Source organism: Aptenodytes patagonicus, chromosome 6, assembly GCF_965638725.1.
Source record: "Aptenodytes patagonicus chromosome 6, bAptPat1.pri.cur, whole genome shotgun sequence".
NCBI classification, from domain to species: Eukaryota; Metazoa; Chordata; class Aves; order Sphenisciformes; family Spheniscidae; genus Aptenodytes; species Aptenodytes patagonicus.
In genome coordinates, this window is record NC_134954.1 from 45,341,219 (window position 1) to 45,471,986 (window position 130,768).

Below are 130,768 nucleotides of genomic sequence, written 5' to 3' on the forward strand. Positions count from 1 at the left end.
GCTACACCCAAATTCCAGGTCTCAATATAGTAGCTTAACCACAAGACTGTCCTCCCTGGCTTCTTTCTCAGGCGCATATCGCCTCAGTCTCTCTATACCAAATACAGCATAGCGTCTCACAAAACAACGTTTCCTTCTCCCCTCTCCCCAGCTTCAAAGGGATATATTAACTTAGTGTTATAAAACAAGGGATGAGCCCAGGGAAGAGCTCTATCAGGAGACTACGGTTTACCTTAAAACCTAACCAAAGCAGGCACAAATTCAGTCTAATATTCTCTGGCAGGGTATTTAATGACTAAAGCTGTGCTGCTGAAGATGTTACGTGCTCTCCAGCCCACATTCTTAAATCCATGTTCGCTCTCCTGCCCAACAGCACAGAGATAAGCAAAGGAGGGGGTTGTCTGGTCTGTGTGCTTTGCCTGGTAAACAAGTAACCACTGTAGCACAGATTACAGTGCACACCCTCACCTACATCTCTGCTCTAGCTGCATCATTCCCGTGGAGTGCAACAGTCTCTGATGGTTACAGAGCATCCTCCAAGGTAATCTCCAAGACTAGGAAAATAAGGGAAGAATTTCTGTCAGCTGCCGAGTCAATGAAAGCGTCAGTAACTCAAAGGGACATTTCTAACAGTGGAAACATGATGCAGGGTGTGCTAATGCCCAAGCTTGCTGATCTCTCTGTACCCCAAATTCTGCCAGACGCGGACAGGCATGATTGCTAGAGGCTTTCTCAACTTTTATGCAGACTCTGAATCTCCAGAAATCCCAACATATGTAACCCCTGAGGAGGCTTAATGTGAATTCTTTGCTCCCATTGTTCTCCTGTTCACATGTTGGAAGACTTCTTCCTGCTTCCTCCTTGTCAGGGGAGACAGCTTCAACAATATGGATTTTATTGTACACTCCCTACATCCCACTTCTGCCCCTTGTCAATAGCACAGAGGCCTAAACGCCATCTCAGCTGCAAAGAGGAAATGACTATTCACAAGACACAAAGGTTTATGGATTTCTGCCTAACAAAAGATTATTTCTAAGCAGACTCTTCATGTACTGATGCCTCATCTCTTCCCGTAGGAAAGCAGACAGCCTCCAGTATGCCCAACACCAATGAGCGAGAGCACTCTCCAGGGCAGGTGTACTATGCAAGGTAGCCTCTTAATCTTCTCACATGCACAAGCGCTATTTTTCATACCAGCTGCATCTTAAACACTTGGTTAAGATGGTGATTAGTGGTGGTGGTAGGGTGTCACAGTGGGAGCTTTCTTAAGAAGAAAAGGCTTTGATTGAGCCAATGAAAGCTGTTGCCAGGGAACCAGATGCCATGAACACACCACTCCAGCAGAGCAAGAATACAAACCATGTGAGTGCTGGACTGAGCTTTAAATGCATTTGCTGGTTGAGGCCTGAACACACCATTAACTCTTTGAGTACCCGAAAGAGTTCACACAATGAATCGGGAAGATGGGAATCTCTTATAAACGCAGAGGAGCAAAACATCTCCCGATATCTCTCTATTACACCCTGTTGACCCAAAAGAAAAACAAAGGGGAAAAACTTTTGACCTTTAGTTTTTGACTGGCAAAAGTGGTTTGTTTGTTTTGTAAACTATGTAAGGAAATTTCTCTTCAAAGTAACGATTAGTTGTACACTAATGTGAAAAGGAATCAGATAAGTGCTGAGATAATCCTATAAAAGTATTAATTTTGTTTTTGTAGGGGGTGTTACACATGAAATTTGATGTGCACAGTGTGTTCACCAGTCAGTTCCTCTGCAAGAGGAACAGAATAGCTTAGATTCCATTTTTCCCAGATCTGAGCTGGTTTCCAACACAAATGTTACCGATTTGAATTTTATCTGATCAGTTGCCAATTTGTTTCAAAGTTAACTTTTCACTCTGATTACTAAACAGCCTTGTACTCTACGACAGAGCATTTTTTTCCTAATGTAAATTCCACAGTGCTCTGCAACCCTACCAGTAAAATGCAGCTAAAGCTCTAATTAAAAATCATGCCTGCCATATGTCAATTCATAAGAACTAAAATTAAACTAACAAGGGGCTGTAACCAAAACTTTTTTTGAACACAAGAGCCTGTCTGCTCCGTTTTGAAGCAGTAACATGTGGAAGCCTGGGTAGTTCTTGCAGGACAATGACTAGTCCCAAATATTTTCATCTTTGGGCTTCCAGTTCAAATCCAGCACAGGTTCCTAAGTACGAAAAGCCATTCCCACTCCGTAGCCTGAGTGAAAGCCCCTCCATTCCCATGTAGCTAGTACTGGCTGCGTAACTGCTTTGATCCCACAGAGTGGGTAACTGTGTTGAGCAAGTAACATGTTGCTGGCAGTACTATACTGAACTCCCCCTGTCTGTCTCCATTTCAGTCTTTTTATATCCTGTGGTAATGCCAGCCATCTAGTGAGCTCTGAGTTGGGGTCCAGTGTACTACTGCCTTTTTATGCCTCTCCCACAGTGCAGAAGGCCTGGGGGGAAAGGACATAGCAATACCATTATAATGCTTAAGTGGCCATAAAGTCTCAGTGTGAGTCCTAACAATCTGAACATAAGGGACAATAAACCTTGGGCCCCTCAAATTTATTCTAGGGGATTGGCAAGAGTGGGTATAGTGCAAAGCTTATTTAAAATCTTCAACACAACTCCCATGCCAATTCCTGCCCAGCTTGGTGATGATGGAGAATTGGGCTCCTGTATGTCCACTGGCCATCCAAACAGGCACAGCATCTCATTGTCAAGATGACACTTAGCATTCATCCCCCCAGAGACCCTTGGAGTCCCCAGCTAGCAGCTATTCCACGGCTGTATTGCATAGCTGAGGACTGGGAAAACACACACACATATATGGCAAACTACAATGCTGAAAAATGCATCACACGCTCGTACAGAGCACTTCTGTCTCCCTGGATTCTGCAGTGATTTACTTGAGGGTCCACAGGCCTGCTGTGGGGTTGGCCCTGAGACCCTGCATTAGTTACTGTATTACCGTGAAGAGGGGCTGCCTGCCTGCTTACAATTTAACTTCTGGGTTTAATCTGCAGATACACATGCCAGGCTTACTGCAGTTGCTCCCACTGCAGAGCCCCTGTCTCAGGCAGGACACAACCACCTCTTTACAAAAGTTCTTGCGTAACCCTCATAAAACAGGGAAGAACAGCACTGCTGCTCAGCTTAGGTTAGCAGTGAATAAATGAAGAACTGGAATAGATTTCTACAGGCAGAGCAGAGTTATCTAAACACAACTTTGGCAACATATGAGGGCTAACAGCCCAGTTTTCTAACCAGTTCCATACAAAATCTCTAATGATCAAAAACAGTCAGTGTCTACACTTTGTATTTTGAGCCTAAAACATACATACGCACAGCTAGATGCTGCACAGTGGCAAAGGGAGCCATTCTGGTGTGCTGGCTTAGTGGGACATCAGGATGAAAGTGTCGCTTACTGAACAAACATGGTTCCATGGCATGTCAGTGACCTCTGCAGAGCTCCCGTCAAAGATCCCGTGCAGATGTGATCCTGCTCAGTTTGCAGGAGCAAGCAGAACTGCAGTGCAAGATGGTATTGTTACAGAGGCTAATAACCCAGACTCTGCACTACAAAGAGGTGCAGATGTACCAAAGTTACCATGCTGGAGAGTGATATTTAACACTAGCTATTGCTGTCCCCCTCCCACAGCTCCTCACCAAAGACAATCACCCCAAAACATACGTATTCCTTACACTCACACACACACTCGTGCTGCTATGTTAGAGGAACTTAATTGAATTTACAAACTGGAGCCTTCAAGAAATGTGACGTGCAAGATGTAATTACCCCGTTTCTAAAATGTATTTCCTTTCTTCCCATATGCATCAAGATAAAACTCTCAGTTGACATAGTTGCATGTTCTCCCCACACTGAGGATCCAAGCCTCAGTGCAAAGATTATACCTCCTCCAGGACAAAAGTGACAGCGGCCTGTAGGACTCTGATACATCCTTTGTCACAGCAAGTGGGAGATGCACAGCTAGTAAGGCAGAAGACAGTGGGAAAAGAAATGAGAGCTTCCTGGACTAAGGGAGCTGAATGCTGCCCTGAACAACTGGACTCTGTCCCCAAACATGGCGCAGAGTCCCTGTGCTCAATCCTCAGGCTCTGTACCCAGTCCAGAGCCCCCTGCCCAGCCCTCTGAGCAATCTCCGCAACAAGTCCATCCTCACCCTCCCCTGCAGCCCACGTCCTCTTCAGCTTTGTCCCCACTCATCCCTCAGTCCTTCCTTTTCCCTTCCTCCATGCCCAGCCTCGCTGGGGCTCCCCATGTCCTCTTCCTCTCCTTGGAACTGGCAATAGATTTTCCATTTCCTTCCTCAGACCCTACTCTTGTTTTCCTTGCTCAGATTGTTTCCTCCTTTGCTCTCAAGCCCACCTACATTCAGATCAGCATCTGGTCCCACTTTGAGTTAACTCGTTATTTTTCCCCAAGCAAACCTCTCATTACAATCACTGTCTCAATGAGATACACCATGATACTCACTGAAAATGCATGTTTTCCATCGCTGTTCCATACCTACAGATTTGGACAGTTTATTTCAATAACACATTATTCTGAATTTACACACATTTATTTTATTGCCATTTAAAACAGATTTGCTGTAGCACTCAAGAGTGATGGATTTTTAGTTGTAAAATATATATCCTTCTAAGATATAAACTAACAGTACTCACCAATAAAACTGACAATCATAAAAAGCAATTGCCAGTACAGCCCCTTCCCACAACATTAATGAAATGTAATTAAGCACTTCTTAAAAACTATGTGGCACAGTGTTGGAGAATTGCTAAAGAAATGCAACGCAGAGAATCAACGACAGGCTTTGGAAGTAAATTTACATTGAGATTCTCACCTAAATCTCTGTTTCTTAGCTTAATTTATGTTTGGTTCAATTCATTATAAAGTCATGAAGAACAATCATGCTTGGAAGAAAATTATCCTAAGCTGGGGAGAATTTAGAATGGCTCTGCCAGTACAGGCTCATTTCTATTGCTGTTCTGTTATGGAAAGTGTCATTTTTGCCAACTGAAGAAAGCAGCTCCTCTGAAGACATATTTTTGTACATTTTCTATTGCTGTTTGTATATTGTAAAGCACTTTGAGCACATGTAGAGTGAAAGACATTGTATAAAATAAAGTTAAAAGTTGTAGTGTTTTAATATGCTGTAAGTCTTTGTACTTGGCAGCAGGGGGCACTTCCACAAGATGATGCTGAAGCGCAGTTGACAGACTATCCTGGTTTCAAGGCTAGCCAGAAGTGCTCACAGTGTGTTCACATCCCACTTCTGAAAGCAGAGCATGCTTGCACTGAACAACAGCTCCCCATCCCTCCTGTTCCTATTAAAAATTCTCAAAGCAAGCTGAGTAGCTTAGTGGGAAAATTAAAGAAACAGAAACCTGTACCTTTGAATGAAGTATGAAAAGGGCAAAGAATTGCACACCTGAGCACTGAGGGAAGTAAATACCTGAATAGGTCCTGCCATCCCAGTACTGGTGTGGGCGCTGAAGAACAGGAACTCCATCACGGGAGTCAGGAACATAACTGAGAGGCTGAGACTCTTACCTTCCTCCACAGTTACCTAGGAAGGGTGAAATGTTCCTATACTAAGTTTCTGCAAGGAAACAGTTGAAGAACCAGAGAAAAAGTCATTCAAGTTACATAAAGACCTACACAAACCCATAGAGGATGAGTGTTCTACAAAACAATCTCCAAATCTGGTCTCTTCCAGCTCTAATAATACTGTTTTTCTCCATTCTCAGCTAATAATGGAATTTGGGGGATGCCATAAAGAAAATGCAATAAAGCAGCTTGGGAAGAATAACGTCATTCTGTCGCCTTGGGGTATTTACTGCAGGGCAGTCCATCCTTTAAATCTGAACCTGGCCCCTGAAGTATTGCTGTGCTTACTTATGCTCTCCCTAGCTGATGTAAGGATCTTAATTTCTGTTTGCCACCATAGCAACAGAGAAACAACCCCTGATCACAATGAGGAGGGGGGTGGTGGTGCTTCACAGATCCCAAGCTATTGCAAGGCAACCAGAACAGAGAGAACAAGAAGTGCACAGGACAGACAGGAGGAAAAAAAAAGTAACCAACTGCACCAAATCTACCTCACACTTTTCAAAAACCCAGGATGCTAGTCTGGCTTTTCTGCTGTTTGGACTTGCACGTTAGCAAGGCACAGAGTTATGAAATAGTGCATTTCTGAACAAAGAATCTGGCTGAGCGCTCTGATAGTAAGTTTGCAGTTCTAGGAGCAAGATGTGAGCTCGCTGATGTTCCTGGTGCTCAATGCCTAATCTCTCCCTGCTCAGCTGTGGCATTGGGCACGTGGTGAAAAAAAGACCAGGAGAAACTGGAAGTGCATTATGAACCAGAGGTGAGTCGCTGTTAGAAAATTCTCCATAGTAGCTCTCAGGAATTAAGTATTTTCCATTTCAGAATGTTAACTAATGTTGAAATAATCCTTTTAATGACAAAGTATTTTACAGTATCTTCTTTGCAATGAAAATCAAAATGCGATAACCAATGGTGTAATATAAGAGATATACATGTCTGCTGTAGCTAAAACTGGACAATCTTAACAAAATTATTATTTGGGAAGCCAAATCACACAAAAATCAATAGATTTCTGAAGGGAAAATCATTGTCTCTGTGTTGTTAAATGTCAGATGAATAGATAAACCTGCTAGTTTTAGGATTTGTGTATGGTTTTTTTGAACCTACATCTGTTATACTGATTTAAAATAATACTTTGTTTGAATAGCAATTCCATCAGAGTTTCACAGCAGCTAAAAGAACAGACTCATTTATATGATGCACTGCAGTGTTGCAACGAAAAGTGAATACATTAGAGCCACAGCCAAAGACAGGTCTTTTTCCTGTGAGTTCACACCAAGATCACTCTGCTCAGCAGCCCTAACCTGACTCAGTGGATCTTCAGAATTATTTCTGAAAGGATCGTTATTTTGATCCAGTTACACAGAAAAACTGAAAAACTAAAGCCTGCAGGATGCAGATCAAAATTTACCCCAATCTTTCCATCCAGCTTCAGCACTGCAGTTCTACTAGAGTCAGAGGGGCTAAGAAGAAAGCATCAACTTTGTGTATATTTCACGCTACCTTGAGGTGGATTTTGAATCTCTGCTGTACCTCCCATAAGAATCATGACTGTTGACCCTGTTAAGCACTGCTATCAGAACAGTTATTCTAAAATGTAACTTTTGGTCATTGGGAGCCAGAATATGACACCCTAACTTTACATCAAAGAAAGTATGTGAACATCCCAATTATGAGAATAATTTGGAAACCTCTGCCTTATTAGTTGCATTCAAGAAACGGGAGAGTTTCCCTAAAGAGACACTGTATGCTTATATTACAGTTTTCTCCCAGTGGCCCAAGATAGCTGATCTATCAGAGCCCTTCTCACTCACCTCATTCAAGGCACACCAATGGACAACAGTCTCAAAGCCTCTATCTTATCTACACCCTTTCTAGGGCAGACATTCCTCTAACCTCTGAGTGCATGGGGATGCATCTCAGGCTGAGATGGACTCCCCCAGGTAAGACAGCATAATCTGTTTGAGATGCATGTCTGTTGTTGCCTTTCCTACAACACAGCATGCTAGAGTTTCTGAGGGGAACCCCAGTTTTTTTAGAGTCCTCATATTAAGGCCATTTTACAGCAACTCCCTCTTCATTGCGTAATTAATATCCTCTCTGCTGCTGATGACTTAAGGGCTCGTGTGAGGAAGAGAAAAATTTCTTGAGCTAGGAGAAGACAGATTTACCTATTCACAGAGGATACAGCATAAAAGAGCTGTGGACCGATTTGAATGCTACAGTAACACAGTTACTATCTCTATTATGTAGCAGCTACCTGTCCCACCTGAGGCCAGGGCCATGTTTCTGTTCCCAGTACACCGCCCTTTCTAAAGAGATCGATTAAACAAAGAGAAAAGGCAAAGGGGAAAACATTTTAAACTGAAACAGATAACAAGCTACAATTGCTTTTTATTCCTAAGACATTTGATCCCTGTACTATTACATTTCAAATCCATTAATTTCCCAATTAAGAAAAAAGAAAATGTTTCACAGTAATAGTGGTCATGGATGAGATGCAACAAACCAATACAAGTACTCCAGTCTATGACCCACGGTCTTGAGGAACCGGTATGATACAAACCACATTGAATACGGATGTGAATATGGCTCTAGCATGCAGGCTTATCAACAGACATCTCTGTCACATTTCCCAGCATAGTAATATACTATGCATGACACTGCTTGTATGTAGAACACTTGTAAGTGTTTTATGTGTTCAGTACTGCCCCTGCAGTACTTCCTATAGTTAGGGCACTTTTCAGATCCAGCCAGAAGTATCCTAAAAGTACATTTGTTTCAATTTTTGTATTCCATAGCCCATCAGACACACTGGACCCCAGGTAAAAACTGTGAAGTATTCCTGAAGCACTTCTAAATGGTCATCCTTTGTAAATCTGTAAATGCAGAAGCCTGGGCCCAGAACTGTTCCACCTGCTCCTCAGCACTGCGGGCAAAACAGATTGCTCCCAGGGCTGAAGGGCTGCTGCGGCTGCAGGAAGGGGAGATGCATTGGAAAAGGGCAGAGCTGGGAAGAGAGGGAAGGGAAAGCTCTGCAGACATAGGCTTGCGGCTCCTGCTGTCACTAGGATAAAAGGAGGGATAAAAGCCACAGCTGCCACTGTCAAATGAGACTCCACCCCGGTAGCAGCAGTAGCAGCCTGGCTTTACATGGCTCTGGTTTTAGGCAAACTATGCTGCACGTTCACAGTCACTGCCCAGCACATCTGCTGCCCTAAGCAAATGCTTACCATATCTTTGTCTAGGGCAGGACTTGTCTGGACCTAATCCATACAACCCTCTTGCAGTCAAGAAGCAGCCAATTAAAGTCCCCACTGAAGTCATGTAGTGTGTTGCCAGATTAAAAGTGGGCAAAATCTTGATGATTAATTCACAGCCTGAACTCTGGCTTTTCAATACTTCCTGCTGTAGGTGGTCTATTGGAGAACACCGCGGCTCAGGTCCTAGCTGTGCTGTACAGTAATTCTTAGGTACAGACAACAGAGCTTCATTTGATAGATTTGCTGATGACAGCAGATAAAGCCACAATGGTGAAAGCATGTAAGGAAAGAATAATTTCCTGTGCCTAAAGCCACAAATTGACAAACTCCAAATTGATTAAAGGTTTTGTTGTGCTTTTTCCTCTACAATATCTACCCTACTTTTTTCCTTCTCTGTCTTAGGATTATTTTAACTGAAAGTCTCATGAAAATTACTCCCATTTTAGCAAGACTTAAATGCAAAGCACATCACGAAGGACTGCTTGGGTCTGTCTCTTCGAAAAACCTACAGTACAAGAATGGGTGCACTGATTCTGTACTCTGAGAAACTAGCTGAGCCTTCGTGCAAAAAGGGAGGTAGGAGAATGGGCCTGCAGGGCCACAGGTGTAGAAGAAAACTATGGATGGAGTTGCACACCGTCCAAGACTTGACAAGAGCCATCTTGGCATATGGAGGAAAGCAGGTAAGAACCGACAGATTACACGAGGCCCCTGGCTCTGTTCCTCTAGATGTTAACTACACAGCGACTCCACGAAACCTCAAAAAGACTACTGCTGTTCACTGATGTTAACAAGCTGCTAATAAACTTAACCTGATCTTCAAATATATTCTTTACCATCATCTTCCCTATAATCTTCCCCTCTTTCCTTTGAAAGTTATCAGCTATAGTTCATTTGTCATGATTAAATTTGTACCTGTTCTGAGGTTTTAAATGGTGCCAGCATGGTCTCTGTGCTTCCACAAAGGGTGAGTTATTTCTCAAACACATTGCCGTATGGAGAGTTGCTTTCTTTGAAGCCCACATGGAGCCGGATTTTGGTTCTCATAAAGTCTGCTGGAATTTTGCCATCAGCATCAACAGAGCCAGTTCATGTGTGGATTTCGTGTCTATGAACCCTGACAAGGAACAAACTTTCTTTGCTTCTAGTCAAGTGGAAAAAGTTTTCATGCTAACTAGCCCACGTTTTTTTTTTTTTCGTTGGATTGGAAAGGAAAGTGTCAGCCATCCCACATGATACTCATCACACTAGCTCCCATGTTTCTCAAGTCATGGTATAATATTCAAAGCAATTACATAATAGCATTTTGTATTCTGCATAACTCATTGCTATTAAAACTAATAAGCTACACCCATGCCAATGACATGATTTTTTTCTGCAGTGCAGCAACTCTACTTCAAAAAAAAAAAAAGGTAAAAAGCACAATGAGGCTTTTTAAGAGGATGAGACTTATCCAGCAATCTCTGATGGTGCGAGATATTGTAGAGCTGCTACCACATTTGTCTGGGAAGACTTTGCTTAACTCATTCTTGGCTCCACCATCAGTGATGTAATGAGTTCATCCCAAACTTGTGGCAAGATTTTTTTTTTCCCCCAACATCCTACGTCTTGATCTGTGCTATATATACACCCAGTGATACGTTCACAGATGTCTACGACAGTAAATTCTCAAATTAAGCAAGCCCATGCTGTGCCACTTTCCTGATGACACAGGATATTAGTAAGTTGAGTATCAGGTAGCAAGGATCCTCATCCAGCATCATATATTTTCATACTCTGACAAATGCTTAAGTACTGCTTGCTTTTACATTGGAAGACAAGTCAGAGCTGACCAAACAGTTTAAAAACCAACCACAGGTTGGTTTTTCTCCCAACCATTTCCTAGTATTTGTTCATTTTGCTTTCCAATGACTCTGTCTCCATGCTAAATGTCAGAGACCCCAAGATTTGACATCAGGCTATGTTGTGCCAACAGTGCCTACAGGAGATAACAAAGACAAAATCTTTCCTCTTCATCTGTACTGTACTTCATGAACTAGGTACAGACCAGAGTGAGGGCACTGACATGGGTTGATGGAGATTATATAGCTTATAAGTACTGCAGCAGGCCTGATAGTGAGCTGCGCCCAGTTTCTCATGTGACAGAAAGGGTCCTGCACAAATATGACTTGATGCCACCTTTGTAGTTCCTTGATCCTGGAATTAAGTGGCTTAATCATCCCCAACACAACTTACTTTGCTGCTGCCTAGCAGTCTCAAGAGAGCTAGGGCAGCTGAGGATTTTGGCAATGTCTTAATGTCTCTAACTAAATCCCTTATTCTTTGGGGAGGAGACTAGGGAGCTCCTATCTTGACTTTATAGCACTTCACTCAGGGATTTCCAAACACTGAAGGTATCCCTTAGGAATCAACCAACCTTGGAAACCAGTTAAAGGGATGAATTTAACTAGACCTGTCATTTCTTATTTCTGCATTAAGGTAAAAGCAGCAGAATAGAGCCAAGGATCTGCTTCACAGTGATTTGATAGTGTCAACATTTCCTTGTTTGTTAGAGCATCTCTGCACTTACTTTCTGGAGATAATATTGCAGTAGGTTGGTCTTAAGATTTAAATGAGGCACGGGTTGAAGCTTGCCAAATACATTTTGGAAGCGCACCCTGAGGGTCTGGGAGGGCAGGGAGGAAAAAGCAGAGAGACTGCCTTGCAGAGTCTGCCATTAGCAAAAGCTCTGCAGGATCCAGCTGACACACCTACCACCAGACTGAGACTGCCAGACCTGACGTTCAGAAACACTCTCAAGCCCAGCTAAAGTCATGAACAGCTGCAGGTGTTCTGAAAAAACTCTGGCTGCACAGAAAAACAGCATTGGAAGGAGGCATTCAACTTTTAATTGGGAAATAAATTACAACACAACTATTTCCCCTCAAGTCCGTGGCACAGCATCTTAACACCCTGTGGTCACAGCCCTTAAGGCTTTCCTTTCCTTGGTCAGCTGTCTATCCACACTATTATTTATTCTGTTTCATTCAAGAAGAGTAAAGAGTCTCAAGATTCTGGAAGAGGAAAACAGTACATAGCATTCGCAAACTGTGTGCCTGTGTGCCTGCGTGTGTGTGCGCGCGCGCCTGCGTGTGTGTGTGCCTGCGTGTGTGTGCGTGTGCACGCCTGCGCGTGTGTGTGTGTGTGTAGGGCTGTATGGGAGAATTTTTCTTCCTCTTTTATATGTTAGCTGAAGTTACTGATTTATTGAAAGTCACACAGAGCAGGGCATAAAAACACTGGCCTGGGATTCAGAAAACTTGGGTTTAACTAAGTGGTCACCACCACTGAAATATAGAGAAATCAGAGCCTTTGACAAACAACTGCATCACTTGTGCAGGAGATCTGACAGCAAACCGCAACTCTGTGATAAATCTGGCAAAGCTAATTAGAAGTTAGTCAGCAGACAACTCTGCAGTAGAAAGACCTGTTTTTGTCTTAATCCTATGACATGCTGTTACTGTGACAGCTCACTAGAAGAAGCCCTGCTACCATCTTTGTCAGCCCTGGTAATCCTACCCCAAAAAGGATCAGCCCAAAAGGTTTTCCAGAATTCATCAAATCCATGAGCCCAAAGGGCAACTTCAGTTACTTATGCAAGGGACACTCATGAAAAAGCAAAATCAAGACTTCTAGCCTGTCAGCTATAAGACAAGGTACATCCTACATGGTATTTGCAATGAAACAGCCAGATTTTTTTTTTTTAATTGTTAAACAAGACTGAGATTGACTTTGGCACATAAAGGGTCAACACTCCCCCAAGGTCTACAAGCTAACTTCAGAAGCAGTGTATTAATGCTTACTGCCCTCCAGAGCATGGCCTCCCTGCTAAAGTTTGTCAATAATTAAACAAACTATCTGTTCAGTGGTAACTGGACCAATATGACCACTTAACATTATGCTCTCTCTTTCACATACAAAGATGCATACCCAAGCCATCAACTGGCAGCAATGTTTAGTTACTATTAATCTGACCAGACTGGAAACAACAATCAAATCCCTCTTAGGAGAACACTGACTTCCATACAATTTGTTAAAGCTGTCTTTATTTTCTGGTTTATTTCTCATTAGCCTACAAGGTGTTTGTAAAATGATTCATGGACTAGGCAGTTAACTACAAAATACTCAAGAATAAAAGTTGAAAGCTCCAATTTTTTAGGAACTACATCTTGCAAAATCATTTGGAAGCTTTGACAGTTGCCTCATGGATGTTTTTATTTCTTGATAATGCCAGCTTATTATCTAGGCTCCAGAAATATCCAAAGACCTCATCCCTATTGTGCTAAGCACTATACAAACACATAATGAATCAACAAGCCTTTCTTCTAAGAGCTTATATATGAAATTGCAATCTTCACTGAACATCATGAGAAATTTAAAAGCATATGCCAAAGCTTAATGCTATTTGTGGGTAAAACATTAGGAGGACCTTAGAATATTTCAGCACTATCACAATCATGCAGCTTAGAGTGAACAGCAAGAGCAATGTTTAAATCACAGGAAGCTATTTGGCTAGTTGTAATGATCTCAGATACCAAGTATTCCACATAAAATACTTCGTATTCCAGCAACCCCCAAATTGCTATTAAAATCTTAATCCTACAGCTTTACATATGATATGAAAATTTGACCTTTTATACAAGTGCATACTAATAACACCAGCTGAATAATTTGAAAGGTGCAACAAAATTCAACCCTATTCATATTCAGAAATGAACATTTTTCATGTTACTAATTAAGGGCATTTTAAAAAACATGCATGTGCACTGTATGGGCATGAATGACCGTGCACACACGTACACACAAATACTTTTCAGTTCTAGCATTTGTGTGAGCCTTAAGCTAGCTCTATCACGTCTTACATAGTAACGATATCTGCAGAGATAAAGAGGGAACCTTTACAAAGAGAAAGCCTTTAATCAGTCTTCTAATCGGAGTCTGAACTAATGAGGAAAGTCTCAGTGCAATCGAGATAGCTCTTGCTTAACTGCATCTGACATTTTGGAATAGATTAGGTTCTAATGGTCTACGGCAGAGCTTTCTCTTTAGAAACCTTGGGATGTCATTAATAAATATTGGCCATCGTATAGGGACTCCACACCTCTGTAGTCGAGACAAAACATCTTATAGGAAATCACTGCCTACTGTGTCGTGAACCACATCAGTGAAGCCAGGCGCAACATCCATCAAAGATTAAAAGAGCAGAAAACGAACACTGCTGTGACCAAACACTTGAAATCATGTGCCGACTGCCACAAACAATTAGAATTCAGCAGGGGTATTCTCAGGCATTCACAAATCATGACTGCAGGAGACCTCAGGAAATGGGGCCACGATTAACCCATCCTGCTGTCCCCAGCCATAACAACGGGCTGTTACGGGGAAGAAGCTGCAAGCTTTCTCATCATGAAAAAAGACTCATTTTCCTAAAATCTCACCTTCTGATCAGGATGTGAAGAATGGTCTGTTATACACAGAAAATTAAAGTTACAGGCAGCAGGAAACCTGAGCTTAATTCTCTGTTTTTTGAGCAAGGAGGGAGATCTGCATTAGGGTTCTCATTTGGCAGCAAGGGGAACAACTCAAAGGCTGCAGGCTTGGGGTCCCCAAGGAAGGCAGCTGCTCTTGTCTCCCAGTGTCTAGTGACAATCTCAACGCATCTTTGCGGAGCACCCATAGGCTCCATCAGTTTGGGTCCATCTTGTCCTTATGCAGAAAGAAGATCACTACAGGAAGACAGGTTGGACATGACATTTGCTGATTCTGGGTGGGTAAAGGAGAATGGAAAGCCCTTCTGACCACCAGAGCATGTGAAAATTTGTACAAACTGTAGAATAAAATTCCTAGGTTTGAATAATATTGGGCTCACAGAAAAAACAAGGCCAAGCTACTTGGGGTATTATGTCCATAGACACACAAAAATTGTGGAAAGGCTCCTCTTTTTTACTACATTTTATTTTAAAATGGGTCAGTTGAACTTATTCCTATATTCTCAAATCTGCTGCAAGACTCCCTGAGGTAGCCTGAGAACTGAAATGGGAACTTTCTCACCTGCCATTTGAAAAGGACATAGAATTGGATTTTCAGCAAAACAAAAACCCAAAAGGGTTGGAAGGGCTGGCCCTGCTGGCTAGCACAGCCCCACTGCCTCTCGAGTACCTGCGCTGGCTCTTGCCTTTACCTGGATACCACAAGCTCTGGTGCCTCCATGCAACCATCTCTCCCATAGCCTCTTTACAACCTCGTTCACGTAGGCCCTCCTGCAATGCCTCAGTAGCTGTAGCTGGCTGAGGAGCTGTGCAAGACAGGAGCTTGCAGAGGAAGGAGTTTTAATCAGTCTTTGGAAGTTTTATCTTTTTTAGTGTAAGTTTAGGCTTCCCAATATTCTCACATGCAGGCACATATGTTGGCAAAGGCCTGACATGCTGCCTGACTCCAGCTCGAGCTGAGAGCATCTAGTACCTTAAAGTCAAGTCTTGCACATTTTAAGAGGGCTCTCAGGGCTGGACAGGCTCAAAAGCAACGAACACCATTGATGTCAGTACAAGTTTTCTACTGCATGGTATCAACCTGTTGTTTACAATGGCTCTCACTAGAAGAAATGATTGAATGCTGAGAAGAAATATATACAGAGATGTAGGAAAAGAATAATTAAATACAGTAATTGGCTGTAGCGCAAAGGAAAATGGTAAGGCTTCAACATGTGTCCTATACTGTGAAACACTTGGGTAAGAACAGGGTGGCCTGTTTTGAGAACTGCCAATAAATACATTCCATGAATCTACACAAACTAGAAGATGACTAACTGGCAGACACAATTATAGTTTTATAGAATTTGCGGTTTATGGAGATAGCTACTGTTTAGAGCTGTTATTCCTACAGTACATTTATTTCTCTTCTAGGAGAGCATTTGATTTTCCATTTATGTCCTTTCAGTTCTTTACACGCCTGCTCACTGGGACGTAGGAAACCCAGATCTTTCCAGCCCATGAAGAGTAACAGGTCTTCCCAGGCTAGTCCTTCATGAGCCACAGGAGTGACATGAGAGACACTCACCCTAATCAGGGAACAAGTATGATACATTGCAGAGTACTTGAGATAAGGTACCAAGACCTCATTAACTCATTTTCAGTTCTTACACTGCACAGCACTGTGACTTGTTCAGATCATTGGCAACACACTGCACAGAGGCAGAGCCTGGGACGAGGGCCAAAAACAGAGGAGGTGGCTAAAATCAGAATAGACTAAAAAGGTAACTGACCTTGATCATAGTCCTCTTAAATTCTTACTGGCTTAGCTGCCTACCTGTAGGCAACTTCATAAGCACCTTCTGAGTTATTGATTAGAGCCTGTTAACTCATCAGCAGCAGGGAGATGGGACAGACACTGACACCAAAGTCCTCCCACATGTATTATTGCTGCAGAAGGATCACAAAGGAACACCTTGGCACCCATACCTCCATTTCCTGAACAAATCTGGTAAGCGGATTGACAGACAGATTTGCCCAGGCTGTTTGTCCAAGAGGTACCTCTTCAGACTCTCCTGAACCTGGGATCCTGGCATAATAGACAGGCTCCAGTGTGCAGGTCAGTAGCATTTAAAGTTAAATTTAAAAAATAATTAAAATGATCTTTCTTAAAATAGTTTTTTTTATACTTAAGAATAATGCAGATGTATCTGAAGTTATTACCGGGGGGGGTGGGGGGTGGGGAGTGTTGAAAAAAAATCCATTGCATTATATAGAGGGAGTTAGAAGAGGAAAATGAACATTCATGCACACATTCCTTCCTAGCTGAGTAGAAGGAAAATGGAGTAAACATTCTTCTCAGATAGCAGGATTCACAGGATTTGGAGTCCAAACCAGCTTCCATTCAAATCAGTGAACAGATACCAGCAGACAGGAGTTTAATCAGACCTCAGATTATTCTTAATATCAATATACAAAGTGATAGTACTGCATAATTGAGCCTGGTAAGTTAATAATTTTACTGCATGTGATACAGGAAAGGGACACAAATTTGGGACTTTCCAATTCATAAGCTCTCACTTCCATGCTCTCCAGACATACCAAATGAAGACACATTAAGACAGAAGAGTATGTATTCTGAACACATCTGTGTTCCCCAGATTTGGCATACAAATTTTGTCTCAAAGCTATAGTGGATAGCCACAAAGCTTGGGTATATAACCAAGTGATAAACTTCCAGGCTATTCAGATGCAGTATTTTGTTTGGAGACAACCTCCAACTGGAACCTCACCTTATATCATCTTCCCCAGTTCAGTGTCTAAACTAGTTTTTGTTACGCTTTTCAACCTGTACACTTTAATGTAGTTTCAACTCCAATGACACAGCCGAGCATGAACAACTCTGCAACAGATAGTCACATTTCTGCTATTAACGGGAGTGATCAGAATAGTTTTAATGAAGTGTTTTGAATGAAAACAAGTATATTAAAGAAAGAGCTGTATTAAGTATTTTCACTTTTTCAGATGGTTTAACAAAAACCTGTTTTTCAGTCTATTGGGATTTTTTCTTTTTCTTCCCCTCATATTTTTAGCAACAAAATGAAAAAAGAAAAAGTGGGAGGGATTACAGTTTATTCCCTTTCAATGTCTGAGGGACTGGAATGGACTGAGTTCCATTCTTCAAAGTTCCATTAGTCCTCCGACAATCTGTAAACACGTACACTTATTTATACATTAACAACTCGTTTTCCTCTCCCACGCAATCATTTCTCATCAATTGTTGCCAACATGATTAACATTGTCTGTTCTCCTGCCCTAAGCCATATATCTCTTTACTTGCAATCTATCCATTCCAGAGTGTATCAGGAATCCACCACTGCTTCAGGAATATTCCGGAATTTATGGGAAGACACTACAGGACGTGTCTGCTGTTCCTGAAAACAATCACTTTCTGCTTGTACTGCCATCTTTCTGCAATGAACTAAGCCAACAAATCCACTTACGTATTGCTCAAAAATCTTTAAACAGAAAACATTATATAAGTCTATATAATCATAAAAAGCATGGCGAAAATGAATAAGCAGTTTATTTGCCATTTCTCTAAAACATGAAAATGTTGGGGGACATTATACATTATCATTAGGCAGATGGGAGAGGGGTTTTTTCACACTGTGCAGGTTAGCTATGGAACTCATTGCCACAAGATATGGATCCCCAAAATCCACGATTAAAAAAAAAGACAAATCTATGGAAGAAAAAAACCCAAACAACTAATCAATGACTATTAAACCTACAGACCTGCTTAGCTGCTCCTTGCCAAGCACTGGGAGAATATAGTACGAAAGCAGTTAATATATTTCTCTCATTCCCTCCTAAGCATCCATTACTGACCACAGAGAGACTGAACGTTGGGCTGAAAGGACCTCTGGTCTGCCCCAAGCAAGGCCATTCCTATACAAGCAGATGCCCCAATCCTAGCTGAGGCTGGGTTTAATTTCTCTTAACAGGGAAGCCGGCCCACAGCAATAGCACAAAACTGCTGAAATTCAGAGACTGTGTTCCCAGCCAAGGATTTCTTATATACTGCTGTTGAAGTAATGGAAAGGCCATATAAGCTTGAGAGTGTGAGGAAAATTCCCGGTACAATGTGCCTCTCCCTACATCTGCCTCAGGCTTTTAAAACTCATTTCCATAGTAATTTCCTTCTCAACTTGACATTGCTTTGCTCCTAGTTCAATGAATACCTCCCCTGTCTGGTGAAATTCCTGCTAGGATACAGGATGTGAGCGCTTAATACAGTTTGCATTGAAATTACGTTTCTATGCCTTCTTCAGGATACGTAGTTTTAAATTCCAAAGTACTGGTCAACACCTTAAAGAAAAACAAAATTGCTGAAGCAGAACGCCACTTCCCGGAACACAGCATGAATTCTTAATTAGATTATAACTTAACCTGTGCCCATGCACATTAAGAGAGTAAACAAGGAGCTTTCCATGCACTGCACAAGAATCAAATCTCAATTGCTGTCCTTGAATGTAGACTGTTGAAGCCCAGCCATATCAACTTCTTCATGAATTCATAAAGCAGCATCATTCAGTTGTCACTGGATGCATCAGGATGGATAAAGATTCTTGCAGCCAAACTCACAACCTACTATCTTACAAGGCGGCATAGCTCTCAGTGTTGGACAGGGATGTAAACCCACAACATTTCAACCTAAAAAGAAATTAGACTTGCTCTGATCTCCCATAGATGCCACACTTCTGCTTCAGACGTCACAAACTTCTTTCTTGTAGGACAGAGTTATTTGTTTCTAAAGGAGCCTGAGGACAGAGGAAAGCTTGCAGAAAACTACGGAAGCCAAGAAACACCTGGCAGGAGGAGAGCGCAAGTACCTGTTTGGGCATTAGCGAAAGAATGGAGACCGGGGGCTGCAAAGGACACTACATGGAGCCAAACTGCCTCCTGTTCAGGAGCCCCACAGGTACTCGTTGTTCACTGCTCCACTTTGCTGCCTCTCAGCCAGTTCCTGGCCTGCAGCTCTGAGTCCTCTCAGGCACCTCCAGGACTGGTACTGAATGGACACGATGGAGTCTGTCTTACAACAAAAATTGTGCCAGCGTATACTCCGGCTTCAGCACAAAACAGATGGCAGTCACACTGCTCAGCATACACTGGAAGGTGTTTAGAGACTAGAAACATCCAAAATCTTAAAAGAAAGTAAAATGTTTGGGGCTGTCTGACTGTGCTGAGATGATGCAGAGAATGTAAGTGAAGTTTATGATGCTCTTGACTTGAAATCTGTTTCTCAAAACTGTAGGATTATTTTGCTAAGTAGTGTTGTGATTCCTGGACGATTCACTAAGACTTGAATAATATGCCTGCTTACAAATAATATACTGAAAACAGTTACAGAGACTTCATAGAAGAAAAATATCTTGCATCAACGTTCTCATTAAAGTGTCACCTTTTAGGGGATCTCAGTCTATTACATTGAAATCAGTGAAAGTGCTGTCAAGTCCCTCTTGAGACCAAGTGCAATTCCTTGGCTAAATGGTATATAAAGTGCAAAGAAAAAGCGTTAAAAAAAAAGTTATCTATTTAAGCACTCTAGCTGGAAACAAAGAATAGAAAAACTTAAAAGTTATTCCCTCTCTTTCCTGCTCTAGCCATAGTCTTACTCCCTTTGTGCCTGCTGTGGTATTCATTTGATTCCTGGAAGGGCTGATTCAGCTCACTAAACCAGCAGAAAAACATCCCAGCCAAGAAACAAACATGTGAATAGAACTCAGACTCAAAAAAAAAAAAAAAATCCTTCTATAAAAGATCATTTTGATTAGAGACTCGCGTTTGGACTAAGCACAACTTCTTGAGAGTGTCTGCTTCCCGCAGAACATTTCAGGTTTGTCAAAAATGAAGACTGTCTTCAAGTCAAATGACAGAAATTCAAAGAAAACATGGAAATTGGCCCCAGAAGGGGTGTAATAGCACACTGTTCTGCCCAGTGCTTCCATGAAAGTTTTCCTTTTCTTGTCTCCCAGAGCACATGGCTGAAAGGTCTCCAGGTCACAAAGGCTGCTATGGCAGAGCACAGGCACAGGAATGAACAGAACTATATCGAAAATCCAAGGGACATTGAAACTCTAAACAAACTCACAGAGGGCTTTGTTAGGAACATCGCTATCAACATCTCTCATCTGCTTACTGAGAAATTCCATTCCACTTTCTATGGAGGTGATTTCCCTGAAAAAACAGAAGCCCTACAATGGTAAGAAATACGTACATTTTTCATGCCACATAGCAGGCATGTTTGTCCTGAACTCGATAGATTCCTGAAGAATGGCAAAGCTTATAAACATGTAGCATACAAGGAAGTGTTGATTTGAAGGCCACTGCTGCCACTGTTAGCTGTGACTACAGGGCACAGGGAATCTCTCTTAAGTATACGTGACCTAATGGTTATGGCTGCATGTGGCAATGCTCCATAGGAAGGAAGCACAGTTGCAATGCAACACATTTAAACGTGTCATGAGGAAACATTCCTCCTCCACAGGGGCATCTGGAATGCAGTGCCTTTTTTCCATGATAGATTCAGTGGCAGGATAAGTCTCCCAGTTGGAGGCACTGACCTGTTTTTATCCGCCATTCTTCTTTATGCCATCTCCCATTCTTTCCTAGCTAAACAAGGATATGTGAAGAGACAGGATGTTAAAGTAAAAGGACTTAATGAAAATAGCTTTTTTCCTCCTATCCCATCTGCCGCAGGCTCAGAACAAGATGTGGTAATGGAGGACCATAGAAAGGTCAGTTTTATGGGGGTTTTTGTGTGTGTGTTTGGTTTTTTGGTTTTGGGTTTTTTTGGTTTTTTAATTCTGTTGTTAGAATAGCTTATAAAATGGTCTCAGGGGTCATAACTTAAGCATGACACATAAAATATGTGGAACTGAGAAAAACCAGTGGTCCGTCTGGTCCAGAATCTTGTCTCTGACAGTGAATAGTATTGGACACTTCCCAGGAAGGGGCCAAAAGTGAACAAATTAAGAAATTATGAGTGCTTAGTTACTGGACTGCCTGTCCTTAAGGAAAAAGTCCTGCTTGAAAACCACTAGTTAGAGATTGGCCTCTGAGCTCAGAGTCCCAGAATTAAAATATATAACAAATAAGTATATGTGCTTTTTTGGAATAGAGTTCGTAACTCCACCAGTACTTAATGTTTTGAAAATAAGAGGAAACTAAAAAGTGCATACTGCTACTCCTTCAGAGCTGCAGACAGCAGCAAAATGCTGGAAAGGCTATGTAGGGGGGTATTTGTAAGTTCATCCCTCGGGCTGATCTAGGCACCTGGGGTAATGACATTTGAAATGCAACGATAGCAAGTGGTGTGACTAGAAATATGCCAAGGAAAAGCACTTAAAGCCCCACCCCATGCTACGAAGACAAGCAGGGTTGTTCCATGGCATTGTTACAATGCTGTAACTGGGCTGTACGTCTAAGGTTATATTCTTGTTAGAACATGATCAAGGTCCCAGCCATACTGCATATTTTAATCATGCTGTAATTGCACCAGGGGACAACAGTAGGATAACCAGGTCCTAAGATGCAGACGTATTTGAGGTGGAGTCAGAAAGAGCAAGGGAATATCCAGGAGTAGAAAAGACGGTACAGTTGAAGTGCCTTAGGGGAAAAGAGTCATGTCTGCCAGAAAGTCAGAATAAAATGGGACTTGGATAGAAATCCCATGATAGATTTGTCAGTGCAGCAGTTTGATAGGTTTACTTGCAGGTATAAATTCATTAAAACTTGCTCTGGTTAAAAATCAACCAAACGATATGCCTTGCAGTGGAAGCAAAAGAAGTATGCCCTATAATAAGAACAGAGGACTGGTGAGACTTCTCAAAGTCTGTATCAGAGACTATTTGACATTCCTTACTACAGTTTTCCTCTGGAGAAACCCATGTTTCAATAGCTGGCTCTTCCCTTAAAAGCACTGGATCAACCTTTTTATCTTGCCTTTACCCAATAGGCTGTTCCTAGTACACTGTGGTGCCACTCCTCTCCATGAAGCTGTTTCTACAGAAAACAGTGCTGCAGAAGGGAGTCAAATCAAATAACATAGCTGTGCTTAAAAAGGAAAAGGGAAAGGGAAAAAGAAAAAAAAAAAAAGAAAAAGGATACAGACAGAAGAATTGGTATTATGCAGGCTAACAAGGCACCCCTTTGGAATCAGTAGAAATTCTTCAGAGGCTGGATCAGGCCAAACGTGCTTACTTTTATGGTGCTGAGGGTTTGACAGGTATCTTTATTCACTGTCATCTCTGTTGACCAGGTACTTATTCATTAACTACTCTTCTTTATTTATGTATTTATCCTCACTCTAATAGCCAAAGGTTCCATTATTTATCGCGTTGAGATAAAAGCCAGATCTCAGTGTTCAGTAAGAATTATAAATAGAGCTAATACATGACCAAACTGCAGCCTTGAGAATTATCTCCAAGTTTCAAAATATACAAAACATCAAGCAGGAAGGAGTAACAGCATCTGATTTGCCTTCATGCAGCTTTTCGTGTAGTACCCATACTATACAGCTGCACAAAGAACTAAATCCAAGTAGTAATGTTGTTTGTTTTATGTTAAATGTGCAGAAGTGCATATATAGGATACAGGGTGACAGAAAATATGTTGGCAGGAACTGAAGCATAACCATGATCCAGAAGCAACTGCTGACTTAGGAAGCCCAAGCCCCTAAGCAGGACAGCACTTCAATGTGAAGCTCTTTTCTCACATATAATGTCATTTCTACTCTTTCCCTACAAGTCCATTATTGACCACGGACTGAGATTGAATACTGGGCCAAACAGGCCTCTTGGTCAACCCAATACAGCCATTCTTGTGGTGGTAAGTGATATTTATCTGGATTTTAAAAGAATATGAAAAAGAGCTCTTCACTCTACTGAACTTTCTTTGAACAAGATGACAAAGCAAGAAATAAAGCTGAGAGATAATTCAGAGCACTAGAAATCTTGGGTTCGTATTTTACAACAGATACCAGGAACACTGAAGTTACCTACAATCTCAGAAGAGTCACCCAGGGTTTACACACTCCCTAAGAAACATCTGAAATGCAGTGAAACCCCAAAGGAACTCCTGATCATGCCTTCGCTTGTTCAGATGCAGACCCAGCTGAAGGCTAGGACTCAGAAAGGTATTGCTACAAAGAAGTAAGCTACATGCAAACCATCTTGTAAGGTATCTAGCCTAAGACTGGGAGAAGGGGATTGCTCTCATCCTGAACTGCATCCAAGCTGAGTCAGCTTTTGCACTCTTAATCCGAAGGCATTTCAGAGCAGGTGTCTTAAATTGCTCATGTCCAAAGCTGTGTCAAAGCTCCTTCCTCAGTTGTCCATGTCAAAGTAGGGTAGAGTCTCTCCCCATATTGGACAAACTTTAAAAAAATCATATCAGATAAATCACCCCAAATTTCAGACTGCTTAGCCAAAGCTTGTCTGAATGAGCCAGGTCTCTTTGGCAAGTAAAATCTGGGCTGGATGTCTTGCAACAATGCCCTTTCTTGAAGCAATCAGCCACTTTCAAAAGTTTTGCCCATTCCTGCACAGTATATGAGGGCAGCCATTTTAGAGAAGGTAAAGGTAGCATCTGGGAGAACCCAGAAACCAAAAGCAGAGTTATTAAAAATGACGAGCTGTCATGCTATATACCAGAATCCCATTGCAATACTGGATAGGAAACAAAAAGACAATTCCTTAAACTGAGGTGCAGAAGAAAAAAAAAAAATCCAGCCTGTGGCCAGAGCTGCACCTACTTAGCTTTGGTTGGAGCAGTCTTCAGCCACCCTTATCTTGAATGCTGAGGTGTGGCTCATGTAGCTAGCACGCCCTAACATGCAATGCACATCTAGATTTGAGCATGTTCTTATCAGATCAAAATGGAGCACTGCTTGCTGGGACCCGTAGTCTCTGAGGGCCATATCTCTTTATAAAAAGACAGAGGGCCACAGGGCACATCACAGAACTCTGCAGATCGCATGTGGCCCTCCCACGGTTAGTTTGCAACATCACACGCTGCCAGAAGAAAGATCAGATTTGGAATCTGGGCTGCCAAGGCAACAAAGACTGAAAATGTTACGAAGACAGATTTCTCAGCTTAGGCAATGCAGAGGAAGAAAACACCTGAGACAAGCAGGTCCTCCAGCAGGTACATCGCACACTTGTCCTTTTTCCCCCCGCATATTAACAAAGCAATAGCCATGTCTTTCATTGCAATCAGCATTGACACAGTACAAAAAAATAGAAGGGGGGGGAAATACCTTTGCTCCCTCAAAAACCAAACCAAGTTGTTAATAGCCATCTGGTCATCTCCTCCTTTCACAACAAAAGAGTTTAATATCACCAGTCCAGAACATTGGAGACCTCTGTCTGCCCATCCTCTGGATCATATTTGCATCTCAACTCCTGCTTCTTCAAGTAAGCAGGTCCATCACTTCAGCTCAACAACTGGCAGTATTAAGTTTGGGGTTTGGGGTTTTTGTTGCTATTGTTCTTTTGTTGTTGGAGTTTTTTAAAAACAAATCTCTTAAGAGTTAAACTGCATTTTACATTAATAGCATGAAAGCTTTTGGGATACATTACTTGAGATGTTATGGGGCTTTTTACTTGTTTTGTGAATAAGAAAATAGAAATACCTAGGGAAAGCTTGGTTTGAAGCTGTTTCTCAGCAATCACTGTTTAATGCTTAAATGCTTTTTCCCCTTTAAAATGCAAAATTTGGAAACTATTCCTCTTGTCACTTACTTGAAAAGGCAATGACTTTCCCCAGTATACCGGCATTAATGTGACTCTTGAACCACAGATGTCATACAAAAAAACAAAATCAGGAGTTTGGAAACTTAAAACAGAGCAAGAGAGTTTTTCCATGTATACTACAGTCCTGCCTTTCCCTTTAGTTCATCTCCTGGCCTCCTCAGTTTCCCCACTCCTTCTCCTGCCTGTGCTTTCACAGAGTTTTAGAACTAGACGGGACCATTAGGAGCCAGTTGGTGTGCCTGCATCTGTAACACAGGCCATAGTATTTTAGTCTTCACTTGCGCTTCTCCTTCTCTGTATCATGACTGTCATCCTCATCTGCCTGTCTGCTCAGGCAGACTTGTCACCTGAGAGGAATAATTTTCATTTGGCTAATGACATCCACTCCCAGAAAAAGTGCACCAGATCAACAAAAAGAAAATTCACAGCTTTTTTCTTAAGTATTTTGACATATTAGAAGAAAAGAAAAGGACCAAAAATTAGAGGCACTATCCTTATTACTTTAGGGCTGGATTTCACATAGCTACAATTCCTGATCAACTTTATATGAGTTGGATTCATTTACCAGTATGAAAGAAACTTCGGTCCATTAATAGACACCTCTGATTTAAGTAAAATGTCTATTACTACTTAATAATCAAAGAAAGTTGAGGGAGAAGAGAAAAATCTGTGTGGAGAAGCCCACCATGCAATGAAATAGGAATAGTCACATCTATGACACGTAGGCAACATGCCATTTTCCCCCCAATTTCCAAGATTAAAAAGGCTAAAAGAAACATTAGCATGTGCTCCTAATTTGGCTCCAGCCTGGTGGGCTATCCTAGTTGGCAATTGCCAGTTCAGCATTGCACAAGGGCGAGGAATTAAGTTGTATTTGTCAGGCTCCTGATATCAACAAAAATTTAAAGATGCCAGTCAGAGCTATTGTGCATTCTGACTTTGCCAAGTCCAGTCTCCTCAAAAAAATACAAAAGAACAACAGGAACACAGCCATTCGGAAACTATTTTTTCCAAGAAACTGGTTAAGGGACTGAGTCACAAAAACACTGAATAGTATCTCCTTTTCATTTACCTCCCTTACTCCAGGAGTTCTTTGTTATACATCCAAGCCAGAGACCAGCAGCCATGAGAACTTGTTGGCTCCTTCCCTGCATGATCTCATTTCTGGGCCAGAAGGTACAGCTAAGCAGCACCAGATGGCCATTGGAGGCTATCCAGACATACATCAAGGTAGCTTCACCCGATCCCCAACAGGCAATGAAGAGTTTGCTCTGGAGGAGAGGAAGGCAGAAGCAAGAAGGATGAATGCTAGCATGAAGGGCCACTACAAGAAAGGCCAGTCAGCCTATATCAAAAAAGACTGCCTTTGACTAATGTTAGTCATACTAAATTAATTTCAGTTATAAAACTAACAAGTTCCTAGCTACTCACCACTAAATCTCGTCCCTCAGCAAATGGCACCTGATTGCAAGCATATCAGATAGTCCAAAATAACTTCTGATTGAAATATACCTGAACTGCACTTTGCATCTACATTTTGCACCGTTCAGATGACAGCAAAGTTTGATTACCATCTCTGCTGCAGCATTAGTTCATACCGACACTTTAGAAGGCTCGACATTTAACAAATTTTTAAAAAAAGATTTTATGTATATATAATTATAATGCTTTCAAATTTTTGTTAAACTGTGGCCATTTCTGATGAGATGTGGAAGACATTGCACATGATTTTAATGCTGTACTGTACCAAAAACTTTAGGGGAAGTTTCAGTAGAGAGAATGTGCAAACTGACCAGGAACTCAGCCAGAAGAGCAAGCACTCTCTTTCCTAGTGCTCTGAGTGCACCTGTTCTGGTTTTGGCTGGGATAGAGTTAATTTCCCTCCTAGTAGCTGGCACAGGGCTGTGGTTTGGATTTAGTATGAGAATAATGTTGATAACACACCAATGTTTTAGTCGTTGCTAAGCAGTGCTTACACTAGTCAAGGACTTCTCAGCTTCCCATGCTCTACCGACTGAGAAGGCTGGAGGTGCACAAGAAGCTGGGAGGAGGCACAGCCAGGACAGCTGACCCAAATTGGCCAAAGGGACATTCCATACCATGTGACATCATGCTCAGTACATAAACTGGGGGAAAACTGGCCAGGGGGGTCGCTGCTCAGGGACTGGATGGGCATCGGTTGGCAGGTGGTAAGCAATTGCATCGTGCATCACTTGCTTTGTGTTTTTATTATTATTATTGTTGTTGTTGTTGTTATTTTATTTCAATTATTAAACTGTTTTTATCTCAACCCATGAGTTTTCTCACTTCTACCCTTCCAATTCTCTCCCCCATCCCACGGGGGTGGGGAGTGAGAAAGTGGCTGTGTGGTGCTCAGTTGCTGGCTGAGGTTAAACCACGACAGCACCCTACTGAATGACACAGCATCCCTCAGCATCACAATTACACATAGTTTATAGCTTTTAGGAAAGATAAATTACAAGCAGAACTATTTACAACATTCAAGTTAACTCATTTAAGGCTATCTCAAGTGTGTTTGTGCTGCTATGCAGCTATTTATGTGACTGAAATGAACACAGATTTTCTAGAAAAAGGTTTTCAAGTTAATGGAAAAAGCCTATTAATTAATATTTCCTAATTAAAACTTTTTCTATAGCAAATAAGTTGTTTCTGGAAATGAAGCCCTGATGCAGAGTATCTATATAAGAACAGAAAGTGTGCTTGTGCACCTAATACTTTAGAAGTATTAAGGCCAGTAAGGCACAAATTGTTTTCTATAAGCTAGTGATCAATATTAAAAATTCAGTACTCAACAGTGCACACAATTACCCAGTGGAATATAAGACAGAACAGTTATTTCTAAGAGTGAAGGAGAAACATGGTGTTTATTATCATTTCTCAAAAGGATACTATAAAAAAGCCTTTCTACATGCCCCTATAGTAGGAGTAGCAGATCCATTATTTAAATTTTTTAGCAAAATCCCATGATTTGTACTTTTGTTTAACAAACAATGATTGAATTTCCTTTAAGTTACTACAATTGCTCATACAATTCGCCAGGGGAGGTTTAGATTGGACATGAGGAAAAGTGTCTTTACTGAAAGAGTGGTTAAACATTGGAACAGGCTGCCCAGGGAAGTGGTTGAGTCCCCATCCCTGGAGGTATTTAAAAGACGTGTAGATGTGGCACTTAGGGACATGGTTTAGTGGGCATGGTGGTGTTGGGTTGACGGTTGGACTCGATCTTAGAGGTCTTTTCCAACCTTAATGATTCTATGATTCTATGATCTTTTCAGATTGGTAATTGTAGAAGAAACACCACCTGCAAATGCCTGCAAAAATAAAGATTAATTAGATAGCTATGGATAAAGATTACCAGTGTGGAAATCACAGGTTACCTTACGTATTTATTAATTTCTAAAGGCTTTCTTTGGATTATTGGTTTTTGTTTTTCCTGTTTAGAAGCATACCTCTTTTATGCATCATTTCATTATTTTCCCTGCTATGCCTTTTCTGCTGAAGATGATGAGCTATGTACCCAAAACAACAACCCAGCATTAGGTCTCTTGCCACCTATAATTGTAAAGAAAGATCCAGCATGTCAGGAGAGCAAGGCCAGTGCTAAAGCTCCCAGCAGCAGTGATGTCCTTCCAGACAGCACTTCCAAGGCTATCTCTGTAGGGATTGCACGTGGTGCTCTCCTGGAAGAGTGAAAAAGAAGTCACTGCTATATGTTTGTTCTATGAAAGGAATCTATAGAATCACAGAATCATAGAACGGTTTGGGTTGGAAGGGACCTCTCAAGACCATCTAGTCCAACCCCCCTGCCATGGGCAGGGACATCTTCAACTAGATTAGCCTGCTCAGAGCCCCGTCCAACCTGACCTTGAATGTTTCCAGGGATGGGGCATCCACCACCTCTCTGGGCAACCTGTGCCAGTGCTTCACCACCCTCAGCATAAAAAATCTCTTCCTTATATCTAGTCTAAATCTACCCCCCCTTTAGTTTAAAGCCATTCCCCCTTGTCCTGTCGCAACAGGCCCTGCTCAAAAGTTTGCCCCCATCTTTTTTATAAGCCCCCTTTCAGTACTGATAGGCTGCAATAAGGTCTCCCCAAAGCCTTCTCTTCTCCAGGCTGAACAACCCCAACTCTCTCAGCCTTTCTTCATAGCAGAGGTGTTCCTGATCATTTTTGTGACCCTCCTCTGGACCTGCTCCAACAGGTCCATGTCTTTCTTATGCCGAGGGCTCCAGAGCTGGACGCAGTGCTCCAGGTGGGGTCTCCCCAGAGCAGAGTAGAGGGGCAGAATCACCTGCCTCAACCTGCTGGCCACGCTTCTTTGGATGCAGCCCAGGATACGATTGGCCTTCTGGGCTGTGAGCGCACATTGCTGGCTCATGTCCAGCTTTTCATCCACCAGTACCCCCAAGTCCTTCTCGGCAGGGCTGCTCTCAATCCCTTCATCCCCCAGCCTGTATTGATACCGGGGGTTGCCCCGACCCAGGTGCAGGACCTTGCACTTGGCCTTGTTAGACCTCATGAGGTTCACACGGGCCCACTTCTCGAGCCTGTCCAGGTCCCTCTGGATGGCATCCTGTCCCTCTGGCGTGTTGACCGCACCACTCAGCTTGGTGTCATCTGCAAACTTGCTGAGGGTGCACTCGATCCCACTGTCTAGGTCACTGATGAAGATATTAAACAGTACCAGTCCCAATACGGAACCCTGCGGACGCCACTTGTCACCAACCTCCATCTGGACATTGAGCTGTTGACCACTATCGTCTGGATGCGACCATCTAACCGATTCCTCACCCACCGGACAGTCCACCCATCAAATCCATACCTCTCCAGTTCAGAGAGAAGGATGTTGTGGGGGACCGTGTCAAAGGCCTTACAGAGGTCCAGGTAGACAACATCTATAGCCCTTCCCGTGTCCACTGATGGAGTCACTCCATCGTAGAAGGCCACTAGGTTAGTCAGGCAGGACTTGCCCTTGGTGAAGCCGTGCTGGCTGTCTCGAATCACCTCCCTGTCCTCCATGTGCCTTAGCATAGCTTCCAGGAGGATCTGTTCCGTGATCTTCCCAGGCACAGAGGTGAGACTGACTGGCCTGGAGTTCCCCGGGTGGTCTTCCTTTTTTCCCTTTTTAAAAATGGGGGTTATGTTTCCCCTTTTCCAGTCCCTGGGAACTTCACCGGACTGCCACGACTGCTCAAATACGATGGATAGTGGCTTAGCAACTTCATCCGCCAGTTCCTTCAGGACCCGCGGATGGATCTCATCAGGTCCCATGGACTTGTGCACCTTCAGGTGCCTTAGGTGGTCTCGAACCTGATGTTCTCCCACAGGGGGCGGCTCTTCATTCTCCCAGTCCCCGCCTTTGCCTTCTGCGGCTTGGGCGGTGAGGCTTGAGCACTTGCCGGTGAAGACCGAGGCAAAAAAAAAGTCATTGAATACCTCCGTCTTCTCTGTGTCCCGGGTAACCAGGTCTCCCGTTTCGTTCCGGAGAGGGCCCCCATTTTCCCTTGTCTTCCTTTTATCCCCGACGTACCTATAGAATCTTTTCTTGTTGCCCTTGACGTCCCTGGCCAGATTTAATTCTATCAGGGCTTTAGCTTTCCTAACCTGATCCCTGGCTGCTCGGACAATTTCTCTGTATTCCTCCCAGGCTACCTGTCCTTGCTTCCACCCTCTGTAGGCTTCCTTTTTGTGTCGGAGTTTGTCCAGGAGCTCCTTGTTCATCCACGCAGGCCTCCTGGCGTTTTTGCCTGACTTCCTCTTTGTTGGGATGCATCGCTCCTGAGCTTGAAGGAGGTGATCCTTGACTATTAGCCAGCTTTCTTGGGCCCCTCTTCCCTCCAGGGCTTTGTCCCATGGCACGCTACCAAGCAGATCCCTGAAGAGGCCAAAGTCTGCTCTCCTGAAGTCCAGGGTAGTGAGCTTGCTGTGCGCCCTCCTCCTTGGTGCCCTAAGGATCTTGAACTCCACCATTTTGTGGTCACTGCGGCCCAGGCTGCCCTTGAGCTTCACATTCCCCACCAGCCCCTCCTTGTTGGTGAGAACAAGGTCCAGCACAGCACCTCTCCTCGTTGGCTCCTCTACCCCTTGGAGAAGGAAGTTATCATCAGCGCATTCCAGGAGCCTCCTGGATTGCTTACACCCTGCTGTGTTGTCCCTCCAACAGATGTCAGGGTGGTTGCAGTCCCCCATGAGGACCAGGGCTTGTGAGCGTGAGGCTGCTCCTATCTGTCTACAGAGGGCCTCATCCACTCGCTCTTCCTGGTCAGGTGGCTTGTAGCAGACCCCCACCATAATGTCACTTGTCCCTGCCTTCCCCTTAATTCTGACCCATAAGCTCTCGGTCAGCTCCTCATCCATCCCCAGGCAGAGCTCCGTGCATTCCAGCTGGTCATTGACATAGAGGGTGACACCCCCTTCCTCATCTCCCCTGCCTGTCCTTCCTAAAGAGCCTGTATCCCTCCATCCCAACACTCCAATCATAGGAACCATCCCACCATGTCTCCGTGATGCCAATAAGGTCGTAGCCCTGCAGGCACCTCTAACTCCTCTTGTTTATTCCCCATGCTACGTGCGTTTGCATAGGGGCATTTAAGTTGGGCCCCCGATGAAGCTGTCTTACTGGCTGGAGTTCCTTTGTGCTGCTCTTCAGGCGCTCTCCTGCTGACCTGTGTTCCTTCTCCAGGCTCTGGGCATCTGTTGCTGGCCCTGGCATCAAACTGGTAGGAGTGGGACGGACTGAGGTTCCCCTCCCCCGGCATCTCTAGTTTAAAGCCCTCTTCACCAGCTTGGCAAGCCTATGGCTGAAGATGCTCTTCCCCTTCTCTGACAGATGGACCCCGTCAGCCCTCAGTAGACCAGGTTTCTCAAAGCGAGTCCCATGGTCTAAGTAGCCGAACCCCTGGCTGTGGCACCAGTCCCGTAACCATTTGTTGACTCGCCAGATTCGACTGGCCCTTTCAAACCCCTTCCCTTTGACCGGCAGGATTGATGAAAAAACTACCTGTGCTCCTGAGTCCCTTAACGCCGCTCCCAGGGCTCTGTAGTCCTTCTTGATAGTCCTCAGACTGCTCCTGGCTGTGTCACTGGTGCCCACGTGAAACAGCAGCAGCGGATGATAGTCAGTGGACTGTACAAGGCTTGGTAGCCTCTCGGTGACATCCCTGATGCAAGCCCCTGGTAAGCAGCACACCTCTCTAGAGAGTGCGTCTGGTTGGCAAATGGGTGCCTCCGTACCTCTCAGAAGAGAGTCGCCTACTACTATCAACCATCGCCTTTTCTTAGTTGTGCTGGTTGTTATACGGGGGGCAGATTGGGCTGCATTACTCAGCTCCAGAATAATTACTGCTTTTGTTTAAGCCATAGAGATTAGTGTGATATTTTTAGTAGGAGTCCTGGGAGTTTTAGGAACTGTTTTTATTTTTTACTTGTATGCAGAGGGAAAGGGGGTTGGGGATTCATTTCTGTAAGTTCACATGTGCCAGATGCTATTGAAAAAGCAGGAAAATCAAGAGGGTTAGAACTCCTTTATATACCCTATACATACACATCTGTATATATTCCAATATTCCCATCAGCACAGAAGTAGTAGGACAATCCAGCCATGGATTTGGGCAAGGGTATCCCAGCCTCCAGCTTCAGCTCAGTGCTGGACCCCCCCATGTCAGAACCCAAATGCACCAGACCTGCCCAATTAACAGATCACACTGCATCTTGTACAAAATGAGCCCATGAACGGGCCTATTGCTACAGGCTGTCACGTGCCAGGTAAAATACCTGGCATTTTTGGTGTAGAAGTAAGAGTATCATGTGAGAAGCAGGAAGCCTGGAAGCCAGAAGGGCTTTTATCCACATAATGGATGAAAGCAGGGCTGATAAACACTGCCACGTTCACTGCAAACCATGTAAAACTCTGGCACAGGAGTCGACTGCACATCTAATGCTCAATGTGCAGGGCTTGGCAAATCTTGGCAAGAAAGTTAATAACTCACTGAGGAAAAACAACAGAAAAAAAGATCAGTGGTAGAACTAAACTCCAAAGATTTTCCATAAGAAAATTATAGGCAGCAAAGCCACCACATTCAGTGCAGAAGGCAGGTGTTTTGTTACATGCCTATAAAATACATGGTCTTGTCAATTGGCAGCTTTGGATTCTAGGCCAGGCTCACCCCCAAAAACAATGGTCAGTTAGTATCCACCCCAGAAGCCGCTCACATACCAGAAAGAAGGGAGAGTAAAGAAATATACCTCCACTCAGGAAGTTTAGAGAAGTGGCAGAAGGGCATGGAACATCCAAATAAAAGATCCTATTTTGCAGACCACTTTTCATTTGTATATATATTCAGGAGTTGCACTCCTGTGCATCATGGATGAAAATATCCTGTACATGAGCTTTGGAACTGAGCACCCAAATTGTGATGCAGAGCTGCATTTTGGTAGTCCTTGCTGAAAAAGACCAAAACCCAACGCTAAAGGAAAACAACCCGTACATTTGAAAACACCTATCAAACTGGATTTACTTTCGTGCTACAGATCACCCAGCCCTTTTCAGCCTCATTAGTCTCTGAATTACCAGATGACAATGTAAACAATTATTTTAAGTGTTTCTAAGAATGTGAGAATCATCTCTCTAAAAAAATGCTTCTGCTTTGACGATACAGATTGCTAACACTGTTTTTACGTTTTCAAGAGTATTATAACAGCACTTCACAAGGCAGCCTCATCATGGTTCCTGATGTTGTCTGTCATTATTGGAGTCTGTCCATAATTCAGATGTTCCTGTTCTGTTCAGCTTCAATCCAGATGAAGGTAAACACAAACAATCCAAAGATTACTTTTGTTTTTACATAGGTAGCTCTCAAATTTCAGAAAGTCTTGAAAAACTGAAGAACAGGACCCAGTCAACATTTTTCTCACAGAATCCCTTCTGCTCATTCAGACACTTCCACTAACAACTGCACAGCAAGCTCACTTGTCCCGAACAACAGGAAAGATTGCAGCACAGCTATGGAGGGGTTGGGGATATTGTATGCTAACGAGTGTCAAAGCTGCCTTGGAATTTGCCAACTGTAAGCCATGTGTTCCTTTCCCTTGCAGAGAGTCTCAAGAAAGGAAGAGGCAGCTAGCTTGTAATCTGCTCAGGTATTTCTGCTATGTGCCTCAGCTAGCCAATGCGAATCATCTTCTGACAGACAAGTTATGCAATCTCCAAAAAACTAAGTTGCAGGCTAGTTTATGGGAAAGGAGTAGGTCTTGTTTCTGTTAAGGGCCATCACGTACACAAAACAATGTCCAACAGTGCCAAATGCAAAAACAGAACTTGTGTCTCTGAGAACTTTTTTGCTGTTAGGAATAAGTGGGAAGTGTGTTAGGATTCAATGACATGCAGCACAGCTAGTGATTACTGGTGCAGTAATGCAGTCAATGCAGTTTGGTTTTGGGAAGCTTTAAGAGGAAGATTACTGCAGGAGCTTGTGGCTGCATCATTAGACATGTGGGCCAGATCACCTGACCAAGGCCCACTTTGGCTATGACAGCCATGTAAACTGCAGTCCAGCATGCACTGACCTGTGAGCGTCCTGGATCCTCCCTAGGACACAGAGATGGCACGAGCCAGAAACTCCCCAGCCCTTCAATCCCTCCTCAGTCTCTTAATGCCCTTTGCAAAAGCCAGGGTATGTTCAAACTGCTGCTGTGCTACAGCTCTACCCTCAGCAGCTGCAAGCAAGCAGGCAGAGGTGAGGCAGCCCTGCCCTACAGGGTATCAATCAACTCCTAGTCAATCTATAAGACAACAATAGAAAAAAAAGGTAAAAAATATTCTCTCCACTTCTTTCCTTTCCTGATATTTTGCACTATCCTGTTACTGCACTGACACATTCTCTATGCTGCCTCTTTTTATTGGTAAAAGGGTTTGCTCTGGGTTTTAACAGCCCAAGCCAGGGCAGGTCATAGCAAAGCCAGCTGCCAGCAAAAATTATGTTTTCTCTAACTGTGCGTTTTTCAAACTTGATCTGGTACCTGAACATCAACTGACTTTCGTTTTTCTTCTATCAGTTGCAGTAGCAAAGGTCTCAAAGGTCAAATTATGCTTCCAGTTACACACGTACAGCTCCACAAAGTTCATATGCCCCCCACCAAATAATACAGGGAAAAACTCCGCAGGGGTAGGGGAAATGGCGTAGCGTAACAAGCTGTTCTTTGTTACTTTCTTGGGCAATGTGCAAAGCTGGCAGTCAGAAAGCCTGCTTTAACTAAGTTTCTTACAAGACCATTTACTAATTTTGCTATGACTCAAGCAAAATTCTACAGTCAGTGACAGTCAATGTTTCCACAACTCACACATGATTTCTGTACATTCTTCTGTGTTTCCTGGGTATAGATGCATGCGAAGGATCAACTTTGCTTAGCTTTTCTTATTTGATACAGAAGGGAAACACTTGTGCCCCTGCAGCACCAACTTGAGCTTTCTGCCTCTCAGCTAATGTCGCTGTAGAGGCCTGACTCCACACACAGGGAAGTAGTGGGGTTGGAGTGAATGAATATTACCTTCCTTGGGGTCTGCTGAAGACAACTTAACCTTCATCTGCAAACAGGGACGTCCTCACGAAGGATTACTCTCCTAGAGCCTCTTCCAGTGGGTTTCAGAAGCAAAGAGCAACTGTACATCTCCAGTATTTGATATGAGGGCCATTATGCGCTACAAACCAGCAATGCAGTTAATCACAGGGCACTTTTCTGGATACAATGAAACATCCTTTAAAGCCTTTAAATTCCTTCAAAGCAAAGGAATTCAGAGTAAAAGCAGAGATGCTCTTCTCACCCTGAGCATGAAAAAGCATCTCAGCTCATTTCTGTTGCATAGATGAAGTCAGGCACATGACCGGGAAACACACTGGTAGCCTCGCCCAAACCAATTAGAATGCAGTCAGCCTTCCTCTAGGCTGCATAGGATGAGAACGTATGCTGTAATTGTATTTGGGGGAAAGAACTCTAGTTCAGATCGAAATATATACATTTTGTTGTGAAACGTTATGTTCCAAGTTAAAACTGTATTACAAAAAAGACCAAGCTTTATTAAGGTAGCCTAAAACCAGCAAGAAAAACCCAAGAAACCTCCCAGCAATATTTATTTAGCAGAACACCTGTGAAAAACATTTCTTTTAGGAAGAGACTATCTAAGGTTTCAAACAATTCTCTTCAGCAAACAGGGAAAACAATTCTAGCACAGTGTTAAAGGTGTCCCCTTCGGTAAGAAATGTCACATGCATGATGCTTTAAAAACACGTGAATGCAAACTGCATTAGCTATTTCTTCTACAAATACAGCTTCAAGAATAGTTATCTGCCAAAGTAATAGCTCTGCTACCATTTAAACCATTTTGAACCATTATTAAAGCTGAAGATGTCTGACCTTTGTTAAAATTATTAAGGTTGAACGTTATTTTGCAGACAGCATCAGTGCTGCAGGATGTTGATTGAGACTATCAAAAAAGACACAGATCTCTGTCAGATGTCTGGTCACGGAAGTTAAGATTTTCTACAACCACTGAAATATTTTTAAACCATAGCAATAAACTATACCAGGGTGTACCTTATTAAGCTACTGGGATGTAATCCCAAGTAGAAAACCTACTCTGGACTGCAAGCAAAACTTTCTCTGATCACTTGTTAAGACACATCTTTAATAATTACATTAAATTGTAACTTATGCATTTTCAAGTCTTACGTGCACATGAATAGTGACAGTGGGGCTAGGTAAAGCATCCTTCCAGGAGAAGCAATCCTGAAGAAAACATTAAGACAAAAGAGATAGGAAGGCAATATCAATGGATTTTCTCCAACTCTCCTTTACAAATGTCACTGGACTATGTTAATGGAAATTTCTCAAAGGCTTATAACTTGACTAAATTTGAGGGACTTTTCACAGGAACAGCATCATGAGGTAACTAAGAATAAAAAAATTGCCCCTTATTCATCAAAAAACGTCAGGTATCTACTCCAAAGCATGAACACATTTCAGCTTTGCAAGAAACTATTCAAAATTTTTCTCTGTTTACTGTCGGAGACAACAGAATCGGGTTTAGGTGTTGAAAAAATTACAAGCCACTAAAACCAAGGTTCTACAAGTTACATTTCAGATCTTTCCCCAAAACTACCAGAGGTAGTAAATAACAAAGATGGAAATCAGCATTCCCATAATAATTTAAAATCAAAAACTTTAAGGTGAATATTTAATGAGGTAAAATGTGATAATATACAAATAACTGACTGGAATACTCTAAGAGTTGTGTATAGCTCACATATTTTCTTCTTCGTTATCAGATTTTTCTAGAAAGCAGTCTTTGTTCCAAGAGAGAAAATTAACACTTGTTATACTATTTGTCTCTTAATTAAACCATATCTTAAAATCCAGTAATTAATGAAAAATAAGAATGGACAGTCTCCAGTGCATCTACCCTTGAACTCTACAATCAACAATTAACATTAATGAAATTTTTTCTTTCCACAAATGTTTGTTCCCAGGTTCCGAATTTAATATGCTGTTCAAATTGTCTCACTCCTTCAATCCTTTTAAGCACAATTATAAAAACCCCACAAATATTTTCACCAAAACCAGAAAAGTTAAACATTACAAGCTCAGGAATGGCTAAAATACATAAGGCAGCATTTAAATACTTATTTTCTCATTACGCAATTTATTCTTTGAATCTGAGTGACGATTATTTTTGGAAAGCAAGAAAAGGCCAAAAATGATTTTCCTTGCAGCAGTTATCACTAACTCAACACGCGTCTTTCATTCCAAGTTACCATAGGCACTGCAACCAAAGACCATAAAAAAATCTCCAAGCTCCACTTTGAAATTATTCACCAGAAGGTAAACTTCTCTAATCTTAACTCCCAGGGCAAAATCCTGGCCTCAGTGAACTTAATGGCAAAACTGCCACTAGTGCAGGAAGGCGAGGAGTTCTCTCGAGTAGCCCATGGGAGACCTTTTGAAGCCAGTTACCTCTGCACCAGCTCCTCTTTGAAATGCGCTTTTCTTAAGCAACATTTGCCCCAGCCAACACTCACATCTTTGTGAGACTGAAATAGTTTAGCTGTTACAGCTGTTTCTGATGAGTTAGTCCTCTTAACAATGCATGTGTTAACAATCCATTCACACATATTCCCTTCAGACTACACTGATGGCCATATTAGTGTCTAGCACCCAGACACCCCGGGATGACACTGCACACCTCAGTGATGCACACCTGTCATTCTTGCTTCATCTAAGCAGATTTTCCCTGCAAACAAGTGCCCACTCTTGTGCGGTCTGTCTCCTCTTTCACCTGTGCTTCAGAGGAGAGTCCAACCGAAGCAGGTTCTCTCACTGTCCATATACCATCATACTTTCCCTAGTTCCCTGAGGTGAGACATTCCTATCATCTCAGTTTACCTTCCTATATGTTTGTCTGCAGATCTCAGCCACATCGGACCATGGTCAGCTGTTCAGTACTGCATAGCAGGCAAGTCCTCAGCGGGGGGCTTTCCATACTCTATTCCTCAGCAAGAAGCACCTCAGTTCCTGCAGGATTCAAAGACACCTGCAAAAGCAAGAACGTTTCCATTAGTGAAAAGCTCCTTAAAAATGAAAGAGCCTTTCCTACAATGGTCCCAACATTGAAGGGTCTTCAATGCCACATCTTAGAAGTTAAGGAGAGTGGACAGATAGTACTTTCTGCCTTTAGATACTACATCCATTAACTTTTTAGGATGACACCCATCCCTGAAACAATGATTTCATGCTTGTAATGATGTTCTTATAGTTCAATAATTTTATAGAAGTGAAGGCAGAAAGGAATCTGATTTTTATGTCAAACTACATCAAAAACAGTGATGTTGACTATTAACGTTCATGTCAATATCTCAACTGAGGAAAAAAAAAATCCTAACACATTTGTCGAGGAGTAACAGACTTAAGTTAGAGTCAGCAGTTTAAAACAACCTTGCAGGTTAGTCACAGTCTGAGCAAAGATTTGCTTCCAAGTTGGAATAAGAAAGCCTTTCCAATTTTATTTACAGTTTTTAAGTATTCAGAAACAGACTCTACTGAGGAACAGTGGAGTTTTCTTTCCATTCTAGCCAAGAGATTCACAAGGGATTTATGAAGGCTTTTTTAAAAACAAGTAAGAGTCATCAGGTCGTAGATACCAAGTTGCCCCCTTATTGCAAAAATGTAAATGCTACTGGTCTACAAGAATATCAAGAATTTCCTCACTGTACCACATATAAGGCAAAGTCTTTATATTTATTGTTATAGGACAATCAGCTACAGGGCCCTCTAGTATTTTAGAGCAAAAGCACATGAAATTTTTAGCAACCGTTCTCTGGAGGGAAATTTCAAGGTGACTAGAACAGTCCTTTATATGGATAAAAATATGCTTATAATTAGAACAGACTTCTTATATGATCATTTTGCATTTCTCATTCATGTTAGCAGATTGCAGAAAAGGTATACATACTTGAAAAGACACAAAATTATAATTGATGTTATTTTAATACTCTATTATAAAGAAACAACCTACATCATCCTGTTTAGAACTAAAAAGCTACACTGCCTCCTTGAAAGTCTAAGCAGCTATGGGGAGCTATTCATTAGTAAGTAGGTAAAACCACACACAAAGTTCACAAGTTATTCCTGAGTTTCACAGCAGTACTTGAATATTATCACACAAGATGCAGCAAATGAGGTTATGCAAGAATTTGAGAAGTGAGGAGGTCTCAGATGAAAGGGGTGAGGGCAAGCCCTGGTCCGTGGAATGTCACATTAAAATTGGCCATCTAGAGTTTTGAGTAATTTCTACATGAGTTTGCGACTGTGACCTGCTCTTGGTGCAGGCAGTATTTTAACTATGCAGTCTACCTGTCTAAGTACACTCAGGCAGCCACTAACAGGGGTCAGCTGGAGACAGCTGCTTTCCCTCAGCTGATAACCAAATCTCCCAGTTCAGTCCTCCCAAGGAGAAACACAGGAGATGCGTCCTACCCCCCGCATTGCCTGCATACACAGCAGAGAGGGGGCAGACCCTCCACAGGGTTCTGATACGTGATTTTTATTTCACCAGATGAAGTTAGCCAGACCCTGGCCAGTCTCATCCTTGAGCCTACCACCACACAACTGCCACTGCCGCTGCTTCATTAAAGCAGTCTAAGATCTATGTGGACCCTATCCTGTCTTTGGGTATTATTTGCATATTAGTAGGTTTGTGTACCTGGGAACTGGCACTGCTTATGCTGTCCCCTTTCTAGAAGGGAGAAAACAGATGAAATTTCTGTTTCTGGGGCTGTCAGTCTAGCTTGCTTGCTTGTTCTGTTTGTGGTTTTGGGATTTTTTTGTTTTAAATAATAAAGCTATTAAAACTCACTCTATCAGCAGAGACATAGAGAAAACTATATAGAACCTGATCAAGATGTTCTCAATTTCATTGCAGGAGACTGAATTACCTTTTGAAACTGGAGCCAACCTTCACAGATATGCACATGAAACCTCTTTGACTGAAGAAATTAGTAATAAGGTACAAGCCATATCGTCTTATAAAATTCAGTATGAAGTAATACAAGAAACATTTATGGGAAAACATAAGCACATATTGCATTAAGTGGGTAGGTAATTAGCAGACCTGGAGAAGGGCTTACAGGCCCAAAAGCTTATCTATTCTCCCTCCTCCCGGTTATGTCAGTCAGTCTAATAAGAGAAACTGCTTCTCCCTACAAATTTTCCCTTGCAGAAACTTGGACCTATTTTTTTCTAGAATACTCCGGTCATTCCCCCCACATACAGCCCTTTGTGGTTTGTACAGATTTCCAGATTAAGCCCTACCCTGCCACATTCAGGAGAAAACAAAATTTTCAGTGAACTTGCAATAATAAGCAGTCCTGAAGACATGGGATGCAACGACCACTTAGTCTCATCTGAGGAAGCAGGTTTTTTTCTAATAAAACTTGTAGATCAGCATCTAGCCAGATTAAACAGAGGGAGAAATGAAGGATACTGGGCAGGAAAACAGAGGTTAATGTAGAGGTTTAAACAGGAATGCTTACACTGGAAGCTGTGCATGATCTTATACAAGGGCTAGAAGATGGAAACTAGTCTAATTTACTGCAGAGGATAAAAAAAAGGAACAGAGCATCAATAGTCTCTATTTAGACTACTTCCTTGCCTTGGGCTTGCTTTACACACTTGCAATTTAAAAAAAAAAAAAGCAGCTTTTGAAATCAAGCATATGAAATGCCTCAGTTTTGCTGCAAACCTTCTGATACATCAGCCATTATCATGTTAGCACAGGACAGAATTCTCCAGCTGTGAAGGGAATCTTTTTGCTCTCACTGTTTTGCTGTGTCCTTCCCTGGAGCCTCACTTGGTCTCTCAATTTACTAAATTAAAGGCTATTTAGTAACAGTGGGAAGATTATTCCTATCAGTCACTGTTCAGTCCAGGTACTCAATAAAGTGTTACTGGCAAGGCTGCAAAACCTGAGAGCACAAGCTGGGGTATCAGGCTCCAGTTGCCTCAACACATTTCTTGTATAAAGAGATGCAAACAAGAAAGCCTCCTATCCGAGTTGGCAATAAAACACCTTAAACTGGGGAGCAATGCTTGAAAAAAGTTTTATGAGAAGTATTTCATAAAAGTAGTTATTTCTCTCCCCACACAGCTCCACCCACTTCAATTATCACTACTCTGAACTGCAGAACTTTCTAACAAAGCAAATAATTGAGTGACAGCAGAAGGGTGGGGGGCTTATTTATTTATGCACCTATTTTTTATTACAGGAAGTTCCTGGAATGCAGGCCAGACAGTCATTTCAATCTAACAAAAAACTGGTGAGTAAATAGCTACTGGAAGATTTTTCAGGATTTATGAAAACAACTGTCCTCTACAAGAGTTAGGTTACAAAGAAGAGGAGACCATCCCCAGTGCAGCAGCAGGAAAACATGACTGGGGTCACTGTCATTCCAGCCTAATGCATAAGTCTGTTACTTTGCAATCACAAGTCAGTGACTGCAGTCATAACCACTGTCCTGGACCTGCATATTGCACAAAGCTGTCCATAAAATTACTTATGTGCATAAGTAGTCCCACATGGTTCAGTGGGTCTCATTACGTAAGTGTTACCAGAGGTCTTAGGTCAGGATGCTGCATTCCTTAAACCAGACAGATTCCCATTGAAGTGATTAGGAGCGCTTCATTTGCCAAATAGAAAGAATTCCACAGGTATTTGTTTGAAGTGTGATACAAATTTACTTTGGCTACATTTCCACCTTTCTTTAATGTTTGCAGGAAAAAGCTATTTGAGTGCACGAGTGTCACTGACCAAAGCAAATTTCAGATTCATATTCACAGGTATTTGCACCAGAAGTTTGTGTATGCAGCTACTACCACACACATTAGTTATCTGACCAAATCATAATGAAGCAACAACTCAATTTTCTGTCTCTCACACACACATTTACTGATTCCCAAAGGCATGTGAGATTTTTGTTAATTTTGATACATACGAAGAAATTATTGCCCTTTTGCAACTGAAAGGTGGGCTACATTCAGTGCCAGGTAAATCATTTGGTTTGAGCAGTGAGCAAGAGCTGCAACAGTGAAATGCAGTAAATTAAGCAGACATCTTGCTACATCAGCAACACAGGATTGAACCCTTAGTACTATTCACTACAAATGGATCTATTGGATTATGGGTCATTAGTTCAACCACTTTTACAAGTACAACCCAAATAGGAATGTTATTAAACATTCATCTTCAGAGGCAAATTTACTGGAGAAGATAAGGAAATTGTAGAGACTCTCCATTAGCACTGCCTATTTCAGCATGCATTCCTGTCATAAGCACCTTTCATTCATAAAAGTATCTCAGGAACACAAAGCATGCTACAGATGTCTGCCTTTACATGCTGATGACTGCACCCTGGCACCCTCCAGACGCTGACCGGTTATTTCCAATACACATTATTTGATAACCTCTTACTGCTTTTCTACTCCATGATGTCAAGACCACAGGGGCAAACTTTTTTGAAAAAAAAACACGAACTAAAAGCTGAATTTCCCAATATTCAGTCAGTCCTAAGGACGCTGAGACACCGAGCTTGCTCCTAACAGCAGGCAACCCTGCATTTTTTGAAAACCAGAACAATTATTTAGAAGTGTAATTTCTGTCTCCTAAGGGTTTATTTAACTCTTACCCAGACCTCCACGTCTGACCCCTGCCTCCTTCCGACCCTCCCAGTGGCTAGAGCAGGAAGGCACAAGGCAAAGGACAGGGCCTGCCCGAGAGCCCCGGGGATGACTTACAAAAAACCTAGACAAAGAAATTCTCCCAAATCTTTTGCAGGTCTTAATCGCAGGTCTTGAACAGGCTCCCCAACCAATCTAACACAATGGCACCAACAACAGCGGCAGAAAGAGATCTCCCTTAATAAGAATGGTTTGTCAGGGCAAGGACAGAGAAAGAACATTAGAAGAGAAACAGGAACAATTTACCACTTTGGCTGTAGAGAGGAATGGATCTTACTAACTGCAGCTGAAATTGTCACTGACTTACTAAGAAAGAGAGTAATTAAACACACAAAAGCAGTCTCTCTCCTTTTCCTCTGAGGTCATCTTGGGTTCTTAGAAATTTGTATCTTGGCCCATGTGCCATACAAAAGGGATTAATTAAGCAGAAGGTGAGTGCAGTTTTCACCACCCTGGTCTATTGTTTCAGCCTCTGCAGACACTAACTTTTGTCACTGCTACAGTTTACACTCCTCCATATTTGTGGTGTGTCCACAAGAAATCAAAACTATTTAAATTTTCATTTAAAGGTCAAATTCCAGAAGAAAATAATCACACGAGGAAGGATGGGTTAGGAGGCTTTTTGTTGCAGGTTCTGAGCAAGAAGCTTGCAGCCAAAGGCAGAGTGTAGTGAGCTACTTTTGCCTTACCCTTATTCTGATGGTGTCCTCCTTGCCTTGAAACAAGGCTTTATCCTGATTTTAAAAGCTGTATTAGTCCTTCTAGGTTTGAAGCTATGAAAGAAGGAAGAAGCTTACTATAATAGTCTCAAATTCTTTGCATTATTGATAGTCAAGAACTGGAAAGCTGGGCAATAAATAGAAATTGAGCCTCTTTAAAACAACAAATCTCATTCTACCGTAACTGATACATGAATTACAACATCAATAATTACTTTTGTTACAAAACAATTGTGACAACCAGGTCAAACTGAGCACCCATGACTATGCATCTAGTCTCTAGAGAGCCAAACTTAGTTCTGATTTTATGAATAAGGCAGGACCAAGAACCTGAAGAAGTCTTGTCTTCCAAGAGTGGGTCTCAGGCCTTTTCATATCCCTTTAAATGGGTCAAGACTCAAGCAAGCTAGATTGTTATTCCATTCCAAAAGTCTCGGACCTGTTTTTAAATAGTCACAGAAATACATAAACTGCACCTTAACCAGCCTTGTGATATGAGGGATAGCTAGCTGAGAAAGAGGACAAACCAAAACAAAACTCAAACCCCCAGAATCAGCTCTTGAAATTCCCAAAAAGGCAGCATATTTCACTGCTGAAAAGTGCATTTTTATGGAAGGGTGTTGGCTCCGTTATCAACTGCCATGCCCTTACTAGCTCTTAAAAGTAGAACAAATGTTAGGAAGGGTTTTATGACTGGACGGGGAAAGGCAGGAGATAGACTATTAAAAAAGGTATGGGAAGGAGTTAGCACAGAGCCAAAACAATCTTGCAGCTGCTTTACATTATCCCAGTGGGAAGTTGCCAGGCTGGCAGCAAAGTTAAGCTCTATACTCATGAAAGTGAAGCACCGATACCACCAGCTACAACTTGCATTAAACGAGCTTCCCACACCTCTGTGCCAATCCAGCTCAGTCCTGATCTGCAACAATTTTGCTGTTCCAGCCCTGGGCCTGTTTTACACAAAGGCTGACAGTCAATCTGAACAAACTGTACATCCAAACTGTGTAGTGATTTACAATTAAACTTCTTTCAAACCATCACAATAAATTGTGAGGATTGTTATAGGTAAGCAACAGCTAGCAGGATAGGTACTTCTCTGCAGTCTGCAAGCTGCTACCCATCCCATCGCAATCTGATCATAACACTTAAAATCTATAACCCAAACGAGCTCCTATGTTATTCATGCTAATTATTTTATAGTACCACAAATGTACACAGTACTTTTTAAAATACAAAATAGAGACATTATCTTTTCAAGTTGGGAGAGTTTACATTACCCCCAGATAACAACTTTGGAAAGGAAATTTATAGAAATAACTGTGGTAAGAAAAAACATCTTGGAAAAGTTTCATAAGGTAAAGCAGGATTCAGAAGCTGTACGATGGATAAATATCAGATGGACAGGCTATGCAGAGGGTAAGATATGGCAGAAAGCCTGAAACTTTTTTCATGTCCTTGTCAGCATGACAGAGGCTTAGCGTGCCAGCTGAATGCTTTCTTTCACCTGCAACTGTATCTCCATGGTCACCCACTAGACCTTTCAACGCCATCCAAAACCTACTGCTTCCAGAGACTGCCAGAATTTGTGGAGACATTCCCTGCTGATGTTAAAGTGGAGCCATAATGCAAACAGTAGTGTGGAACCACAGAAACACAAACAACCTACTTCTAGTTCTTTACTGTTTGATAGGGACACAGACTATGTTGTTGGTTTACAGTTGTACAGCTCCTCCAGGTTACACAAGCTCCCAGGGAGGAACAGATGTCAAAGTAATATGAATTTCTGTGCCATTTAATTCAAAGCACTTTATAATCATTAACAAAAACAAACCCTGAGCTATAAAAGCAAGTTATAGATAGGATCATCTCACTAGTGAAATGTAGCTGCCTCTGCCCTGCCAAATTGCAGCTAACAGTTCACAGCGACATTACACAACCATCCAAAGCCGGGAAAAAGACTGGCTATCAAGCCACATTCAGGAGTTAACTTTGAACATTTGCAGTTATGAGAACTATTTCTGAAAATATTTCAGATATTAAATATCTTTCATTGTAGGTCATGGCTCTGAAATTCCTCTGGTCATCTTCACAGAAAACTCTACAGTTTTTGGAGGCAGCTGTCCAGAAGAAAGGAGAGCCTCAGAACTTTAGAAATACAGAGCCAGTGTATTTGGTTTTTGCATGTACCATTTATGTGAGCATGTTGTCTAGTATGTTGTCATATAACTGTACGACAAACTTAACTTGCCAACTCAAGAAAAGGGAAGATTTCAGTTGTAAAAAACAAAACACCAAAACCAACACACACACCACAGATGATTGAATTTTTCAGTAACTAGTGGGCTGGATAACACATTTCCAAATAGCAGAGCAACTAGCATAAAACAGCTCTCATAACAAAAGAGATTATATTTAAGAAACCGGGCAAATCTTCTGTTCACTGCCCATGTCCTGACCAGCCAGTGGTGTTTGCAGCCAGGCAGAAATCAGTTCCTTCACAGACAGCTGCTCTTTATCAGCTTTATCTGAATGCTGAGATAAAGATATAGAATGATGATAGACAAACATATCAAAGTTCGGAAGAGGTAATACCCCAGTACTTCATTTCTAAACTAAAGTTTTGCTAGCTTGAGGCATGTTAGAAAGGCCAAATTATACTTTAGCTTTTGGTTTTTTGTTTAATATCAACAGTCTACCCTATGCTGAGAGGAACATAACTAAAGACCTCATGCAAGGGATCTTATAGTCCAAGGACACAAAAAAACTTGCATAAACAGAAGTCTACTCTCACAGATCTTATTGCAGAAGCAGTGTCTGAGATGACAGTCAGAAATCTTCAAAGACACAGTTTGATATAAATTTAGAGGAATGGGAAAGAAGACAGTAGACTCATAATGCAGACGCTTCCTGCATTATGTGTCCTCCCACAATCACATAACGCTATCATGCAGCTGCAGAGTTGCATCTGCCACCAGAACAATAATATTTAGCATTTTCAGAATGCAGAGAGCAATAAAAAGCCAGTTTATGTAGTCTAAACACATTGTTAATACTCCTATGGGGAAACAAAGTCCAAAGAAATTAATGCACCTTCTAAATTCCTTGCATTGACCCACAGGCCCCAGTTTAGTGCTGTTCTTGGTGTTTCTGATCTTTGAACAGTCTAGTAAATAGGCTAGAGTTAACACATCAGTGTTGGTGAGTGAGTTAATCAGTTCTTTGGTTATAGTTTCACACTGCCTCCAAACTCAAGTAGGCATTGCATCACACTGGCTTACATTATACTTTAAAGAGCTGTGGAAAAAATATTTAAAAACAGGGCTTTGCTTTGATTAGATTATTCCAGAACAGAGTTCCATGGGAGCGGATCCATTTTCTAAATATAGAAGACATGGAGTCCCATATACTTCGCTGTAGTTTTCTGTAATATGTTGAATCTGCTGCCCTTTAAGGGGCAACTGCAAATACATTTCTTTATTAAATGTACTGACTATGGTGCTCTGGATTACACCTTCCTGACTTGATCAGTTACAGCTCCATCCTCTCTTCCAACAGAAAATCCCCACAAAGATACAGAATTACATAGGCAAATGATTTAAAGAATGCTCTTAAGAACCACTAGGGAACATTTATTTGCAGACAAAGAAGGTTCCCAGTTGTTTCGCTTATATCTTCGTCTTTCCCTGAACAACTTTAGCATTAGCAATAGACACTAGTCTCTTTTCTTTTGCTAGGTTCCATATGGCTGCACAGATTCCTTCTCAAAAGTATCCAGCCACAATACAGTAGCGCTGGGGAAAGAATTTGTTAGAAAAATGCCATCTGTATTTGCAAAGCTCCATAAACGAAGATATCACCAATCTGATACACTGTAGGTCAACTCTTCCTTTCTTTAGTGTTCACTTTTCAGCAACTGAAATCACAAGGTATGAAGTCAATAGATATTTAAGCTATTTAAATAGCACCAAGGATAAAGGTCATGCCTCTGATGTGATTTATCTTCACAGGAACCCACCCAAATCTTGGAAACCACTGCCTTGGAGATAGGAGATTCTGGGGGTTGTATAGATAAGAGGCTGGTATATTCAAACTAGAGATAGCTTTTTCCAGAGTGTATTTAAATAGCTTAGAGCAAGGCCTTAGGTAAAAACAAACAAACAAAAAAAACCCCACCAATGTGATATACTCAGGAAAATGCCCATGAAGTTGTGGAGAGTTGCTCTCTCCTGCACTGGCCAAGAGGCTGGTGTTTTCCCAAGCCTGTCACAGTAAAGGAAATCAGCAGTGAGGTCTTCCAGTCACTGCTGTCTCATGGCCTAGCACTGTTTTTGGTCATGCTCCTCGCTTTACTTCTAAGGTAAGAATAATTCTTCTGTATTAGGCCCTAGTAGTTTGTCCCTGGCCTAAAAAGGAGGGAGACGACTTACCCCTTTGCAAACCTCAAGTGCAGTTCAGTGAGCCAGGCTAAACAGCTGACCATGCCAAAACAGGTATTCCACCCTGCCATCTTCCCCCAACCTACCACACACTCCCCCTGCTTCCCTTATGCCAGATGGGGCACTTGCCAACTTCTCCACGAGTCCATCAGCTTGGTGACCCAGCTGCAAACCAGCCCAGCAACAAAAAAATCATCTTCTGACAAAGTAGCAAGCTGGATCACTTAGTCAAAGGTCAGTCAAACATGAGAACTGATGCCAATGAGAAAAGGGAGAAGGGAAAGCCCGCGGCTACCCCTGAATGTCTCAGGAAACCAGTTCCTAAAGTGGTAGCAGAAATAGGCAACTCCAGCACCACCACTACACAGCCACATGCAAACATGTCAGCAAACAACTTGGTAAATAATAAAAAGAGTCATGAAATAAGACAAACCTAGAGAGGAATGGCAGTATCTCCCTGACTTTCTGTGCACATTACTACACACATGTGAAAAACAACTGTTCACATGACTTTAAAAAGCTTTGACTAGTCCTGTGAATTCTGCTACAAAAAGTCTCATTTTTGTCTCAAATTTACTCTCTGAAACAGAACTCCAGCTTGTGTAACAGAAACAGCAATAGCACAATTAAAAAATTCCACCTAAGGCCAGCTCTGTTCAGCAACAAGAGAAGAGGAAAAGAGCTAATTAAAACCATGTTCTCTAAAATCAGAAGTGGTTAGTTGCACATACCAGATAGAACATAGTATCTGTCACAGGCAACTGACCTCAGAACAGAGGAGGGAGCAGGGGAGGTGAATGTAGTTACAACAAAACACACAGTCTGAAGGAAAAAGTGATTTAAGCGCTACTACAATCACCGGTATTTGTGCTTGGGTGAAAAGAACAGCAGATGTAGAGCTAAAGTAGATACTAAGGGCACGTTCATGCAATCCTGGCACAGATAAAACTGATGATATAATTGGGAGTTTTGCCTATTTTCTTTGAGATTAGTGTCTCAGTTCTCTTAACCAGTCAGTCCAGATAGGAAGGGTTTCAGGTTGATTAACTACAGGCTTAAACTTGCAAAGGGGCATTTTGCATCTCAGAGACCACCTCACACCTTGCAGGAAGGAGCTGGAGGTATCTTTTGAGAACAAACATGGGGACCATTACTGTTCCATTTTGAAATTTTCCCCACATTGCCTAAATCTCTGTAGACTGCAGCAACTATCATTTTTGCTTCTACGGCAGTCAGAAAGCTCTTGAATTGTTAACATGGGAATCTCAGCATTGCTATTACTCCCAGACATTTCTTTCTTCACTTTCCAATGTTTTCTCTGTGCTATCTGTCATTACCTTGTTTTCTCATTTTCCTTTTCATTAAAGATTATTATTCAAGGGAGGAAATGTAGCACAGTCTGAGAATTCATTCAGCATGAATGAAGAGAGACATATGGTCTAGTGACTTAAGCGGAGGATCAGGAGCCAGGCTGCTTGTAAGACCTAGCCTGAGAGTCTCCCTCTTGGTCTTTGTGCAAGTCATTTAAGGTCAAATACTTTTCCCTTCCCACAGCCAAAAGTTCAGTAGGGGATCAATTCCTTTGGACAGAAGAAAGGGTTACCCCACTAACATTGATGCTCCAACTTGTATTGTAGCTACACTGTCCTTGTGTGAAGGGAAGACACTTCCTTTAGGCTTATCCTCACCACAGTTACAACGCAGGAGATCATGAGCTCAAATACTTTGTGATCACATCAATGCATAGCGTGGCTTTACAAACACCACAGGCAGGGACAAACTGTATACACTACATCAGCCGGTCAAGGCAAATTTGACTTGGATGAGAGCCTTCTCCCAGCATGACTGAAATAAAGAACATGTTTTTTTCTGATCTGCTCTAGCTGCAACCTTGTGTGTTTGCAAACGTCACACAAACCAACCCCCAGTTCACCACAGTCACCCCAGGAAGACAACTTACTGTGGTTGATATCCAGTCACCTTTCATCTCCTTCAGTCTCATGGCATTGGGATTAAGGAGGAATTCCCACAGAATGGGGCTCTGTAATGGACAGTGTGTATGGACTCCAGGTGCAGTCCCCCATGAGCATCCCAGCCCTCCCATCAGGTTGCTAAATATTCTCTGCACACACATACGACAGACAGAGCAGCAAGGCTTCTTTCAGCCTGCTTTAGTTCTCCAACTGGATAGAATAATTCTCACTTGCTTAACAATAGAGTTGGGAAAAATACAATAATTCACTTTAACACATTAACATGTTGGTGTTTCTTTTTCTTTTTACCACACAGAAGAGCAGAACCAGACAAAGTAGATCCTTCTCAGGAAATGAGCTAGTTAAAAGTAAGTTATGTGAAATTTAGTCTAATTCCTGTGGCACCATTTGTTGGATGCATGGTCCTATAGCTAATTTCTCCCTCATTTTTCCTCTAGGAAACAGGAGCACTGTTGCTGAATTCAGAGCCACAAAGTCAGGATTGTCTCTCTGGAAGCTTCAGATTAATGCAGCATAAACAGACTAAGTCAGACTTTGGTTCTCTGCTGCATTCCTATGACATACCAGAACAACCTGTGCTGGTTTTGGCTGGGGTAGAGTTAATTTTCTTCATAGCAGCTGGTATGGGGCTATGTTTTGGATTTGTGCTGGAAACAATGTTGATAATACAGGGATGTTTTCCTTACTGCTGAGCAGCGCCTACACAGAGTCAAGGCCTTTTCTGCTTCTCACCCCACCCCACCAGCAAGTAGGCTGGGGGTGCACAAGAAGCTGGGAGGGGACACAGCCGGGACAGCTGACCCCAACTGACCAAAGGGATATTCCACACCATATGACATAATGCTCAGCATATAAAGCTGGGGGAAGAAGAAGGAAGGGGGGGACGTTCGGAGTGATGGCGTTTTGTCTTCCCAAGTAACCATTACGCATGATGGAGCCCTGCTTTCCTGGAGATGGCTGAACACCTGCCTGCCAATGGGAAGTAATGAATGAATTCCTTGGTTTGCTTTGCTTGTGTGCGTGGCTTTTGCTTTACCTATTAAACTGTCTTTATCTCAATCCATGAGTTTTCTTACTTTTACCCTTCCAATTCTCTCCCCAGTCCCACCAGGGGAGAATGAGAGAACGGCTGTGTGGTGCTTAGTTGCTGGCTGGGGTTAAACCACGACAATACCTGAAGCAGAACAGCAAGGTGACATCAATTCTTGAAAGGTACAAGATTCACAATCAGTTCCTATCGTTTATATGTAAGCTGGTACATTTTCAGAGCAATAAGGGTGAAGGAATTTTCTTAGTACAGTGAATAGATCAAGTATGCATTAGGCTGAATTAGCAAAACTTTTGTTCCTTGTTCCCTTCCCCCCCCCCCCCCCCCCCCCCCCCCCGAAACAGATATTAGCTTGAGAGTCATTGCTGCACTTTTCTTTCCAGGTTAAGAGAAAAAACAAACAACAACCCATCTTTCAAGGCTTCTCCAACAGTCATGTTTCTTTGTCCAAATTTTCATGACAAGAATTCTGAGCAAACTGAGGGTTGTCCAGGTACCTTAGACCTTCAGTTCAGTTTCAAAACATGGCAAACATCAGCACTGCCGCAAAAAACCCAAATAAAACCACAGAGCAATACCTACATGCCCTCCCTTATTCCTTCATGTTCTCACTCTGATGCTACATCACCTCTTCCATATATGCCAGCAAAAGCATTTGTTTGAATGGATTTGAGCTTAAAACTAACCAAGTAAAAAAAGGGAAGGTTAGTAAACCTCAATCCAATTCACTAAAAAGCCATACAAACCTTTTGGCCAGGCTCAAGTACATAATATTTTAGTGTCAGCTGTAAAATATTAATGAAAATAACTCTCAAGGCGGAGTTATACTGAAACTCCCTGATCTAAACCCCTACATACCCAAAGCTGTATTGAGAACTGAAATACAGGGACTTTTGAAAACATACTATTTTCCTCCCTTCTAAAAAAGTAAGTAGAATCATACTTGTCATCTTCATGGACAAAGGCAGAATCCTACTAAACATCACCCTTGGCACTAGTTGAGAGGAAGAAATTTGGGTACACGTTTAGAGGGCATTGGCTATTTGGCATTCACTCACCACACAGGCATTAAGCAGAATGTGATTTACTTTACTTCCAAAGCTGAATGAACTGCCACAGAGAAAGGCACCATTACTGTGCGCTAAAAATATCCAAACACAGGGGGAGCACAGAGGAGTTGGTGCACTGTAAATTCATATTCCAACATATTGCACACTAACTTTCCTGTACAGACAAGCCCTTAGACTAATAGGCACCTGGGAGTCTTCAAGTCTGAGTGCCCAATAAATAAAAAGGCTATTTTATTTTTTTTATTGGTGCTCTGGAAGCAAGCTCTGATGTCCCTACTCAGACAAAGCTTCCATTGAAATCAAGTCTTGGTCTATTATTAAATACCATTTCTTTTACAGCTGCAAGCTTTCCAGGTTAGAGGATAGGGATTTCATATCAAGCCAAATCACTAATCTCAGTCCAAAGGGGATTGTGCAGGCATTTATTTTGATTTTATATAGGTACCTAGATACTGCTTGATTCAATAGACTTGCATTGATGCCTAGTGAAGTAACACCCCCATTCCCAACTCAGATAAACTCAAAACAAAAATCAAAATTCAAACTTAATCTCATTTTAAAAACTGTTCCAGACTCAGATTTGTTTGGGACAAAGTTGAGGACCACTAAGAAGTTTGAAAATCATTAACAGCTTTCAGTTCTAGTTTCCCAAGCTTTAAAAGCATAATGGTCCCTCAGAACAGAAAGTGCTGTATGTTTGAAGGCTCCACTGCACTGAGTTCATATAGCTCTGATGCTCAAGTTACTTTGAGCTGCTCCCCCAACCACTGCAGCGATTTCCCATACTGACAGATGAGGCTTGAGTCCACTGAACTCAGTGAAACACCACTAGAGATGAAGTTAACTCACTGCGAAGAGTTCACAACCCAATTTATTAATTCCCCAATCACAGTGAGCAGTCCTGTTTCAGGTAACCTAGCTACTCATAGCCAGGCACTACTAGCAATTATTTGCAATTCTATGGAGCTGCAAGGAAGTGACTGCAGAGGTGAACCCTAGGCTAGCAAAGCAGACCTGGCCAGCATTTGCTTGTTAGTTCCACCTGCAAGAAGCTGCTCAGATCCTGACACAAGAACCCCTTTCCCCCCCGTGAGGTACCTAGCCAGCACATGAAGGAAACAATCACTTACATCCATGCTATTTTAACTTCCTTCCTGCTACACTTTCTGCTTTTTTTAGAATGATGGGTCAATGACAAGCATTTTCCTTCTAGGCAGTTCACTCACTCACAGTGGTGTTCATGGGAAGTTGGACAGCTTTATCTTCTTTCTGAGCTACTTACACCTGTGACTCCATTACTTTGACGTCAACTTGGATTTGGCTGGAATGAAGTGCAGACATCAGTGACTCCGGCTTAGTGCGTCACCTGCATTTGTTATCTTGCAGAAGACAATTTAATCAATTATACTTTTTTGTCTAGGCACAAGAACAAGACAAAAATGCTGATCAGCATTTCACAGGGTTGTTTCTTCGCTGCTAGCACGCCATTTAACATCTGATAGACCATAAGAAAAGGTCTTCCCAGGGGCTTAGAGTGTTTGGGTTGTTCTTTTTATAGTGTAGAAGGTCATTAATGAGCAAGCGAAAGCAGCATGGAAATAGCTAGACAAGTCTTGTTGAGTTAATAAGAAACTGTCATTCTGCTTCAGTACTTTCTCATTAAGCCTAGCAATGTTCATGTCTAAGGAGACTGATGGTACAAATCTATTTTAATGCTCAATTTAGTTTCCCAAGACTTGAGTCAGAGCAAGTTTACCCCTCCCTTTTTTTTTCCATGACGTTTTCAGTTCAGCAATTTCTGAGGAAAAACACTACATTAATTTTTTTTACAGTTGCAGCTCAAAAGCTGAAATTCATATTTTTTTTTTAAAAGAACTAGATGTACCTTGACTTTTCTGAACAGAAGACCAGTCACCCCAAATCAAACTTTGTCCTCCTGCTCTTATAAAAGAGTCTACAAAGCTAGTTACCATATTGTCATATTTTGCATGTTTTCCTGGACTAGAGCCTTACAACAGCTTTGTTGTTGGGCTTAAGTGTCACACAGAAAATAATTCGCCATTGCTTAAATAGGAGCAAGGCACAGACACCACTTTTAACTGAGTCTTAAGTATCAAGGGTCTGTCATGCAACATTAACAATGAATCCAGAAAGCCACTTCTTGCCAAGATCTACATTACAAGAAAAGCTTTATTAACTCTTTAGCTACTCTCCTATGCCCCACCTAATTTTAGTGCTTCTGACTAGAATCTTAACCGAGTTCACCTGCCTTTGTTCCTGCCAGGTACCCTTCTGCAGAGGATCAGTTACCTGTTTTTCAGAACTTTTGTTGCCAGATCCAAGCACTCTTAAGCAGCTTTTACTGCTGTGCTTACTATTGCAACTAACTGACTTTGCAGAAGCTCAGCATCACATGGATCAGAAGGAAATGCAGCTCAGATGCTTAAACTTACACAACAGTGACCTTCACATCACACTGCCCATCAGCCTTGTCACACAATTCATTTAACTGATGATATGGGGTAAAACATAACATCCTTGCTGGCCAGCTGCTGATGCTTGGTCACTGCAGGGTCAGTCTCTACGTACCATCACCCCGGCTCATGCACAGAAAGCCACGTTGGCACTAATGCAGCATTCGGTAACTTAGGCCTAGCTTCAGGCATATGGGAGTCCAAGAGCAGAGGGAAGGAACAGATTAGAGCAAAGTTCAACAAAGGAAACTGATGGAAAAGAACCACATGTTCCCTTTTGTACTTTACATGTACAAAATCTTCATGTGTGTATCAGGCCAGAACTGCTATCACTGAGCAATATCAGTTCTCTCCTGCTGTTTTTAACACTGAAGAAAACAGTGCAGTGCATTAGTGAGGGAGTTTCATTCTCTTATCTGTTATTCTCCAGCATTTGTTAGCTAAACCTCTTAACTCTCCCAGCTACCCATTGCTCACATGAGGGAAGTTCCTAAAGCACACCTTTTCACACAGCATGGGTTTCATCTCATAGTTGATTTCTCTTTTCTGAACTCCACACATATGGGATTTCTTGTTAGTAAGCGCATAACGACTTGTACATCCCAGCTCTGAAAACTCCCTCTAGAGCTGTTTCCACAGAATTCATTTTTATGTTAGTTTCTCTTCCTTTTCTTCTCCTTACAACAGCCTTCCAAAAAGTCCCTAGATCTTTCAAGGCAAAGTACTACTTCCTGCAGCGCAGATACTGTGGTAAGGAGCTGAAGTTGCTGAAGGTTTGAAATCTGAAATCATTAAGGTCATACAAAGGTGAAAAGCATTTAAAGGACTGAAAAAGAGGTGAGAAAGATAAGATGCATCCCAACATACCAAAATACTGCAGGATTCCAATAATGTAAATAAATTGTTTTCATTATAGGCCATACTGGTTTTGTCGGATGCTTCAGAAACCCACTGATCTGAGATAACTTGAGAGAAGTCTTCCATTATTGTAATTCCATGAGTGCTTCTCACTATCATTCACTGTTGCAGAAACAGCGCAAGACAACTGCAGAGTCTTTTTCCCTTCCAACCACGCTTTTCCCAGCTAAGGACAGATAACTTTCTCAGTACTAGCACTCTTGACATTAGTGCAGCTGCCAGGGAAGAGAAAAATGAAGACTTTTGTTAAATCTGTAGTATATACCCCCCACTACCTTAAAGCAAATTTAGGGCTGGTGTTGGAATCATGCCTAGCATTACCACAATCTACTCTGCACCATGTGAAGACACAGTGGACAATAGCATGACACCACAGAAGCAGCAGCATGGGCTGGTGGAACTGACAGTACATACTAGTAAATGATTGCTTTATGGTCAAAAAAAGACTTTTTTAAACTGCATGTTTCTGGTGAGGGAGAAGGGGGCAGCAAGGCAGCAGAAATAACATAGCCACTACGACCAGTAAGAGCTAAACATCCAGAGCAGCAAGCACGCATGCTTTGATTGCGTTTCTGATTCTTTCTGCAGCTGGTCAGCTCTGACAAAGTCATTTAAACTTACTACCATATGAAATAATAAGAAATAGGCCTGCAAAAATAGTAGTGAGAATTCACACAAGGCTTAAGAGCTTCTGAAGGATCAAACAGAAATGCAAAAAAAAAAAAAAAGAACATAGTCTCAGGAAGTTTCCTTTTTTGTGTTTTGGTTGTCATTGGAAAAAAGATTCATATTTAGAGACCTCTCCATTTTAATATTTTTATTATATAGCCTGCATCATGTAAGTTTGGCTTTTCTTAGCATATACTGCTGATTCTGGATACCTGAAGTAGATCTCCTGAAGTCTGTATTTCCTATTTAAAGAAGGAACTCTGTTTGGCAAAAGGTAGTTTCCTTGCTCTTCCATCTGCACTTCAACTTTTAGTGACAATTGCAAGATATGTCAGCAGAACTGTTTTTCATGCTGCCATCACTGCTTCCTTCTTGCTGTCTCATCAGGGCTGGCCTTAGGTTGTACAGGGCTCTACATGCCAGTATCACATACAAGCTGATATCTGACTCCTTCCTCAATTATGATTAAGTCAATATAATCAGCCAGCATGGGGGAACTATGCAGGCGTTGCCTCCTTTCTGGAGACAGAAAGATACTAGAGTTTTTCTCCCCCAGGCAAGAAATGAGAATTGTGAGATGTGATTTGTGATGAAATTCAGAACCATGCAAAACTTGCCTGGTTTCAGATTTCATTACCCCCACATTAGAAAGGTTTGGCAAGGTAAGAGATCCTCCGCCAATTAAGGACACATAACATCGAGAATTCAGGAAGTTTCCAGCATGCAGCAAGGTGAGAAGTTGCAGTTTCAGTCAAGTCTTCTGTTGAGATTTGTTCAAACTCTGAAGTCCTACAGGGTTTTGCTCATGGGCCAAGAAGCTGCCAAGCAACTACACATGCCCCAACAAAAGTAAATAGACCCATTTCAGCTTTGCAGATGGTCATGGGTAACAGAACAGCTGGGAATGCTGTGTTCCTTCTTGGGCTTGCAATATCAGTCTTACAGTCAAAATAAGACCGGTGCACATTCTCAGAAGGAAGCTCAGAACAGGATGATAGCAACTCCCCCACACTAAAGATGCACCATTTTCAACAGTGCTGACAATGTTTTAAGTCTCAACAACAACTGACGACTTCAGGAAGAATGGTTCATGCTGTTATATTGAATTCGATCCCCGCCACATTTGACATAAGTTCCAAGACTCATAACTATATATTTAGTTGGAATTCACATCTCCTTCAGCCGTTTCCTGACCAACATCGCATGGCACGTGAGATTGCCCCCACACTATAAGCTCTTTTGAGACAAGCTCTGCACATATCCTAAGTAAGTCATTAAAGGCTATACATTACAGGAAGCATAAAAAAGCAGAAGCATGGATTTAAGCCTTTAACTGTTAGGTGATCCTTCTGCAACTTCGTCCAGATACTGGGGAGGGGGGGGGTTAGGAGGGGAAGATCTTTCTCTACAAGAGTTATTTTATCTTCTTAAAAATTTATGTGAGCTTTTACAGTAACACACTTCAGTGTTGTGCCCTGACAACAAATTGTACCATCTATATGGCTTTTCACACATCCTTGAAACAATGGCTCTCTCTACCGGTGCCTTAACATCCTACACCACAGGCCAGCTCTGCAGAGAAAAGCACTGAATAGCCACAGCAGAATGGCTTACTTTTTTCAGGGAAAATCCTGCTCCTTCCTCTCCAGGCCTGAGGTTCATTCTTTTAGTAGGTGTTTCCCAAGTACTGTCCTTAAATATACATTTGAAAGACAATCTTCTACTGCTAAAGAATTGCTTACTTCTACAGTTTAATCTCTTGCACTTTCAGCTGATGCTAGCAAGAAAACTGTCTCCTGGGACTTTGTCAGGAAGAGATACACATTGCTGTTTACAGATCCCCTTACCTTTTTTTTTTTTAATTAATTTACCCAACAGTTGAGGTCTGATAATTGACAGCACCACAGTGTTGATCTAGCAGCTTCAGTCTGGCTTATAGGTCACCTGCAAACTTTTATTTTAATTTAAAAAACAATCCCTTTACTACTGCTGCCTGATATAAGGTTTCAGAAGACCTTTTACCTATCTTATCATTTGAAGGCTCAATAGTGGTTCAAAGATTTGGAAGTACATCTGAACCTCAAACCTTCAATTCTAAAATACTACCTAAAAGCACCCAAAAAGGGGGGGAATCCCCCCTAAGCTGTACTATTGTCACTTCTGCCTCTAGAAAGTCTTTAACCTTAAACCTAAGTTTGGAGAGTTATTTTTGCTTTGTCCCTCAGTTCCCAACTAATTTGAGCATGTAACCGCTGGTTCTTATTTAAGCCTTATTAAGACATATTAAATCATTCTTTTTACCATCCTATACACTGAAAAAGAATACATTTGATAGGACTATCAGAAATCCGTAACTCAAGCCAGAAGAGACTGCAACATCAAGTTCCAAATTTCTCTTGGGGTGAGGGAGTTAAACAATCACTAATTATTTTTTTTCCCCAATGTCAAATTTAGAACTAAAGCTATTCTCTCATCCTATGGTTTGGCTACTTATTTATTGAGACCAATGGCACCGAACCACAGCTGCAGCACAGATGTTCAGTGAGGAAAACTATTCTGCACAAATCTGAGCCTGGCCTAACCTGACCAAGAGTTGATCTTTGCTTTTACAGATCCAGACAAGCAAATGGACAGAAAACCTGAATGCAGTATTACACAAATGGAAACCTGCTTTGACCATAGAACAAACTTTACTAAAGAGATGTAAGTTTGCACAGAAACAGCAGGTTTTTAAATTTTAACTTTAATTTCTGAAAACAAGACTCAGACTAGATTTCCACTTCCTTTGTTTCTATTTTAGTCAGGCATCTTAATTACATTATTGTCTATCACATTGTCTAACACAGTGAAGCATCAGAGTGGAATTTCTCAGCAATCGTACCCCAACAATAGATGACTCTAAGGACCATATTCATAGCAAGAAAGGACAGTCATTGCCTCCTATTTATACAGTCAGAGACAGATCCCCTGTCAGAGTCCTCAGATTAAAACGTTTGACTGCTACAGCATCTAAGCGCTTTTAGGGCACTTTGATGAGACCTCTTAAAACTAGGACTGAGAAAAAAATAAAAGGCTACATGAAGTTTACTGCTCAGGTGTAAATCAATTGATTCAAGTAAAACACACAACCATACACTCCAGTCTAGACAGACTCTAGAGGAAAACTAACAAGTTATACAGAAAATGTATACCAGAAACAAGCTGCATGGTGACATCACAGAAAACTTAATCAGATAGTTAAGTTCCATAGGCTTTTTGCTACTTGGATGAAGCAAGACAACTATAAATTAGTTTTAAACAGCCAGTTAAGCCAGGTTTATGACTTCTGCACTGTGATAGGATGCTAAGTACTAGGGACTCTGGAAACACGAGAAGACATACTTCACACAGATTGTTCTCTACAACTCTTTCTATAGGCTTGGACAAGTCTCTCAGCATTTATTTACAGTAGGTGCCCAAGGAGAGGGTCTTCAGTGGAATTTATACTAAATGACCTCAAAGCAGAATCAGTTTTTAAACCAAAATGAAAATAAAACTAAATATCCAACTAGGATTAAGAAATATTTTTTTCCTTCTCTCTCACCCTAGCAAGTAAAATAAGATGTTTTATGCAGAACTTGTGTTAAGCCGAATGTAATAGTTATTACATTCCATGCTCAGAATGAACTTTTTTTTTTTTCCACTACTCTGATACTGTGGCAAGGAGAGCAATGCACCATGAGTGCTAACTCTTTTATACAGAATCCTTACATTCAGGTCACACTTCTCAGAATCAACTGCCTGCTCTAGACCAATTTACCCTAAGACAAGAAGCAAAGTAAGCCTCTCATTTTTCTTTTAATTATGCTATTGATTTACAAATGCACCTCTTAAAGCCCTATTCAGGAAATACATTCCAAACAGGACTTCACAGAACATTCATTCAGAACTCATTAATTAAAATGTGAAATGTCATTATTTGTAGCTTGATCTGAGCACTTACTGCTGCTACTAAAGTCACTGGAAGCTATAGATTCACATCACTCCTAAAATAAAAGTTAGACCACGAGTTTCTGAAATACTTCAAGATCTTTGGATGATGTTACAGAAATGAAACTGTAATTATTAAAATATTCACCATTATTAAATATGCAAGGCACCTGCAAATGAGTCTTTGGATCTTCATTGCAGCATAAGAGAATGGGACTCGTGTTCCTCAGTAATGAGGAGACAAGTGATCTCGAAGGAGAGTAGCAGTTACCTGCTAGGGCCATTACAATTACATGAGTTGTTCATTAAACCAAACCTCAAGATTTTTCTACACCTTCCCATGCCGTTTTTTTTTTTTTAAACTGGAATCAAGTCTAAATTTTGATGGTTAATTTTATTGTTGCTCTCCCATCTCCCAATTTTTTAAAGACAGGATGTAGAGCCTGAATCTGAATCAAGAGTTTTGAGATCTCCCAGTCATCAGGAAATGCAGAAGGAGTAAAAACAAGTAACTCTGAAAAGCAGTATGCAAGAGAAGAGACTTCCGAAGAGACTTCCCAATGAACAGAGAGCAGGAAAAAAACCAGCTGGCAGCAGCCTTGATAGTGTAAGTCCTATGGCAGCAAAACTTCCTGCCCCTTCTCCTGGAATGTCTTTGACTATATAGGTTAGAGACTGGTTTCAATCATGGTTCAGACACCGAATGCAACGCAGTAAGTGCTGTCTGGCTTATGGTACAGATTCTGTCTGCTTTGTACCATCAGGACAAAGTTAAGGTGGCAAAACAATCATTAATTTATAGATGAAATTGTATACAGCCAACTGCTAAGTGACATATGTACATATAAGTACAGACACTACTGATAAATGGTAGAACACCATTCTTCCTTAAAACCCCTCCATAGGCCAACAGCACTGAAAAAATATAGCTGGAGTAGCAGAGGACAAGTTCTGGCTCCAAGTATGTTCTGAGATCCCATCTATTTTCCCTCAGTGGTCCAACAACTGGTCTTAGGGTACAGTGAAACAGGAGGGTCCCAGTGCACAGTAAACAGCCAATCTGGTATTAGAAGGAACTGTAGGAGCAGTTATATCAACAGCAGATAATAGACAAAAAACAAACCCCAACAACCCACATAGAGCAAAGAGCAATTCTTTATGCAATCAGTATATGTTGGTTTGGCTTTTAGCATAAATCCTAAAACTGTACTTTATAGAGGAAAAAAGTTTTCTTTATCTTTTCCTCAGCTATTCACCATTGGTGAGTACACAGAGCAACTTGAAGTTGTCTTCATGTCTCAGGTTTTCATGCAGAATTTTTAGACTCAGTAGCACAGGAATACATTTCATTTGGGGTGCTCATACAACAGTGGACTGTAGCAGTTGTGGTGAAGTCCTAGTGTGCAAATCCTGAAACGATATGAATATTCTCTTATCAGCAACTCTTGTGAGGTAACTAAGAAATTGGTACAACAATTTCAGCATTTGCTGTTTGCCAGGAGATGAATCGATACCCCTTATCACTGTATATCATAAGCACATAAACGTCAACACTTTTTTTTCCTAGGATGTGGGAGCTGCAGAGACTAAAGTCATGAAGAACATCAGACTGAAGTTGACAAAGGTGGATCCAGCATCCAAAGTGCAGAAAGAGAACAGTAATAAAGACTGGCAACATCACAAGGCACAATTTGCTATAGATAAGGTTAATGAACAAAAAGCAGATCTTTTAGCATCTTGCTGAACATCATTGTATGCACCCTTAGTTATTTCAGTGGGAGATAGCAAGGGTATATAAAGGATTAGCATGTTATAGTCAATTTCTTCAAAACAGAATGAAAGAGAGGGTCCAGTCAACTTTATTTTTGTGCTTTTGCTTGGTAGTTGCTTGCAAGATCAAAGACCAGGGAAAATTCTTGTATTTAAGGATTATTTTGTAGTTTTTTTGAGTGGTAATAATCAACTGTTATTAAAACTAATTTCATTATTATTAAGCCTCAAACAAGATATATCAAGCATCACTAACAGTCAGAAATATTTTAACTACACTTAAAGCATAAGGTTTTTTTTTTATTTTGTATCAAAAGTCAAGGATTACAAATCATATTAACAAGCAGACACAGTAGCTAGATTTTTTTTTTCTCTAGACCACGTCTGTAAAGCAGAAAATCCCCAAGTATGTCTACTAGAGCATGGACTTACAATAAACATGGTTTGAGGTTATTTAGGCATGCCTGTTTGCATTAGGGTGGTACCTCGAAACAGAAAGTTGGATTTTGTTGGGCCTTACACTGTAGGCAGCGGACTTTCAGAGATGGAGAAAACTTGTGCAAAGTTAACCAGCAGGCCAGAGGCAGCAGGAAGCTCACAACTCACCTGTCTCATATTGCCGCTTCCCTCTGCTGGATATCATGGCCACCTACCATTTGTCCACAGAAGAGACTAAGTTAAGTGTGAGCATTTAATCTAGACAGACAGACAGACAAGAGCCTCAGCCTTTAGGAGAGTAGTCAGAGCAGCAGCACCATTGATTAGGACAAGATAATTTATTATAGGTTAATAGTTGTCTATCAAAGTCTTAACATTTTCCCCCAGTTTTTCTGTCTAAAGTTCACTACAGTCCTGATGATGCATTTGTTGCATCTTTTTGACCATAACAATGAAGATTCAAAATAAGATTCTTGGTGTATTTGATTAACTCAGGTGGAGCAGGAAACAGAACAGAGGCAGAAAGACCAAGAATAAAAGTTTTGATTTTAAGAGTCACCAAGTTGTATCAGAGGAAATTCTCTTACCTAGAATGAGATTTAGATGAAAACACAACACTTTCACCCTATTTATGATTTGTTCTGACACTTTCCCCCACCACAAAAATATTACATAAATCTGAAAATAAACACATTAACAGAAAGAACTGATTTACCTCTAGACTGAAACGTTTGTACTCTGAATGAACAATCACCACAGTATCCACGGCATCCAAAAGCACATCGCCCAGATCAACAATGTACTACTTCAACAGTGATTTGGCTATATTAGGTTTGAAAAGCTTTGTGTTTTTCCAGGAAAACCAAAAGAGAAAAGAGAACCACAAAGAAGAAAAGGACCCATGCGGAGAAGGCACAAGGCAGAGCAAGACGACTAGAGGCCAACGGGGAGAGGGGAGCTGGTGAGGCAGGTGGCAGCAGCCAGCCCACCTGCTCTCCTCCCCGGGGAGGAGAAAGCCCTCCTTGACAACCAGCCCCAGGCAGATGGCTGTGGCCTTCCCCCTGGCTCGGGCCGCTTGCCTCCAACAGTCACCCCAGCCAGCAGCACCCACACAGCAGCAGGAGGGAGCAGTGAGGCTGTGGAGGTGAGAAATGGTGCTTGCGGGCAGGGACATGCGCTGAAGCAACTCCCATGCAACGGGGATACAAAAGCGAGAACAAAGACTTACCCAGCATGTCCTTACCTGCTACTGCAGGAGGGCAGCTCTGCCACCAGCCTCTGCCACCACAAGATGGCTGCCTCCTCAGGGTGCCCATGCCCCAGCACTGAGGGAGAGCCGGGCCCCCTCCCCTCACAGGTGCTTTCCCAGCCCCACAAGCCCCTCACAGCACACCCTGTCACCACCCTGGCCAGAGGCTTTCACTCAGAGGGGCAGCACAAGGGGCTCGCTCCCAGGGACAACACAGAGCTCACCAGCAGCCCCAGCTCATCTTTCACCCCAAGCACAGGTGTAGCTGGGCTCAGGTCACCCCCACACTCATTTATCCTCATTAGCAATAAGCTTTGGTTTGGTTTTTATTTGCCTGAGCATCATCCACACAGGCAGGTATGGGATGAAGCTATCACTCTTGGAGGCTTTCTGGAAGGTTAATTTGACAAGAGAAAGGAAAGAAGCAGCTCCCTTCTGCCATGTCGCAGCAGGCCAGGGCAGTGAGTACCCCATGACAGCCTGGCTGAGGGTGACAGGAGCAGTGGGTGAGCCCAAGCAGGCCCCCACTCCTAGGCACCACCAGCCCACTCCCTCAGGTCCTCTCCAAGGGCAGGTAAGACATGCTAGTTCCTCACCTAACCCAGCCGACCTCCTCCTCCGGCCAGGCAGGTGCAAAGCTGTCCTTCTACCATTAACTGGAGCTTCCTCTCGGGAAGCCCTAGCAGACATGGAGCTCCCTGCCCAGGCGGGCTCCCGTTCACACTCTCTCTACATCGCCCTTTACAGTCCTTCGGTGAGGAGGCTTTCGGTCACACAGCAGTATCAGTGGTTGTTTGCTCACCTGCCTCAATTTGACCGGAGATGCTCCCCCACCAACCGAAAGAGGCAGCAGCGCACAGAAGGGCCAGTGAAGAGGCGGGAAGCAGGGCGCTGAGGGGAGGCTGAGCGCGCCTCTTGCCAGCGGAGGCAGTGGGGAACGCGCAGCCCCAGCCCGCCCGTCCCGCTCCCACTGCGGCAGGGCCAGCAAAAGCCGTGATTCCCAGGCCGTAAATCTTTTAAGACCTGTCTCAAAGAAAACCTGGAGCACAGAAGCGCTCCCCGATGCCTTCTTTTAAAGCGAAACCACAGACCAAGGTAAAAAGGCTGGTTGGATATACTCCAGAGCTGCATCTTAAATCCCTGCAGCTCCTAGAAAAGTTTTCCTCAGTCCTAGCTTAGAACTGGAGAAATACAGACTGTTTGTAGCCTTCCCATTTCACCATAGTGATCCTCTAGCTGATAGATCAGCTACCAGACTTTTAGGCTTTTTTAGACTTTACCTATTTCCTCAAAGTGTCCTCTTTTCAGGGACTAGATGAAACCACTGTGCCTGCTCCTTCATGTATTACAACTTCAAAACATTTAGAAAAATACAGGGGAAAACATGAAATTGGCAGAGGTTCAGAGAATATAGCTTAAGTAGCAACCTATTGGGACACTAAATACTAGGAAATTAACCTAAGAGTCATCAGATATCATAAAGACAAGTACCTACTGGAAGAAAAAAATAGTAAAACATTTACCATATAGAGAAAACAGGCACTGTTGGCTGCAGTGACAGGAAAAGTCCCACATAAGTCAAATCTACTTTAATAAGTACATAAAGCGTATCTTTTTCAAGAATTTTAAATCTCAATTAATAACAGATAAATCATCATTCACAGAATGTCAACTTTAAGTGCATTATTAATTATATTCCTGTTCGGATTCCTCCTGGGAAATGGCAAGAAGAGAAATCTGCACAGGAAAAAGTAAGAGCAGAAAGGCAGAAAGGTGGCGGCTACAAGTGAAGAAGAGGAGGAAGGAACAAGAACAGAAATGGAAAAAGAAAGAGCAGCAGGAACAAATGGAAAAAGTGAAGGCAGATCTGGAAAAGGAACAGAGGAGCATGGAGGAGATGCGGTTAGTGAGGATAGTGTTCTCATTTGAGAAGGGAACATTTGAATGGAATGATGACACAGAACTACTGTAGTCTTTGCTTTGCTTTTTGTCAGCCAGGCTTATGCATCCAAACCCAATGTTCCAGCATGAAGAAACATATATATAACAAAGCATCTTCTAATATAATAGAAGACTAATAACACATAAGAGTGTAAAGGAGCCAGCAAACTGATCCCATACCCCTGGGCAAATTCCAAACTAGAGGATAACATCACAGACCTTTTAATCTGAAACATGTGCATAAAGCTCCATCTTTTAGCAGCACAGTAGATATTTTCCTAAGTTTAGTATTGTGTATGTCTACTAATTTAACTTTTTTTTTTTACTTTCATCCATTTATCATTACTCTGAATTCTGAGACTGTCCTAAAATTACAATTTTCCAACTCATTAATGAAAAAATCAGTATCGACAGTGAATTGAAGTCATTAAACAAATTAAGTTTTTCAACCAATTGTACCTATCTTACAGTGAGTTCATGAAGAATTCCACACTTTCCATACAGCACCAAAACCACTACTGAGCATTTTCCCTGACAAAAACCCTCAGCATGGTTACAACTATATGGTTATAAAGACACTTCATAGGAATGTATGTTATACAAGAATTTTATACTACAAAAAATGCAGTAAGAGCACTTTTGCTCTTTACCTCTGCTCACATAGCTTTAGGGAAAAAAAAGCCAAACAACAAATACTTAAGGCAAAGCTCTGCGAAACCCATCAGTATCATAAACAAGCTCTGGTGTAATATAATTATCACTTTGTATTCACCTTTTGAAATGTTCTGCTTACACCTAACACATTCTGACTCCTTATCGCTTTGCTTGTTATACTTTTTCATTAAGAATGGTATTTACTGGGGAAAACAGCGACCTCCTTGGGTGATTTTGAAGAGCTGCAGCCTACCTACAAATGACTGAACACTTTGGAGAGTATCCCCTGGTCACGTGCATTTGTAAGAACCAGATTTGTAGAAGTAGCATCTTTTAATCAGATAGTTGAAAAGAACGGACAAATCTGACTTATAAAGCATTTTTCTATATTAGTGCCATGCCCTGCTTAACTTTATTTTAGGAAAAGCAAGTAGGCATTCAAGTCAAACTGCTCAACTGAGAACCCCAAGTTAATTTGGAAATTATCTTAAGTAGCCCTCAGTGAAGCAGAAGACCTTTAGTTTGACTGTCCTTAACTTCCCATTCCCAAAATAAGGAGAATATTCCTTCGCTTCACGAACCTCCTTGACTTTCTTTCATGCTCCTTACTCACAGTGTGAATCCTCCTTGCAAAAACAGCCCATTTTGACTGCCATTCTGTTTACACCTAAACCTCAGCCAAGGCTTTCCATTACCTCCTTGCTTGTTGCATAATCTGGGTTCTTGTTCTGGATTTGTGTTCTTGTTCCAAAGATGCATTCAAATTTTTTTCTTCCAGCTCTTGTTCTCTGAACTTTCCTAGCTGTCCCCGTGCTCTCCTCCATGCCTTGTCTCCACATCTTTGTTTCATGTAAACCACGTACCTGTATCCCATAGTCCTCTCGTCCTCCTCAAAAGCACACATGTAAAAATTGTAATTCAGGTTTTTGCCCCCTTACAGACACAGTATGAAGGAAAGTAGACAGTAATTTTTTTTTTTTTTTTAGTACTAATTTGCAGAACCAACCAGACATGTGCTAAGTATCACTAACCAGCACCTGTTCTCTTTTTATTGTAATTTCTCTCCCCTTCACTTTGGCAATCTGCTTAGCTCTTTGGGCTAGAACCTGCTCTTCTTCTGGCAAGAATGTTCAGCAAGCCCAAGGTTGCTATAGCAATTAATAATCCTTTACATTTTAGTTTACAGAAACTAGAAGAGTGGAGACACCAGGAGGAGGAGGCAGCAAAGAAGTCACAATTAGAGAAAGCAGCGCAGCAATGTATTTGGCAGCAGCAGGAGGATCATCACAGAAAGCTTCTGCAGGTCCAGAAGAAGAGACAGCTAGAGGAACAAGAACGGGCAGGTGGTCTATAGAAAGGCTAATGCTCACATTAGCTGCAGATAATTCATCTGAATGGATGATTTCTGGTAAAGACATAGACTTAGCCTGTGCGTCTGCCATAGAATTTCTGTGACACTAAGTCCCAAACTTGCAGTACCTCAGCTGCTCTTCCTCTATTAAATAGATATGGTAACAGTCATCTCTTCCACAGTCCCTGCAGCCTGAAGAAGAGAAATTCCACAGCCTAGCTACGATGCAACTATGCAAGATGCTAGCAATAATAACATTCATGCTACATCTGTTCATTCCTTGGTGTTTTCATTATATCTTCTCTGAAAGCCTGAGTCCCAGTAGCTACACAGTTTAAAAAAAAGAGTTTCTACTTCTAACAAATAGTTGCAGAGGAAGGCTTGAAAACCTGAATGCCAAGCAGATTTTAAAAAATCCAATTACAATTTAAGACAAACTCATGTGTTTCAGACAATATTAAATACTTGTAATGTCAGTATTGTAATAGTATTTTCTTTCTATTTGTAATTGATGAAAAAAACATTTCCTAAATAGGAAGTATGCGAGCAACTAATAGTTGTTGGCAGAAAAACACAGACAGAAAGAAGGACCAATATGGTTAGAGGAGGGACGCCAGCAGCTGGTGGAGATAGCAGAAGAACGCCTAGAGTATGAAAGAAGAAACTGAGATAAGACAAGATATGAGGCTAAGGAGCAGATGAAGAAGATGCTAGACTAGCTCTAGAGGAAACCAAAACACGAGCACAGCTTTTAATCAAGTATGTAGCTATTAATTGAAAAGTTTTTTTTTCTCAGTAATAATAATAAATCTTTACACCTAGTGCCAGACCATACAAAAATAATTCTGTATATAGTTAATATAGTTAACATTGAAGAGCAGCACTGGTACCTCAGGAGTTAGTTGTGCTGCCTTCAACTTGAACTCCAAGACACAATGCAGTTCTTTTGCTATTCAACCAGTTTTCCAATGTTTCCCCAAATTGCATCAGCAATTCACATACATCTTATCTGTATTCTTTAACTGTTTTAGAGTTTATAACATCCATTTACACTACAGAAAGAAGCCCAACTAGATTTCCCCACACATCTGAAACTATGATTACCTTTACGCAGTCCATCGGAGCAGACTCCAGCATAGCATGCTTCCAGAACTCATTCCTACCAGCACCTCAGAACACAGGAACTGGGAATCTGCATACCACATACTAAAACACTGCAAATAGCATAACAGGCCTTCTTAAGGGAAGCCTAGATCCATTTGTCAGGCACAAAGCAGTATCAGGGATAAGAGGATACATGGGAACTGCAGCTTAGCAGGAATAACTCTCTCCTGCTTGCTCTATTCATACTGTTGTGACAGGAGAACATATCGGCCCGCAAGAAGGTATTAGCATAAGCCAACATTTTCTTCCCCAGCCGATTCCAAACCTTGCTCAAAGCCAGCTCCTGGGGGAAGTCCAATCTCCTGTCCAGGTTCAGTGCCTCAGAAGGCACTGTATGCACTGTGGCAAAGTCAAAGAAACTGCCAGTGAACCAGCAACGAGCTAACTGAGTGTGTAGGTTTCAAGTCAAAGAACCAGCTTTCTAACCCAAGGAGGAATTGTGTCTTATGTCTGCAATCTACTTTATTAATACTGTTTGCAGGCAAAGAGCAGATCTGGAACAACATCTGCAGTTCCAACAAGCACTACTAATAGAAGCTACCGGACTAGAACACACTGAAGATGTTCCTTGTCCATGGATGTTTTCTTATTTTCAGCTGCTTGAAAAACTAGGCCTGAAAACCATACAAAAGAATAAATAAATGCTTGGTGCCAGGAATGGGTCATTGTAGTGAGCTCTTTCAGTTCCAGTCTAATTCAAAGTTCCAACCTGATTCAAAAGAGGAACAACATTCCTTTTCAGGACAGGTGCTACTCTCATTCACAAATTATTTTCCCAGACTGCAACAGTGTATGCATCCTATTGATAGCAAGTAAAAGTATTCATGTTTTATCAGCCAGTAGAAATGAATCCAGACAGACCTCTTGAGGTGCCAGAAGACATTTAGTTTATCCTTTGCTGCTTCATCCCAGATTCTTTGGTCCATTTTGTGTTAAGAGAGAAAACAAAGAACTATCAGTTTACAAAAGCTATAAAGACCTCAGTGCTGCCTTTTGGAGGAATCCTCCAAACCAATAAATTGCAATAAACATGCTACTGTTTAAGAAAAGGCTAGATTTCAGTATCAACAGTAAGACAAAAACAGAGAAACTATAGCAAGATAAGAACTTTTCTTCTTTGTCAATCAGGTTTAACTTATTTTCTGCTTCTCTAATATTATCTAACAGAAGAAAGCGTAACATTTGTAGATTCAATTTGTATTGCAGTTCCTGTGGAGTCTCTCTCGTGGAGAAGAGTAATAAGTTTTTGCAGTCTCTAAATTAAAGCTGAACTTCATTAAATTAAATATGCATTAAGGTTCTAAAAGCAAAACAAAACCAGATTACACTACTTCCAACTTGCACAATTCCTACAGTTCTCTGTATGATGCCTCAGAAGCTGATCTTCTCATTTAAGAAAATTTACCCGAACAGCAATAATTCAAAAGTGCATACAGAAGATGCGCAGGTCAGCAGATATTTTAGTATTGTAGTCTTAAAAATAATTTCCATTTAAAGTAGGAAAAGTTAAAAACTAGTATACAGTTGTAGTGCTTCAAAAACAATACACGGTTAGTCAAAATTTGTGGCAGACTTCAAGTTTTAGCATTATCTGACATCCTAACTGAAGTCCAAATCCCACCAACATTTACACATCTAACTTCAAAAAAAAATCTCATTTTGTTGAATTGATGATCATGTAGATATATTTATACTTAAGAGAATACAAAAATCCTTTAAACACACCAGCTTTAAGAAAATCTGTTGAGACTTGTAATTTTGTAAAGTGCTTATCAATACAGCTTTTATATGCCACCATAGTGAATATTAAACATATTAATTTCACAATTAGAAATAAAGCAAGGATTAGCTTCCACCTTCCACTGCATAACTGACTCAGTGAAGATGGTTTCATTCTCCCACCATCACTTTTTGTTAAACACTTAAAACCAGCCATCAATAGCTGAACTCAGTTCTTCTAATACAGGTAAGCATGTAAACAAAGACAAAGAAAAATTGCAGGAGGAAAAAAAAGATTCTTTTCTCCATTTTTCTCCAACATATGAAGGCCAATCTGACTTCCAGTCATGTGCTTCAAAGCTATGAGTGGTTTAGAAATTCCACTCCAGACCATCTTTTCAGAAATAAATTCTTTGAAAAGTATTAGTTCTTCCAGAGAAATGAAGAAAATTCACGTCTGTGTGCTCCTTGAGTTCAAAATTCAGGTTTTATTTCAATGTACAACTTCCAAGAACAAATATCCTTAAAAAGGGTACTAGTGCATCTGTGTAGCATGTGTATCTTCCCATTTTACATTACGGTCTCAATACTAATCTTTGAGGTAGAGTACGGTTTTCCTGTTATTACTGTTCCATCAAGTTGTAACAGTACAGACATTGCTTTAGACCAGCAGCTCCGTTGAGGCACTAGCTCTCTGAGGCTTCACAGCAAGTCTGAGAAAGAGGTCAAATCTGTCACTGGTACCATATCCACTCTATAGAGAGATGTATATTAGGACAAGATTACACAATTGAAAGAAATCTTCGCCTTGAGCTTCATCCTACTGAAGCTGCATTCTGCAGGAAACCCTCCTCCATAGTCTCAAGAGAACTAAAGGCAGTGCTTCAACTAGAAAACTGATATAAATGAGCATATAAAACAGGTTTGGAAGAGGAGAGTGAACAGTAGGAAGCAAAGAAAGTTGGTGCAGCAACTAGAGTAATAGCATCAAAACCCAGGGGATCTGGATTCTGTTCTCAGCTCCACTTTCAGCTTCCAGAGTGACTTGAGTAAACTACTGTCCCCTGCGCCTCAGTTGCTAATTTGCAGAAGACAGATAATGGGAATTTGTCTACTAACGAGCATTATACAAATTTAAATTAGAAGATGATCTGGTAATAATCACAAGGCTGTTTTATTTCTGGTATTCTGAAGCAGATATATTTAGTATTCTAAAAAAGCAATTGGAGATAAGTGCAAAGAAGCCATGTTGTTCTACATCACAGTAGCAATCCCTCTTCCCTCTAAGAATTGAATTACATAGAATACTTCAAGAAAACCCCATATTCTGACATTTTGTAAACAAAATTTTTAATCTTTAGAAAATTGCTTAGCACAACTACGCATACAAAAGTATTACTAAATCAGAAACAGGACACAAACCACAAGCATGAAAGAAAACGCATTTCTAGCTTTACAGCAAGTGCCATAAAAACTAATCATTCAAAATCTGCAATTTCTTCCAAGTATGCCAGCACTAAAATGTGTCTTTAAATGAAGCTGGCATTCATAGTGAACTTGATTTACCAAAGCAAATCAGAAACAAGTCCTATTTATCTGCAGAAAGGCTGAAGCAGGGACAGTGCAGAAACCTTCTCTCCACACTACCCTGCCCATAACCTCCCATCTGAGCTTTTATATCCAGTAACATGTTCTCAAACTGACCAGTTAGAACCTGCAACTAGCTAGAACATGAAGTGGACCCTCATCATGATGCCTGATGAACTATCATGACACTTCCATGTCATCCATTATAGAGAGATTTAACAGTACCACGATCATATGAAATGTAGACATTAAAAACCATCTTATTTCCTTCCAAGTTGCATTTTCAGTTTACCTTTTGTGCATGAAGTGAAGCTGTATGTAACTGTATGTGAATATTCTCTAACAAGAAAAGAAACAGCTAGTAGTCTCAAATAGTCACCTGCAAAGCAAGCAGATCAAGTATTTTTCTAGGGCAAGTAGAAAAAAGTAATTTTTTTTTTTTTTAAATGAGGTATATTTACAGAGCACGTTTTTTTTCTGGCTTCAACGTATAGTTACTGGAAAAGCATGCCCTAATTATAACTTTTTATGGTTTTGTTCATTTCCAAACATTTGAAAAGAAAATGCAAGTTGTTTATAAAATTGTTTTTCTTGTTTATTTTAAATGAAGCTGGTACAGACAATGTCCATTCAAAACCCACGTCCCAGGCCAAAAGGTACAAACAAGAGTGTCAAAGTAACACCAGTTGTCTGCTGTGAACATTCTTGCATGAATACCTGCATGTACTAACTGCTATATGAAGTTAAAATGCTTCTGGGCTCTTCTGGCAAGATTTAAGAATCATTAGGGTTTTCAATTTTATGTCTTCAGCAAAGCCATCTCTGGAGCAAGGTACAGATGACAACAGTTCTAGCTTTTCCATTTCCAACTTGGTAATCTTCTTCGTTGGGCCATCAGCACAATTTAAGCAAAATAGCTCTGAGTTACGGATACACAATTTCTCCACAGTTTAGTTCTCTGAAAAACTTCATCTCGCACTGAAAGTTATAGTCCAGGAGTGAAACAGTCACACATCAAAACTTCAGGGCAGATATGGAAGTCATTAAGAACACTCGCCCACCTGGCAGATCTTACAGCCTTCGTGCCTGAAATGCACGAACCTAGTGAACATACAAATGCATGTGTGTATGTGTATTTCTAAAGGGGGGGGGCCGGGGGCGGGGCAGAAGGGAAGAGGGAAGCAAGGCTGCAGCTGGATCACAAAAGTTCAGCACAATGAAAACAGAAACGATAGTGTATAATGAGCACGAGAATTCAAAATACCAGACGCTTGAAAATAAACTCCCAGAGATGGGGTGCCAGTTTCAATTCAGTGTTGAACACCACATTACAAAAGAACTATTATTTAAAAATAAAAAAGGATTAAGGGGGAAGAAAACAAACAGAAGGATCTAAACTGTTGAGTGACCCCCCGTCTGTTCCTGATAAACTTCAATCACATCTTCCTCCTCCATCCCCAGCTGTGAGAACAGAGAAAAACAGCACATAATTGTTATAAATCTGGTGTACTGAATTCAGAGCAGGTCCTAGACAAGTTATACAATGGTTTGTTCCTCTATCCTGTCATAATTCATCAAAGGGGTGAAAAAAATTTCAGTCACCGTCTCACTAGCCAACATGCATGATTTTTAGTCCTTTTCCTTCAGTCTTATGTCAAAGCAAAAGCCTTACCAGTGAAGTCTAAATCCGCTTGTGGAACAGTACACATCAGCCTGGAAGTTGCTAGCTTTACCTTTCTCTAAATCCCTTCTTGGGCAACAGATGCACAGGAACGTAATCAACATCACAGTCAATGCACCAGCTGTACAGCCATGTGAATTATATATAGCACACTACTAGTTCACAATACAGCTAAGACCGACAGCTTGCAACTGAAAGCCTGTTTACAACTGTTCTCTCAAAGAGGGTAACTTGTTCAATTTCACGGTACACAAGATTGTCTGATTTTTCAGAAGGTCATTATTATAATAGTGTTTCTTCCTGCTTTGTCATAACAATTGGTGGAAGTCACTGGACAGAAGTAACCTGTTTTCTGTTTATTTACACTTTCATCTAATACATGTGAACTAAATACGTATTTATTCCAAAGTCACACTGAAGTTCTAGCTCAACAACTGGGAAGTTTCCTTAGGTTTTTTCTCTCTGGTAAGCGGTGACTACACCTTCCCTTCTAGGACAACATTACACATGAAGGTCCAATCAGACTCTTTCTGAACTGCATATCAGCCTTATTAAAGATTCTAGTTAGACAAATATAGTCAGACTATATTTGACTACATATAGTCCAAAAAGTTGGCTATATTTAAAGAAACACCTTGATTCTGGTTAACAGTCCAGCAGAACAGAGAAACTAACCAATTTGGTATTTAGTTTCTCCAGTGAACTATGTAACACTTTCTAGAAGGAAACTCACCTCCTTGGGGGTATGATTATCAGTAATTCTCTGACCCTCGAAGAGGAACCTGAGTGAATTCATTGGAACACCCTAAAAAAAGAAACAGATGTACAAGAAAAAAAAACTTACTGAAACTTGTACAGGTTTACAAGAAAAACATTTTTAATAAAAACAACACGTGAAAGTCAAAAAAGAAAGTGTTAGTTCCTGTTACACAGGGAGCTCAGCTATTCTGTTGCAACCATGTAGACTACAAAGAAGTGACTCAAGGAGCATGATAGTGCTGAAATGTGTGTTTATTCTAAAGTCTCACTGGAGTTCTAGCTCAACAACTTGGAAGTTTCCTTAGCTTTTTTTTTCCCTTGTCTTTTTTTATTTATAAAGTACTGACTACACTCTCCCTTCCAAGACAACATTACACATGAAAGTCCTGTCTTTTTCTGAACTGCATATCAGCCTTATTAAAGATCCTAAGACAATAGGGGGAACATGATGTTTACTTCATGAACTGTCACCATAGGAAGGAATAGCAATCTTCACCGTTGCCAGTTCTGCAAAAGCTCTACACTCTGGACAAGAAAGAGCAGAGCTGAGGGGGAGAAGGAACACCATTCAAACAGGGAGAAAGGAGCATCCCAATGGTAAATAAAGTTGAGTTGCAGTTTATCTATTGCACAGTGTGCCTGTGTTACGGCAGAATATCATACTTCACCTCAATAGATGAGGCAAACACCTCATCTTTTTCTTCTCTTTCAAGTTATGAGCAAAACAAACACAAGTGAAATATGACCTGTTTTGTGCATCAATTAGATCTCAGAAATATTGCTTGCAAATAACTAGGCAGAAAAATTCACAGGAAAGAACAGCTCTTGACACTGCTCCAACAATCCCTCTGGCCAACTTGGAAGAAATGTTCACAGTCCCTTTACCAGAGAAAGGCTACTTGACACCAAAAACCGTATTGACTGCTGATGAAGGAAGTCACAGACTCTCCAGAATTCAGCCCAGGAGACAGATACAGCTGTGTTCATTCAAACAATTATTTCTTTCTTAAAAAAAGAATTCCACACACATGCATTTTCATCAGTCAATAAGACTGTTGCATGAATTATTTCCAAGATCTTATTTTAAAATTTCAAGTTTTTCAAATGAATCACAATTTTAATCAGTTGGATTTGGCTACAAACATATCTGGTGTATGATCTTTTCTTTCCTCCTACTCCAGAAGGATAGCAAAAAAGAACACATTCTACAAAAGAACACTTCAACCGATAAGTTCAACTTGTCTTAAGGTATTAAGAAAAAACCCAAAGTATTATTTCTTATGATTATATCTCCTGAAGTGAACTCCAACACAGTTACTCAAGAAAAGGCCACACAAGGCATCTATCCCCAAAGCTGGGGATAAACTAGGCCAGGGCTTCTGGAAATAGCAGCAGTGAATCCACAATACCTGCCACAGAATCTGGAAGTGAAGATATATTTTTGTTCTGTAACAGTAGTTACTGTTTACCTACATCCACAATTAATGTTGCAGATTTCTTTAACTCGGCATAATAATTAGTGTTAATCAATTACCATATTAATGACTGTAACAATGCCTAAGGCTGCTCTCATCCTAAGCTGCAGTATTCTACAGCTTTAAGGGAATTTCACTTGGAGACAGGAGATTTTACAGTAACTATAAATGCATGCCCGGGCATTTTAAAAGGTAACTTCTATGTCTTCTGAGCAGCCACTATATATTTTCAAACAGTAATTTTAACTTACTACAAAACTCACAACTGTCTTAAATAGAAAAACCTTTACTTGTCAAAAGAAATGAGGAGATCCATTGTATTTGTACTGTCAAGACACCTGTCCCGCTAGTAACTAGATAGAAGCTTGACCGTCTCAACAAATGTCTTTATTTGAAAGAACAGTGAGAAAAGTAAAGCTAAAGTGTTTGGCTTTTTTATTTTCTTTTTAAAGAGGGAGTGTCATTGTTTCACAAACCTGTCTTTGACAGTATGATTCTTTGAGTTTCTTGAGGTGTGTTGTCATTTTCACCTTGAAATGAATTTCACTGCTGTCCTAAGAACAGAAAAGAAAAAAGTTACTCTTTGTAGTAACTGCTTACTTTATCCATGCTAATTTTAAGATTTTCATTAAGAAAAACTTATGTAAAACTAACATGGAATGCAGTCTAACTATCACTGTGTATACCTTGGTACATCATAACATGAACCTCCACGGTGATTTATCGGTCGTTAAATTCATCATGCACTTCCACAGGAAGCTCTATTTTAAAACAGATGGCATAGTATAGCCTTAGGCTCACTACAGAGGTTTTGGATTTAAAAGTACTAAAAACCATACATGGTTCCGTCTGTGCTTCCATCTTTACCCAGCTGATGTACTTATGAAATACAAACATACATATGCAAGGGACTTCTGCTCTAAGATTCCAAAAGACACAAGTTAAAGCTTGCACTTCAAAATATATACGAAATCTCGTTCAATTAGAGTAATTACCTAGAAGTTAGGATACAGGCAGACTTGGCAACACAACACTAACCTAAGGAGAAATCTTAGGTCTCATTATTCTACAGTCCATCCTACCAGCCATAAGATACGAGTAACTACAACTGTCAAAATGGCTACAGATAAAACAGACTGCAAAAGGTTCTGTGCAAAAAGCACGTGGGTCACATTCAGCTTTTGAATATGTTCTCATCATTACCTATCAAACCAGCAAGAGGTAAGCTAGTTTGTGTTGGTCCTACTTTAAGTCATCCATCTCCAGTCAACAGCACAGCAATTGCACTAATGCTCCAACAAACAACACTAAGTTAAAGTCATATGGGCTAGGGGTTCTTTGTACAGAATGACTTCTGTTCAAGAAGGATCTCAACATTCACATTCCAGCACAACTTGAATTCAGACTTATAATGCACCATTCACATCTACCAACATGCCAGCCAACAGAATCCTCTTCCTATCCCTGTCCAAGAAAGTTGACCTCACGCTTAGTGTACTACAGAACTCTGAAGACCTGAATTTACCAATTTTGCCACATATTTCATTCATATCCTTGGATAAATTAATCCCCCAATGCATCAGCTCCCCTAGTTATAAGATGGGGATCACACTGACCAAATCCTGAGTCATAAGGATAAATTACTCAAGCTTTTAAAAAAAAAACCACACCAGAGAGTATACTAACACACATTACTGGCAATTGGTAAGTAGTTTATGGCAGGGGAGGATCCACATTGAAGAACTGAAAGTATCAACTTTCATTTGTTCATTTCTACAATACAAAAACTCACACCTCCACCAAATGTCAACAAGTAATTAGGTAAAAACTCACCTGCCCAATGACTTTAAGTTTAATGTATTCCCCTTCTTTCTTATCTCCTAAGTCCTCAGCTGAAGGTTTTGCTTCCTGTAAGAAAAGCATCAAAAAAAAATCTGATCAGTTCAACACTTCGTTATTTTCACTGGACAGTACGACAGCTGTCACCCTCCTTATTACATGAAATCAGACTATCCAAGGCACCTTATTTCTTCCTTTCTGTGTGTGAAAATAATAGCAACATAGTATTATGAAAGGCTGTCTGTCTGCCTATGAAAAGTTTAATTAATGACAGAAGAGAAACACTGAAGAACCTAAGAGATGAGAGAAGGATCATTTGGAAATAGATGACAGATGCAAAAATGAGAAGTATGATTTTATACCACTAACTCCTAGTCAACAGACTGCAAAAAAGAAATACAGGAAGTGTACTGAGGCTCAGATATTTGACGGAAAAAAGAACATCATGAGGAGAGTAAACAGAACGCACTTGTAACACCCTATCAGTGTAAAGAGAGTGAACCTTGCAAACATTTTTCAGTCTATTGCATCAACAGTAGTCACTGCTTTCCGAAGGATGGTCAGCCACCTTCTTTTCTACGACAACAAAACAACACCAAGTAACAACTTCCTTCTAGCATGTTTGTTTTAAGACCACAATTCTTAAACGTTCTTAAAAGTTGCAGTTCTATGAACTATAGTGTTTTGATATCTTTCCAGGATAAGAATTAATTGTACAGACAAGTTTGATTTAACACCTTGAGCACTAAAGCTCATCAAAAGGGTTTAAGTATTATTTCTACAAGACATGAATTAAGGACATCAAAGTTTTCACGTTAGCTGCTGATAGACAAGGCAAGTGAGAGATCAGGTACTATTAACCCCATCCCTTGCCTGATACTACATATTCTAGATCAGGTCTTCAGTTATGTTCCACAGCAGCACAAAGGGATTTTACACAGACACTGCCTCAGGTCCAGATGGTGCTCGACAAAGAAATCTTCCCAAGTAGTCAGAAACAAGGATACCCTGCTGATCATGTTTCAAATCTTCCTTCTATATTTTATTGCTTAACACAGTAGACAAAATAAGCAAAATACATAAAAGGTGCCTACCACATATGTTTTCCCAGCACTAAAGGGACGTTTTGCTGTGTATACAGAAATATCCTTCATATGGTTGGACTTGAACTTTAGGTTCAAGCACCAAAAACACATACTAACCTTCTGTATTAAGTCCATCCAGATAGGTCTCTATCTCCAGATTAAAATGGCAGACAAGCCTTTTCAAGCTTTTTTTTTTCCCCCTTAAAGAGGTTAAACATGCATAACTTCTTTGAATGTTAAAAGTTCAGGGAAGGGCAGGGGGGAAGTCTGCAAACACCCTCCCTATCTGAACCAGTCTCAGTCTGGAGGAAAGAAAGAGAGAGGAAGTCCTCTTTGTACCAGTTTGACTCACTGCCTCAAGCCAGATCCATTCAGTTTCTGCGATGACAAAGACATACGAGCCAGAGACTCCACCTGGTTTGAATACCTTTTTTTTTTTTTTTTAAAATACCCACCCGGGCACAACCTGGACTGCTGGGACTGATTCATCACCCTTCAAGCTCAAACCCAAAAACTGACCCCAAGCTTTCAAGAAACTAGACACTTACCCTCAGGTCTCCAAGCAAGTCACTTTTGAAGTGGAAAGGAATCTTCACTGGTAACACAGTCACAGCTACGCTCCCCACCAAAGTTTTCCCTTTCTAACATATCTGAACTCTGACCTCATGGGACTATTTGCAGGAATAAAAATACGGTTTCCACTCTTGACTAAAGAGAGAAAGAAAAACAAGATCCTGCGACTTGTTCTGATAACTTGCACAAACAGCATTTTTATTGTCCGTATGCAGGATGACTAACCTCTAGGAATCAGAAAGAGATTCAGATCTCTACAGATCTGAAGTCTGTAACTTCAAAACTATCTGTTTTGCTATCACTGAAAAAATTTGTAAGAACATCCTGTCCCTTTACAGGACTTTTCAGGTCAGTCACTGTCTTAAGTTTACTTTGCATAAGAACCAAACTGCACAGCAGCATATTATCCCAGCAGTAGAGGCATTTGTAGTAGTTTATACAGTTATGTGCATTGTAACAGACCTACCTACTGAGATTTCCAAAACAAATCATCTTGTACAAGGTACGATAAATCATCATTGCTACTATGACAGTGCCTCTGGCCCATATGAGTGGAAGGCAATGATTCATAAGACGTTTGATTCCTACCCTCAGAGAAAGAGGGCTCTAATACTAAAAACAAATAGGGGAAGCAGCAAACAGTAGAAAAAGCAGAGGGAATTGGAGTCTTGAAACATCATACCATAAAGATGCTAGTTTAAAGCCAGCAACCTCTCACCCACAAAGTAAGAGCAAACAGAGCTGTAATTTCAGGAAAAGAGAAGTAAGATCAAATCAGTGTTGACAATGCCAACAATTGAAGCTTAAAAAAAGAGCAAAATATTTGAAATCAGAACATAACAAGACCCAGCAAGTCTGAAACAGCTCCCTGCATTTTGTCAGTGAACTATACTGCCATTCAATGCCAAATGGTAAAGCTGACACAAAAACACTTAAGAACAAAGAAAGCAAGGAGATTGCAAAGTTACTAAACTATAAGCATTCACTAACAAAATCCTGGATCAGCAATCCACAAGCAAGCCTCCAGAGTTTTACTTGCTCTGTGAAAAGAACTGGACTTTAGGGTATCTCATGAAACAGTACATGAAAAAAGACTACCATACAAACAGAACAGGAATACCACAACACTCCAAGTTCTAACTTTTCATTAGATGCCTAAAGTTTTAAATGCTTCATTCCACAGTTTTCCTAAATAGCACAAAATGAGGCTCCTAGTACTGTCTCACATTTATATATCAACACTAAATTCATGACCGTAAAAAGCACCCAAAGTTTCTTGGATGAAACATGCTGGTATTGCTATTGCAACTAATGAAACCACAAAACAAACATTGTAAGGCAGTATATTGCAAGTTTCCTCCTCCAATTTTCTGAAGCGCTCAAACTTCCATGTCCGAGCCTAAAAAAACCCCCTATACTCAGCACACTTTAGATAATCTTTAAAAAAAATAATAAAAACAAAATTACTAGAGGAATAGGACTACAACACACTTCTTAACACAGCAAATGAACTCTTGTATTTGTTATAGGAGTGAAAACATGCATACAAACTATAGCATTCTTTATTAGTAGTACATGAACAGATAAAAATGTCAGCATCCAGATTCAATTAAAGCAAAAACAGCCTGAGATCCTTGAAGGGAGGGGAAAAACAATTATTTTTGTTTCTGCTTAGGTCCCACCAAGCAGCCATGTGTTTTTTGAAGTCTGCCCTTCTTGCAAGTATTTTTACTTACCATAAAAGTTAATTTCCTATTGGAAATAAAGTAACTAAATCAAGTATGCTTCTTTATACTAAAAAGACAAGCCAAAATTATCATAACTGGTAACAAATTATGTTCTCTTAACTTAATTCCAGGGCCAAAAAGAAAGACACTAAGCAATCCACAGTTTTGGGTAATCCAATTATTCCTGTAGGATTGATAAACAGAGGAATGAGATTTACAGTGCTGCATTACTGTACGTTATACTGTTACTTAAGCATCTGTTTAGCTCTTGTTGCACAGTCCCCCCAGAAGCGAATGACACAGCATATAACAATGTCTAGCTTATCTATTAAAAAACCCAAAAAAATCAGGGTCCTTTTTCAAAGACCTTTAAGATATGTATCCAAAAAAGGTTATCACATACAATGAATTTTACATACTTCAAGCAGTCCCAAAGAACAAACATGCATGTGTTTTAGCAGAACTCGCCTGGAGAAGGAATTACCTAATGAAAGCTGCTATGTGTTAAAACATGCCTTAGTTCACAAATGCAGAGAGCTACAGAGCAGGTCACGTGAAGATCAGTCTACAAAATCTAGTTCAGAATTTACCTGGTTTTTTTATATGCAGCCACGTTCACATATTTTACCACACTGGAAACGTGTCTTAATGGGTGCCAGCAATAGCTGTGCTCCTAGCTGCACTCTCACGGGCAGAGATAGGCAGCAGCACCATCCTCACTAGCAGAGTTGCATTGTGCTTTAAAGTCGGGGGCGGGGAGGAAGACCACCAGCACATACAGCGATGGTTTCTATTCACGGATCATAATGTATGAAGGCTATTCCTCAAAGCAGACACAGTATATACTAAGCTTAGCCTTGTCTCTGGATACTTTTAATTTCCTGGCTGGCACCAGTACTATTCTTGACTTCACAGCATTGCAAGAAACATTTGTAGATACCGACATTGATTTTTCCAAAGTCAAATTGTCATGACAAAGTTAGAAAACACTGCCATATGAAGGCAATAATAAAAAATAAAGCAAAACAGAACACAAATTAAAACTGGAATGCTGTTTTAACTTTCCACCAGCAGGTCACATAGCCTAAAGCAATAGTTGTAAGGAAAAGACTGTATACATGCCACACCAAGAAGCCAGGAACTTGCGGTACAAGTAACTATTTAAGTCCCCAGTTGAAAAGTCAGAATTGACAGGAACATAACGATGTACAAGGGGTGAAGGCAGGACAGAGTCTTGGTGAAGGATGAGGTGTTTAATACAGGCAAGCAACGCTCAGTTAAGAAAGTCTGGGGTTTTTCCACCCTCCTTTTGCATTCCTAGGGCAAACAGAGGACCTGGCAGGTCTAGCCTAACTCGCACAAAGCCTGCTCCGGGGGAAGAGCATCCTACCACACAACTGGGAAATGGAAAATGAAAGGAAACAACTGTTGTGCAACACGGCTCACCCCTTGCTGCACTCCCGGGTTTCCAGGGCCAGGGCTGCCCCGGAGGCGATCCTGGCCGGGGCTCCGCGGAGCCGCCCCCGCTCCGGCCAGACGCCGGCCCCGGCCCTCGAGTATCCCCCGCCCGGAACCCACCCCCGTGTTCCTCGCGAAATACCCCGAGCGAAGGGAAAAGGGGGATTAAAATACGGGAGGGGGAGGGGGGGGGGGCAGAGTTTGGCCGAGGTCGGAGATCGGCACCCACACACACACACTCCCCGAGGGGAGCATCCCCCCAGCGCCTTCCGGGCGGCCGCGGCCCAGCTCGCCCCGGGCCGCCCCTCACAGAGCGCGGAGCCGTGCCGGGGCTGCCCCGCGGCAGCGGGGGGGGGGGGGGGGAGGGGGGAAGGGCGGTGCAGGCAGCTCCTACCGCGCCCCTGAGGCTGCGGGGCCTGCCGCCGCCGCGCCGTCCCCCCGCGTCCGGCGGCAGCTCCCCCCGGGGTCGGCGGTCGGTCGGTCGGGCCCGGCGGCGCCCGTACCTGGTCAGACATGGCTCGGCCCCGTTGCGTGCGGCAGGCTCGGCTGGGCCGCTGCAGGCGCTCTGCTCCTTTCTCTGCCCGCAGCGCAAACACAGGCCGCGGCGCGGGCGGGATTTCCTGTGCGCCTGAGCTCACTTCCCGCCCGGCGCGGCCCGCCGGCTCCTCCCAGCCCGCACCGGGACCCGCGGGAGGCACCGCCTTCGGCCCCCCGGTGCCCCCCGCGCCATGAACCCGGAGGCGCCGTTTCCCCGGGCTCACCTGCACCGGCCTGTCCCCGGGCAGGGGCGGGGAAAGGCAGCTAGGCCGCGGCAGGGACCGTGGCTTTCCCCAGGCCCCACGGCCAGGCCTGGCGTCTGCGAGCGCAGGCGGCCTCCAAAGGCCCGGTTGCAGAAAGGCACCTAATGGCCTGCCCCAAAGAGGAAAAAATAGGTGTTTTTATAGACTCTACTAGTTATAGGCAGTCTAACGACTGAAAGTAGGGGTCTGCACGGCCGTTTTGTCCTGCCCCAGAGGAGCTAGGCCAAGTCACATAACCCTTCCAACAAAAGCAGATCTTACAGCAAAAGTCACTCATTACACCTACCTGTAATAACTTGCTAAGGTTTTTACTGAAAGATATAGTTAACAACAAAACTCACTTTTCTATTTATGCACAGTTTGCATTTTTTAATCATTGCAACCATGCAATAGGATCCGCATGTATTAAGCAAAGTTGCACTGAGGCAGTTGTGTTTGCACAGACTTCCAGTGATACAACGTACTAGCACAGAACGGATGTCCTGCTTTACATTGGCACAGCACAGCTATTTAGAGGTTCGCACAAGAAGCAACACCTACACCTTAAAAAGATTACATTTAGACTGCAAGCTGTTTGGACTGCAGCATGTAGTACTAACATCTCTCTACAACTAAGGCAACTCCTGCATGGCATCACTGCTGGAATAAGTGCATGCTTGGCTCTAAGTGGCCAGTAAGTAGAAAAAACACACGTGAGAACCATAAAATAACAACATTACTGTAAAATAAATGGATCAACAGAAGTCAGCCCCACCGAAACAGGAGATTTTTATCTGGATGCTACTAGATAGGTTTTTAACTTTACCAGCTATCTTTGGGGAAGTGTAAGAAATCTTTTCAGGCAGAGCACATCCATCAACACAGAGTCTCGCTCTGTGTGCCACGTTCTCTTGTAATAACACCAAACACCAAAGCAGCTGCACTCCGTGCCTGCACTGCTGCATTTTGCTAACTGAATGGTGTGTTACAAACATAGCTACACCAAGAGATGCACTTTCACTAGCCAGTGAAACTACGTAGTACCTAGACACAGGGGAATTAGTTTTAATCACAACTGTTAAAACAATTCAGAATTAACAAGGGAGGAAAGAAAACCTAAAAAGAACCAAAACAGATGCTATACAGAGCTACAGAAATAAGATGATCTTTCTTAGGCAAGGCCTAGTAGGCAGGAAAGCCAAATACGTTCATACTATGCCAAGCTCACAGTAAGAGCTCGTTATGAGCTTCATAACAGTATGCAAAGCACCAAAATAAGCCATTCAAGGGCTTCACAACAACCCATGATACTAACAGAATAGAAAATGACAAATACTTACTCTGTCCTAAACATCACTGCTATTCACAAATGAAAGCAGTTATAAGAGCAGGGAGAGTAGCCTTACAGCAATAAGGCTAAAGTCTCAGACTCTAGCATGAAACCTAAGTGTAATCTTCATTTTACCAATTTTTCTATGCAATCGTGTAATAAAAGCGAACACTCACATGAGTCAGAATGTCTATCCCTATACACAGCGATAAAGGCATAATGTTGAAACACGCACTTCTGCATACACACTAAGTAACAGTAACACCGCCTCTCTTTACTCCCTTTCTTACTCAGTTGGCTGTGGATGCATTACCTCTTCAAGATACAAGCTACATTTGTACAGCATCCACAAAGCTAGTCTCCGTTCAGCCCATGAGAACTACAGAGGTACATCAGCAAAACTCACACTTTTCTTCTTCGACAGCCCAAACTCAACACACAGCATACTTAAAACACAACAAAAATAATGTTCTTTCAAAAAGACTAAATATACCTACACAAGCATCTTCCCACAAAGCCCAAAGTCATCCTCACTGCTGCAGCCACCATCAAGGCTACTTGCCCTAATAACCTCACTTAATTCTCAGGTGTTTTATAACTTCTCTAATTTCCCTCATCTGCAACTGATCTCAATCACCTGAAGTCAATAAAATTCACCTCCATTCCTTCAAATTGCTGCTGACGAACTTCTTCAAAGCCATGTAATACAGTTTAGGAGCCAAGAGATGTTAGTGTTTTTCTCAAAAGTACCAGCCCACCTAGTCTGTGCAAAGCCTCTTCAGCTCATCAAAAATAAGTTTCTTATAAAACTGGACTTTAACCTAAGAACAATCTGTAATCTCATAATGCCAACATATTTGCTTGAGAGCAGTTAGTGCTGGCAAACAGGATGAACACAGTGTTCTAAGTCAGACAACTAAGTAATATTTACTCTTAAATTTGCTCTTCATGATAGTAGCACTCCCCCTGAGCCAGCAGCACCAGAACTTTAAAACTAAGGGGAGCGTGGAAATTCTCTTTCTAGTTGAACATCATTTCTTTGGCAATATTACCAGTTGTGGGACTTAAAAAAAATTGGTTACAATATCTAAAGCACCAAAGTCTTTCCATGAAAAAAAATTCTTAGGAATTACGTGAATCCCCAGATTCCTCTGACTATTGGCTTTCCAGCATATGCCTTACATGAGAAGCAGGAGAGGAAATGAAGGCGTGCTGACTCATACGGATGGTTGCATAAAATGCAGCAACAAATGTCTGATATTAATCAAGCCCAAGCATTGCTTGGAGCCTCTCTTCCTGCGGGCCGGAAAAACTCTGCCTCTATTTTCAGTGCAGGTAATCCTCAATGTGAAATCAGTGGGAATTTATCAGGGCAAGGACACGCTTTTTGCCCATACTCCACTAGCACACAGCTTGTCAATTATTCAGTACAGCCTGGACCCAGGCGTAAAAGTAGGTCAGATGCAGCAGCCCGCACAAAGACGCTCTTTGCCAAGACAGAAACCAGTAGGTGGCACAAATGGACGGCTTTAGCAGCCTCCGGCCTCTGCCTTCCCCCAAACAGAAATGCCCGTATCCTGGGGACACTGCAGCAGTGTGGGAAATAAGCAGCCTTTAAAATTTATGTTTTAAATGCATGCAAGTTGGCACTTCTCCATCGGAAAAGCAAACCATTTAAATGCACACAACTGCACTTAGTCACAACAGATGCTTTACCACAAGTTGTATCTGTATGAAGGCCTGCAGACAAGGCCTTGGGAACAAGCCCAAGGAGTAAGAGCAGTGCGGGCAGAGGAGGATCCACCCCGATGTGTGGAGAGGGCCGGGAGCACCAGCTGAACCCCAGCACCGCAGGCAGGCTGGATGCAGCACCCCAATGCAGCTCAGAGTCACCGAGGGGGCCACCAGCTCAAACCTGCTTCAGGATTCACTCAGGAAACAAAAACTACCAATACTGGCACCTGAGACCTCGAGCACAGACCCGTTTCTAGTCACAGAGGCTGTTCCCACCACCAGCTACTGCACCTGCAGGGCCCGATGGGCGCTGGGCAGGCGCCCGCCGCTCCCGAGGAAGCAGAAGTTGGTGAACGGCTGCCGCGGGTGCAGTACCCAGCGGCCAGGCTAGCACGTAACACGGGCGGGCTACCACAGAGGCCCCCCCGGCGCACCGGACAGCCGTCTGAACGCTTACAGCGAGGTTTTTTACGTCAAGAGGCTCGAACCTTCACGAACACGACACAGCGGAGCGACTGACGCCAAGCCACCAGCCGGCCGTGGCGGCAACGGCAGTTAACGGCCGTAGCACAAGCACCGCCCCCGCCCGCCGCGCGCGACCACGTGGTCCCGCCGCCCGCCACGTGGCTCGCGAGAGCGCGCGGGGAAGGCGGCCCCACCGTTTCCCCCTTCGCTGCACCCACTTCCGCTATCGCCACTTCCTCTTCCGCCGCGCGCGTGCTTGACTAGGGGTCCTGTCCGCTGGCGCACGCGGCCGTGCCCCCCTCCCTCCCGCCGCCGGTCCTGCTGCCGCCATGTTGGTGCTGTTCGAGACCGCCGCTGGCTACGCCATCTTCAAGGTGAGACGCAGGGAGGGCCGGCCGGGTGCGGTGCCTCTCGCCCGGCCGCCGTCCGTCCCCGCCCGGGTGGGTCTCGGCGCGGGGGGCGGCTGCCGTCCAGCAGCGTAGCAAGAGTAAGGGCTGTGAGCGGAGTGAGGGGAGCGCTGCGGGCGTGCGCTGGGCTTACGGGGGAAACACCGGCGGGGGGCGAGTGCCTCCGCGCCGTGCAGCTCCTCAAGGAGTTACCCCGCGCGGCGGCCCTGTGCGGTGCTTCTGGGCCCGGGCAGGAGCCGGCGGGGGGTAGGAGCAGAGAGGCTGCGTTGTGAGGGAGACCTCGGGCCAGAGGCGCGGGGAAGGGGCTGCAGCTGGCGTCTGAAGGCTCTTGGTGGGGGAGGAAGGGGGAATTCATCGGTAGTCCTGCCAAGCATCACCCTTTGCGCTCATTTTCTCCCAAGCCGTACGGGTGGATTTGGTAGGAGGGCGTGCACTCGTGGCCGTGCCCCTTTTGGAGTCTCTGGAGACATCCGGGTTTGGGTATGTTGACCACTTTCTCTTCCTAGCTGTGCCCTCGTGGCCCTCGTTCCAGCAAAACCTTGTGGATGCAGGACGGGGCGCGTGGGAGAGAGGCAGCATGTTCCCAAACGGGTGTGTAGGGTGCCTCGGCCTGAGTGCGTTTCCAAAAGCGGGGCTTGTCGGCTGGCTGAGCACACGGGCAGGGTGAGCATGCCTGCAGGTATAGTGCATGGTCTGACTTCTCTTGCTCAGCCGAGAACGTGGGCTGGGAGGAACAGACCGCTTCACAAGGCTCTGCCAGCCTTCTAATGAGGTGGCTCGAAGGCTGCAGTTTTATGGTGGTTTGAACAAGTCTAAACTAGAGCTGCTACAGTGCCGTGCTCCCCTCTGGCCTGTTCTCTTGCTCGAGTCTTGATGCCTGTACAGTTCCACTAGTTTGTTCATGCAATTCCACTAGTTTGTTCATAGAGTTTGATTATAATGCTTGTATTTTTTCCCCCCAGCTTAGTCTTTTTTTCTGGGTTTAGCTTGTGTGAACGCAAGCGCAGGTGCACAGAGAGCAAGGCGCTGGTTTCTTTTGCCCTAGCCTGCTGCAGAACTACACCCTTGGTGCTCTACAGAGCACTATGTTTACTTTGTCTGCCCTGAAACCTTTCCTCCTCATTGGGGTGCAGCTGTGCAATTCAGGCAAGGAGGATTTTAAGACGTAAGCCTCAGAGAGAAGACAAATACTTCTAAAAGCAGATAGCTTCTGTTCTGTGGTCTGTGTCCCCATTCCCCCCCCCAACACTTATACCTGCGGTACTAACATGTACAGCAGTCTCCCTGAAGGTTTTGCTCACTGGATGTTCACAATGGCTAGTATCCTGCACCTTCCAAGTTACTAAAAAAAACCCCAAACAGTTACCTGTTGAGTAGGCTCAAACCTCTTGTGCAGTGAGCCAAGGCCTTTTAACCTTTCACAGGAGCCAGGAAGGGCTGAAAATAACCCATATTTTAATTTCTGAAAGCAGGGTAGGCATAAAGCAAAGGTAGGAGGAGGGGCATAAAGAGAAATGAAGAAGTCTCTCTGCAGAAGTGCTGCAGCACTCCGCTGCAGGTGTCACCAGCTGGGGCGTGGGGTCTGGCTGTGATGTGTGTGCAAAGCGGCTAGAGGGCACCAGGCGTCAAGGAGCAGTGTTCAAAGGCAGGTTGTTAAACACCTAGTCCGTGGGAAAGACAGCGGACTGCAAATGGTGTCAGGGCTGGACTGGGAGAGAGGTGAAAGCTGTCTGCTGGAACTGAGCAGAATTAGTATTTTATTAAAATACATGTTTTGAGACAAGCTTTGGTTTTCCATGTTGATTCTGTTTTCAGTTGCCAAAGCCAGATACGGCGAGCCCCGGCCACAGTGTACAACTGCAGGGCAAGGCTCTCAATCACATAGTTTTCCTTTCTTAGACATGGTAGCTGTTCAGCTGCAAACTTGTGTCATTGTTACACTTGTATGTTCATTCTGTATCAAAATATTCTCTGCAGAGTTTAGCTTTTTTTCTTTTTAAAACAGTCTCTAAAGGTTGTCACTGCTGGGTTTCTTGGGGGGTTTGAGGGGGGTTGTTTGGGTGTTTTTTGTTTGTTTGTTTTTAGCTACTTGAGGGTTGGACAGAATTTGTGGTTCTGAATTTTGGGAGACGGTCATGGTCACCCACTTCCCTTTTCAGCAGTGCCCACAAATGTCCATTGCCAGCATAACTGTGCTCTGCCTTTATGCCTTGGTGATCAAGAACTGTTGTCCTCTGCAAGCCGTGTAGCTCTCAGGTATTCCCTTGCAGGTGTTGCTCCCATCAGAGGAGCAAACAGTCTAAATAGTAAGGGCAAATGGAGCATAGCCATGTTCTAGATCTTGGAAGACTTTCTCCAATGAGTCTTACTATCTTGCAGGACACAAAATATCCATAAGCATATAATTTCTATATACTAATAACCTTGATTTAGCAGCTTCTATGTCTTTATTTTTCTCTATGCACCCATGTCTGTTTATAGAGGCTGAAAATTCTGTAGGCCTCAGGGTAGGAAAGATGAATTGGAGGAAAGAATCAGCAGGCTGAGGAAAGGAAGAGTTTCGCCAAGGTTTTTCTGTGCCTCAGAGTCCTGTGGGAAATTAGTTACTATGTTTATTTGTTAGCTACTAACTGAGTTTAAAAAAGACGACCTCCTTTGATTGGGGTTTAAAAATCTGCAAGGAAGCAACATCTCATAATCCCAAGAATGATTTCTGCACTGCACCAACTCAAATTGCAGTTGTGTTGCATTTGCGTTGTGGGGGCAAAACCACAAGATTTTTGAGTGAGTTGTAAAGAACATAGTGTTATAAAGATTGTGACTGTACTGTTCCCCTGAGCACTTTTCTAGGAATTTGCAGTACACTCTGCGTTTTGTGAAAAGTGTGTAGGCTTGAGGGGTGTAATTGTTAATCTTGTGCTGTTTAAAAACTGAGGGGGATCCCTTTGTACAGAGATGGGATTAAGCCATTGCTGCCTCTTAGGTAATTCTCGGCTCAGCTGATTACCAAGCTGTGGTGAAAAGGCTTCTTTATAGTGATGTTCCCTTTCTTCCTAGGGCTAGATCAGATTAATGAAAATAACTTGTGGGATCGCTCCTTCCTGATGGGTGTATTTGTATTTTCCCAAAGTAGTGGCAGGTTTGGTTTTGGGTCACTGGGGTTGTGAATGAGTCCTGTAGAGGAGGTGGAGCAAGCCCAGTTTTGATAAACAAGGAGAGGGTTTTGCTTTAATGTGCGGGTTCAGAAGGACCCAGCCATTATTGAGCAACTTCTGTAATTTAATTGGAAGTAAAAACACTGTAATATTGTGTGTATTTTAGTAGGGTAAAGCTGCTGAGAGAGAATGATGAAACTGGAGATCACCAAAATTGAGTTTGTTGACTCGATCAGTATTAACTTCCAGTGGTTGGATACCCTGTAAATCTGCTTCAGGTCGTCTCTGCTGAATGCAGGGTTGAAGGTTGTTCAAAAGTGCTTTAAATATAGTTGTGTGGTGTTTTGTTTTGTTTTTCTTCTACAGGTTCTGAATGAGAAAAAGCTCCAAGAAGTTGACAGTTTATGGAAAGAATTTGAAACTCCTGAAAAAGCAAACAAAATGTAAGCAGCTTTATGTGGGGATAACAGCCTGGCTTTTGGAAGGACGTGACTGCCTGTAGTTATGCACATCTGAGGTTCAGAAAGAAGTATTGATTTTTATTTTTCAGTATTGTAAAACCTAAAAGCTGTGAACAATGATAATGTGAAGTTAGATACTCAGAGAAACTTAAAATGCAATATCGAAGTGAAAGAAATAACTTTTTTTCCCTTGCAGTGTAATTAAGCTGCAGAAGTCATTACCATGTGTCACCGAAGCAAAAAATTGAACAATATTTTAAGATCTGGATGCTTTGACAAGAACGTTCAAGCTTGTAATGCTGGAACTGGCTGAAATGACAGGTTTTTGTGCTCACAGGAAATTCTGAAAATAATAGCATGTGAATTGCTTTGAGTTGAGAGGTAGTGTTGTTGCCCATGCCATCAGTGAGTGTTAGCACCACTGTGTAGCTGTACAGAGATTGCAGTGTCCACTGACCAAGGTGGCCTTTCTAGCAAATTGCCCTAAAGCTGGGGACAATGGTGGATTCCTTCCAAGTCTGTCTAGGGTGTTTTTATTGGAAGATTTCTAACCAGCTTTGGTTATAACGGATACCTCTGAACAAGCTATGCCTTGTGGTTTGGATTTATCCTGCTCTGTAACAGTATTTAGAGGAGAAGCCGGAATATCCCGCATCTGCCTGTTTGTAGTGTTGTTAATCTTGTCTTGGAAACATCATCTTGGCCACATGCTAGACAGGATGTGGCTCTCAATGGATCTCTACTCTGATCAAAGTAATTCCTATCTCCTGCCTTTCTGAAAAGGCATCAGTATAAGCCTGGAGCTTCTGTTGGGCTCTGCAAATGCTTAACTCAAGCATTCAGCTTTATCTGTGACCTTGCTTCCTTTGCAGATACTTGACTCACAAAGAGCAGTGGTTAATCAGAACTGGATTAGTCAAATGCCTGTCCCTGACAAGGAATTTACTGGACTGAGATAGCTTCTTAACTGTACCTCTAGATATCAACACCACAGACTATGTGAGGGGGAGAGGGAAGCTGGGCCTAAGGATCTGACACAGTGTGGTTAAACACTGTCCATATGACTTTTGGCTCTGGTCAGCACTTAGGACATGGAAGAATTTTCTGTTGTTTGTTTCAAGCTCAGCTCAGAACTTGTATTCTAACATCTAATTACAAGGGAGGACTTGAGGATTCATGGGCAATGAATCAATTCAGTTTTAAAGTCTTTGAAGATCCATTTGGTTGAAAAGCATGTTAAATCTGAGCTGTGCAGGCTAGGCATTCCACAGAGGCAGGAGGTTCCCTTTTGAAGATGAGTGGGAAGATGTTATCATCAGTCAATCATCAGTGACACCTAGTTAATCGGGGTGCAGTGTTGAAATTTAGATGGATGGTGTCTGTCTTTAAATATGGACTACAAAACAAAAAGGGGGCTTAGGTTTTCTGATTATGTTGGTCCTAGAAATACTAAATCAAAATTCCTTACTTTTTTTTTTTTTTTTAAATAAAGTTTGTGGGACCCAGCTGGAAAGTGACATCGGGCTCAAACTTAATCAGCAGGTTTAGTGCTCTTCCTTCTTTTTGAGGATCTGGATATTGATCTCTGCTCTCTTGCAGTCTTATGGAGAAGAGGGCAACTATAATAACAGAGGCAGAAAAAAAAGTAAAATGGTTCTAGCATCTGGTTTATGTACATTCGTTTACACACTTGTATTTTTCTTCTGTAGAGTAAAGCTGAAACACTTTGAAAAATTTCAGGACACAACAGAAGCACTTGCTGGTAAGTGAGTTAATGCCATTCTTACAAAAAGAAAAATCCCTGGCATGCACTAGTTCACTCGTTAGTTACTTCTGTCTCTGCTCTGTTTCTTTGCTTAGTTTTTAAATTACAAATTTTTCAAAGTCAACTGTTTTTGTTGTTTTATGAGGTCATCCATCCAGTCTATAGTGCAGTAGAGATGTAATGAAGTCTAGTTTTTTCCTACCGTGCTTATTTCCCAAGCAGCTCACTAAGGAGCACTGTGTAGAAGGTTTTGACTGATACATGTAGCCTGTTGTCAATGATGGATTCTTGTTGAAGCTGAATATAACTGATTTGAGTCAAAATTTCGTCACTACCACTGAGACAACGGACAGATATCAGAGTACATATATTATTACAACTGCCCTTGTTTTATGGTCACATATTATGCATGCGTTTTTTCAGCCTAAAAAAATGCCTGTATTCCACTTAAAAGAAATTCAGGAGTTTAAACAAAATGGAAAGCCTTATATTCAATAATTTTTACTAATTCAACACTTAAATGCTTGATGCTGTGGACTAGTTTGAACAGAAACGATAAAAGTTGTAGCTAATCATTCAGAAATGGTGTGATTATTACTGCTGAATGTGCTGTATGACATCAAGTAGGTGGATGTTCCAGGTCATATTTACGACTAAAGAATGGATCTTCATATTCTGATGTGGTAGGAATAGCTTATAAAGGAAGCTAAGGAAACAAGAATGGAGACACTACCATCATGCATGAGATGCAAGTGAAACAACTGAGATTGAAGCTGCTGTATATTCTTCTCCCTGGCATATTTTTTGGATTATGTTGTTTTTGCATAGGTTTGGATTCAGATCATGTGTAGTTAGGCTGATTAAAAAAAAAAAAAAAGAACCCTCACAGAACAAAGCAACAAAAAACCCCAAAAACTTCTACTACTTTGCTTCAGGTTTACTTATCTGTGAAATGGGAGAGATTATTCAGACTACCTGTGTCCTATTTATTTTGAAGGCAAGGCTACGTATGTGGCTGTTTTAAGTGGGTTAGGAGCTATTGGCCAGCTTGAAAGGCAGAAACTTATCTCCATTGTAGAAAGGTTGAGAGGCACAGCACTTAAGATTTTACCCTTACATTTCATTAAGGTCCTGGAAATCAAAAATCACTGGCTTCTGCTCTGTTTACTGTGATGAAGGTATTACATCATCTACTTTAGTCACAGAAGTTCAGTGGAGCACAGAGCTGACCCGCAAAGAGAGTTGTATAAGTGCCTGCTTAAAATATATTGTGTGGGATTGTTAAGATTTTACAGATCTATTAATACTTGAGAATGAAGAACGTCCTTTTAAAATTCTATAGTCTACATGCTATATTAGAAGAGTTCTTGTCTGACTGCCCAGTCTGTGTTTGGCATCATTCTTTGTTGGGCATTACACAGTACATTGTCATCATCAGAGGATGCAAATAAGCCATTACTCAATTTAGGATATCATGGTTGCTGACTAAGAGACCTGGAAAATGGTTGGTTAATTAAATGATACACAGAATTTTCCTATATAACCTTGCCTTCAGAAATGTTAAACATATATCTAAAGCATATGGCATACTGTTTGTTGAGATCCTTAAACAAAATTGACAGAAATAGAACTGAAACCACATGGAGAAAGGAGAGGCAACTGGGAGAAGGGTTTCTGATTTAGGCTTCCACAGGAGCAAGTATATAATTTTCTTCTATTTTGATTTTAGCCACTGCATGGCGAAGTAGTATTGCAGCTCAGACTAGAACTACTGTGGGCAGTTAAAATAAAAATACCAAGTTAGGAGTACTATTTTTACAGGTTTTAGGAGGGGAAAGAAACTGCATCTTTGGTCTTTTCATTTTATACAGCATCCACAGCTCTTGTAGAAGGCAAGCTCAGCAAGAACTTGAAGAAAATTCTCAAGAAGATAGTGGCAAAAGATGCCCACGAACAGTTGGCTGTAGCAGATGCCAAACTTGGAGGTGTCATAAAGGTGATAACTGATTTTGCCATCCTTCCTTTTGTCTCATGCTACTGAAATCTTATAGTCAGGTTCCAGAGATTTTGCAATTAGCAGCAATGGATTATGCCGCCAATGCCGTGTTTGCAGTGTGGAAGATACCTAATCCTTATGATCAAATGTGTACTGCATGTATACTGGGAAGATGTCATCTTGAGTACACAAGTGAATGATATGGTGAAAGTACACTGAGGTGTTCAGGTTTGCTTGATTTCTCTCCTAAATATTGGTTAGAAACCCAGCAGATTAAAAAATTTCCCTAATGATCCCATCCAGAAAAAGAGTGGGGGGAGGAACCAAACAAAAAGCCAGCCAGGCAGACATGCTTATTCCTCACTAACAGATGCAGCAAAGTGGGGTTGATGACTTAATGTCTCGTTGGGAGTACGCATCGTTCTGCCTTCCTTAGGCTACATGCAGTTGTGCACATCCTTCAGTCTTTGCCTACCAGAGAAAGGAAGAAGTACGGTAGAGGTGTTCTGCTTTCTCCAGTGTCTCCTAGGTGTCAAATACCAGGTCCCCATCTCGTGTCTGATTGCTCCCTGTTCCAGTGATTTTTATTCTGACCACCTCCTCATGCTGTCTTAGGAGACTAGTGTAGGCTGCAAAATGAGGAGGATTTAGTGTTAAAGTGAATAATACCAAGGACTCTGAACTAATTATTCAGTTTTGTTCTCTGAAAAAGACCCAAAGCCCCCAACACTCTACCTCTGAATTTTCTTTCTGTGGCCAAGACAGCATGAGGAGGTGGTCAGAATAAAAATCACTGGAACAGGGAGCAATCAGACACGAGATGGGGACCTGGTATTTGACACCTAGGAGACACTGGAGAAAGCAGTCCACCTCTACCGTACTTCTTCCTTTCTCTGCAAAATCTTGAATCTTTGGTTCCAGTGTCTTTGTAGCAGGTAGAGCATTAGTTATAAATCTGTTCAAACTGGAATTGTTATTGTATGGGGAACTGGGGGTGTTGCTACCTTGAGCATCAAAGATGGCTGAAACTGTTGTGTGATCACAGGATTGCAGTGAGAAAACCAGGTATAATGGGATAAGGCTACTGGAAGAAGGGCTTTAGAGGAATGCCATTGTCGTGCCTGACTTTGGACCATTGATTTCCATCCTGCAGGACAAGCTGAATTTGAGTTGTATACACAGCCCAATGGTTACAGAGCTGATGAGAGGAATTCGCTCACAGATTGAAGGGCTTATTACAGGCCTCCCTTCTCGAGAGATGGCAGCTATGTGTCTGGGTCTGGCACACAGGTGAGTTCCTAGAACAGCTCTGTTTCATCCCATGTCTGCCCTACTCCTGTGTCCTTGGCTATGCTGTGTTGCTTGAAGTGTCTCTGAGTATGTGACATGGTCTCATAGTCTGTAAGTCAAGACACATCTGTATCTGAAATCTTGTTTTATAAAGGAAGGGATTTCCAGTTTGCACCTACCCTTTAGGGAAAGGCTTCATCTTCACCTGAAGTTGAAGTTGATAGCTTTCCTTTGCATGTTACGTACTTTAGGATTTGGTTTGAAATGTCTTTGTAGCAGTCAAATGGGTCATTTAAAACTCCATTGCCACTGAGCGACAAGGTGAAGACCATGATTTGCTGATTTATGCCAGAATAAATACCCATATAATACATAATGTAAATGTTAAAGGCAGAGTTGTCTTCCTACCTTGCTATCGCTGCCTTTTAGGTTTAGTGAAGCAGTAGTAGTTAAATACAAAGTTGTTGGATCAGCACGGGGCCAAGCATTCATACATGAGTGACTTTTAATCCATATCCTGAAATGAGCTTGTCCTGTCCAGGAGCCATTGGCAAGTTAAAGAACTGCTTTGCCATAGCTAATTCCTTAAAAATTAGATGCACGTTTGCTTAGAAAATGGGCATTAATATTGAAAAAGGACTTTGAAGATGCAAGTCCGCATTGATATCAAGTGTCTTTTACTGTAGCATACTGAGAAATTTTAAACGTACATTAAAGCCAGATGGTAATGGGCTTTCTCAGACAGTGAGAATCTGTTCCAGGAAGTTTCTTCTGTTGCTTCACGTTAGCGTTGCTGATATTTGCTGCTGGATAGGTACAGTTTTGTGGATTGTCTCCAGCCGCTGCAGAACTGGAAGTGCTGTTGACAAACACTTTTTGTGGGGAACCATGCAGAAAGAAACCCAACAGCCAATTTCCTGCCACAGCACTCACGTTCAGTCTGCTGCACATGGTACAGATAGCCTTAACTTTCCCTTTCACCCTGGTCACAGGGTATGTGCCTGTAAACATGTCAGAGCTGTTGTGAAACTTGTGTCAGTGTGGCTTCTGGCCACAGCTGAGAGCCGTCAGTGGCATAAAACTGAGCTGGTATGAATGAATGCACGGACAGCTATATTCATGTAAAATAGGAACAGGTGGGACATACTCTGCAGCAGGATGCCAGGATGCTGATGAAACTGTATTTCTGCCTCCTCAGCCTTTCCCGATACAAGTTGAAATTCAGCCCAGACAAAGTAGATACCATGATTATCCAGGCAATTTGTAAGTATATTTTGAGCTTAAATTATTAATGGATTCGGCTTAGGATAGCTGACTTTCTTTACATTGGTTACAGAAAAGCATTGCTGTCAATTTCCTCCTAGCATGTTTCAGTAAATTGGGCATTGGTGTTCAGCTAGGCATAAGGTGTGTTTTCTTAATAGGGTTTTCCACAAGCAGGAACGTTTTTAGGGTGATACAGTAAACTCGCGTCCACTTTTTCTTAGCATAGAGATCAGCTGAAATACAGGCAGTGTTAGTTCAGTCCTCTGAGGACTTCATTTCCCAACATGCCTCCCTTCTGAGTAGCGTTGGGAGAATGGGCCCTGCAGGACAGGATTTTCTGACCCTTCAGTTTGGTGGTATCTTGCATAGATACACAATGCAGTTGCTCACCACCCGCCGACCGATGCCCAGCCAGTCCCCGAGCAGCGGCCCCCCTGGCCAGCTTTCCCCAGTTTATGTACTGAGCATGACGTCACATGGTATGGAATGTCTCTTTGGCCAGTTTGGCTGTGCCCCCTCCCAGCTTCTTGTGCACCTCCAGCCTTCTCAGTCAGTAGAGCATGGGAAGCTGAAAAGTCCTTGACTAGTGTAAGTACTACTTAGCAATGACTAAAACATTGGTGTGTTGTCAACATTATTCTCGTGCTAAATCCAAAACACAGGCCTGTACCAACTACTAGGAAGAAAATTAACTATCCCAGCCAAAACCGGGACAAGAGGGCAATGTAGAAACTGACTCTTATGTTAGGCATGTAAAACCCACTGCAGTGTGTAATGCTGTATTCCATCTCCTTGCTTTCTTAATGGAAAACAGACTGAAATTGTAAACACAGCTAGGAAAGCCCATTCCTCATTTTTCCTTGGAGACATCCACATCATAATCAGCATTCTTGCTGTGAAGCAATGGTGAGGAATCCTGCTTGGAATATTAATTCCCAGACTGTTGTCAATGATGAAACATAGTTAAGCTGAAATTAATGATTTAATTCAGTTCCTTCGTCACTACCACTGAGACAACAGATGGGAATGTTAGTATTGCGTTAGCGGGAAATATTTTAGCCTCAGGGCTCTGTAGCAGTATATGCTGTGGGTGTTACACTCTTTTGTTGTAAATCCAGTTATTGGTCATATCTGGTAAATGGTGAGCCTGTTGGATTTGTGTTGGGTATATTTATATTATAAAGGCAACTAAAGGGCTTAATACAATCTTTTAAATCAAGTAACTGAATACAAGATCAGTTTCTCGCCATTAAAACGTTTTTCCTTAAAGTTTATTAGATGGCTAAGTTTTACATCAATCTTTTGTGTAGCACTTTGGCTGATTGAGAGGAAGAATAACTGGCTGCTGCTCCCCTTCCAGGGGAATGTGCTTTGCAGCTGTTAAGGGAGTCTGAACAAGAGTCCCAGTGATGAAACTTTCAGACCACGCTCGTGGGAATTCTAGTATTTCTATAATATTGTGCCTGGGATTATGCAGTTCTCTGAAAACTAAGGACTTCTAAAGTACTGCAGCTTATGTTTCATTCTGGTCTTTATGGGATAAAATACTTCAGTTTGTCTCCCTTTACACTATTTAAATTTGTTGATTTGAGAGTTTTCCATTTTTAGATTACCTTTTTAGAAAAAAAAGTCCATTCTTCTTTCTCTTAGCACTTCTTGATGACTTGGACAAAGAACTGAATAACTACATCATGCGCTGTAGGGAATGGTATGGTTGGCACTTCCCTGAACTGGGCAAAATCATCACAGATAACCTAACGTATTGTAAATGTGTGCGGAAAGTTGGTGAGTAATAAGGAGGAATGAGCCTGGAGAATGTTGCATGTTAGTATGCAATGCATTAACGGCACTGATTTGTAGACCAGTGACTCACTCATCCAGCTAGTCATGACCCTGTATACAATCCTGCCTTCAGCAGCAGTGTAAATAGGGCCAGTAGAAAAGTAGTGTGTGCTTGCATCTGTACGTTGATGCAATTTACCATTTTGAAGCTTAATAGAAAGCTAATACCGTATCACCAGCAGTCAGTTCTTCATGGACCACCAGCATATCTTCTTAGAATCACAATTAGTCAGCAGACCAGTTTGGAAATTAGCTGCCAAAAACTGATGTAAAGAGGATTGCTGCCTGTTTGTGGGTGTTGTTGGAGACTACAACTGCTATAATTATTCATAAGAGCAGAAAGAATGACCACTGTAATATCTTGGACACTTGCTTCGCCTCTTAGGCATGTGCTTTGTATTGATGATTTGATTTTTTTTTTTTTTTTTTTTAAATAATGAAGTTTGCAGTCCAGAGAGACTTGTGGTTTTAAGGGAGCTTTTTTCCCAATTGTAGGAAGGTTAGCTTTAGTTAGTGGTAAATGACTGCTTGCTTCCTGGAATTCTTCCTTTGTAATCTCGTGACTGAAAATTTTGCAGCAAGCAGCTACTGAAAAAGTGAAGTATGCAGTGTTACAGAATAAGGGCTTTTTTCCTAGTTTCAGATTTAATATTTCCAACCATTCTCAGCTAGTATAAACATAAAGTTAGAACGTTGACATATATTTTGGAGTTTGGAATAGGATGACAGCAGATTTGACTCACTGTTGTTACTTTGGCCTTTTATCTTCATCTGTTTCTGTGCTTTTTTACTAGTTCATCTTGCCCCCAGCACAAACATACTTTCATCTGTCCCCCACAGGAGACAGAAGCAATTTTGCCTCCTCTGATGTTTCTGACATCCTACCAGAGGAGATCGAAGAGGATGTGAAGGCTGCCGCTGAGATTTCCATGGGGACAGAAGTATCAGAAGAAGATATAAACAACATAATCCATCTCTGTGATCAGGTATGTACATGCGGATGAATAGCAATAGGAAGTCCACTTTAGTTAGCTGTATCAGAGCCTCTTCTACCAAGGAGAGGTTTTCCCAGGGCGTTGCTAACACACTTGTGATGGCAGTGATGATTCCTATATTGTTGCTCTCCTGATGTACAGACATGAGGGTGCACAGTCACTACCTCATCTGAGCCATCTCAGACTGTTGATGTCTGCACAAAGTCTTCTGAAAGTGGCAGTCTTACTTTTGGTTGGAATTTTGGCATCATTGTGCTTTTAAGTCCTTGAGATAAAAAGAGGCTATATAGCAGCATTAAATGAACCTTAAATAGCTTCACTTTTGAAGCTAGGTGATAAACCCTGGGTTAAAAGTGGAGCACTGAGGCCCCAGAAGAGTTAGGAGCCCTATCCTGCTTTCATCTAGACTGTATGTGAACTCCCTCTGACTTTAGTGGTGCCAGTTGGATCCCTTTGTGACTTTACCGGGGAGTGGCAGGGTTAGGAGTAGTGAGTTCCTGTTCTTGGTCTAGACTGGGCTGCTTTTTTATGTGCATTCTAATTGTGTGTATTTGTATGGAACAAGTAAAGAGCATTTATCCCATTTCAAGAGAATGGCGGCAAAGATTTATGTGAAAACTGAATGTGCCAGGGTTCTGTCCTAAAGAAAATGTCCTTACTAAGTATTTTTGTTCTGCTTCGCTGTCTTTGGCATGTTGTCAGCTCCTTCACCAGGAGCTTTGTTGAGAAAATAAGTTGCATAAGGGAATGAGCAATACAGATCCAATATACTTTGTGGATGGAGCTCTGCTCTGGGAATATGCCCTATATAAAGCATTCTGTAACTCTGGCCCATGGTTGTCTGGGCATTTTGCATTTTGTTAGTCTTCGTTGGAATTCTTGGCACTTCCTTATTTCAGTATATTTAGCTCTTAATATTTGTTGGTCAGCTAATACTGATTCCGGTAACCAAACTCTCTCTGTGCCAGGTGATTGAAATCTCTGAGTATCGGACACAGCTGTACGACTACCTGAAGAACAGAATGATGGCCATTGCTCCTAATCTCACCATCATGGTGGGTGAACTGGTTGGAGCAAGGCTCATTGCTCATGCAGGTGGGTTACACTGATCAGTGTAAATAAAGCTTAGATGACCTCATCAGAGGTTTTCTCTGAGAAGCTGGTCAGCTAAAAGCATTATGCAAGGCCCTGATGAACATCTCATAGTAAAGGGGGGGAAGGTGGCTCTTGAGGAATCTGAGAATACCAGCATGAGCTTGGTAGTAGTCTGTGATGATGAAGTTCTCAGTTGGCCTGAATTCTTTTTGGAATATGAGGGCAACTTAAGTCACTACCTCTTCTGAGACATTTACTGAGCCTCCTGCTGATAGCCCAGTCACTTCTGAGGTAAAATGCTGACAAACTGGCATTAGGCTTTTATAGTCAGACTGGCTCAAGGTAGCAGCCTTATTTCAGTTATCTATGCTGCAGTTCTGTGATGACACGTTCTTGTTGCCAGACTTTGTCAGGAGTAGGCATTACTCCAGTGGAATATGTTTTATTGAGTCAGCCACCTTTCCTGTTGCTGAAATCAAACCAAGACAGAGTTAGTTGAAGCATGAAAGACTCAAATGGCTTACCTGTCCTTCAGGAAATGAACATGAAGCAGCCTTCATAGAAATAGACGGCTCTGAGCTTCCTGCTTTTCAATAGCGTAGGAATCTAGCCTCCTGCTTCTTTAGCTGTTCCTCTGACAAATTACTACTGCTGTGTCACCTCCTTCTAGGTTCCCTCTTGAATCTGGCGAAACATCCAGCTTCAACAGTTCAGTTACTGGGTGCTGAGAAGGCACTCTTCAGAGCACTGAAGACTAAACGGGACACACCTAAATTTGGCCTTATCTATCATGCTTCCCTGGTGGGACAAACCAATACCAAAAACAAAGGAAAGGTGAGTTGCAGAGTTGTTTACCAGGCTGACTTTTTCCTGAGCATGAATATCTGTTGATAAGATGGCTTGGGCTTCACAATGCGGCTCTTTACATGGCTTGCTTTACTGTATTGCTTCATGGTTATGTGGAAAATGCCACTGTGTCCCACAAATCTTTGGATGTCATTCATTCCTGTTTGAAAAAGTGAATGGGATTGTCCATTCGACACATCTGAGTAATAACAGATGCATTCCTACTGAGTTATGATGTAATGCTGGCTTTCTGAAGGGGTATGTTATTACTTTCCTCCATATGATAGTAAACTAAGCTGTTACGGCTTTAGTCTTGCTTGAAAATCGGACTCTTGTTGTGCTAAAGCTAGTAAATTTTGTGGCTTGCTTTTAAAGAGCATAGGCTTTTATAATGCAGGTGGATGAATATGTGTTTGAATTGTGGAGAAAGCTATCCAGCCAGAAATTACACCTCAAACTAACCTGATCTAAAGGTTGGGGTAGAGTGGGTTATGTATAGCTAACTTGCTGTCTCGGATGTTTCCCTCTCTTTATCAAGAAAATAAGGTGTTACATTAACAGTATTTCAATGTTCAAAGAATGACGTACTAATTGTTTTTTGGACTAAACACTGCTAGTAAATGGTTACGTTGGTTTTTTTGTTTGTGGGTATGGTTTCCAGATCAGAGTGAATCATTGCCTTATGTAAAGTCTTAGCATTTAATATTCTTTCGGACTTTTCCAGATTTCTCGAATGCTGGCAGCTAAGACTGCCTTGACTATTCGCTATGATGCCCTTGGAGAGAATACCAGTGCCGAAATGGGAGTTGAGAACAGACTAAAAGTAGAGACGAGACTGAGGCTTTTGGAAGAGAGAGGGGTAAGTCTAGCAGAGGGCTGCATGAAGCTGACATTCTTGTTTACGGTATGGTTTTCTGATGCACTGCTTTCTGAGTCTTTTCCCTTCACTCAGTTGTGTGATCTAGTGTCACTCTTGTTCTGTAGTTTCTCCCACCCTTGGCTGGAGCAGTAGGGTTTGTAAGCTGGCTGCATCCATTTGTTTGTACGTCGGTTCTTCTTGTTTACATGCCTGTCTTCATTTACATTATACTGAAAAATCTTGGTTCTGAACAAGATGATTAAGATCATACCTTTACATTCTACTACATCTCTGTATTAATTGCAAAGATATGCTTATTACTTCATAGCTTCTTTCTCTTCACCTTAGAAGAAAGCGCATTTGGGTTTTCTCCCCCCCTCACATTTTCCACCATGGTTCCCCAAAATCTGAACACTGGTGATGCTTAGTCTTAAGGAGCTTTCTCTTTAGCTAAAGCAAGATGTTATTCCGCGAATTGGTGCATTGCTCTCCCATCACCTAATGCATATCCTGCCTCTCTCTACCTGCTGTTCCATATGTTGCCATTGGCACAGCATGCTGGGAGAACGTAGGGTTCACTTTCCTCTTTTAGGTGGCATGCCTGCTGCATGTGATCTTGTAAATCACAAGGTTTTTGTGATTTTTGTGATTTGTGAACTGACTAGGTTCAGCCTTGCAAGCCGGAAGATCTGATGCTAATGCTGTAATACTGGCATCGCTAGAACAAAAAAGAAAAATCCAGAAAAACCTGCCTGCTCCTCCTTGAGCATTTCATGGGAGGTGATACATCCTATCGAAACAAGGACAAGGAGACATGTTAATACCAAAACACAAACTGATCACCTGACAAGTACAAATTTAATTCAAATCCAGTTTGGGGCCTGTATTTTGGTTTTAAGATTGGCTTTATGCCAGGCATAGGGTGATACCTGCCCTGACATGCAGTTATCCTTGCAAAAAAAGAAAGTGTGCACAAATTTGAGCTGCTCTTGGGAATTTAGAAGTACGATGTTGTATGTCATGTGGCTGTGGTTGTTTGATCCAGTACTAGATGCTCTTTAATTGAATTGGGCTCTTGAAGAGCAATATTAGAAAGGCACATGCCTTTCTCACCCCAGTTACCTCCCTGTCACTATTCTACTCCCAGGTGTAAGACTCATACAGGTACACAAGAGCCTGACCAATAATATATGTCTATCTCTCCATTTTTAATTCTTTTCAGGAGCTGTAGAACTTGTGTTGTGAATTGTTTTCATTATGAGTAATTTGTTTTTCACTTCTAATTTTTTCTGTAGATAAGAAGAATAAGTGGCACTGGAAAAGCCTTGGCCAGGACAGACAAGTATCAAAACAAGAGGTGAATGGTTTTTCCTTTCAGCTTGGCTGAGTATAAATAATTCTCTATGGTTTTAGTTCTGAGAAGCTTTTTGGTTGTGGGCTGAGTTGACTGAAGATCCAGAAAACATTTTCTGTGCTCTTAAACACTGATGACAAGTCCCATTGCTAATGGGAATTTACATTTTCCTGCATTTTACAGTTGTGGTAAAGCCAGTGAACTGGAGAAACAGTCCTGATTTTCTAGTAGTAAATTACTGACATCATCAGATAACAAGTATATTTAGATGCTATCAGCATCAGCCCAAAAAGCTGACTAGTTTGGGGAGTTAGTATGTAGCAGCTTCATTTAATGCAAGTCTGAATAAATTAAATTTGAGAAAATCAGAGTTTGAATGAATTTCTTTGACATGGAAGCTGTCCTAGAGACCTACTTAGTCTTATTCTTAGAAAAGAAAAAAGCACCACTTGTTTTGAGCAAAAGCTTCTTTAGGTCCCATATGTAATAAGTAATACGTATCTTAAGCAATAGATAGGGTCTGTACCCTGGACACTGCTAGAGCAGTTTCTGGTGCCCAGAGTGACACTGTAAATTGCAAGTGGGACAACTGAACATCTAAGGGTTGGAGTGGGTTACTACTGGTCTGAGCTGCGACATCTGGGTTTTTCACTTAATTTGGTTGCAGGCTTCTTGCTTAGCTTGGCCTGCTTATTTTGCTGAGGGCAAGTGCTCAGCAAAACCAGTGCTGGGTGCTAGTTCTGTGAGAGAAAAAATAGTTGCACCCATCTGCAGTCCCCAAACATCTTTCTCAAGCCTAGCTGTAACTTTCGTTTCCATATGCTAGGCATTTCCAAGTGTAGCGATGGCTGTGATTCCTGGAGCAGCTTTTGAAGAGACAGCGTCAGTAAATGAAGCATCAGGGCGTGTAAGGAGGCAGTAGCTTAGGGAGGAGGGTGTTGGGGAGGCAACATGCGTGCAGGTTTTTGACCTCTTGAAATGAGGAGTCATGTATTCCTGCCAGGACACGTTTCTACTGTTAGACATGCTCTGCAAATGTGTCTAGGCTTGGGGGAGAGACTGAAGATAATCCCTGGCTGTTTGGCTTAGTCTGGCTGCCTAAAAGGGAAACTGACTTAGTCCCTGTCAAACTGTCCTAGTAGTACAAAAATGGCAGTATTGCTGCTTTATGGAGATTGTTTGAAGGGCTAAACTAGTGTTTTAAGGAGATTAACAAGAATCTCTTTAGTCTTGCATGGGACTATGGATCCTGTATAAATTAGCTACATCAAAGTAATGTTTCAGAAGTTAATTGTAAGGTAGTTTTTTAAATATGAGGTTCAAGTGAAGCATTTCAGTATGCTTTCCAAAAAAGATGTGAGAGAATGCATTACCTATCTCTGGCATGTTTATTTGCTGATTATTTTTTATTACTTTTCTATTTATTAGTAGTATTTTGACAATGACAAGGAAACCAGCGAGCTCTTGTCGAGGTTTAATTGAAGCAGAGTCCAGTGTTTGCAAAAGGCTGCATAATCAATTTCTATAAAGCAATATGCAGCGTTCATACCCATAAGAATAATTTCTGATGCTTAGAGGATGAATTGATGGTACTGTCTGCTAGCATTACCACATGCTTCCCAGTCTAGTCACTAGTCTCAGTTGCTTTTGTAACCTGTGCAAGGTAGCTACTTCAGACTCCTATTTTAGAGAAGTTCGGATGCTCAGTATGTGGCTGGCGGGGGGAGAGGGGAGGAACAGTTAGGCTTACTGTTTTAAAACTCCTTTCTCCTTCAGTAGGAATTCTGTTCTGAATGAGTAAGAAAAAAATTGCTTCATTGCTATTAGATGATTCAACTGCCCCTGAAAAGGTCCAGCTGAAGAGCACTGGGTTTCAGGGTGGCTGGTTCTCTGCAGCCTGTAGAGGAGTTTGGGACTGAACAAAGGAGCATGTAATACTCAAGAAGAGGCAGTTTCAGACACAGATTGGGTATTTGCATGCCCCATAAAGTTTGTGACACAAGTGATAGAGATGAGCCATAGCATTACCCTGCCGTGTGAGTTGTGCCCTGTGAACGTAATGGTGGAGAGGCAGTGCAGAAAAAGTGAAAGTAAAGCTACTGCTAATCCTGTATATATATTACCCTTAGGGTATGCTTATAGGGACTTACCAAACTGTGGGGAGCTATATGCTTATGACCATACACAGCTACGATGGAAAGGCTTTCAGCAGCAGAGAGATCAATCTAATGGGTAATTTAAGTTCTCTGTAGAGCCTTGAACAGATATAAACCAGAACCAAACTCTTGCTTAACTGGTGTCTTCTGTTCAGATCAAACAGTTGTACTTCGTGGGGTATCTCCTGTGGTCATGATTATTGATGAACCATTCATGTATTTGAGAAAGGGCCTTGCTACCTGTAGATGCTTTGTTAGCTGAGCAAGATTGATTTGTGAATATTCTTGGGAGGTTGTGTTGGAAAGTTTACGTTCAGCTGCAGGATCTTACCTGGGGGCTAGCTCTTCTTTTTGTTACTTAAACTGACTTGTTTTCTTCATTACAGCGAAGTAAAAATATTTGACCCATCTGGTGACTCTACGCTTCCTGCTGTTTCAAAGAAACGCAAAATTCAGGAGGTGGAAGAACAAGACACAGAGGTTGCTGTGAAAGCAAAGAAGTTCAAAGCAGAGATGAAGGGTTAGTTGCTGCATCTGTGCTGCTGGCATGTCGCTGTGTGCATTCTGCAGTAGGGCTTAACATTTACAGCCAGCCACAATACCTGGTTATTCTCCTTGGGTATGACAGTGTATTTAAAAAAAAAAAACATCCTTTATGGACTGACACCAGACTGCAGTCAATTTACTTTAAATATCTGCTTTTAAACAGTTGTAAGCATATAAGAACACTTAAAAACAAAACTCTACTCATATTCTTCTTGCAGAATTTCTTGCTCAGCGGGTTTGTATTTAGTGGGCCTCAGTATCTTGAGGACAAAAAAGCTCTTTTCTGTAAAACCAGAACTTGCCCAATTTTCTTTAAAGAATACTGTTCTATTCTGTATAGAAATGTTTTCTGGCATGTTTCAACATATAAACATTGAATGTCAGAATTTGAGGTGAAATGATGCTTGGAAATTTAAGTCTGAATTTACATAATACATGAACAATTGTTATTCTCTGGAGAGCTAAAACTGAACTATGGCCACAGTTGTTCTTTCCTTCTCTGATAAGTTACTGTGTGAAGAAAGATTCTGGACTGCGACTTCAGAATAATCTGGTTTTATATTATGGTTCATTTTAAGAAACATTCTCTCTCCAGCGTGCACTTCAGCACCTCTAAATGGCTGGCCTAATACTTGCTATGATAGTTGTGTACCCAGTGTGTAACTCGGGAGGGGAAAAAAAGGAAAAAGATTACTTTAGGTCACTTCTTAAGACCCTGAGCCAGATCTGGGCATGAGTTGCTCCCAAGTTTTGTCAACTACCCGTGCCTGCAGCAGGTGAGGGCTGTCAGAGCCTTCCCTTTCTGTCCTCCTCTGTGTTGCTGTGTTCTAGAGTATCAGAGTGTAGTTATGCTGGTTCTGTACCTCTTCATGCTCAGCTGACGCAGAGGTGTGATCTTTCCACACGCTGGTTGGTTCATGGTGTCTGTGTATGTGGATGGAGCAACTTGTAGGAACCTAAACTTAGCTGAGAACTAGTTACGCTGGAAGGAGAATCCTGTGTGCTATAAAGCTGAGATCTGTGCCCCAGCTTGTTCTCTTGTACTTACCATAATGAGACAAGAACACGAGTACTTCGGAGGCTTGAACTTTGCCCATTTGCTTTTTTGAGAATGTGGGTGTTCTCACAGCTACTGCTTTTGATAATCTTTTGAGCTAACTTCCCTTACTGTAGTCTCAGAATTGTTCCCTTGGGCTTCTCTTGCATTATCAAAGCAAGTGTTGACATCTTGCAGGCGTGAGCTGCTTGCAGGTGAAATATTACACTCATTTCCAGCCTGGTCTCTTCCAGTATGAGAAGGATGTTTCTGTTCATAAATATATTATTCAATGGTTCATGCTTTTATACACAAAACCTGCTTGTGTTTGCTTCCTTTGCTTTATTGAGCATTGATACCTCCTGGTTTAGGGGTTGGGTGCAGCTTAGCAGGTATCCTTGAGCTAACAAGAATTATTTGAGCAGTAGATGGTGTTCAGAATACTTGTGGACTACTGAAATCTGCGCTGGCTGGTTTGTTTGTTTGTTTTTTTAAACTTCCCAAAACCTGAAGTACAGGATTCAGATGTGTTGCTTTTCTTTCTGAAAAGATAGGGCATCCTTCAGATATGTGGTTCATAGCTCCTGCTTTTTCCCAGTTCTTCATGTCAACTGGGTCGTTTTAGTTGGATACTTGGGCATTAGAACTAACTGTGCCAGTTGCTTCAGATTATGGAAGAAGTGTTTTCAGAGAGCTTATTTATGTCATATCACCTGTATGCAGAACTAATCCCTTCAGCCTGTTCTCTTGTACCCTTTAAAATAGCACTGCCCCTATTGACCACCCAGCAAAGTACATGGGTTTCCCTGACATAGGCTAGGCAGACCATGACCTTGCTCTTTTCCAGGATAGTTGGTATGACTGCACAGCGTGCTAGAGGGGTGGTGGCGGTTCGAGGAGTTTGAGTAGTTCAGTAAGTTCCGTAATACACAGAAGAGAGCAGAGGAGGTCCCAACATTAAGATTTATGTTGCCTGTCCACTTGAATATACACGAGCCTTTAATTCCTGCTGTTCTTGGCTCTATTCTTTTTGATGCAGTGCTCTGTTAAGCTTTTTCCTGGTCAGAGATTACACATCCAGACATAGTGTTGTGAAAGAAGTCTCTGCCCCCTCCTTCCCCATGCTGTTTGTGCAGCTGCATGATAAATGGGGGTGGTGGAAAAGCAGCCCAGGAAAAAAAAGGAGTTCTTCAGCCAGATCAATTTTGATCCACTTTGTATTACAAGAGGAAGGTAAGGGGCAGGAATAAGCTGGGAAACTGCCACTGAAAAGCGATTTGTCAAACAATTGCTTTAATATTTGTTGTAAAGGGGGACAGTATTTTGAATTGTGCTAGCCTGAAATGTAAATGTTACTGCAAGATGAGATGTGTGGCATTTTCTCTCCCCCTGGTTGGGGTGCATGTATGGCAGTACTTTGGATAGGAACTGGCAGGGGGGTTGGGGGTGAGGCATGACTTCAAACCACTTTCACCTTTTACACCTAAAAAGAAATCAAGCGGAAGGATAGTGCCTGAAACAAGTTATAATCCACTTAAGGAGTTGTCTGTTAAAACCTGTTTTAATGGTGGGGGAAGGGAAACAGGACAAGTATTTTTTAGACTACAGTCTTTGAAGTTGAATGTGGCTAGACAGAATGCATACCACCAACAGGGCTAGCCAGTGCCCCCAATGAAGTGCTCAGCTTGCATTTAAGCATAAGGATATAGTAGCAGCTAGTCACTTGGAAAGGTCTCTCTTGAAAAGAGAACTATCATCTTAAATTAATGGAGTGAACTCTGCAAGACACAAAGCCTTGAATGACAGCAACATCATGACATGGTGTCTTTATTGATAGGCAATGTGACTTGATTCTGTACATGCAGAGCATCATGTGGAGGAGGGAGGGTACATCAGGCTGGTGTGTAAAAGCTTAGAGAAAACTGGTGGAAAATGGGTGAGTGATCTCTCTGCTGGTGATCTCCAGCACTGCACAGGGCCATCAATCAAACTGCTCTTCCGAGTGCTGCTTTCTGTGCCTCAGTGCCTGATAGTAAGAGCTGTTGGCTTTCTTGTCAGCTGCTGTGTATCACAAAGAAACCCCACTGGGCTTGAGTGACTTCAGAAGTGTTGCACCCAGAGGGAAAAGACCAGCACCCCTGAAGCCTTTATCCTCATTCTGCCTAGGTACAAATATGCGAAGTCTTGTGATGAGCTTTGTTAGAAAGCAGCAACTGAAATCTTCAGGAAGGCGTCTGCTGCTAGCTGTGAGAAGTGACAGTGCCTATAAGTGCCCAGTGCATCATCTGCGGTTGTAAATTGTGACAGGTTCCGCTGCCTGTCATCAGACTTGATGACATGTAGGGTAATAACAAGAAGTTATTTTTCCAAAGTTGCAACCCAACATTTTGCTTGAAAATACATAGCTTACCAATCCAGCTGAGTGAAAATGTGTCACATAGCACAATGTGATGCCTATCTCCTGTTGTACTGTATGGCTTTAATGTAGTTTATGCTTATTTTTCAGCTATTTTTTATTTCCCTATGTCATACATAGAGAGGTGAGGATACTTGTTTTTACACGTGTTTTGAATGCCTTATGCTTGCACACTGTTCACTGTGAATGATGTGTATGGCAGAATCCACTTACAATTGTATTTACCAGTTCTTTTATCTGGAATCCTTTGCTGTTTTGCTTCTGGCATTTTTTAATGTCAGAAAACTGCATGTGTTAGCTGGCTGTATTTTCCTGTAGACATGTCTAGAAATTTTTTACCCTGAAGCCAATTTTTTTGTCTGAAGCTTATGTTAGAGGCAAAGATTGAAGTGTATTTTTGACTCGTGTAATCCTTCTGCTGCCTTGAGGAACTAAACTTGTGACAAAGTACAATCAAGATGTTAGGAGGTTGTGTGTTTTCAGGTTTTCTATAATTGCACTGGTTTTGTTTCTGTTCTTTTTCTAAGTGGTAGTGCTTCAAAATGAAATTGATTTGTTTTTTGGGGGGAGTACAGTGAGAAAATTACTTCTTGAGTCACACCTCCAGTAGCAACTGTACACACCACAAACTTCGCTGGTTTCAGCATCCCAGTTTTGTGGCTACTGAAGGACAGTGGTCGCTACGTCATGAACTTACTCATGAGTACTACATACTGAGAAACTTGTTATCTAGTACTGACTCAGTTGTGCAAACAAATTTAACTTGGGTGTGCTCCAGTAACAGTCTGGCTACTGCATAGGCTGTCAGCTTGGTAATGATTTCTGCTTGGTTTCTTTACCTAGAGATTCCTAAGACTGTGGTATGTATTCTAGAAAATGAGTAGTAAATCATAGTGCCTTTACCACTGAGATTAGATAGGCCAGCTGTTGACGAATAGTTCTGAAAAATAAATGTAAGAGGGCATTATTAAATCTTTCCTTGGGTTAACATTCCTCTCAGCTTATATAAATAATTCAATTCCTGTCTTCCAGAACAGGAAAGAGTTTCTGCTTTTGCATTAAATACTTTGTTAGCTCAGCATTAAGAGATCTTTGTTTTTGCCAGTCTAAACGGTTAAGAAAACTGGTCTGCTTCTTAGCAAATTTCCAACATCAAGATAGGGAAATCAGTTGCGAACAAGCTACTGCTGGCTGAATGCATTTCTAATGTGGGTTTTGGAGTCCTTCCACTGCTCTCGTGATGCTGGTGAAAATATTTGCCAAACTGTGGACGGTCTGTTTTCAGAAAGAGTACTTGAAGATAATTTGGCAGACAAATGAAAACATGCAAGCTTGTTTTAAACTTTGGGATCAGCATATAGGAGTGGTGTTTGTACCAGGAGATGTGAATAGTGCTGTCTGAACATTGTCACTTGTGTCTTAGGTAGTTGTATATTTTGATTGTAACAGGGAGTAGTCATGCAGGTGAGGGCAAAGTGGAGAAAAAATAGGTGTAGAGAGATGTAAAGAAGGGGCAGTGTGGTATTCAGTATTTTGCATTCTTACTATCATCGTTGCATCCTCTCGCATCTCATAGAAAGCTTTTCCTTTTGCCTTTTACACTCTTAATAACTGACAACCTGCCTTTAATTTTTCTTCCTTCTGTGGTACAGAAGAGACAACTGTAGAAGATAATGAACCTGTCAAAAAGAAGAAAAAGAAAAAGGATAAGGAAAAGCAAGCTGAAGAAGAGGTACTGAGTGAGGAACCCCCCACCAGCCCCACAGTTGAGGTGAGGCAGAATTGCACAGCTACCTGATTCTTTATGGGAATGGATTCTCTCCAGAACATAAGGAGCGAGGGGGGAAAAAAAAATCCTTATCTGTATAACCCATGGTATGCAAGGACAGTTTTACTCTAGTAACTTTATTTCATGATATCCATCACTGTAATGTCCAAGAAGATTTGCACTACAAAATAAGGTCTGGGAAATTTGTGACTGTAATGCCTCCATGTACCAGGAGTGTTTCCCCTCCTTTCCTCTGCCCACCCCCAGCTTTAGTCTTCTCTCTTTCTACATCTTTTCTAGTGGGGAGGGTGTCCCTTGATGCTGATCCACAGGCATCTGTCTAGCGTTTAGGACTCACAGGGAGCAGAGGCTGTGCCTGCTGAATTGATGAAGCATCATTTGATGTCTCCAAGCAACAGTAGAGTGGACGAGACCAAACCAAACTAGTTGCTCAGTTTTGAAATCCTGTTCTTAAGTGGGATTTCATTTTCTCCCCTCTCTTTAGGGCAGCTATGCTGCCTGAAGCAGTCTGACTGCAGTGCTGAGCTGCCAGCAGTGTGGCAGACAGCGCAGCTTCCCTTGCCCACTGGCCCCACTGTGCTGTAAGCACCGAGTGCATTTAGCAATAGAGGAAGGGGACATCTCTTGGGTTGTGCTTTGCTGAGTATGGCAGCTGCTGTGATGCTTTGAGTGTGAGCTTGGTTGCCTAGCTACATGTGTTGCTTTGCTTCTCCATTATGGTTTGTTCATAGCAACATTTGTTTGGTTGCAGAATACAGAGAAAAAGAAGAAGAAAAAGAAGAAAATGAAAGATGAGGATGAAGACTGAGGACCAGGGGTCAGCGCTGGCCCTTGGACAGCTGCTTCAGAGTAGCATTTCTTGACATAATTTCTTTAGCCTCTTGCTGAAAACTGTAACTTCCCTGTGTTGCAGGAGGGCAAGGAGATGGATTTGATAGCTGTCTTCTGCCCTGGAACAGGATACCCCAGTATTTCTGCTGCTTAGGAGGATTGCTGGTTTTTTGCAGTTTTTGTTGAAAAGCTCACAATAGATCCTCTTTTCATATGCAGTCTCCACTGATAAGGAATAAAAACGTTTTTATGGAGATTTTATGCCTTTGTCTTTTAACTTGTTTTCTGGTTTTCTAACCATTATCAGGACTATTTCTAAGATTTATTGTTTTAAATGAATGATGAGCAAAAAAATTTTCTAAATGTGTTCTGTTGCAGTTTATTCTCTAAAGAATTCAAAGGTTGTAATGTTCTTAAGTTCTCCATAAAATTGATACAAATGTCTCTGCATAATATCAAAGATGTGTTGAACAGCTGAGGTGCGTTATTGAGCCGGTGCTGTAGTTCTCCCGAGAAAGCCTTTTTTTTTTTTAATCATATTTCAAACATTTTGGTTTTGCTGCACTGACTGACAAGATTCAGATGCATGTTTTGAATTAACATGAGTTAGCTTCCAGATTGCTTCTGTGGTGATTGTGGCAACTTTCTTCACTTGATTTAAAGAAGAAAAAAAAAAAAAGGCAAAAAAAAAAGAGCCCAGGGCGAAATTACTTCTTCAGCTATCTGATAATGAAGCTGAAAAAAACAAGTCTGTTTTATTAGTAGCAGAAATCAGCCATTTGCCCATTCTGCCGTTCTCTGTAGGGGATATAGATGCACTGAAGTAGCATCGTATATCAAGACACTAAAGGTCTTGAAGCTTTGTGGTGGAAAAGGAAACAATTTTTGACTATGCTTATCACGCAGTTTATTAATTAATATGAAAAAGTATTTTTCTTTTCTAGGTGTAGTGGTAGACTATTACCTAAACAAAATAGCAGTGTCTTTAGCTGGATAACATCTGGTAGCTCTGCAGCCAGTGTAGCTGGTGCTTTTCTGTGGAATACAGCTTATTGACCAGCTCTTGGTATTTAACTGTTAGTGGCTTACTTACGTGTTAGTATAAGTGGATATACCGAATCCCTAACAAAATTGGCAACGGGTTTATTAATGCAGTTCTACCAGTATCAAGAACATGAACTGCATTCCCCCCCCCCCCCCCCCCCCCCCCCCCCCCCCGGGAAGGTTGCAGTGAGTTTAACTGCTATAATTGAAAGGCTGGTCAAGGAGTATCCTGAAACAGCATATCGGGACTGCGCTACCGTATTACAACCATCTCTTGTCCTAGGTGTTACGTATGAACCCTTCTGTTGCACTGTCTGCAGTCACTGATGTTTTACTATGCAGAGCTCTGGATTGCCTGGGAATACTGAGACCTTTCCAGTTCATCTGCTTTTTGCTAGACAAGTAAGATGAATTTAAGCTGAAATGTTTGAACGGGCAACAAAGGTATTAAAAATTTTTCATAATGAGATGGAAGACTTGGCTATTAGTGCCTTTAGTTTCTTATTGTAAATGCATTTTCAAACAGAAATCCTTACAGAGATGAGAGTTCAGTTTCCTACTATTAATGTAGTTTGCTTCCTCAAAAGTATCATATAAATTATGTATATGCTGCTCAGAAACTGTCCTATATAATTTACCCTAATCAGAAAATTTGTATGAACATCAGTTGCTTAGTAAGTCTAATCAGTGAGATCAAAATGGAGAGAAGTTATTTTTGCACGGCTGCTTTTTCTTCCCTTTTGCTTATTCCTTTGATAACAAGGGAATGAGATAAACCTCTTCTCTTACGTAGCATGTTTTAGTGGTTTATAATTGCAAGCCAATGTCCGGTACAGGCCAGCTTCCATCTCCCAAGGCAGCCCGTTGGAGCTTAGTCATGAAGCAGCACGTCTTTGCCTCTCCTCCTGCTCTGGTGTTGGGAGTGTTGATTTCAAGATCTAATTAAGTAGAGCCTCTACTTTATTCTCTTTCAAAATTTCTGGAATGCTGTAGGTTTTTTGTTTTTGCTGAATGAAACTCCTTTGAAGAAAAAAAGCACTGAGAGCTCAATGTGTGTGAACCAGAAATACTGGGTGGAGAAAAGGAAGCAAGTTTTAAGCTTTTCAGTCCTGGATAGACCATGCACTTATCTGCCACCACCTCTTTTAAGCAGGTGAGGAAATAAGTACTCTGGGTTCTGGTTTGAACTGTTAAACTCATCTTCAAAACAATAAGCTGCATATCCCAAAGGGCTGCTGCTGAAACATTGATAAGTGTATTCAACTCGAGTGCTAAATATGATCAGTGGAAATAAACAGTGGTGGTAGACTGCAGTCGTTGTAAGCCAGGGTCACCGCATTTCAAGTTGCATATCAGTTCAAGCAGATAAGACTGTTTTAGTCATGCATGGTTTTCCACGGACAAAGGTTTGGGCGTTTGTGTACAATCTTGCACCTTAAAATAATAATAATAAAAACCTACAGGTATAGTTGGGAAATACTATAATGTCTTTGCACAGAGAGGTCATTCTTCTTACCCAAGAAGTAGGACAGGCCCTTACTTGGTACTCAAGCCTTTTGATCTTTTTACAGTAGAAGTTTAAATCCTGAGGCTTGTACAGCCTCTCTTGTAAGAAATAATTGTGCAATAGGGCATTTATGTCAAGCCTGTATTATCGGTCACTAGTCTTTGTGAGGGAGTTGATCCATCCAAAAATGGATCTTTTATTTTGTCTATTGATAAAGCAAAAACAAACAAACAACCCCCCCAAACTAATGTTAGATTAAGGATAGATGCTTTGAGTTCCTTGAATGCAGAAAGAACAGCTAGCCAGACTGACGATGGTGCTTCAAGCAAAACAGTGAGATCTGTGGAACAAAAGAGTCTGAAATGTTTTAATATGATCCTTAGAGCATTTTATCAGTATGGGTTACTCTGAAACAAAGCTAACAGTGAAAAATGGCTGCTGAACTAGGGCTAAGCCTAGAACAGGGTGAATGAAGGTGTTTCAAAGGGATGGTTGACAGTTTGAAAGCATCTCACACAGGTTCCTTGGGCCCTTAAGCTCTCTGTCCCCAGGTCCTGCCATCCTGGGATATAATGTGGGCTGTGCTCGCTCTGCTTTTGAAAATCTAGTCCCATGTTGATTGAGAGCTGGAGGGGCAGCCTTCCTTCACAGCCCAAGCTAATTCTTAATCAGTAGCCAACAGTCCCTTTGACCGTGCGGTTACAGACCCAATGAGATGAAGGCCGTCCCTCCTGGGAAGGGGTTACACGCAGCCTCCACGTTGCAGGGGACACAACCACCAGCCCAGCCTTCTGGGAGCTGCCAGGTGCTCATCTAGTGATAGTGCAGCTCTTCTGTCTGGGCTGGTGACCACCCTTCATGTTCCCTCTGGGGGGACCAGTTTTGTGAAGTATGTGGGCCTGACTGGCTTCTGGGCTGAGTTCCTGGGGGCCTTCTACCTGCTTCTCTCCCATTGTTCACACTGACCCCAAAGGAAAGCTGCGCTGGCTTTGGGCTTTCAGCTGCAGAATCCAAGTGGCAGAGTGCCTGGCAAGGTTAAAGTGATTTGTTTTTTGGTGGGTGGTTTTTTTTTTGGTGGAGTTTTGGAACTGGGGAGCTGTGCACTGTACCCGCTTCCCTGCTCTGCAGGGAGGGCGTCAGCAAGCACAGGAGCCGCTCAGTATCTGCTTCTGCTGGGGCACCTTCTCACCAGAGAGACATCATCTGGCTTTTTTAGTAGCTGCTTTGCACTGTGAAAGTTGTCAGGAAAATGAGTGTTTTCTTCAGGCTAAGACTGTAGTCTTTTGGAAAACAGATGTTTGGGGTTTTTCTTCTTTGCTACTTGGGAATTTGCTTGGTAGTGTTCCCTGTGCATGAGGATTTGCTTGCATGGGACCATTGCAGGGACGTGGCCGCAGCCCTGCCCTGCCCTGCAGCAGTCCCTCACCCCAGTGCCTACTGGCCATGGATGTGCGCTTCCAGGCTTCCTTCCAGGCGTCTCCCGCTGCCCGCGGGCATCCTGCTTAGTCCAGCCATCCACAGATTGTTCCTTCCACCCACAGACACACACCCTGTGCATGTCTTCCCTGTGTCCGTGCCTATGTGCAGCAGCTCTTGTTGGGCACCAGAAGCCAAGTGGAGGGACCCTGTTTTTCCCCACCACAGGCAACGGGGTGGGCAGGCACCCTGCACTGCTCTGGGCACTGGCCCTTCTGCTCCAGAGACGACGAGCTCCCCAGAGCCATCCCGGGATTTTGTGTGCCCCTGTGGTGAGAGGTGCCTGCTGAGGCTGAGGTGGACATGGGAGGTAACTGCTCAGGGGTTACGAAGCCTGCCTGCTGGGGAGGGACAGAATTGCTGCTGTTTTTCAGGTAAAACCTCCAGCTCGCCCATCCCTCTAGAGCCGTTTCTACACATGGAAAATCCCGCGAGTTGGCTTCCTGTCGTGTGCCGCATCCTGGTGCTTGCGTGCCCCTGCAGCGAGGCTTCACTTTCTCTGGAAAATATAATAATTTTATTATAAATGATAATAATAATAAATGACAGCTTCCTGTCTTTCCCAGGGAGAAGCACAGCCGTATGTCACCCTTGCTAGTCGGGGACGATCCTGTGCTCCTCCAAATGCAGTATAACTGAAGCCCATTGACTCCTCAGTCCTACTCGGAGTTCAAGGGGTGTCTGGATAATGCTCTTAGTCATATGGTTTAGTTTTAGGTAGTCCTGTGAGGAGCAGGGAGTTGGACTCAATGATCCTTATGGGTCCCTTCCAACTTGAGATACTCTATGAGTCTACGTTGTCTTTTGAAGTAGCTTAAAATTTTGAATAGAAATCTTGCTTTCTTAATCGCCAGGCTGAGACCCTGTGCCTCTCCAGGCGCAGGGTGTGATGTGCAGCCCTCTGCATCAGTCAGCCTTGCCCCTGTGGAGCTGGTGATGCCCTGAGCTGGAGGCTGCCTCCTCGGGCTAGCACGGAGTACTGCCAAATGCTCCATCCATGCTTACTCGCTTATGCTCAATTAACCCGTTAGAAATCCAGGAGCTTCTGCAGTGAGCGGCCCATCCTCCACGGGTGAGCCCTAGTTCTGAGCTTTCATTTTCTTTTCACATCCTTTGCATTCTGCCTTATTTCTTAAGCAAAAGGTTATTCCTCTCATAGCAGTGAGCATCTCTATGTTCAATGACTCCGTGTTTTCAGTAGTATTAATCTACGATAGAAAGATTTTCTGATGTTCAATTTCTCATCCCAGTTACTGGCTAATGGAAACAGCAATTTTGTCTCTACAGACCTCAAGCAAAATACAATGAGGGACTGATGGTGATCCACTGGTGTGAAATTTGTAAGCTACCCTGGAGAGAAAGGATGGGGTAGGACTGAAGTGCTGTGACAGAGAAGTGGGAGAGCTGGGCCGATGGCGGGGAAGCCAAGAAGGGCTCCAGATCCAAGGGAAATGAGGTAGAAAAACTCTTGCTGTTTGGATCACAGCCCATTGGGTTTACCACCTTTAATCTCTGATCTTCATATTCCACCTCTTAAAAACTGAGATAACACCTCCCAAATCCCATAAGTGTACAGGGCTTTCATTACTGTGTTATTTATGAAGCACTGTAAGAGCTCTAAATAGGATGTGATGTAGAAGTGTTATGAAGAGAGGAAGGAAACCTGTTTGACAGTACAATGGTTGCAAGCGAGGTTGTCTAAGTCCACGATGATATCTCTCTTGATAAAGCTGCAGCCAGTCTCAGGGCAGCCACATTAAATTCTTTCTTCTTGAAGAAGGAATTAAAACCAGCTGTGCCAAAACACAAAACACTTCATTTTGCACGGTGGCAAAAAAAGAGGTTTGCTTTCGTAGCGGTGTAGAAGCACATTTAAAAACGATCTTTTTAAAACTGGTGTGGCACTGGGCAGGTGGGGGACAGCACCGAAACCTGAGTTCAGGCTTTATTGCTGCTCTCTGCTACAGGATCAGCAAGGCCATGCAAAATGGAAGCTACCGTGGACGGGAGTTGGGCTGTTACTTATACAGCTGTGAATGTAACACCATAACACTGGAGATAAAGATAAATGCAATATACTTGCCAATTACTCAATCAGTGTATTGTGACACGCTGATGCAATAACGGGCAGTGCTGTGGCAAGGGAGCATGCTTCCTCCCCACGGCCAGCCTGCCTGCACCCGCCTGGGAACGGCAGGACAAGGTAAAAACCATACGTGCCCTTTAGTACTGTTCTCCATGTTTTTGCTCGGTTGACAGCAGGCAGGCGTGGGAAAGGAGGTGCCAAGCAGGGTGAGGAACACCAACAGGTCTCCCGTGCTCCTGTGCCCGGACCCAGCCGTGCCACATGCAGCACGAGGGGGCTGCTCTGAAGCTTTGCACCAGGGTGTCGGGTGCTTTCCTGTGCAACCCCTGTGCAGGAGCCCCTTGCGCTCCTCAAATCCAACTGAGGTTTCTGAAGCAGGACTGACATGGGGCCTAAACCACATGTGGTCTCCCCAGGAGGCAGTTTCAGCTGCGAGTATTGATGTAGCCAGCTCTCGCTTCCTGTTGCTGCATGACAGTGCATCCATGCAAATAGTGATATCCATCCAAATAGTGATATCCATCCATTTTAACCCCAGGAGGTATAGTACCTTTAGGCTGTGGTAGTTAAATAAAATAAACAAAGATGCGTAAAACATCCCCAGCATGTCCTGGATGTGTGAATCTGTCACAGGTAGAAAGAGTGTAAAAACAGAAATCCAAGTTCCAGGATCTGTACTGTAGCATCTTTTAAAAATGTCATCAACAACAAACCAAAAAAAGAAGCCTTGGTCTAGACGCTTGTTTCCTAACGCGAAACGCCAGGAGTTATTGCTCCTGTACCTTTCTGGAGACTTTCTGGCTGGGGAATGTTCTCTTTCCAGAGGAAATCCTTTTAACTTTCAGCAGTTCAAGACTCTAATTGGGTGAAATAATAGCTTGGCACTTCCCCAGCAATATGATTTTTATCTTTTTTTGTTGTCTGCAAAAGTCTGGCTTGTTCCAATCCTATGAGTCACGGAGGGAATATGGATGTCGGACCGCCCTGGTATCCAGGGACGGGCTTCTGATGAGATGGGCATGGGGTCCTCGGTCAGAGGTGACCCATAGGGGTTTGAGACATCCTCCACAAAGCTGGGGTAGTGCCGCCTGTCCCCTCTCCTGCCTTTGCCAGGGCTGATGTTGTCTTGTCACTGATGTGTGTTTCTAGGCATCTTCGTTCTCATTAAGTTATTCAAAGGTGGGGTTTTTGTTGGCTACTGCTCTGATTTCTCCAGGTGACTCATCTTACAATAATTACAGATTCATGCTTTGTCTTTGCCAAATACCAACTATTCATCAGCTTCAACTAGCATATTTGATGTTTTCAGCAGACTTAGATTTTGATGGCTTATTTAGCCCAGAAATAAGCCTGATAGAGTAAACACTGGAGCTTTGAACCTGTCAGGATTTTGTTTCCATACAGTGGATTAAACAAACTGAGGTATTTAAGCACAAGTCTCTCTTCTTTGTCCTGGAAGAAAAGACCTCAAGCCTCAGGGTGCAAAGCAGCAGCCATGGCTTTCACTGCAAGTACCCTACCTTCCTTGTGTCCCTGGGGCTGCGCAGCCACTGGCAAATGGCTCTGGAGCAGGAGGGGACCCTCTGGCCGGGCACTGCTGCTCCCACACTTGAGGTCGGGTGCGTGCCAGGGACCACAGCTCACTCATGTGGGGACGAGGCACTGGTTTTACTTGCGAGATGCATTAAGCAAACAAAGTGCAGCAGGAAGCTATGTGGGTGATCTTGTCTCAGGTCTCGTCTGGCTCATTTGAGTTTATCACCAGCCGGTTGAATACAAACAGGACTGCGCCGGTCCTGACCCCACAGCTCCTCCCTGTGCTCTCAGCGGGCTCCTGTGGGGCTGCAGGTGCTGGTTTTAGCCTCCAGACCATGGAGAACCAGAATGACACATCGTGCGTTGCCGTTTCCCACCACCATGTGGAAAATCTAGCTGCCCCTGGGCTCCCCATCTCACATCATCCTCACTGTCCAGCTGGGGACTCCATCCTCCCTTTGTGGTGACTTGAGGCAATGGGGAAAGGACCAGAAGCAGGTGGAGAGATGCAAACCAGGAAACTACACTGCATAAAATACCCTCAGGACAGGGGGATGCACAAGGCTGGGCTGTGCAGGACTAATTTAAGCTAAACTGAAACCAGCATTTCCCCCTGCATCCTTGCCTTGCTTGAAGGAAGGTATCCAAACAGCAAAACCTCCATCGAGAAGGAGGTGGTGGGCCTCCACGGACCCTCTTTGAAGGTCCTTGTTCTCTCTCTACATCCATGGGGCAGATTGAATGCAGGGCCTGACCAGATGCAATAGGAGGCTAAATCTGGAAAAACAACCAAGCAACCAAAACAAGCTAATGGGACGTGAGTGCAGATGTGTCTGTGTGTACTCAGTCTGTGAGCAGCAGGGCCCATGTGGCTGCTGGGCTGGCCGTGCCATCCTTCACCTGCTGCTTCTCTTGCAGGAGCAGCATTTAATTGTCCTCCTCCAAACTGTGCCACCAGATGCTTGTTCTCCTGCTGCCACTGTGAAATACCTGCCAGGTCAACAGCTTGTACCTGCCTGGGAAGTGCCAGCCCCCACAATTTGTTTCCTAGGTAGGTTTTGTCACCACAAGTAAAGCAGCCCCTGGGGCAGGTGGCCTCACAGCCAGTGTCCCCGCTGCTTGCTTGGGACAGTTTGCAGGCGAGGTGGGCTAGAGCAGCTCGGGTGCAGGTGCGCTGTCCCACCTCGTGCCAAGGTCCCTGGCACCCCGTCACAATGCCAGCTGCCCAGGGAGGTGCAGAACAGTGCAAGGGAGGGGGCTTCCTAAGGCAAGACACGATGCTGTTTGACTTGTGCTGTTCACATTTGTTCCTGTGTTACCGTGCCCTTTGCTGACGAGGAGCTCTTGGTCTCCTGCGCCAGCACTGCTTCCCTTGGGGCATTTTTTTCCTTCTCCTTTTACCATCTTTACAGCTTGTTTTCCTTCCTGCATCTGCAAGGCTGCCTCCAACAAAGCCCTGGCAGACAATCTTATCTTGAAGCACAACCAGTCCCGCTCCTTTTCACTACAATATCTCATCCGCTCAAATGCTTGGCTGGAGCAAGGCCCTCATTGGGAAGCACGGCTACTCCGCACGCACCCCTGCCCGCCGACGCTGGCGGCTTTGGCCTCTGGCAGGGGCATGGGCAGAGCCACCTCCCGGCAGGGAGGGCAGGAGAGGGGCAGCTGCAGGAGCTCAGCTGTAAAAAGGCACTCAGAGGGGTTCATGCTGTGCTTGCCGTTTCTGGAGAGGAATGCTATTAACTAAATGGGTAGGAGAGATGACTGAGTCTATTTTTTTCCCCCTCGGCTTATTTCCTTGATTTGAAAGGCCTTTTATCTTTTCTTTTTTTCATTTTCCTGAGTTTGTGGTTTTAGTATTTTGGCGATCAAAATAGTTCTGCTCTGGAGCATCTGTGGGAAAGGGCCTCGCACCTATTTCGGGAGAAGAGGTTTTAAAACCCCGCAGGGGAAGACAGATTGAGAACTTCCATTGCTTATGCCTTGAAGCAGATATTCCTGATAACTAATGCACCCGAAACTATTAAAGAAAGTGCAGATACAAATAGCACCAAAATTAATTAAAGAAAATGAACCATTCCCTGCAAACCAGGAAAGATTTCATCTTATGCAAAGAGTGGGAAGCGATGTACTATCCTGACCAGGGCAGTCTGCAAATCTCACGATATTTGCTTCATTTACGTTGCTGGGGCAGGATGGTGAATTTAGTGGAGCTGCAAGTGAAAGTCTTCGTTCTCCAAAAGCCTGTAAAAGTTTCAAGTCTCTTGAAAAGTCTATAGGAAATTCAGAGTGCAACATTTCAGGTGGATCCAACTCTCATTACGATCAGTGGCGATCTTTCTATTTACTTTTAAAGGCACTCATAAAGGGCCTCACCAAGACTGTGTTGATAGGCAAATGCTCAAGATGACTTGTTTTGTAGTGAAGGTTAGAGCCTTGTTCAGTAACCAGCCATCTGTTTTATCAGATTGTTTACCTTTTGTTTCTGAAGTCCAACTGATGTGCATCATTTTACCAATGAAAGGGGCCGAGGAACTGCTATAGGAGACCACTTCTGTCAAACGCTGTACTTCAAGCACAGAGCAGGACCACAAATATTCCTTTTTACTAAATATCTTCTGATGTGCTAGGTTTGGATTTATTTTTACTTCGCTGCTGCCTCCAGCCCTTTCTAACTGGCATTTCCTCGAGCCTTCTGCCGATTTCCAACAACAGGCGGCGAGAGCAGGCTGGTCCCTCACAGGGGAAAGCTGCGCCGTTCACAGGGGTTTGCACAAGGCTTCACTGGAAGCCAAAGCCGATGGGCGCACGATGCCGGTGGGGGTGGATCCTCCAACGCCTCGTGGTGTTGCGGTGAGTCACGAGCGCAGGCACCATGGGCACCGAAGCCTGTGACAATATAACAGCACAGTCCAAATGTACCTGTGCAATCTGAAAGTACAATCTAGGGCACAATCTAAACGTAGCTCCAGGCATTAAGGAAAAATTGAGTGTTATGTCCCACACCGTATGAGCAACTAAAAAAATGACAGCAGGTTTACAAGTAGCAGCTTCTGGGGTTTGGCTGGCTCCTGGTACATACATTTTCAGGGGTTATTTTCCTTTATTTTAGCATAAAGCTTAGAAACTTATGCTGATAAAAGCTGAAACATTGATTAATTGCGTGAGTCTACGGCTGTCAAAAATATCGGCTAGCATGAAGTTTGCAATAAATCATTGGAGCTTGCAACTCTGATACTGACAGCTGAACAACTCCCATTTGCTGAGGTCAAAACTACTAAAAAGAGCTCTGAGTGATTTTTTTTAACCTAAAAAAAAAAGTCTGAATGTAGAATAACAGACTGTGCTTATTATGTTACTCTGATTTCTCAATTAATCAAATTTGCTCAATATGCAACTTAAACATCTGGGTTTCCTTTGGCTGTCAGCTGCTGATCGCCATTCCCTTGTGAAACCCTGACCTTTAGAAATCGCTGCAATGAGCCATTTTGCCTGCCCATAGTTGTGTTTCATGCCTGCAAAAGATGCAGGTTTTGCTTCTTTTTTTTATGCATGTCTCTCGTTTCTGGTCTCTCGTGCTGTTAGCTCAATGGCAGAAAGTGTAGGAAATGCTGCCCTGCTGGGGCAAGTCCCTCAAAACAGCAATTCCACCACCACCTTCCCCTAAATTAATGAAGTCAGGTGAAGAGCGCTGCCTCTGCCTCTTTACAGAGGGTGGATGAGATCCTGCCAGTTGGCTTTTAAATGCAGAGCCACTCTGAGCCACAAAAACAAGCACGGTTTCCCCACTGAGAATGGCATTTGAGGCCGAGGTCCCAGTATGCTGAGGGGATGGCTTGGAAGAGGGGAGGAGAAAGAGAGGGAACGAATGTGGACCTGAACCTTTCCCCTTGCCAGCCACCTACCAGCAGTCCAAGGGGTTTCTGCAGCCACAGAGCAGGCAGGGGCCCACGCTGACCCCCATGGGAGCCCGCATCAGCTGCCCATGCTCTGTGCTGGGGAAGGGTTTGGGCCAACTTTATATATGTTTTTGGCTAGACTGGTTCTGCAAAGCAAAAATGAATGTCCTTACTCTGAAAACGAGCACTCGGGTGTCAGATTTGACACAGCTCCATCGTTGCATCATATAGACACGCTTTAGAAATGCCCTTCAGCCGAGCTGTGTGAATCATCACAAGATGATGCCTGCAGGAGAGAGAAGTGCACTTGGCGATGTCTTCTTCTGACAACTACTTCTTTAAGATGGACAAAGAAGTCTGGGTGGTCTCTAAGGTATTTTTGGCTGTGCGGTTTACACAGAGAAGGCACCTCTGCTTGTCTTTCAGAGGCCACAGGTAGAAAGTGATGATATACCTTATGCAAAGGAGGATTTTTCGCCATGAACATGCTTATGAAAGCAAATAAACAAAGAATCCAGTATTCCTTCTGGGAGTAATTCCCTTACTGTGAGCCATGCTGCTCACAGGGACCAGTGAGAGGGGGACCATGGTGAGGCAAACCCTGGTGTGCCCGCAGGACCTGCACCACTGTCCCTACGAAGGGACCTGAGGAAGAAGGTGCGAGAGACCCTTGCCCACTCCAGGCCGTCCCTGCGTGGAGGGGATGTGCTTTCCACATGCCTGCAGTCTGAAGGAGGCCGTCTGGCTCTGCGCCTACCCACCGCACAGACTGCACATCTTGGTCTTTCCCATTTACGTGGGGATTAGTCAGCCAGGGTTCGGATGTTGTAACTTTGATGGCGTAATCCTGCCATGTCTTTGGTAACTCGGAGTCTTCCCAAATAAGACAGGAAAGAGTTTAATGTCTGATCTGAAAAGCAGAAACATCTATAAAGGTGATTATTAAAGTCCTTCAGGATTAATTCATGTGTCATAAAGAAGAAAGAATAGAAGTGGTGCAGAGGTGATTTTCTGTTTTGATCTGTCATTGCAGATCACTTTCAACTGTGAATTTCTTGATAAATATTTAATATTCATTATGCAATTCCATTTTGACACGAAATCTCCAGGGACACATAGTCCTAATACAGGAAAAAAAAACATATTTCTAAAAGAAAGTTAAACTACTCCTGGTCCTGTTCAATGTACTTATTTTAATCTTTCCAGACTTCCGTAATCTCTTTGCACTAGTTGTGATGCTGCAGAGACCCCGGGTTTGCTTTGGCTGGTGATCCAGCAGAGCTGGAATGTCACACTGGCAGCAACCCACTGAAGTCCCAGGGGATGAGCCGCCGGAGGGAGCCTGCGGGGATTGTGGCCCTTGCGATTCGTGACAAACATCACGTGAAATGAGCTGCCAGCACTGGGGACATCCCAACCCCCCACCATAGTCATCTTATACGAAAAGCAACTAAGTGGCAAGGAGCACGGGTCTGGCTGTAAGCAGACTGCAAGGGTTCACGCAAACCCGTGGCTCAGACCCATCCCTGTCAATCAAGGTGAAATTCTTGTCCTGAGGCGGTTCTGTTCAGCCTCTTTTGATTCAATCGCCAAAATCACAGCTGAAACAAAACATCACCTTTCTCATGCTGCGCAGGCTACCAAAAATACAGTGCACTTACCCTGGTTTGTTTTGTTTGCATCACATCCTGCTTTCAGTAAGTTTCTGTTAAAGCATATCAAACATGGTTTTGGGGGGATTTCCCTTCAGCCTTCACAGCATCCTTCATTTCTTACCGTCTGCAGTCACCCTGCTGCTCTTGTACTATGAGGAAAAAAAGTGTTTTGCCTAAATACTTGAGAAACTCCCTGTGCCATAATAAACCCTCTTGAGCTTTGACAGGGGCTGGACTGCTGAACTGGGCTGGGGGGGGAGAAACCTAAGGGGCAAAGGTCTATGCGAGCGCGGAGCCAGCCCAGGGACTGTTGAAGGTGCTGCTGGGCAGAGGGGGAGGAGGGTGAGAGTCCTGCCAGGCTGAGAGATGCTTTTGAACACTGTGGTTTCATCTGATATGATTTCATAAAGCTAACGTTTAAGGGTCAGATGATGCGATATGCTGCCTTCAGACGTTGCATACACAAGCCCAGCCCACTGTTGAGACAAAAGTGGCTTTAAGCCCCATCTATCTGATCCATCTGTTTGCTTTTTGCCAGCTGGCATGAAAGGTTCTTTTATCTGAAACTATTTCTAGCTATTTATCCTTTCAGAAACTCCAAAGTGTTTGCATGACTTGAAAGAGCTATTTCCAGCATTTTTGGCTGGGGAGCATTCTAGCTTCAGATTTTACAACAGGTATTTGAGCATGTTCCCTTGCTTTTGGAAGGGCTATTACAGCAGATCATCTCTCATTGGAAAGGTATGTTTCCTGCTCAAAATATTAATCATTTTCTCATGTTATTTTTGATACCTCTTTAGAAATTGCAGGTTGGCAGCATATTACTTAGGCAAGCCAAGCCCAAAGCACAAGCAGGGAAGGTTCATGTGCTCAGTAGGTCTCGGACCAGAATGGGGAAAGGTGCCGGGAAGTGAGCAGCATCAGTGCAGCTGCGGGGCAGTTGCTCTGCCGGCAGCAGCTGCATCTCGCTAGGGCCTGGGATTTGCAGATGCTCCATTTGAAACTGCACAGAGGCCTCCAGGTGCGAAGCCTAGAGCTGCTGCTGGGCTTGGTAACGCTTGGGGAATGGGATGAAGCTCCTGCTGTGGGAGAGAGGATCCTTATGCTGTTCTTGTGTGCCTGCCACTAGGACACTGGTTGTTTTTAATCCAGATCAGTTATTTTAAAAAGACTTTTTTTTTTTCTGTTCAGCCCAGACATACCAAAGAACATTGCAGCTCTGCAAAAAAAAAGGAAAGGGGTCGGTAGTGGTGATTACTACGTTTCTTTATGGCAATATCCAACTACTGTGCATTCAGTTTTTCAGGAGTAGCTTTGATATGTCTCAGTGGAAGGAACTGCGATACAGATCGTATCTTTCTTGTTTCAGGGAGCTTTGACTAATGTGTGCTTCCCTTCATACCTAACAGCCCAGTGTTCCCACTTCCCTGAATACCAGCCACATAAGGGAGCAAATCCTGAGAATTGTCCTGTGCCTCACGGTGTCCTGTGGCCTCACTATACAGATGGACCGTGGCATAAAGCGGAGAACTTCAGCTACTGCCTGGAGAAGTGTCTGATGCAAAGTCGAGGCTGTTGCCTGCTGTGTAGTAATCAGCTAACTTAAAAAGGAAATCTCTGTTTTGTTTTTTTTTCCTTCTTTTTTTAAGATGTAGCAATTTGTGGCCAAATCACAGGGTCTCAAGGGAGCATTCTGGCTGAAAAAATTATTTCAGAATTTGGCCTAACATAACTTTAAGATAAAAGCTTTTATATAATCGCTAATTCACAGTCACAATTACTTTGGCTTCTCTCATTATCATTCTTAAGTTATTTTTTTCATGCTGGGAGTTGGATTTTCCTGGCACTGCATCTGTTTTCAGCAATGTATACACCACAACTGCTGACAACTAGGAGTCGGATCCCATGTTTCTCGACCCTGGCTGTAGCTTGTTTTTTCTGGCACCGCTTTAAAGTCTCCCATCTGCACTTGCCTCCTGATGACCAGCGGCGGTCCTTCAGCTGCGTGAGAAATGCCTGATGTTATCCTGTTGTTCTTGCACTCCTCCGGACCTGTTTCTCGGGCCAGGCCGTAAGCACGGTCCTGCGCCAGCTGTGCAGCCCTCGCCTGTTCCTAGATAGAGCCTTATCGGGGCCGGCCGCGGCAGCACTCCCGTCCCCTTCCAGCCTTCCCCTGTGGTTACTGGAAGGCCCGTTAGCTTTGTGCGTTTTAGCGTGGCAGAAACGGCACTCTGCTGCTTCTCTGGTTTTTCAGTCCTCTTTGCTTTTCCATAAAATACTCCCTTCTCACCCCGACCTCTGTTCCCGCTAGGATCTGTGGCAGATCACCTCTGTACCCTTCAGCTACTGAGAGCCGGAGGGAGAGCTTTGTGTCTGTCTCTCTACCTGCCTCTCACCTCCACTGACTGGGCTATTTTTTCCCAAGCCTGGTGCTGGGTCGTGCGTATCTCCAAGGTCACCCCATATCCAGCTTACTCACGAGATGCTGCTGTTCCTCTTAGCAGCATTTTGAATGAGTACAGCCATTTTATGCTCAGATTCTTCCTGACTTGGCTTACCAAGAGTATGACTTTTTAAGGGATGTGTGCTGTTTGGTAACAAGCAGGTGTCCTTGCTCAGCTGGGAGGCTGGATATTTCTCTGAGCTTACTCTATAGTTTAATGTGTGCACGGTGTACTTGACAGATTAACAGTATGTTCATTCCTCCCCCACCGCTTGTCTGGGTTTGTTTATTTTTGTTATTCCTGTTATATTCAGTTTCGTTTGTTATTTTGGTTTTGTTTTCCAGGCCTCTTTCCTTTCTTTACTTTTGCTCAGCTTAAAGGAATCCTTTTTTGAACTTTCTTGGTATTCGGGGGGAAAACTACTATTACTGTTGAGTGTTTCATGCCTCTTTATCGTGCCTCACCAGACAGGGCATGCAGCAGCTTGCGCGTGTGTGTGTGTGTGTTCCTTCCCTGTCCTCATTCAGGTGTCAACTTCCTTTCATCTTCCTGCACCTCCCAGCATGTGTTGAAGCTTTACCTGGCACTCAGGGTTTCCATTACCTCCGTACCACAGCTGGCATGATGTAGCAGTCTTCAGCCATTCCACTTTCTGCTGTCACCCACCAGCTACCAACAGGACAGCAAATTACCCCAGGCTGGGGAATTACTGGGAATTACTCCCTCCTGGAGCCCTGCTCCCGCTGGCAGCAGCACTGGTGGTTGGTCACGTACTCCTCCCTCAGTCAGGAGTGTCCCAGCCCGGATATGTTTCGTGGAAAGCCATTTTTCAGCTGATCTCCTTTCCTGCCTGCCGGTGCCCCGCTGGTTTCCATGGTATTCGTGGTTGTGTAGGGGTGGCAATTTCAGCATCCTGGCAGCCTTCCAGGCTGCCTCTCTATAAAACCCTGTACAGTTTCAAACGGATATATATTTTTCTTATTTTTCCTTCAACCCACAGAGCTGCTGTGTGCTTTCAAGCAGTTAATCTATTCCATCCTTCACTTATCTCACAGGCACAATGTGAGGTTGTGCCCGTTCTTGCTGGCAAGTTGCTTTGAGATCCTCTGATGAACAGTTTCATGTAAATGCAAAGAATTATTGTAGCCGTGTGATCACCCTGATTTCCAGGAGACGGTACAGACCATCCTACTGAAATAATAACAGAAAGCCCCAACGGCAGCAAGCTGATTTTTGGAGCTGAACTTAAATGGGACGGCATCCCCATTCACTTCCATCCTAGTGTATAAGGGCTCCTTCCATGTTTTCATCCGCCCTCTGAGAGCTGCTGTGCCCTGGCAGAAGGTCAGTGGCCACTGCAGCACCATTGGTGGATGTGTGCTCCCAG

The 130,768-nt window shown here is 42.5% G+C and overlaps 2 protein-coding genes and 4 non-coding genes across 8 annotated transcripts; 5 read left to right on the plus strand and 1 right to left on the minus strand.

The window, feature by feature from the left end:
• Positions 1–36,940: 36,940 nt before the first annotated feature.
• On the minus strand, positions 36,941–84,055 carry SUMO1 (small ubiquitin like modifier 1). Of its 3 annotated transcripts, XR_012995659.1 has the most exons (6): positions 83,825–84,054; positions 78,473–78,547; positions 77,116–77,193; positions 75,139–75,210; positions 38,710–38,857; positions 36,941–37,056 (listed from the first exon to the last, which is right to left on the minus strand). XR_012995659.1 is itself a non-coding variant. In XM_076342380.1 (5 exons), exons 1-5 carry the CDS (start codon positions 83,834–83,836, stop codon positions 62,211–62,213), a joined length of 288 nt encoding a protein of 95 aa, XP_076198495.1. In that variant the 5' UTR covers positions 83,837–84,055; the 3' UTR covers positions 62,043–62,210. The 3 variants fall into 3 exon arrangements, 2 of the variants coding, with proteins under 2 accessions (XP_076198495.1, XP_076198493.1); XM_076342380.1 differs by lacking the exons at positions 36,941–37,056; positions 38,710–38,857 and adding an exon at positions 62,043–62,261 and having other exon boundaries at positions 83,825–84,055; XM_076342378.1 differs by lacking the exons at positions 36,941–37,056; positions 38,710–38,857 and adding an exon at positions 73,307–74,185 and having other exon boundaries at positions 83,825–84,041.
• A 3,815-nt stretch (positions 84,056–87,870) lies between these two features.
• Positions 87,871–113,990, plus strand: NOP58 (NOP58 ribonucleoprotein). The gene is made up of 15 exons (XM_076342381.1): positions 87,871–88,003; positions 91,558–91,634; positions 93,362–93,414; positions 95,289–95,413; positions 96,567–96,703; positions 97,902–97,966; positions 99,620–99,754; positions 100,652–100,797; positions 101,775–101,901; positions 102,572–102,735; positions 103,472–103,606; positions 104,902–104,963; positions 107,503–107,636; positions 112,767–112,885; positions 113,655–113,990. Exons 1-15 carry the CDS (start codon positions 87,959–87,961, stop codon positions 113,709–113,711), a joined length of 1,581 nt encoding a protein of 526 aa, XP_076198496.1. The 5' UTR covers positions 87,871–87,958; the 3' UTR covers positions 113,712–113,990.
• On the plus strand, positions 93,682–93,770 carry LOC143162652 (small nucleolar RNA SNORD70). Its single transcript, XR_012995743.1, has one exon. It is a non-coding gene; the product is annotated as a small nucleolar RNA SNORD70 (small nucleolar RNA).
• Positions 98,906–98,993, plus strand: LOC143162653 (small nucleolar RNA SNORD70). Its single transcript, XR_012995744.1, has one exon. It is a non-coding gene; the product is annotated as a small nucleolar RNA SNORD70 (small nucleolar RNA).
• LOC143162656 (small nucleolar RNA SNORD11B) lies at positions 100,903–100,986 on the plus strand. Its single transcript, XR_012995747.1, has one exon. It is a non-coding gene; the product is annotated as a small nucleolar RNA SNORD11B (small nucleolar RNA).
• LOC143162655 (small nucleolar RNA SNORD11) lies at positions 102,069–102,154 on the plus strand. Its single transcript, XR_012995746.1, has one exon. It is a non-coding gene; the product is annotated as a small nucleolar RNA SNORD11 (small nucleolar RNA).
• Positions 113,991–130,768: the final 16,778 nt, after the last annotated feature.

Coding starts and splice junctions, on each gene's coding strand:
- NOP58 (XM_076342381.1), top strand. CDS start 87,959: ATGTTGGTGCTGTTCGAGACCGCCGCTGGCTACGCCATCTTCAAG. Junction 95,414..96,566: donor AACTTGGAGGTGTCATAAAG/GTGATAACTGAT, acceptor TCCATCCTGCAG/GACAAGCTGAATTTGAGTTG. Junction 104,964..107,502: donor GACAAGTATCAAAACAAGAG/GTGAATGGTTTT, acceptor TCTTCATTACAG/CGAAGTAAAAATATTTGACC.
- SUMO1 (XM_076342378.1), bottom strand. Junction 77,194..78,472: donor AACTTAAAGTCATTGGGCAG/GTGAGTTTTTAC, acceptor TTCTGTTCTTAG/GACAGCAGTGAAATTCATTT. Junction 74,186..75,138: donor ATAATCATACCCCCAAGGAG/GTGAGTTTCCTT, acceptor CTGTTCTCACAG/CTGGGGATGGAGGAGGAAGA.